The sequence below is a fragment of the Panicum virgatum genome, chromosome 8N, assembly GCF_016808335.1.
Source record: "Panicum virgatum strain AP13 chromosome 8N, P.virgatum_v5, whole genome shotgun sequence".
Classification (NCBI taxonomy): Eukaryota; Viridiplantae; Streptophyta; class Magnoliopsida; order Poales; family Poaceae; genus Panicum; species Panicum virgatum.
In genome coordinates this window covers 39289276-39429815 of record NC_053152.1, presented here as the reverse complement: position 1 = coordinate 39429815, position 140540 = coordinate 39289276, and the positions used below count along the sequence as shown (strand labels likewise).

General features: G+C 47.8%; 8 protein-coding genes, 3 long non-coding RNA genes and 1 other non-coding gene across 27 annotated transcripts; 4 read left to right on the top strand and 8 right to left on the bottom strand.

Moving 5' to 3' along the window:
• Positions 1-26096: 26096 nt before the first annotated feature.
• On the bottom strand, positions 26097-27550 carry LOC120685033 (myristoylated alanine-rich C-kinase substrate-like). The gene is made up of 2 exons (XM_039966879.1): positions 27016-27550; positions 26097-26944 (listed from the first exon to the last, which is right to left on the bottom strand). Exons 1-2 carry the CDS (start codon positions 27548-27550, stop codon positions 26097-26099), a joined length of 1383 nt encoding a protein of 460 aa, XP_039822813.1.
• A 15220-nt stretch (positions 27551-42770) lies between these two features.
• Positions 42771-45610, bottom strand: LOC120684554. The gene is made up of 5 exons (XR_005679349.1): positions 44475-45610; positions 44266-44393; positions 43779-44193; positions 43440-43704; positions 42771-43371 (listed from the first exon to the last, which is right to left on the bottom strand). It is a non-coding gene; the product is annotated as an uncharacterized LOC120684554 (long non-coding RNA).
• A 3901-nt stretch (positions 45611-49511) lies between these two features.
• On the bottom strand, positions 49512-54236 carry LOC120685775 (long chain acyl-CoA synthetase 2-like). 2 transcript variants are annotated; one of them, XM_039967863.1, is made up of 19 exons: positions 53990-54235; positions 53773-53836; positions 53603-53692; positions 53448-53504; positions 53333-53381; positions 52991-53067; positions 52702-52741; positions 52520-52614; positions 52123-52287; positions 51801-51911; positions 51606-51693; positions 51450-51516; positions 51282-51357; positions 51085-51202; positions 50634-50879; positions 50400-50539; positions 50119-50301; positions 49889-50008; positions 49512-49775 (listed from the first exon to the last, which is right to left on the bottom strand). In XM_039967863.1, the coding sequence occupies exons 1-19, from the start codon at positions 54136-54138 to the stop codon at positions 49722-49724; spliced, it is 1989 nt and encodes a 662-aa protein (XP_039823797.1). In that variant the 5' UTR covers positions 54139-54235; the 3' UTR covers positions 49512-49721. The 2 variants fall into 2 exon arrangements, with proteins under 2 accessions (XP_039823797.1, XP_039823798.1); XM_039967864.1 differs by lacking the exon at positions 52123-52287 and having other exon boundaries at positions 53990-54236.
• A 3393-nt stretch (positions 54237-57629) lies between these two features.
• On the top strand, positions 57630-58920 carry LOC120685032 (protein GOS9-like). The gene is made up of 4 exons (XM_039966878.1): positions 57630-57700; positions 57808-57875; positions 58316-58500; positions 58687-58920. The coding sequence occupies exons 1-4, from the start codon at positions 57630-57632 to the stop codon at positions 58918-58920; spliced, it is 558 nt and encodes a 185-aa protein (XP_039822812.1).
• An 8037-nt stretch (positions 58921-66957) lies between these two features.
• Positions 66958-68963, top strand: LOC120686398 (transcription factor MYB60-like). Its single transcript, XM_039968596.1, has 3 exons — positions 66958-67395; positions 67613-67742; positions 68059-68963. Exons 1-3 carry the CDS (start codon positions 67260-67262, stop codon positions 68645-68647), a joined length of 855 nt encoding a protein of 284 aa, XP_039824530.1. The 5' UTR covers positions 66958-67259; the 3' UTR covers positions 68648-68963.
• A 746-nt stretch (positions 68964-69709) lies between these two features.
• Positions 69710-71970, bottom strand: LOC120684518 (actin-related protein 2/3 complex subunit 5A-like). Its single transcript, XM_039966364.1, has 4 exons — positions 71683-71970; positions 71524-71596; positions 71338-71438; positions 69710-70046 (listed from the first exon to the last, which is right to left on the bottom strand). The coding sequence occupies exons 1-4, from the start codon at positions 71940-71942 to the stop codon at positions 69911-69913; spliced, it is 570 nt and encodes a 189-aa protein (XP_039822298.1). The 5' UTR covers positions 71943-71970; the 3' UTR covers positions 69710-69910.
• LOC120684517 (EEF1A lysine methyltransferase 4-like) lies at positions 71883-81022 on the bottom strand. 5 transcript variants are annotated; one of them, XM_039966360.1, is made up of 11 exons: positions 80862-81022; positions 80647-80743; positions 80418-80559; positions 80208-80290; positions 77742-77876; positions 77277-77381; positions 76951-77124; positions 76613-76654; positions 76404-76520; positions 75980-76056; positions 71883-75880 (listed from the first exon to the last, which is right to left on the bottom strand). In XM_039966360.1, exons 1-7 carry the CDS (start codon positions 80927-80929, stop codon positions 76999-77001), a joined length of 756 nt encoding a protein of 251 aa, XP_039822294.1. In that variant the 5' UTR covers positions 80930-81022; the 3' UTR covers positions 71883-75880; positions 75980-76056; positions 76404-76520; positions 76613-76654; positions 76951-76998. The 5 variants fall into 5 exon arrangements, with proteins under 5 accessions (XP_039822294.1, XP_039822293.1, XP_039822295.1 ...); XM_039966359.1 differs by having other exon boundaries at positions 76613-77124; XM_039966361.1 differs by lacking the exon at positions 76613-76654.
• Positions 81023-81121: 99 nt separating this feature from the next.
• On the bottom strand, positions 81122-81196 carry TRNAE-UUC. The gene has a single exon. It is a non-coding gene; the product is annotated as a tRNA-Glu (tRNA).
• A 926-nt stretch (positions 81197-82122) lies between these two features.
• Positions 82123-84820, bottom strand: LOC120686844 (lysM domain receptor-like kinase 4). The gene has a single exon (XM_039969042.1). It carries the CDS (start codon positions 84351-84353, stop codon positions 82263-82265), a length of 2091 nt encoding a protein of 696 aa, XP_039824976.1. The 5' UTR covers positions 84354-84820; the 3' UTR covers positions 82123-82262.
• A 2246-nt stretch (positions 84821-87066) lies between these two features.
• LOC120686651 (putative F-box/FBD/LRR-repeat protein At5g44950) lies at positions 87067-90546 on the bottom strand. Of its 7 annotated transcripts, none has more exons than XM_039968861.1 (6): positions 90204-90505; positions 90038-90098; positions 88347-89263; positions 88099-88263; positions 87552-87707; positions 87067-87424 (listed from the first exon to the last, which is right to left on the bottom strand). In XM_039968861.1, the coding sequence occupies exons 3-6, from the start codon at positions 89229-89231 to the stop codon at positions 87395-87397; spliced, it is 1236 nt and encodes a 411-aa protein (XP_039824795.1). In that variant the 5' UTR covers positions 89232-89263; positions 90038-90098; positions 90204-90505; the 3' UTR covers positions 87067-87394. The 7 variants fall into 7 exon arrangements, with proteins under 7 accessions (XP_039824795.1, XP_039824796.1, XP_039824793.1 ...); XM_039968862.1 differs by having other exon boundaries at positions 90038-90110; positions 90208-90505; XM_039968859.1 differs by having other exon boundaries at positions 90208-90505.
• A 1076-nt stretch (positions 90547-91622) lies between these two features.
• LOC120686765 lies at positions 91623-93297 on the top strand. Of its 4 annotated transcripts, none has more exons than XR_005680367.1 (2): positions 91623-92158; positions 92686-93297. It is a non-coding gene; the product is annotated as an uncharacterized LOC120686765 (long non-coding RNA). The 4 variants fall into 4 exon arrangements; XR_005680365.1 differs by having other exon boundaries at positions 92683-93297; XR_005680368.1 differs by having other exon boundaries at positions 91623-92167.
• Positions 93298-118643: 25346 nt separating this feature from the next.
• On the top strand, positions 118644-120512 carry LOC120686893. Of its 2 annotated transcripts, XR_005680435.1 has the most exons (3): positions 118644-118880; positions 119916-120041; positions 120160-120512. It is a non-coding gene; the product is annotated as an uncharacterized LOC120686893 (long non-coding RNA). The 2 variants fall into 2 exon arrangements; XR_005680434.1 differs by lacking the exon at positions 118644-118880 and having other exon boundaries at positions 119286-120041.
• The last annotated feature ends 20028 nt before the right edge of the window (positions 120513-140540 follow it).

Genomic DNA, 140540 nt, shown 5'->3' with positions numbered 1-140540 from the left:
TTCTCACCAAGAGGGGTCTCCTTCCCGGCACAAAGTGTCATTGCCTCTCCACACCAAGTCGGAGGGTCACACGACGAGTACACGATTGCTTGCCGCAACAAGACTTTGCTCAAGGGAGCTCTCGCAAGAACTTATCCCTATACAAGTGCACAAAGCACTCTCTCAAAGCTTCTCACAAGCTAGATATGACACTAAGCTTTGCTAGGATGGTTGGAGATGTTAGTTTGCTTGCGCAACACTTCCTTCAACTTTTCTGGCATCCAACTATTATGCAGCAACCGGCCTTGGGGGTATATATAGCCCACACACCCCAAAAGAGCCGTTGGAAAAGTGGCTGACAAAAAGCGCTATCACCAATTAAACCGATGATCCACTTTGTGTCATCACCGGTTTAACCGGTGAGCACCTTTTTCCAACTAGCTGTTATACTTCAATGGCTACCTTAATCAACCGACGTAATCAACCGGTGAATGCAACTTCATCGCCGGTTTAACCGGTGCATGTAACTGTCCCAGAGTTCCCGAAAACCAACTCTCTAGACAACTACACCGATGATTCTGTCATGAATAAGTTAGTTTGGTATGTGCTACATAATGCTGATGAATCAGAGGAATATTTGGAGTAAGTATTGTTTACATACATGTTTTATTTGTGAATTTTGAATTTATTGTTATGATAAAGTTTGCCCTGCAGCCTGTACAGGGACGAACTACTGCAGCAAGGTGCACGTCCAAATGATGTTGATCGAATGGTTGAACAAGGATTTGCAAAGTGGTTTAGGTCCCATGTAAGTCAATTATATGCTAATTTTTTATATGTTTTGTAAATGAATTGGTGACCTGAGTAATTTTGTTGCAACAGATTGAGAACAAGCGCAATGACAATCCAGGATCGGTTAGTGAAGGACTGTGGGCACTAGCGTGTGGCCCAGTGAAGAGATTTAAGATTAGTGCGGGTTGCAAGATTAATGGAGTGCGGTATAGCACTATGGATCGTGAGAAGTTCCTGCAGACACAAAATAGTGGTGTAATGACTTTTATGGTGTGCTTAAAGAGGTTATTGAGTTGCAATATCCCTCGAATTATCAAGTTCGTCGGACGGTGGTTCTATTTCGATGTGATTGGTACAACCAAGTAGGCAAGACTGTGGGCCTTCGAGATGACAAACATTTCAAATCCATCAATGTGCAGTCATTTTGGTACAAGACTGATCATTTCATCTTGGCAGACCAAGCCAAAAAGATATTTTACCTACAAGACACAACACCACAATGCAAAGATTGGCGAGTTGTGCAGAAATTTGAACATAGGAATATTTATGATGTGGCCAAAACAGAAGAGGGCAGTCATGATGTGCATCAGGATGATTATTGTTCTAATACTGAGCATGTAGTGCAAGAAGGTGATGATAATGAGGTTTTGCACAATGTTGAAGGAGGGGAAGCCACTATAATTGAAGGCAATTTAAAGGAACTTATAAGAAACAAGAAGGAAGCTGATATTAATGTTGAAGATAGTGACGATGAGGAGGAAGATACTACAGTGCTGCAATACTGTAGTGATGGTGGCGATGAGAACAATGATGACATGTACACAGACGATGAAGATGATGATTTTTAGTATGCATAGTTGAGTTTAGTTTTGTTACATAGTTGAGTGGAGTTTATTTTCACAGATTTTTAGTTCAGTTCAGATGATATTATATGCCATCACAGAATTACAGTTGCTTTGATATCATTAGCCATCACAGAATTATAGTTGTTTTGCTATTATTAGGCATCACAGAATTATAGTTGATTTGCTAAGCATATTTGCCATCACTCCATATATAAGATCAGTGGCAACAAACGAGAACACCAGGCTGCTATGACACAATGCATACCAGATATATAAGCATTACTGCATTTAGGTTCTTACATCCATCAGCAAGTAGTACTTGCAGTCATACATGCATCTCAGATTCTAAAAAACTAAAAAACAGCACCCGTTTGTCAGCTACTAGTACGAGGTCCATCCAAAACACTTCCAGGTTCCATCCAAAAGACTGTCAGCTCCATCCAAAATGCATCTAGGTGATTCGACTACATATATATCTTTTTACATATATCTATAAGTAGGCCTGGACGTGCTTCTTGAACAGACTTGATCATCTTCTTCAACAGACTTCGAGCAGCCTACTTCTTTGTCAGTTGGTTCACCTGCAGCTGCAGCTTCTTGATCATCTTGTCTTTCTTTTTTAGCTCCGCATTAAGATAGACAATGCAAGTCTGCAAACCAAAGGCAGCAAGTGTGTCAGTTAGAGACACTTCGCAACTAACAGAGCATTCAAACTTTATTCAGCACACGAACAGAGCCACAATTACATGGACAGCTGGGAACTCTCACCTCCGCGTCGTGCTGTTCCTCCCCCATGGTCGATCCGGAGACGTCGGAGGAAGATGAGGATCCGGAGTCGTCGGAGGAGTCGATGATGACTACTGGCAGTCCACGCCATTCGGAGGGTCCTGAGACGACCATCCCCCCGCCTTGACGCCCATTCGACGAGGACAGGTTCCCCACCTGGACGGCACCCCGGGGAGTACGCTGCACAGCCGAGGGAGGAACATAACATAACATATATATTCATCTAATATACTAGCTCATCCTATTTTTACTTGTTCATTTCATCCTTTGCTGCCTTCTTCTTGACCTCTTGTTGCAGGTTGAAGAGTAGAATTCCATTATGTTCAACAAGGTGTTGCAAATCTGCGAGGGTCTTCTGCATCTTCTCTTTGTCTTGGACTTTCTCCTGCAGCTTGTTCTCCTGCATTTTCTTCATCTTGGATTTTGTCCAGCATTTTCTCTTCATCTTGGACTTTCTCCTGCAGCTTGTTCTCCAAAGCAATGACTGGCTGCTGCATTTTCTTCTCATCTTGCTCTTTCTTCTGCACCTTGCTCTCCAAAGCTTCAAATTTGGCCTGCATTTCCTTCTGTTGTGCTTGAAGCTAATTGTTGAATACAATCAGTTGAAGCATGAACTGATAATGAAAAGCACGAACTACTACTGAGGAAGATGCATTGGTGATGAAGTGACCAAGATTGGGTAGCTACTGATGAACATGCTAGTAATTATCCTAACAGAGAATTTGATTTTCCTGGGGTACAAGAGAGAAACCCCCCCCCCACCAAATTGTGGGCCAAACCATAATCTCGCACCCAGCACAATAGGATACAAACCTAAATCAAATCAGCAGTTCACAAATTGCACGAAAGAAACCCCTAATTTGTCTGAAACTAAACCCTACTCTCACCTCGAGGACGATACGGGGTGTGGCGGGGAAGATGGCCCTCGACCTCGAGGACGACGGCGGCTGTGCCGAGCCTGAAGTCCTGGTACGACGGCCGCTGGGGGCGGAGGCGGTGGGGAAGGCGGAGGCGGCGGCGGCGGAAGCAGGAGACTGGAATGGAACCGAATCGATGGGAAGGGTGGATTCTGGCGGAGTGACCGGAGGTTCGTCTGAGGGTATTCTTATAAGCATACGCAGGCATTAAGATTAAATAAAACAGCACTCGGTTCTTGTCGAAAACACCTCAATAGCGCAATGGTAACCATGCTAATTCTTAACCTCAGCCTCCCGGGTTCGAACCACATGGAGGCATAATTTTTAGTATTTCATGATTTTTTTAATAATTTTTTTTGCTATTTGTTTTATTCATTTGGATTGTAATAATGGTTCTTTTTACAAATTGTTATGTCTTCTTGCTTTACCCCACTTTTGTTAAACTTAGTAAAGCATTTGTTGTAATTATGCATCTAGCTATTATAATTTTACCTTGTCACTAAGTTAGAGATGCTCACCCGTTTGGTTGATGTGTACTACAACTTTCTCAAAATCATCTCAAACTTTTTTGGGATGATCCTGGAGGTGTCCCATGATGTTGTGTGCATCTGTATAATTTTTAGGACAAGTGTACCTATTAATATAATTATTTGTTCATCTACTAAAGAATAAATGGTAAAAAACCCTAATGTAACTAGAAAAATCTAAAAACTTGCAAGGACACTTCATGTTGGTGTATAATCATGTAAAAAAATTTGAAATGATTCTGACAAAGTGGTGATGCACATCCTCACAGAGTCATCCATCGCTCACACTAATCCTTGTCACTAAGTTAGAGATGCTCACCGGTTTGGTTGATGTGTACTACAACTTTCACAAAATCATCTCAAACTTTTTTGGGATGCTCCTGGAGGTGTCCCATGATGTTGTGTGCATCTATATAATTTTTAGGACAAGTGTACCTATTAATATAATTATTTGTTCATTTACTAAAGAATAAATGGTAAAAAACCCTAATGTAACTAGAAAAATCTAAAAACTTGCAAGGACACTTCATGTTGGTGTATAATCATATAAAAAAATTGAAATAATACTGACAAAGTGGTGATGCACATCCTCACAGAGTCATCCATCGCTCACACTAATCCTTGTCACTAAGTTAGAGTTGCTCACCCGTTTGGTTCATGTGTACTACAACTTTCACAAAATCATCTCAAACTTTTTTGGGATGCTCCTGGAGGTGTCCCATGATGTTGTGTGCATCTGTATAATTTTTAGGACAAGTGTACCTATTAATATAATTATTTGTTCATTTACTAAAGAATAAATGGTAAAAAACCCTAATGTAACTAGAAAAATCTAAAAACTTGCAAGGACACTTCATGTTTGTGTATAATCATGTAAAAAAATTGAAATGATTCTGACAAAGTAGTGATGCACATCCTCACAGAGTCATCCATCGCTCACACTAATCCTTGTCACTAAGTTAGAGATGCTCACCCGTTTGGTTGATGTGTACTACAACTTTCACAAAATCATCTCAAACTTTTTTGGGATGCTCCTGGAGGTGTCCCATGATGTTGTGTGCATCTGTATAATTTTTAGGACAAGTGTACCTACTAATATAATTATTTGTTCATTTACTAAATAATAAATGGTAAAAAACCCTAATATAACTAGAAAAATCTAAAAACTTGCAAGGACACTTCATGTTGGTGTATAATCATATAAAAAAATTGAAATAATACTGGCAAAGTGGTGATGCACATCCTCACAGAGTCATCCATCGCTCACACTAATCCTTGTCACTAAGTTAGAGTTGCTCACCTGTTTGGTTCATGTGTACTACAACTTTCACAAAATCATCTCAAACTTTTTTGGGATGCTCCTGGAGGTGTCCCATGATGTTGTGTGCATCTGTATAATTTTTAGGACAAGTGTACCTATTAATATAATTATTTGTTCATTTACTAAAGAATAAATGGTAAAAAACCCTAATGTAACTAGAAAAGTCTAGAAACTTGCAAGGACACTTCATGTTTGTGTATAATCATGTAAAACAATTGAAATAATACTGACAAAGTGGTGATGCACATCTTCACAGAGTCATCCATCGCTCACATTAATCCTTGTCACTAAGTTAGAGTTGCTCACCCGTTTGGTTCATGTGTACTACCACTTTCTCAAAATCAATTCCAAACTTAGTTCGGATGATCAGACACCATGACAAGGTGTCCAAGCAAAAAAAACAAAAAAATTACAAAAAAAGGAAAACAAAAAATAGTAAATATCACAAATTTTATGAAAACAAAAATTGCCTTCGGTAGGGTTCGAACCCGGGAGCAATGCACCAAAATCAACATGCCTCACCACTGCGCTATGCAAGTGAATTCAATAGTCCTCGGATGCGATTTATTTTAAAGTATATCTCCCTAGTTGTGGCAAAAAAAAGAGCGCCAAAACATGGGTCGTGGGTTGTCCCGAAAAAAAAATCCTGCCACCATAAACCATTTGCCTCTTTTTATTTAGCTATTCCCTCGTCACACACCTCCTCCACTCCTCCCATTCCCCCCATTTCTCCAAACCTAGCCGCCGCCGCCGCCTGGACAGAACCGCCGTCGACGAGCTGCTTCCTTGACCACGACGACCAGGTACCTCATCGCCCAGCCGGAACTCAACCATCGTTGACGAGCTGTTCCCTCCCACTTTCCACCTATATTTGACCCCACCAAACCGCCACCGCCGGGGGGACTACGGCCGGCGACGAGCTGCGTCGTCGCCGCCTACTTCCCTCGCCGCATCCCCTGTCTATCTCATCACCATCCATATTTCTCTCGCCCCAAGCACATATCTAGCCCCATCCACATTTCAATCGCCACTATCTAACCCTAACCATCGCAGGATTTCGGCCATCGCCGAGTACTTACCACTGGATCTGCAACGTCGACGACAAGGGTTCACAGCACTAGGTCTGCTTCCCGTTTGATGACCTCGATGGTGGCAACGAGGGGGCAACGCACTAAGAAATCTGCACAGGAAGAAGAAGGTAATGCACCTGCGGTGTTCACAATTTCAGTTTTCACTCGTGTTCAATATTACTATGAACAACAACTTGTCTATAAATGTCAGTAGTTCGATTTTCGGTTTCCAACTCTTATTCTGTTCACAACTAAGAAGTTAACATGAGAATCTGAGATCTTGATATTAGAGCTCAATTGGCTCTAACCTAGTGTAGAAATCTGAATTATTTCAGACTTGAACTGAACTTTAGTTCATTTATATGCTAATCACATATGCATGGGTGATAACATATATGTACATGACTGACCTGTGTCCATGGGTTTTTTAAAAGTTGCTAGTGCCCCCAATCTCACTTGAATGTAGTAATTCATTTGCATACAATTTAATAATTTTTATACAGATGTGGAATATCTATGCCCCCAATCTCCCTTGAATGTAGTAATTCATGAACTAGTGTTACAGAACTTATCACCTCTTGTCTATCTTTGCTCCAATCTGTTACCTATCACCTCTTTTCTATTTACTCTACAGCAAGTAGTAGTTGCTCTTACCTCTTATCTCTCTTTCATCAAGTATTACCACTTAGTTGTTACTTAACTTGTTTTGATTAACTAATAGACACATTGTGCTTGTTCGTATCTATCTTGCAAGTAATCCAACCTCCAATAACCGATTATGAGAGAAGCCGAGATAGATATGTTGCGGAGAATAATAAGAGTATGCAAGAAATGGGACTGCATACTCTAGCTGCTGATATTAATAATTCTTTACCACAACCTGCTTCAACAAAGGGGAAAAAATCAGCAAACAAGCAAACCAATAGTTCAGATTCGGATTCATCAGAGTATCTCCTTGACGACGATGATCAAGGAGATGATGATGATGATGACACTGAAACTGATGAGCAGCCACTACCCCTGGTAGTTAAGGTGCTTCTTGAACCTTACATGTAGTGCATGGGGAATAATTGCATTGCATTTGAATATTTTGAATCTGATCTTTAATATATGATCCTGTATTCACATTCCTCTTTTTATTATGTACCTCTTTTTAATATATGGTATAGCTTATTATTGCACATGGCTTACTTAATGTATTTTTGCATAGTATTGTACAAGTGCTAGAGGGAAATCCCTTGCTTCAAAGAGGAAGAGAAATCCCAACATGGCTCCAGGAAGTAGGAGCAAGAGAGTGAGGGCATCTGACGAATCATAGGTGCCACCTTCTGGAGCTGAAACAAGATCAACAAAAAGGGCTCAAACTGCAGAGAGAAATGGGGACCCTGTACAGGATCCTATAGATGCTTGTGATGACATTCCAGACAGCTCTACTACACCTGGACTTGCTGATCAGGACAGGACACCGAGACTTGCTGATCATGACAGGGAACCTGCAGATGAAGACAGTGGAGCTAATGGTCTTGACACTGAAGGCAAGTAATAGTTTTGAGTCATACAAATATGGTCCTTACCTTATTTGCATGAATGTAGACCATTTCATTAAATGTGAATTCTTTTTTGTAGGTCCTGCACAGCAAGCCCCAAGGAGACCCAGGGAACCAACTAAGGGAAAACAGCTGGACAAGATGACTAAAGCTATGGGAAGGAGATTGCCCATAACTGTTGAGAAAGGAAAAAAGGCCACATGAACCAGTTCAAGCAGCCAAGTTTACATCAGAGGCTGGCCTCGTCATTCGGGAAAGCATGCCTATCCTAACTCATTGGAATGATTACAAGAAAGACAAGAAATACTACGAGAAGTTTGTGGCAGACCTTTCTGTAAGTGCATTACTGTATCAGTCCAGTAAACTTGTATACTGCTTAACCTGAATTGTCTAACTAACTATGGAATTGTCATATGCATAGGGGCGCTTGGCCATTAACACTAAAGACAAGGCAACAGAGGAGGCTTGCACCGATATGATGCGCGGTGCGATCAAAAACCAGCGTTATCATCTGAAGAAGAAATACTTCAATGGTGTACCTGCAAATGAGATTAGGACAACTTCTCCAGTTGATTACATGAGTAATGCATAGTGGAGGGACCTAATTGCAAAGTGGTCAGATCCAAAGAACATGGTACGTGGATCTTTGCATATATTATTCTTTGCCAATCAGTTTTGAAAGGATCTTCTCATTTTGACCATATGATCTCATCTGACATGTTCATTATCTTGTTGCAAACATGTGCAACGAACAAGCGGAACCGCAGTGAAGTGAAGTATCATCAGACTACAGGTTCTCGCTGCTATGTGGCACACTTACATGCATATGTAAGTCAAAAATACCTTGTACTAAGACATCCACATTTGCACTGAACAACTTCTCTTGCATTTGATCTGACCACTATGCTCTGATTGTTTATCCATGACACAGAAACAGAAGAGAAATAGAGAAGAACCCAGCTTAGATCTCACTGAAGAATTAGATGTCATGGAGGCCTTCGAGACCTGCCATACCAGCTCCAAAAAAGGCCTGAGTGAACCGGCAAGAGAAGCACTTGTAAGTTTAGTTGTTTCCTATCTTCAATATATTTGCATCAGGTCATATGAGGCAACATGGTTCATTCATTTAATATGATGTGATTGCTACCCTTGCTAATCCGAACATGCTATCAGAGATTCATTTGTTGCTATATCCCTCCATTGTTACCTTTGAAAATCTAGTGGCAACTGCAATCAGTTTATGTCAATGCAGCATTGGTTATTTTTTCATTATAAACAGCTTCTGTCACATGTTTTCCTCAAATTATTGCAATAAGTAACAACTCTTATATTGCTGTTGGCCATTACCATTAACATGTACCCTTTTTCTGTCCATGATATTTCAGCTAAATATGCAAGCTTTGAGGGCTGAACCTGTTGCTGAAGGTGAGACGCCACCATCCAGTGTGCAGGTCGTGTCCAAGGTGCTCTCCCAGAACAGCTCACACCATTTCCTGAAGAGTGTTGGCATCAAAACACCGACATCCTCCAAGTCATCTTCATCAAAGGAAAGCGAGCTTCGCGAAGAATAAGCAGCTGAAGTGGTGGCTGCTGTTCAAGTTGAACTCGATGAGCTCAAGAAGAAAAATGAAGAAGCTTAGGAAAAGCAGGTGAGGACACAAATGGAGCTGGAGGAGTACAAGAAGCAAACAGAGAAGAACACCAAGGAGTTGGAGGAGAACAATGCTCTCCTGAAGAAGCTCTTAACCTTCCATGCTAACGTTGCTTCTTCGACATGAGGGCTACTGGTCAGTGCTGCTGTGATTGGCCTGCTCATTTTGGGTACTCAATAACTAAAGTTGCTCCTGGCTAGCAACTTTAGTTTATATGCTGTTATGTTTCTGCAAACCAAACTGTAGTGTGATGTGATGCTGTGAACTCAGTTTTGTGTTGTCCACTTAGTGGCGAATTCTGCTTTTATTAATCTATGGAATTGTGTGGTCATTCTAGTATCTTTTGCAAATTCGAATTCAAATATTATCTGCACTTCTGTGACCAAAGTGATGGTAAATCTGTGACAATTGAAAGCGCGTTTTGTGTCGAATTCAAAGCCTGATCTGTGTCGATTTCTAAATGTAATTTGTGACGATTTGAAAGAATGGCGTCATCCGCCACGTCAGCTTCGCGTCACCCGCTGCATCAATTGCCACATCATCGATGACGTCAGATGCCACACATTCAAAAATGTTAGCAGCCACGTCAGCATCCACGTCTGCTGATGTCATCTGCCAGCGTGGCACACACCGTCAGGACGCTGGCAAACGGCCGGTTATGACGAGAAAATGGGTATATCTGTGACGAAATCGATTCATCACCAAGCACAGACGCCGTTAACGACACCGTCAGAGGCGACCGACAGACGGCGGATTATGACGAAAACGGTGGTTCATCAATGACCAAAACCAACCGTCATAGATTGAATTAGCTTCTGTGACCACAGACATTTCGTCACAGAATGGAGACACATCTGTGACGAATATGTCGTTATCGTCACAATAAATCAAATGTGACGCATCTTCTGTGACGAAGTGATTTTCGTCACAAAATCGTCACAAATGGAACTCTGTGACGATCTAGGCGTCTTCAGTGACGAAAAGTGAACGTCACTGATATGTGGGAAAAGTGTACAACCTCTGCAGAGTGTAGAACTGATATATCAGCTGTGCTCATGGTTTAGAGTGACGTTGACCCTCATATGATAATTGAACTTGAAGAATAATTAATTAACTTGTGGTTCTTTGGTTTATAATGTTGGTTCTTTTATGCTTATGCTTAAGTGGGTTGGTACAAACTTATACCTAGTAAATAGATGCTTGCTAATAAAATTTGACCTACTAAATTGCTAACTGCTAATGGCCTTGCATCTTCCCCCTCTTTCTGAGTACGAACCATAAACGTACTCACCCTTGCCTAATTGTTGTTCAAAAGAGAACAATGAAGTGTAGTACATCAGTGACTTTGAGGAGTTCTAGTCACGTTCACCAGTCAATCGCCTATGGAACTTGATGATGATTTGTTGAAGATCTCGTATAGGTTATTCGGTGGAATGTTTAAAACCTTCGTGTCTATCTATCAGAGTATATAATAAAGTATTTTTTTCTCTTTTGTTTATGTTGTTGAACATTGTTTTTTTGTTTGTGTACTAGGCAAGAACGATCGTGGGGCACTAGAGTTTCATTAGCAGCAGTCTGGGTTGTGCTATTCTAGATCAAAAACGGCCTCGACGTGGGATCCCAGAGCGTCATCGTGCTGACCAAGACCCACTACCGGAAAACGGTATTTTGCCATGTGCCCACATATTTGTCATGTGCATTATATCAGGCACACGACACAGAGGCTCTTTGTCATGCACTGCAAAGAAAGCACTCGGCAAATAATAAACACGTGGCAAAAGCGCCACTTTGCCATGTGCCCTAGAGCGGCACACGGCAAATCGACCTATTCTCCGTATGCCATGTATAAGTTACATGGCAAATCAGCTGCACGTGCCCATCGCGTGCGTCGGCCTAATGGCCGAGCCATGGCCATCGACGGCCGTTAAGATTTGTCGTGTGCACCATGGCAAAGCAGTATAGGATAGCACAAGCACTGGCAGCCAGCCACCATGACTACTCGGGGACGTGTGAGCAGGCAGAGGCCACATAACTTGAGCAAACCGGATGGAGCGCTGAGCCAGTGGAGGGTCCCAATCGGAGGGGCGATGATGACCGGCGTTGGAAGACGTTCGTGCAGGTGAGGTATACCCTCACGGCCTCGCCATACCACACGATCGAGAATGATGATGAGGACCAATAGTGGTCATCTTTGGATGATGAGTGATTGACAACATTGTATGTATTTACTGTATCTCTTGGCTCGTGATATGCAGGTGTAGGATGCGGCATGGCAATCAACGGTGCGAAGTGAATGTCAGGCGAAAGATTCATGCAGAAGGACCATGGTGAAGGATAAACACGAGTAGGCTTGATGAAGCGAAAGGTTCATGCCGAGGGACTAAGACAGTGAAGGATGAATGCGAGTAGGCTTGAACCGAGGGACCCGAGATGGTCGAGCGGAGTCATGAGCGGTCCACAAGGTGCACAGAAGAGCAAGATTATATGGTGATGAAGACGGCATCGACCAAGTCATGGAGGAAGGCGATGGCAAAATTCGAGTAGGCTGCCCGTGCGACGGTGTCAGGTACCATAATTAGGGGCACCCTAATTAAGGGACTAAATCGCCCTCAAAAATGCAAAACACGAATTGGACAATCGGGCCCACAACGCCTACCACCTTGTTAGACCTTACAATCGCGTCAAACCAAGGCCTACAGTCTTCCTCCGATCCGAAGGGAAAGAAGGATTACTCGATGGCTCCAACTCACTTAACAACACCCAAAGCCCTCTCCAGGACCAAAAGAGGCCCAATTCGCACTCAGCCCACAGCCCAGCTCTGTGGTACGGCCCAACCGGGGCCCCCTCGAACCCGTGGAGCGATCTCCGCCTTGCTCGAGGGCCCCCTGCCAAACCCTCGATAGCGCATCACCTCTCCGCCTCGCTCGAGGGTAGCGGACCTACCCTCGGGGGAGCGGACCAACTCCGCCTCGCTCGCGGCCACCCCTCGGCAGACGGAACTAGTAATCCATCTGCTCACCCACCTGATGGATGAAGGCATTTAATGCCAACCACTCCACCGCAGGGCCCGGGTCAGACAACGTCAGGCCGCCATGCCGCACAGCGGCTGTGACCGAAGTCCCGTCCACCAACTCCAGCCACTGCTCCACCATCCCCTGCACTGCTGCCGCCACTGTGCTGCCTACTCCATGTACTTTCTCCACTGCAGGACCCTTAATTGGCATGGGCGCGACCCTCGAATGCGGCCCGGGCCTTGACCGGAGCAAGACCCTCGCCTGACGGACCCTCGACGCTCTGCCACGCCACGCCTAGAGGACGATACTCTCCACAGCAACCGCCATGACGCACACAGGAGCTATCAGGACGCCGGCACGATCTCCACAAAGCCAGGACGTCGCCCAGGACAACTGCACGCCCGGTGCCATGATCTCCAGTGCCACACAGTCTACTTCCTACAGTAGACATCCGCTGTGCACCCTCGATTCAAGGAGAAGACGATGACTTTCTGACCTCCCCGTGCATGTACTCCGCCCCTCCTTGTGTCTATAAAAGGGGGAGGCAGGCTCCATCTTCTCCATGAACACACATCCACTTAGTCGCTCACACAACCAACTCCTTAACTTCACTCGCTCTTTCCCCCGATATTGGCACTTGCCTCAATCATCTAGCAGAGACTTGGGAGCTTCCCTCCCTCCCTCGCCTCGCTTGTACCCCCTACTACATGCACTCCGGTGCAAGATAGTACAGTGCACTCGCACACCCCTTTGCTGGACGTACGGCCCCGCGGCCGAAAATAGGATAAAACCGTGTGTTACTGTGTTGCCTCTTGCATCAACCATCTAGGGCGGAAAACCACGCAGCATCTTCACTAGTTGGTGCCGGACTGCCAGGTCTGGACACCGACAGTTGGCGCGCTAGGTAGGGGCAGCGCTGCGTGACTCTTGTCTTCGTTTCCTCTTGTTCCTAGATGGCAGACGGCCCACGCCTGCTCCCAGCAAGCACGGTGCTCCGATTCGGGAGCCTCGACTTCGTCGTGACCGGCAACGGTTACGACATGGAGCTTCTCACGGCTGGGGCCAACCCTGACACGCCGACTCCACCGCCCCAATGCAGGAGGCGCTCAGGCTAGCGCACGCGACAAGCGCTCATGGAGCGGCGCAGAGCGGCTCGCCTTGCCACCCCCACGTGGGTCGAGGATGGCGCGTCGCAACCTGCAGCCGCGGCGGAGGACGTCGCCGCTTCACCACCACCGAGTGCGGCCTCGGTGCTTCCCACTGAGGGCGCGACTGCGCCATCACCCTTTCCCTTCGGGATGCGCAACGCCGCTACAACCTTCGCCTCTTCGGTCAGCACCGACATGAGCACGTACGAGGATCTGCCGGGTCATCACCTCATCTAAATCCGCAACCTCATCGCCTGAACCCCCGACGATTCCTACCCCGACACTGCGGACGACGTGAACTTCTTCATGGAGAACTTCACGGCCTCGGAGTGGGACTACTTCGGGGTCCACGACCTCGATGCCTTCCTGTCATTTCAGACAGCTGTGGACTACTGCCTCACCTGCTCAGAAGACTCCAGCGAGGGGGATTACGATCCCACTCGGGAGTGCTTCATGGCTGAGCTGGCGGATGGGGAGGTCGATGAAGCGCCAAGCGACGATGGAAACAACGAGGAACCCCCACCAGCAAACCAAGTGGTGGTACCCGCCGCGAACCAAGCTGCTTCATCAAGCTCGGCGGCGCGACGGGCGCAGCTGGCGCAACTCACATAACTCGAGAACAGGCTCGAGGAGGAGCGTTGGCAGACACGCATGCTATGCACCACGCTCGAGCAGGAGCACACCACTCGCGGTGTGCGTGCTCAGGCGGCGGGGCGTGTCGCCCGGGAGTGGATCCTGACCGACAACGACGTCGACAACCCGCTGGACCTGAAAAGGGCCAGCCGGAAACTCATCACTACGGCTTACCTACTTCAAGCCATGCCCGAGCCCTCTACGCCTGCGGATCGTAACCTGCGCAATGAGGCACGGGCGCTCATCGAGCAGGCTGCAGTGCAGCAGGCTGAGAGCTCCGCGTCTCGCATGCGTTCGGCAGCATCGGCAAATGCTGGTGGGACTGCACGGCAGGACCACAAGGCCTCGGTGTAAACTCCGCCTGGAGGAAAGGGCAAGGCAGCCGTGGCGGAAGTTGCAAAAGCACCCTTGGTGTTCGACCGCACCAAGAGGCCTCCTGTGAAGGAGCGCCTCTACGACATGTGCAGGCACGTTCGCGGCGACGCCCGCAACATCATCAACGGAAAGAAGTACAACCCTCGACGTGGTGGACGGATCGACCCCGAGCACGATAGAGGCTTGTCACCGGAGCCTCCGGCCACCCGTGTGTTCAGCAAGAAGATTCGCACCGCTCCCTTTCCCCCACGCTTCCGACAGCCCACCACCCTCATCAAGTACTCGAAGAGACCGATCTCGCTCTCTGGCACAACGACTACCGCCTGGCATGTCAGCTAGGCGGTGCGACGGATGACGCCATGATCATCCGCAACCTTCCTCTTCACTTCGCCGACTCCACGCAGACGTGGCTCGAACATCTGCCCCGCGAATTAGATCCACAACTGGGCCAACCTGGTCAAGATCTTCGTGGGCAACTTCCAGGGCACTTACGTGTGCCCTGGGAACTCCTGGGATCTCTGATGGTGTCGACAGAAGCCCAATGAATCCCTGCGCGACTACGTTCGATGCTTCTCCAAGCAGTGCACTGAGCTCCCCAGCGTCACCAACGTCGAGGTCATCAATGTCTTCCTCGAAGGCACGACGTGCAGGAACCGGGTGCACGAGCTCGCGTGAAGCCGTCCCACCAGCACCAATGAGCTATTCGATGCTGCCACCAACTTCACTTTCGGCAAGGAGGCAGTTGGTGCCATCTTCGTCGGCAAGACGAGCAAGCGCAAGGAAGACGCGCCCGTGGAGGGCAACGGTAGCAAGAACAAGGCCCCCGCCAAGAAGCAAATGCGGGAGAAGAAAGGAAAGAAGCCAGCACCACCGAACCAGTGCGGTCAGGGGCAAGCGGAGGACTCTGACGAGGCCTTCGTCACTTCCCCAGACCGCAAGGGCCCCCGAGGCCCCCCTCGGGGTGGTGGTAGCCTGTTAGACGACATGCTCAAGAAGCCATGCCCTTATCACAAGGGCTCGGTCAACCACACCCTCGAGCAGTGCAAGATGCTCCGCAAGTACTACAACCGCGTCGCACACTGCGACGAGGGCAAAAAGAAGGATGTGGATGACAAGGGTGGCGACGGCGAGTTCCCCTCATTGGAGAACGTCTTCTTCACCTTTGGAGGGCCCACGGCGAACATGACCTCTTGGCAGCGCAAGCGCGAGCGCCGAGAAGTCTTCTCCATCACCAAGGCCACGCCATCCTACCTCAACTGGTCGGAGGACACCATCTCCTTTGGCCGCGAGGACCACCCCGACTACATCCCGAACCCAGGGCAGTATCCACTCGTGGTGGATCCCATCATCGGCAACACTCGCTTCTCCAAGGTGCTCATGGACGGGGGCAGAAGCCTCAACATCATGTACGCTCACACCTTGGAGCTCATGGGGACTGGCTTGGACAAGCTCCGCCCCAGCAAGTCGCCATTCCACGGCGTTGTGCCGGGGAAGCGAGTCCAACCCCTCGGCCAGATCAACCTGCCCATCTGCTTCGGCACGGCAGCCAACTTCCGCAAGGAGGTGCTCACCTTTGAGGTGGTGGGGTTTCGGGGAGCATACCATGCCATCCTTGGGCGTCCGTGCTATGCCAAGGTCATGGCGATCCCCATCTACACCTACCTCAAGATGAAGATGCCGGGCCCGAAGGGGGGTCATCACCGTCGGCTCCTCGTTTGAGCACACCTATGAGTGCGACGTCGAGTGCGTCGAACATGCCGAGGCCCTTGCGGTGGACGAGGCCTTCGCCGCACAGCCAAAGGACATGGCGGACGAGGCCATGGACTCCAAGCAGCGGCACGCGGGCAGCTTCGAGTCTGCCGAGGGTACCAAGGACATCCCCCTCAACCCGAATAACCCCGACATATTGGAAGTGGTGCTCATCGACATCCTCCGTGCCAATGCCGACATCTTTGAATGGAGCCCCCCGGACATGTCTGGCATCGCGAGGGAGGTTGCCGAGCACTCCCTTGATATCCTGCCGAACTCCAAGCCGGTCAAGCAATGCCTGCGGCACTTCGACGAGCTTAAGCGACGGGTGATCGGCGAGGAGTGTAACGAACATGGCATCATTTATGCCATTTTGAGTGATTTTGGTGATCAAATGACAACACAACACTTGGACTAATATGATTATTAAGATGACCATTCTCAGGCTTTTAGGTTCAAGTGATAACAAAGAGAAAGAGAAGATAGGCGTAGCAAGGCCCGAAGGGCTGCCCCTACGGGGGTTCCCTGCCAAACCCTCGACAGCGCATCGGTGCATCCGATGGTAGTTGGAAGAACCGACGCCATGATGTTTGGTGCAGAAGGGAATCGAAGCCAAGTCAGCCTATAGGCACCGGTTGAACCGACGGTCCAAGAAAGGGCATCGGTGCATTGGGCGTCCTATGTTCCAGAGACGATGTCAAGAGCCCAGGAGAAGTTTCTTCAGCACCGGTTCAACCGACGGTGCATCGAAGTATTGCGTCGGTGCAATGACGTCAGCGTCCAGAAGAAGATTCTTAAGCACCGGATGAACCGGTGATGCATCGATACAAAGCATCAGTTCAATCGGTGATCACCGCATCAGCTGTCAGAAGTTCAATGGCTACTTCGGGTTATGAGTGACCGGAAGAACCGACGCTACCTCAGCCAGAGGCATCGGTTCTTCTGGTGATACGCAGATTTTCAGCTGACCGTTAGAGCAACGGCTACAAGACTTGGTGGCCTATATATACGCCTCACCCCGGCCATTTGAAGATTGCTGGAGTTGCTGGACATCCCACACACACCCAAGAACATCTCCAAGCCATACAAAAGCATCAAGATCATATCCTTAGCCCTTAGCACACTTTGAGAGTGTTGTGTAAAGGATTAGCTCTTAGTGAGTGAGATTGCAATGCTTCGAGCCTTTGTGCTGTGGTTCATTAGCGAACCAAAACAAGAGCTTGGTGCGCCGGCACCTTGGAGCGTGAAGCTCGCCGGCAACGTCATCGACCCTCTGACTTGGTGTGGAGCGGCGACAACATCTTTGTGCGGGGGACGTGGAGACCCCCATCCTTTGTGGAGAAGCTCCTTAGTGGAACCCGGGGCCACATACCAGCGATGTATGCACCACGTATTTGAGGATCATATCGGGCGAACCGTAGAAGCATATGTCGACGACATTGTCATAAAATCCAGGAAGGCGGACGACCTGGTGACCGATCTCAGGATCGCATTCGATTGCCTTAGGGCCAAGGGGGTGAAGGTCAACCCCGAGAAGTGCGTGTTCGGAATCCCTCGAGGCATGCTTTTGGGTTTCATTGTCTCCCAGCGGGGCATCGAACCCAACCCTGAGAAAGTCTCGGCCATCACTCGGATGGGACCGATCCGAGACCTAAAGGGGGTGCAGAAGGACATGGGTTGCCTAGCAGTTCTCAGCCGATTCATCTCACGCCTCGGTGAGAAAGGCTTACCTTTGTATCGGCTCTTGAGGAAATCCGATCGTTTCTTGTGGACATCCGAGGCCCAAGAGGCCCTCGACAAACTCAAGGCGTCGCTAACGAGCGCTCTGATTCTAACACCACCGATGGACAGTGAGCCCCTCTACCTATACGTGGCAGCCACGACTCAGGTCATCAGCGCAGCCATCATTGTGGAATGATAAGAGGAGGGACACGCTTTGCCCATCCAGAGGCTGGTGTACTTCATCAATGAAGTGTTGTCTGAAACCAAGACACAGTACCCACAGATCCAGAAGCTGCTCTACGCAGTGATCTTGGCTCGGCACAAGCTGCGCCAGTACTTTGAGGTTCACCCCGTCACCATGGTCTCGTCTTTCCCCCTCGGAGAGATAGTCCACAACCGGGAGGTCACGGGTAGGATAGCCAAGTGGTCAGTGGAGATGATGGGAGAGACCCTCACCTACGCACCATGCAAGGCGGTCAAATCCCAGATCTTGGCAGACTTCATCGCCGAGTGGACCGACACACAGCTTCTCCCACCCCAGATTCAAGCAGAATGCTGGCTCATGTACTTCGACGGGTCGGTGATGAAGACCGGTGCAGGCGCGGGCCTGCTCTTCGTCTCACCCCTCAGAGAGCACATGCGCTATGTGGTGCGCTTGAACTTCCTGGCGTCGAACAACATGGCGGAATACGAAGCCCTCCTCAGCGGCCTCCGTATCGCCATCAAGCTCGGCATTAAGCACCTCGATGTCCGGGGAGACTCCCAACTCATCATCGATCAGGTGATGAAGGAGGCCAGCTGCCACAATGAGAAGATAGAGGCATACTGCAATGCGGTACATCGCCTCGAAGACAAGTTCGATGGGCTCGAGCTCAACCACATCGCGCACAAGTACAACGAGGAAGCGGATGAATTGGCTAAGATCGTGTCTGGGCAGACCACCGTTTCCCCGAACATCTTCGCCCACGACCTCACCAAGCCATCCGTCGACTTCAAGAACCCTGCGGAGGCCATCGGAGCGGCACCCGAACCCTCGGGGGCTACAACCGCCGAGCCATCGGCCGAAGACCCCTCAGCAGAGGTGTTCGAAGCCATGGACGCTAAGGCCGAGACCTCCTCGGCAGACGAGGCGGAAGCAATGGAGATCGATGAGGCCCCACCTCCGTGAGACTGGTGCACCCAGTACCTCGACTGGATGATCCGAGGGGTCCTACCCTCAGACCATGCTCAGGCGCGGCGCATCGCCAGGCCGGTAGGGTCCTTCGTCTTGATCGATGATGAGCTGTACAAGCACAGTCCCTCGGGCATTTTGCAACGCTGCATCCCCATCCCCAAGGGCAAGGAACTGATCCGAGACATTCACGCCGGCATCTGCGGCCATCACGCTGCCCCACGGACCCTCTTGGGCAATGCATTTTGGCATGGCTTTTACTGGCCCACCGTAGTCGCCGACGCCACCGACGTCGTACGTACCTACGAGGGCTGCCAGTTCTACGCCTGGAAGACACACCTCCCGGCTCACGCTCTGCAGACAATCCCCATCACATGGTTGTTTGCCATGTGGGGATTGGACCTCATCGGGCCTTTGCAGAAAGCGCCCGGGGGCTTCACCCACTTGCTGGTAGAATCGACAAGTTCTCGAAATGGATCAAGGCTAGACCCATAGGCAAAATCAAGTCTGAGCAAGCCGTTCTGTTCTTCACCAACATAGTCTTTAGGTTTGGGGTTCCAAACTCGATCATCACCGACAACGGCACCCAGTTCACACGCAAGAAGTTCTTGGCGTTCTACGACAGCTACCACATACGCATGGACTGGTCAGCAGTGGCCCATCCACAAACGAATGCCCAAGTAGAGCGTGCCAATGGCATGATCCTATAGGGCCTCAAGCCAAGGATCTTCAATAAGCTGAACAAGTTTGGCCGAAGGTGGCTCGCAGAGCTACCCTCGGTTACCTGGAGCCTGCGAACAACCCCGAGCAGAGCCACGGGCTTCACCCCGTTCTTCCTCATCTATGGCGCCGAGGCTATCCTCCCCATGGACTTGGAGTACGGATCGCCAAAGCTCAAGACTTACCAAGAGCAGTAGAGCCAGCAAGCCCGCGAGGACTCGCTAGACCAAGTAAATGAGGCTCGAGACTTGGCGCTGTGGCAGAACCGCCAGAATTAATCCGAATTAAATGCGTAAACCATCACTAAAGCCACTAAAATGGTTAATACGTACGCACTTAAGACAAAATAATTTGACAGTCTGTCGGATAAAATCCCGATAAAACCATTGAATTTTGGATCGAAACAACATACCTCATGCGAAGGTGAGTCCAGAGATTACAATGATCATAAATTTTACTATACCACTTTAATAGAAACAGTATTATAAACTAAGTTTGAGAATTTAAACAAGGTACCTCAGAAATTTGAAGTAGATAAGTTTTGCAGAGTTTTTAAACAGCGGAAAAGAAAATGACAACTAGCGACGATATATGACATCATGATGAAGCCCGTACATGATATCAATCTCACCAAGTTACTTGAAAACAAAGTCACAAGCAAGATTGAGTATACTAATACTCAGCAAGGCTGACCCGAAGAAGGGTATAGAATATCCCTTTAGCTAGACATGCAAAGGCTAGTAAAAGCTCTGGGGTTTACTTTTGTTGAAAAGCCACTAAGAGTAGGTCCTTAATTTCAAGTTTTAGCTTTCAGATTCTAGTTGGATTAACCATTCTAGGTTTGCACCTATCTATACAAACATGGTAAAGAATTATTTCCATCCAACCATATTGAGATCATCATTGTTCCACTTCTTACTCTATGCAACAAAGGGATTAAGCAGTCTCAATCTTCGTGAGAGGCGGATGATTCTGAATTGAATTCCAAACCTTGCAAGGATAAACTTAACACACACACTTGGAGTTCCGTCGAGTCACTCCCAAGCAAGCTTTGGCTTCTCATTCCGGTTCATGGATCAGGGCCACTCTCCCCGACTATAGGGCACTCTACCTCGTCCCTCATAGTCATAGTGTAGCGCTACCAATTCCATTTTATCCATTTTATTCATCCTATCCCTAAGAGAGAGTGGGAGGTATGTCCACTTGCCGGGCCGAGAAGTTACTAGGATTTCCGCGTACCATATTTACGACATGTGGCTAGTACTTTCAAACGCTTAACCACCGCTACCACACACTGCGGCCTTATCAAGTTTTATCAACACAGACAGATTACCACCATGAAACTTGTATCCCATTCCGTCCATGGTCCTTATAGTGATTGCATAAAGTAAACATTCAACTCCTATAAGCTCGCGAGTGACAGGAAATCACTCGACTTTTACCGGTCCTATTAGCAAAGCATCTAGGCGAACTCTATTTCTAATGTTCAAATAATAGGTTCCTAAGATTATGTATCTAGGTTTTCATTCAACTCCAATAACTTAAATGCACAAGAAAACAATAATAAGTTGCATAAAATAATAGGATTATGCACCGGGGCTTGCCTTTAGTGACGTCTATAAAGTCAGTAAGCTTTAGCTCTTCCGAGTCGAAGTTCAAGACTTCAGTTAATTCCACAATGTTGCCTGGGCTTTAGAAATATCCCGTCTGGTTCCTGGATGAATTCGTACATTCCGTCGACTAGCGATATTATTTCTATATGCAATGCAATAGTTCAAATTAGTGAAGTGCTTAAGTATAGCTTTCCTTCACTAAAAGTTGGTTTTCAAAAAGAACTCAAATCAAGAAAACAATCATTTCATTTTCTACTTCCTGGGCAGTCATTTATGGAGTAAAAGCAGACATAACAATTTCCATAAAACAACATGGCTAGCAACATAGAGTGGTTTCAATCAAATCCAAGGTTTGAATTCAAAACAAAACAAATAACTTAAATCTTAGAACAAGCATGACATGACCTTGCATTCAATCATATTAACCTAAACTTTGACAAACATGGGTGGAGTAGCATTTTATCAAAAAATAACCAACTAGAGCAACATGATTACATTCACATGGCTAGAAGAGGCTAGCAAAAAGATTTCAGCTGCACAAACTAACAGGAACAAACCTTACAAAAAGAAACATGGATTAAGCAGCATATGTCAAGATATTAAAGAACTCAGGCTAGAGGTTAAAATTGGTCCTACAAAGTTTATACAGTGCTTCTCATAGCATGAACAACACATGGTCCAAAAATGACAAACAATACATTATTGGAGCATGGGATATAAATAAAACATGAATTTCTTAGCAATTTTAATAAAACACATCAAATAACAAGCAAAAGACAAGTATTAAGACCAAACTTTTTAAATTTGTATTACCATCATATATACTTGTTACCATAAAAATTTCATAGCATGACATGGCTCCAAACATTAGTTATTAAAAAGGTAAGATCAACTAGTCTTAATATACTATTAAACATAAATCTATTTTTGCAGCAAAAATGTTTAACTAAAATATGTCATATTATGGTTCCAAAAAGTAGAAATTTTAATAAGGATTCAAAAAAGTATTTATTTGCTAATTTATGATTTTTCTACAAATTACTGTGAATTTTCAAAATTTACTGAAAAGAGGGTAAAAGCAAAACTAGAAATTGAGTTTAGGTCCCTAAGTTTTGCAGAAAGCCCCTTAAACAAAACTGTGGCCTTGCAAATCGGCCCTTGGCCGGATCAGAACAAGGGAGGGACAGAGAGGGCATCGCCGGCGAGTTTTCTGGTGGCTCCTGTCGCCGGCGGTGGGGGACCAGTTGGGGAAAAGGGAGAGGGAGCTAAGCCGCACATGTGAAGGGTCTAGGGAGGAGCGGAGGTGGTCGGAGGAGGCTTGTCCGCGGTAAAGGGCGGCCAGCGGCGGACTAAGATGGCGGAGGCGGTGCTCCGGCGATTGTGGCCGGCGGGGAAAAGGTCGAAGAGCTTCACGGCTCTATGGAGAAGACCACTGCAGGGTCAATTGGGACTAGGGATGGGTGGAGAGGATGGTTCCACGGCGAGCAGTAGATGGAGGCGGCCATGGTGGGGCGGCGGCGCTCCTGGAGCTTGTCGGCGGTGATGGCTCAGGGCAATGGTGTTCGGAAGCCTTACTAGGGCAAGGTGGAACTGGTAGGGTGCTCAATTTGGGCCGAGATGGGGTGGAGAGGCGAGTTCGGCTATGAGCTCGAGCTCGGGGTATAAATGGCGGGTGGCAATGGGGTTCTGGGCGGGTTGGGTGAGCGTGAGGGTGGTCTACCCCTTTTATAGGCAAGAAATGAAGGGGATAAGGGAGGTATAAACTCGTCGGGGCTGTCGGCGTGTTTCAGCAGTGGCGTTGGCTCTCCAGGGGGCGGCCGGCGAGGTGGCACTGCGCGGCGGCGTGGCGTGCGCGAACGAAGCCAGCGGAGGTGGTTTGAGTGGCGGCGGGGAGGGGAGCTTGACGCGTGGAGGCGGCCAAGGCGGCGCTCCGAGGCGGTGCGGTGTTCCTGGGGGCAGGAGCGGCGGCGGCGGCCCAAAACGGGGGCAAGGGGGGTGGCACCCCTGTTTCTGGGCAGAGGAGGAAGAAGATAGAGGCAGGGGTGTTTTTGCAATTTCCAAAATTTCAGGGGTCTGACTGTAAACATAAAATTTCTCAGTGTTTTAGGGCTCAAATGAAAAAGTGTTCAACATGAAAGGTGTGTAGTTTCTCAACATCTACATCTTTTATATTGGGCAAAAATTCATTAGGTCAAAGGATTTTGAAATATTTTAAAATCATTCAAAACTTTTATTTGCAAAAGAACACAATTTAAGTTTTGAAATTGCAAGGGCAGCCCTAAGCATAAATATTTCTTTTTATGAGGGTAGAAAGTGAAAAACAAAATATACATTTTAACCCCACATAAATTTTGAAATTTAGCATTTTGCAAAACTATTTTATAAAAAGGACTTTGCACCTTTCCAAAATTTACAAAAATACCCTTACTTGGATAAACATGATTTAAATTTTTTATATAAACACAAAAATTTTATTTTTAACTGGATAGTTTTAGCCCATAAAACCTGGGTTGTCACAGGCGCTCCTACACTCAGCACGCTATCAGCAATCCCTGCAAAGATATCAAGCACAGAGAGTTCGACGCCGAGACCTCAACAAGGGGGATCTGGTGCTGAGGCTTCGACAGGACAACAGGGGGCGCCACAAGCTCTCACCGCCATGTGAAGGCCCATATATCGTCGCCGAAGTGCTTAAGCCTGGCACATACAAGCTGGCTAATGAAAATAGCGAGATCTTCACAAACGCTTGGAACATTCGGCAGCTACGTCGCTTCTATCCTTGAAATTCCAAGCTATTTGTACATAGTTTGCACTTGTTTTTCAAGTTTCCTGAAATAATAAGGAGTATAGTTTGCTTATTTATTTTTTGTGAACCTTCCGAACCCTCGGGGGCTCGGACGTGCACGAACACTGAGGTAGGCTCGGCTTTACCCTCGGCAAAGCCAAACCTCCCTCGGGGGCTACTACGGGGGGAACCCCCGAACGTCGCCAAAACTGCCAACATTTTTTCGAAAAATTTCATATCTAAGTTTCTCGTATACATAGAAAGGTGGACGCAAGGCATAAACGACTAAGGAACGAGATCGGCCAAGCTGCGGCACCGCCTACGCCTCTGGGATACGGCATCCCCACTCACCTCCCTACGCCTAAGTTGCTTATGAACGCAAACTTCCTCATTGAGACCTATCTAAGATGCATATGAGAACATGAAAATAAAGTAAAGAAAATGAGGGCTCGAACCAACAAGGCCTCAAGCGGCCACACTGTCAATACACATCAACTAGTTTTCTCGTACAGAAGCATAGTTAAGACAAAGTACTGACTTATTTACACGGGCTCCATGGCCCAAGACTTTTACAGGTTGCCTTCTCCCCCCTGCGGATCCTCAGCAGCATTCTTCAACTTCGGGGAGGAGGTCGTCCTCAAGCTTCTTGGACATGGCGGCGGCGAAGCCCTCGACGGCGGCGTCGGCCTCTTCCATAGCAGCCATCACAGCATCCCCCTCGACGCCAGGCGCGACAACGTATCCCGACGACACCCGCTCAAGGTTCATGTCGTAGTGCATCGAGGCCACGGCGAGGGTCCTCTGAACGCCGACGCGGAAGGCGCTTCTGATACGCTCGGCCACCCGACCACCCAGCGATCACAGGCGACTGGCCACCGAGCTACCGGATGAGGCTCCCTCCCCCTCGAGTTCCTGGCACACAGCCACGACGGTCTTCTCCAGGTCTGCATGTTCAAGTTGCGGTGCTGTGAACGCGACCTGGATGGCTTCCTTCCCCGCGGTCTCATCCGCCACCGTCTTCCTCAACTCTGAACGAGAAAACAAAGATAAGTTTCAGCAAGCTAAGAAACAATTCTAGCAAAAATCTCGGATACTTACCCTTGATGCATTCTTGCGCCTCCTCCAACTGAGCCCTCGTGGCATCTGTCTGCTCCCAGGATGCAGACAAGGAGGCCTCCCACTCCTTGAGGGCGGCCTCTGCTCCCCGAATGACCACCTCCTATGCAGCAAGGGCGACGTCCTTCTGCACGAGGGTCTCAGTGAGTGCCGCAACGGTCGCCTCCTTGCCCTGGAGCTCGTTCTCCTTCGCCTCGAGCACCCGGTCCATCTGACGCAGCTCGGCCACATGCTCCCCGACCACCTGGGCCTTGTGCTCGGCTATGGCTCTCAGCCTGTCGCGCTCACGGCGGGCCTGGGCCAGCTCCTCCTCCCGCACATGGTCCTGCTACTCCAGCTCGTATACCCGGGCGTTGACTTCGCCTATCTGCGTGAGCAGATGGGCGTTGTCCTCCGCGAGCAAGTATGCCCTGGTGTACTGGCAGGCAAGCTCTTCTCTTGTCGAGCGACATTTGTTTCAGCCGCTGCAAAAAGAAGGATGTGAGCAAGAAATCATGGAGTGCAAAGTGATAAAAATCGCAGGACAGCTACTTACATTCTCGGTCTAGAGGTGCTGCCCCTGGAGGACGTCCAGGGCAAACCAGAGCGCGCTCTCGATGTCGCCGCTAGCCTAATCAAATCCCTCCCAGGCCTCGATCTCTGTCCGCTCGTTGCGGTCGAAGGGGGATCCCAGGCTTGACCACCGCCAAAGTCCCCTCGCGCACGGACCTCCTGGGCACCCAGATGTCGGCGCCACCCTCGGACGCGGACGCAACGGCAGCGGCGGCGATGATGGCTCCTCGGGGGCCCTCCGCTGGCGTCCCCACCGCCGTTGGTGCCTCCGCTGCTGACGACGCTTCCGCCGATAACGCCGCCGCCGGCGTTTCCTCCACCGGCACCTGCACCACGGGCGCCGTCTGCGCCATGGCCGCCGCTGTGGTACCCTCGACCCCAGCCCTCGTGGGCTCAGGGGCGAGGGTCTCTCCCTTCTCCTGGCTAGTGGGGTGCTCCAAAGCATTCCTGCCAGTCTCTCCTCCTCCTCTTGCTGCTCCCGGCTGGGCGGCATCACCGGGACCGCCTCGGCCGGCGTTGTCCCCGGCTTCTGGCCGGGCGGCATCCTCTGCGTCGCCTTGGCCGGGCTCGACTTCGGCATCCGGCCTGGCGGTGTCCTCCATGCCACCCTGGCTGGCCTCCTCTTCGGCGTCTGCCCGAGCGGCCGCTGCTGCACCACTCTGGTCGGCGTCGTTCTCTCCCTCTTGCGCTCGGGCCTTCTGGGCCAATTGGGCCCCCCGGGCCACCGCCTCCCGGAACGTCGCGGCAGCCGCCTCTAGAGTCTGGGACCCTCCGGACGGAGGCTGCGGCGCCGAATGCGGCATCGCTCTCGCCCTATTCTTGAGGGCCTTGGTCAGCGCAAGGTGGACTGAATCCTTGGTAGCGGCCCTGTGGCTGGACCAAGCAGGGGAGAGCAACGAATCAACAGGGGCTGGGGAGTCAAACAGACAAGTACGAAAAATAGAATCAAGATCACTTACTCCAACAAGGAGCTCAACCTACACTTGCCGCTCCTTTGGCCTCGCGGCACGCTGCCGCTTCCCAGCAACAGGCCCAGGGGCGTCGCCCCTCGGTCGCCTTGTACCCTCGGGGCTGTCAACCCGAGGGTCTCCGCTCTCGCTGCGAACATCCTGCCTGCCACCGGCGCGGGCAACCCCTGTCCCGCCGCTGGCGTGGCTGAATCCCTGCGCACAGCCAGCGTGGGTGACCTCTGTCCTGCAGCTAGCGCGGGTGATCCCCTACCCGCCGCAGGCTCGGGAGACTTCTGATCCATCGCCGTCACGGGCGACCCTCGTCCCGTCGCCGGCGTGGGCGGATCGGCAGCGGGAGCCTTCTCCAGCGTCGCCGGCGCAAGCCTCCCCTCGCCCAGCATCGCTGGCGCGAGCCTTCTCTTGCCCAACATTGACGCCGAGGCCTCGACGCTGGCCCGTTGCGGGGCCGGCGGAGGGCTCACAGCCGTCACCACCTCGAAGTCGTCAGACTCCGAGAAATCCACCCCGCCGGTCGAGTTATCTTCCTCCTCGGTGGACTCGGGCATGGTCCGCGGGGAGAGTCCCTCCTTCTTCGCTCTGGCACACGCCTTCTTGTGCTTCTCCTTCCTCTCTCTCTCTTCCTGGTGGCCTTCGCCTTCGCTTCATCTTTCTTCTTCTTTTCTGCCTCTGAGCGCAGGCGGTTCGCTTCGCGGACTTCGGGGAGCGGGGGCTTTGAGACATGGCCTTTACGGCTCAGTCCCTGTGAGCATGACCCAGATCAAAAACAAGAATAAGGAGAAGAAACGGCGTGAGATCAACAATAATCGAAAGCTAGACTCACCAGACTGATGTACCCTTTCTCGAGGCGCATCTTGATCCTCCAGAGGTCCTCGGGGTCGGAGGGAAAGTGCGCCACCGCACTCCTCGCCCTCTGGGCAGCGGCGTCGAGGGAGAGTAGCATGCTCGACATCCTCGAGCCCTCGGCCGCGGCCTCTGGAGTCAGCTCGAAGATCGCCCACCTCCTCTCCATGAGGGGAATCAACCTCTGCCGGTGAAAATTCGTGATGACGGCGGGCGCCGTCAGCCCCTTCTTCGCCAGACGCTGCAGCACATCGGTGAACACCTTGAGCCTGTCCTGGCACTCGCGGGGCGACACCCCCCACTTCCACATGTTCGGCTTCTCCCGGAGCACCTTGTCGGTGAACGCCGGGAGCAACTCGTTGTTGTTGCGCAGGTAGAACCACACTCGGCTCCACCCAGCGTTGTTTGTGGTCATCTTGCAGGGGATGTACAGGTTCACCCTATTTTCATGCACCTGGAGCGTGAGGCCACCCGCGCGCGTATCACCTCGGCTGGCCCTAGACATACTCGGTGTAGAGCTCGCCGCGGAACAGATACACCCACAAATCCGAGTGTGCCTCCACCCCCAAATATCCCTCGCATACGACGACGAAGACCGCCACCTGCGAGATGGAATTGGGGCCGAAGTTGTGCAGCTCCACCCCGTAGTGGTGGCAGAGCGCGCGGATGAACTTGCCGGTGGGGACGCCGAATCCTCGCTCGTAAAGCCGCACAAGGCTCACGATGTAGCCACTTGGGAGCTTCGGCACCCTCTCCTCCGGCCTCGGGGCGATCCACACCGGCCGCAATGGCTCGGTGTTCGGCGCCAAGAGCCCTTCGTCGATCAGCGCCTCCAGGACCGCCTCGGTGGCAGTGGACTTACCCCATGGTGCCGGCTCCGCGAACTGCGCCATCGCTTCGACCAAGGAGGAACAAGGGGAGTTGGCTCGAACGAAAGCAAAGGTGCGCTCACTCCTCCTCTTCTTCTTCCTCTCGCTTCTTGGCTCTGGGCTCCGGATGCAGGGGAGGCGGAGGAAGCAGAGGAGGCAAGAGCAAATGGCAAAGGTGAGTCGAATCGATCCCCCCTCTCTCTCTCTCTCTCTTTTATTATTGCACCGGGAGGATTCACCACAGTGACCCCGGATTCACCGCATTAAATGCGGTAGATTTTGCGGTCGCTGACAGCTGGGCCCCACACCCGCGGAGACCCCCATGCGCACGCGTAGCAATAATCGTGGTTCGGTAACCGACGCGGGCGACGGCACTATGGTGCTGTCCCGTCAGCCAGTCGCCGCCCACGCCTCTCCATGTACCCGAGACAGCCGGCTGAAAAGGCGCAGCCGCACCGCACGCCCCGAGCCACATCGCCCACGATCGGCAGGAGACCCACGCACGACTCGTGGCTCCACGCCGTTTACCAACCGTGACGGAATATTCCCTCTGGGGGTTCCTTATCATCGAAGGAACTTTGTTCCGAGGCCTACTGATCAGGGGTTCGAAGCTTGGCCTGCCGAGGGTTCGACAGGCGCCCCAGATCGCCGGAGTCAGGGACAGCATGGACGTGCCATACAAGCTACCCTCAAACATGAAGTTCGAGACATCCTGCGCAGTGTTCAAGGCCAGCCAAGGGTGCCTAGCAGGGGGATCCCGTCAAGGGAGAGCATCGAGCACTCGGACTCTATTGAATGGGTCCGAGCCCCGCCTAGCGAACCTTTGCGAGCGCTTTATGTGGCGTGTCCATGGACCACGAGCCGACCCTTATCGAACGGGGCACGGACGTCCACTTGAACCACCCGCTATCAGCTCACCGAAGCAGCCATAGCTCGCGGCTCGGGCATGGGTAGCATGGCGCGCTTCACCCCTCCTCCCTGTGGAAGGGCGACGAGGGCCGTAACGAAAGCTCGAGGGTTCCCTGAACACCTTCAAACAGGCCAGGGCTCGGGGGCTCCTCGCACACTGCCGCTCAGGCCGCACCGTCGGGTAGATCGGTCGCCGCCGTTTGTGAAGTTCCACGTGTCGAACAAATCCCCCTCACATGATCATCTAAAGGGACGACGGGCTGCCGTATCAGCATTGAAAAACGCCGAGGCCGGCTGAAAGGAAGCTGAGCGGTTACCCCACCCGATCAACTTGTTGACGGTCACTAACGACCCATTTTGACCGTCAATTATCATGCAGAATTCGATCATTTGAAGGAATAAATGTTAGCATAGGATGATTATTTGACGAATTCCACAGATACTGGTCTGAGAATGTGTGCAGGTGAATTTGGGCCAAAACTGCAGGTAACGAGCATATTATCCAAGGCATAAATTCCTGAACCAAGCACAAGCAAGACCAAAGGCCAAAAGGGCCCACTTGGCAGCTGCACATGAGAGGGAGACTCAGCCCACATGCGTGACACATCATCGATCCGAAGCAATTGCACCTCGACCAATCAGATGCGAGCAAGAAGATCCATGGACCCACCAGGGCATGCAACCGACATAGTTTCACGCCAAGTCACCAAGAACCGACCTAAGGGCCCACTCATCAATCACATATCCAAATTTGGGGGCGAAAGACGGTGGCCAGAGGTCGGCTGACCAAGAGGTCGACCGACCTGGCACTGGGCTCTCTCGCCTCCAGCTTCCACGTGTCACTTCCCTATTGGCTCTAGAAGGCGTTTTGAGGAGGATTGGCTGCATTCCCGGGGTGGCTCCCACCTATAAATACAAGGGGAGGGGGTGAGAATGAGAAACACACACCACACACCACATCATCTCTTCTCTTTAGTCCTCACTTGAGGTGAGGAGTTGTCTTAGGGAGTTTAGGAGTAGAGGTACTCAGGAGGGGCACCGGCAACGGCACTCTTCTCCAAATTGTACCTCTACGAGAGTGAGGGAGATAGTCGGGGGATGTGCCAGGCTTGTCGGCGCTCTTCTCATCTTGTACCTCGACAGATGCTTATTCGGTTGTAAGTGTTCGAGACTTTCTTTGCTTATTTAGAATTAGAGTTTAGATCGCAAATCATCATCTCTGCCTTATATTAGTTGATGTGTATGCTAGCGAGTAGCATTTGACTCTAGAGTGGGCTCCGGATAGAAAAGGATAACCTTGTACGCCTCTAGGAGTTAGTAGGGAAAGGCGTAGACGTGGTGTCTAGACTGGACTATACCACTCAGTTGTCTGATAGTCCCACGGTTTATAGAGGTAGCCGGCAGGTGGTGAGAGCCCTGTTCGAGCCTTTTACACGTTCGGATATTAGATAGAGCACATATTGGAACTATCGGCTTGTATAAGCCGGTCGATACCTTTAGCTCGAAGTATAACGGCGATGTCATTTCTTCTTCTAAACATATATTCTAGATCTTAGAAAGTCCTCTCTTTTCTATCCTCCTACACCAGCGTGTGTGTCCTTGGACAGCCTGAACCCGTAGGTAGTGTACTCATGTTCCCTAGTGGATACGATACCCTGGAATACTCTTGGATGAAAGCTACAGCGGTATCCGTGAGCTTGCGGATTTTATTCGTCACGTTACAAAATACCAACAATCAACCATGCAACACGACGTCTTTAGCCCTTGGATGAGTGCTAGCACTCCTCCAAGGCCTCGGGGGCTACACCCGTGGGTGCGCTGACGCGCCCCCACGGAGGAAACTTCACACGTTCGAGGATCAAAATCCCTAGTCTAGCACCCGAGCGTTCTCCTCGTTCCAGCTAGAGTTGGATTTGGAGTCGGACCCGTCTCCACCCACAGCCTCCAGCTCCAAATAAGGCCGCAAGCCTCCGACCCTTCTCCTCGTTTCAGCCTTGCTCCGCAAACCAGCTCAAACCCTCCCATCAGTACAGCAGCGACACCCCCAGCGGTGACGCCATGGTGATCGAGGCATGCCGTGTGCCCTGCCACTGCTTCTCTATCGGCGAACTCCGATCTTGAACTAATCTCCTCCAGCAACACCCGCAGGGGGAACCGAACCCCCACAGTCAGCATCCGAGTCACGGCTTCAGGGAATCAAGCCTCTACAGAGCTGATGCTCATCCCTACAAAGGCTCGGGGGCTGGTGTCGGGTACCATAATTAGGGTCACCCTAATTAAGGGACTAAATCGCCCTCAAAATACAAAACACGAATTGGGAACTAGTAACCCATCTGCTCACCCACCCAACGGACGAAGGCATTAAATGTCAACCACTCCACCACAGGGCCCGGGTCAGACGGCGTCAGGCCGCCATGCCGCATAACGGCTGTAACCGAAGTCCCGTCCACCAACTCCGGCCACTGCTCCTCCATCCCCTGCACTGCTCCCGCCACTATGCTGCCTACTCCGTGTACTTTCTCCACTGTAGGACCCTCGATTGGCATGGGCACGACCCTCGAACGTGGCCCGGCCCTTGACCGGAGCAAGACCCCCGCCTGATAGACCCTCGACGCTCTACCACGCCACGCCTAGAGGACAGTACCCTCCACTGCAACCGCCACGACACCCACAGGAGCTATCAGGATGCCGGCGCGATCTCCGCAAAGCCAGGACGTCTCCCAGGACAATTGCACGCCCGGCGCCGCGATCTCCAGTGCCACATAGTGTACTTCCTACAGTAGACATCCGCTGTGCACCCCCGATTCGGGGAGAAGACGACGACTTTCTGACCACCCCGTGCATGTACTCCGCCCCTCCTTGTGTCTATAAAAGGGGGAGGCAGCCTCCATCTTCTCCACGAACACACATCCGCTCAGTCGCTCACACGACCAACTCCTTAGCTTCACTCGCTCTTTCCCCCGATATTGGCACTTGCCTCAATCATCTAGCAGAGACTTGGGAGCTTCCCTTCCTCTCTCGTCTCACTTGTGCCCCCTACTACAGGCACTCCAGTGCAAGATAGTACAGTGCACTCGAACACCCCTTTGCTGGACGTACGGCACCGCGGCCGGAACCAGGATAAACCCATGTGTTACTGTGTTACCTCTTGCATCAACCATCTAGGGCGGAAAACCACGCAGCATCTTCACTAGTTGGTGTCGGACCACCAAGTCTGGACACCGACAGACGGGAGCATGAAAGATCTTGAAGGCGTCGTGGCTCTTGGCGGGAGGTCAAACACGTGTCGAAATCGGAGGTGGCAGGTTTACCTGTTTGGGCCTCAAAATCGGGGGCGCATCTAGTGCTATCGAATGGCGATGGTGGAGGATACATGGTGTCATCACGAAGCTTGCGTCGAGGCGAAGTGAAGTCGTGAAGGCGGTGTGTATGTCCGGTGCTCCAGCAAAAAGTTGGACAGTTTTACCCCTAGGGGTATTTGGGTTGTGTGCTTCATGTAATGGCATTTTGGTCATTTGCCAAATGCCTATATATATGTGGAGGGTTGTGTGGGAAACCCACCTCTTGGGCATCTCTCATTTGGAGGTCCTCTCACTTGATTGTGAGAGTTAGGCTAGGGTTTGGGAGAGTGAGAGAGATTTGGCTCTTTTATTTGAGTTTTTTGTCATTCTAGCCTTGATTGTCGCTAGTAGTGGCTGGTAACCCGACTTTGTGGAGTAATCGAAACATCAATTTCGTGTTGAATTCGTGCTCCCCGAGCCTTTTTCTTTTTGAGCCAATTTTGGATGAATTTTGGTACGATTTTTGATTCGTGAGTTTTACTTCTTTTCGCAAACTCTTTTTTTGAATTTGTTAATCCTTGGAGTAGCGAACCTAGAGCCCGAGTTTCATCTCGATTCTTTAAGATTTGAGGAGATATTTTGAATTGAAGTTTCGGATCGTTGGTGTTCTTCCTCTCTTTCACTATGTTTCATTTGCTTGCAGGGAGACTCAGGCTTCCGCGCATGCCAGGTGCAGGGGCCTCATTGCCGTGAGCAGGTGGCTCATGTGCGGCGCGGCGGCAGCTAGGTCCGCGGCATGCGCGGGCAGCAATTGTCTCGGCGGTGGAGCAAGCCGGAATAGATATATATCGCGCGCGCGATATAGAGGGAAGCCACCGCATGAAGGCCTCCCTTCTTCTTCCTCATCTCCGGTGGGAGGCGGCGGTGAGCTAGGGGAGGGGGAGCGGCGGCCGCAAGTTAGAGGGGAGGGGTGGCCGGTGAGGGGTGGTTGGTGGGGGGACGGCCGTCGGCGAGGTCGCCGGCGGTCGGGGTGGTGGAAGGCGGCGACGTAATTTAATTTTTCGGGTTGCTGGGTCTTCCATGGCCGTCAACCTTAGAGAAAGGAATTGGCGGCGGCGGCGGTCCGGCGGGGGTTAGCGGCGCGGTGGCGAGAAAGGTTAGGAACGGCGGCGGCGGAGGGTGACTTCGGAGGCGTCAGTGATGGCACCAGAAATAGGAGGTGGGGGAGGGCTTCGTAGGCCATGTGGGCCTTCAGGCTATGGATGGAATTTCATCACTTTTGGCGATGCCCAGGAGCTGCGCTTCACAACAAGCAATCAGCGCTCGGCAGGTGTGTGTGGACGTGCCAGAGCAGTGTGCGGCCCAGGTGGCCGGCCCAAGAGGGGCAGCAGCCCACCAGCGCCAGGCGAGCTCCCCGTGCAGGGCACCCACAGCCCAACAGCCACTCTTAGTCTGCCAAGTGGCCCAAGCAGCAGGTCGTGGCCAGCACCCCCAAGCAGCACAACGAGGAGATTTCAGGGCTCAGTTTGCACTCTTCCTTACACTTGTTATTTAACTAGTAATATGCACATGCAACACGCACTTGTTTCAAAAAAATCATATAAAAAATTTATATTACAAAATGTGTATTTATAGCCACATCTGTCATTAGCTTTTGTGGATATAATATTCAATACATTTCAATTTGAGAATTTTTACAATGATTGAAAAGAATAAGAGTCGTCCAGTTGACAGAATCGTACGGTGGTCAAAGATAGAAAGTGCCTAGAAGTACCGACACTAAAGTACCTGGTGGTACAAAATGTGGGACCAAGTACCAAAAAGTGAAATCAAATACTCATTTAATTTAATTTTTGTAAATACCTTTCATTGATCACGGCTAGAAAAAATTTCAAAACAAAAAGTACTTGAAAGTACCCATTGGTACTTTGCAATCATTATAACAAAGCTCTTCAAATTTACCATAGAATGAAAATTTTGAGATATATAGATCATATGTACATGATCATACATCTCGTGCAACCTATTAACGACACCACATGACCATACATCTCGTGCAAAATTGAGAAGAAAAAAACCAGAGAAATCTGAGCAAAGCATCTGCTGCTTCGTCCTAGAAGCACAGAGCAAATATCTCACCACTCTCCGCAACGTTAGAAGTGAGCAAGGTGTGTGTATCTTAAAGGAAGCAAAGCCATATTAGTAGTAGAAGAGATCCTTTGTAGTAGGCTACAAATAAAGAATGAATTAGTTGTATACTGAATTCGGAGTTCTAATTAAATTGAATAATACATGTCAACTTGGCATAAAATTCTAGATTACAGAGCTGCTCCCAGCATCACGGACCTAATTCTTGATGGTACAAACTGTTTGGATCCAACTATATCAGTAGCATAAAGCGTATATACAAGAGAAACAATGAAATTACGAGAATCTAACACATCAAGAAGTAGCAAAGGAGGCAGTCAGGATTTGTTTGTGATTAAAATACCTTGACATATAGTAGAACTTGGCAAAGGCAATGGCCGGCCGGCCGACGTCGCCGCAGTCGCCTTCAACCGAGCCCTGGGGTTCGAAGGACTTGATCTCGGAGAGCGGCTGAAGTGGCCTCAGGGCCTCAAGCACCTATGAGCTAGCTCTAGTCTGAATGACTTGTCAGACCCGGGGCTGCGGGACTGCTTATAGGCATAGAATATTCTAGAGTACGGGATAGCTCATGGATGTACCTTACCTCTTTTGTAACTACCCGAATAGGCATAGAACTAGTTGCAGTACAAGGAAACTATCCGATCGTGTTGTAGTAGGACTCCAACTATACTCAGCTAAGACTTTCCATGTAACCCTGTCCCCCCGGATATATAAGGGCGGGCAGGGACCCCCCTCAAAAGACATCAACACCTAAGGCAATACAAACCACCACACAGGACGTAGGGTATTACGCAACTCGCGGCCCGAACCTGTCTAAATCTTTGTGTTCCTTGCACCATCGAGTTTCAGAGCCGTCGATCCCTACCTACAAACCTTACTGCTAAGGGTATCCCTAAGCAGGCTTGGCGGTAAACACCGACAACTGGCGCGCCAGGTAGGGGACTCAGTGAGTTCATCGGCGAGTTCGATGGCCACCTTCGCTTTCGGCACAATGACGCCTCCCCGAGGCACCACCTTCATATTTGGCTCGTGGGCCTGCGTCGCCAATGGATCAGGCGGCTTCGATAGCTACCTAACCAACTCTCCCACACCGAAGATATCTACGTTGGAAGATTCCAACAAGCTCTCCAGATCTCTCGATCGCAGCGTTACTCTTCTCCCCGACTTCGCCAAGGAGATCGAGGCAAAACTCGAAGACAACTCGAGTTTTACTCGGACTCAGTTTGATCTCAAACCAAAACCTACTCGGATTGGGACTCCTTTTGCTTGACCCGTTTTCGGATTGTGCAATTCATCATCTGCTTACAAACAGATGATTAAAACCATCTATGAAAATAGCTTGGATCATCCACTCCGCATCGGAAACTTCTCAGTCACTGCTAGTCGGGAGGCACCCATTTTCGACGTATACCCAGATCCAATCGAGTCACCTCAAGATAGCCTGGACTTCATCACCAATGCGCTAGCTAAGATGCAACTCAAACCTTGCCGAAGCCGCACCCTCGTAGAACTACTCGACAACCTGCGAGAAGTCGCTAGCATTGATGATCTTCCGTATCAGCGCGGTATTCTCCTCCCGACCGAGAGGGAAACTGGTTCTGGAGGAACTGTCCTAGCTGATTACGAATCAGACCTGGAAAGCTTCTCTCCCGAACGATTGGTTCCGGTGATCATCCAACAACCCGGAGGTGCTCCTAGCCAGCACGATCCAAACGAAGCCTTGGATCAGATTTCAGCCGACAACCTTACCCAAGATGCTCTAGCAGACGAAGATGAAGCCACTCGTACAGCCCGCAGGGCAAGGTATCAACGTAAAGAAGAGCGCAGGACTCGTGCAGCCGAACGTGCTCATATTCTGCCACGCAACCTCAATAACAAATTCAACAATGTTGTGGATCCTATCTTCAGAACACCAATCGCTGCAATGACAGAAGCAACCCCGTGACTTATGACGATGCCCCAGATTCCAGAGATAGACGAGTCATAAATCTCGCCAAAAATGCAGTTGAAGAACTCGAGAGACAACCCGCTGTCCTCTCTCCACGGTACGCGATCAAGGGCTACTGCAACAGTCATACCTCAGGCAATCCGTACCCCCGGAGGCCACCAGCGCCAACAGCAGCAGGAGCAAAAAAATCAAAGAAATCAAGAGGATCAAGAAGTCGCGAGTAACCATCGCCCCAGGGGTGGCCAACCACCAATAAACCAAGCCCCTGGGCTTCAGCCAAACCGCAACAACAACCGTGGACACAACAGGGAAGAGGTAGCCAATTCCATCGTAGACGCACGGGACATCATCAACGCAAGACGCAGAGCAAAACTTGCAGACAACTCCGACCAATTCCAAGCCCTAAGCAGGGCTTTCGACAACATCGAGTACCCGAAAGATTTCAAGCCTACGAACATCCAAAAGTACGACGGTAAGCAAGATCCTGCTCAATGGTTACGATTATACTCGACCGCTATTAGTGTTGCAAGGGGAGATACCAACACCAAGGTCCTCTACCTCCCGATGGCCATGGAGCTGGCACCCCTCACGTGGCTCGAAAGCTTGGCGCACGAGTCAATCCACTCGTGGGAGGACCTCAAGAAGACGTTCGTCGACAACTTCCAAGGGTCGCTACAACGAGTAGCTACTCGCCACGCCCTGTCCATGATCAAGCAGGAGCAAGGTGAGTCGATCAGATCCTACATCAAGCGCTTCTTCGACACAAGAGCTACCATCCCCAATGTCGCCGACGACGTCGTCATTGACTACTTCCAGAGCGGCATCACCATCCAATCCCTGTACCGCGACTTCGGGCGTAATCGCCCCAAAACAGTAGTAGATCTACGAGATATGATGCAGCACTGGGCAGATGAAGAGGAGCAAGAACGCAGTCACTTTCCCCGCCGCAACAATGACAACAACGGCAAGCGCCACAACGATCGTGGAGGGCCCAGCAACCAACGGGATCCTACGCGCAAGCGTAAGCCTGACGATACAATCGGCACTATGGATCGCACACCGCGTGGTAAGAAGGGCGACAAGCCGCAGGATCAGTTCGACAAGATCCTCCACAACAAGAGATGTCCAATCCATCCCAAGAGCAACCACTCGATGTGGGAATGCATGATCCTGCGCAAATCCTTCCAGTCGGCACCTGCAGTCGCTCCTAAGAAAGAACAAGACAAGGATGATGAAGACGACAAGAAAGACCATGATGGTTTCCAACAGCAACAAAACATCGTCAACGTCATATTTGGAGGAGATCCTAGCTTCTCCAAAAGAGCTCAGAAGCTCCTACTTAGAGAGATCCTCTCAGTCGAGCCAGCAATTCAGAAGCCACTCAAATACAGTGAGGTCCCCATTACCTTCTCCAAAGAAGATCAATGGACCAACTTCTCTGAACCTAGAAAGTTCCCGCTAGTACTCGACCCAGTCGTCCAGGGCTCCAAGCTTACTCGAGTACTCATCGACGGTGGAAGTGGGCTCAACCTGATCTTTGTAAGCACAATGGTAAAGATGGGCCTCAACTACATGAGTCTGCTTACTCCAAGCAAGGCTCCGTTTTACGGCAGCGTCCCCGAAAACTCCTCTACTCCAATTGGCTCGGTTACTCTCCCAGTCACATTTGGTACAGAACAAAACTTCCGGACAGAATACATCAAATTCAAAGTAGCCGACTTCGAATCTTCCTACCATGCTATCCTGTGAAGACCTGCACTAGCCAAATTCATGGCAGTACCGCACTATGTCTACCTGCTCCTCAAGATGCCAGGCAACGCAGGAGTCCTTTCACTACGTGGAGACCTCCTTAAGTCTTTCGAGTGCGACAAGGAAGCAATTGATTATGCTGCCACAATCCGGGTCCCTAGCTCTGTCAGCAAAATACTTGCTGCTGCTAAGGAACTCTCACTCAAGGAGTCGATGCCTTCCAAGAAGCCAAGCCAATCATCAGTTAAACCAACCGGTGATGTGAGCACCAAGACTATCCAGCTACAAGAGGGAGACGACTCCAAAACAGCCATCATCGGAGCAGGACTCGGCAACAAATAGGAACTCGAGCTCGTCAACTTCCTTAGGGCCAATCGAGACGTATTCGCATGAAAACCAGTGGATATGCTAAGGGTGCCCAAGGAATTGATCGAGCATGCCTTGAAGGTCGACCCTAAAGCCACACCAAAAAAGCAACAGTTACAGCATTTTTCACCGGACAAGAGAGAAGCCATCAAGAAAGAGCTGGCAAAAGTACTCGCAGCAGGGTCCGTCAAGGAAGTCTACCATCCTGATTGGTTGGCCAACCATGTGCTCGTCTAGAAGAAGAACAACAACAAGTGGAGGATGTGTGTCGACTACACTGATCTAAACAAGCACTGCCCAAAGGATCCTTTCGGGCTACCACGTATTGATCAAGTAATCGACTTGACAGCAGGATGTGTCATGTTATCCTTCCTCGATTACTACTCAGGGTATCATCAGATTGCCCTGAAAGAGGAAGACCAAATCAAGATGGCCTTCATCACCCCTTACGGGGCATACGCCTAAAATACCATGTCCTTCGGGTTGAAGAACGCTGGCGCTACGTACCAGCGTGTGATACAGCTGTGCTTCGCCGACCAGCTACATCGCAATGTTGAAGCCTATGTTGATGATGTCGTTGTCAAAACCATGTCCCAGGATCAATTTATTACTGATTTGGAAGAGACCTTCAACAGCCTCAGGAAATTCCGTTGGAAGCTCAACCCAACCAAGTGCGTCTTTGGCATACCCTCTGGAAAACTACTCGGATTCATCGTCTGCAACCGAGGAATTGAAGCCAATCCAGAGAAGATCAATGCCATTATGGCCATGGACGCTCCAGCCACCATCAAGGACGTCCAGAAGCTTACAGGCTGCATGGCAGCTTTGAATCGATTCTTGTCCAGGCTTGGCGAGCGGGGCTTACCCTTCTTCAAACTCCTAAAGCGACAAGATAAATTCGAGTGGACTACAGAAGCCGCGGAAGCACTCGAGAACCTCAAACATCATCTCCAGTCACCGCCGACTCTGACAGCTCCACTACCCGGCGAGGAACTACTCCTCTACATCGCTGCGACTACTCATGTAGTCAGTACGGCGATAGTAGTCGAACGCCCGGAGGAAGGCCATGCCTATGGCGTTCAGAGACCAGTTTACTTCATCAGCGAAGTACTCTCTGAATCAAAGGTTAGATATCCATCAATTCAGAAACTTTTGTATGGAATTCTAATCACCTCCAGGAAGCTCCGGCATTACTTCGACAAGTATAAGATCTCAGTCATAACTGACTTCCCATTGGGGGATATACTCCACAATCGGGATGCCACTGGACAAATTTCAAAGTAGGCAGTTGAATTGGGAGCCTTGGAAATCAACTTCAAGCCAAGAACAACAATCAAGTCACAAGCACTAGTCGACTTCTTAGCTGAATGGCGGGAAAATCAGATTCCAGCACCTCATAACATTCCAAAGCATTGGGTAATGTACTTTGATGGCTCACTCAAGCTCGATGGAGGCGGCGCGGGAGTTTTATTCATCTCCCCCAAGGGAGAGCAATTGAAGTATGTGTTCCAAATCCTGTTCAAGGTTTCCAACAATGAAGCTGAATACGAGGCACTGCTACATGGTCTTCGACTAGCAGTTTCTCTTGGCATCAAGCGACTACTCGTGTACAGCGATTCGTTACTCGTCGTCCAACAAGTCAATAAGGAGTGGGACATCAACAAGGATACCATGGACGCATACGTTGAAGAAATCAGAAAGCTCAAAATCAAGTTCTCAGGATTGGAAATCCACCACGTCGATCGCGACAATAATGTGGGAGCTGATGTCCTTTCCAAACTTGGCTCTACTCGAGCAGCGGTCCCATCAGGAGTTTTTGTCCATAAACTTCATCACCCATCAGTCAAGGTACAAAGCCAACAAGCAACTGACACAGAGGCCCCAGCCACAGTTAGAGAAGTGCTGATGATCGAAGAAGATTGGCGGACTCAATTTATTGACTTCATCAAGGAGTTCAAGCTTCCACCACATGTCGATCCTAAAAGCGCTGAAGCTGCCCGCATCATCAGGCGTAGCAAGGGTTTCGTCCTGGTTGGCGACAACCTATATAAGCGCTCTATTTCAGGCATCCTCATGAAGTTTGTTACCCTTGAAGAAGGCAAAGACATTCTCAGAGAAATACATGAAGGAGTTTGTGGCAACCACGCCGCATCAAGGACACTAGTCGGCAAGGCATATAGGTCAGGATTCTTCTGGCCAATAGCTGTTTCAGATGCAGAAGACCTTGTCAGACGGTGCCCTGGCTGCCAATTTTTCAGCAAAAAGACCCACATCCCAGCACACAATCTGATAACAATCCCTCCATCATGGCCGTTCGCCTGTTGGAGTTTGGACATGATCGGACCATAAACCGTCGTTTCAGGAGGATTCAATCATGTGCTGGTAGCAGTCGACAAGTTCACCAAGTGGATCGAGTACAAACCCATTGTCCAGATCTCAACAGACAGAGCCGTGGATTTCATCTTTGACATTATCCACCGATTCGGCTTTCCTCACACCATCATTACAGATCTTGGCTCCAACTTCACGTCACAATCTTTTTGGGATTTCTTTGACAACTCCTGTATTGAGATCAAATATGCTTCCATAGCTCATCAGTGGGAAAACGGTCAAGTTGAGTGCATCAATGGTTTAGTACTCGATGGCTTGAAGAAAAGACTCTACGACGCCAATACCAAGAAAGGTGGCAACTAGATCCAGGAGCTCCCTCATGTAGTCTGGGGGCTGCAAACCTAGCCGAGTAAAGCAATTGGACAACCTCCTTTCTTTCTTACCTACGGGTCAGAGGCTATACTACCCGCTGATATCATGTGGAAATCTCCAAGAGTAGAAGCCTATCAAGAAGGAGAAGCAGATGAAGCTTGACAACTTGAGTTAGATTCAGTCGAAGAGGCCAGAGTCAACTCTTTAACTCAATCAGCTAGATATCTTCAAGGAGTCTGACGCTATCATGATCGCAACATACAGCAAAGATCCTTCAGCATTGGAGATCTAGTTCTACTAAGGATCCAGTATGAGACGGGACTGCACAAGCTAAATTCCAGATTGGAAGGTCCATTCATCGTAACCAAGGTTACAAGACAAGGATCATACAGAATCACTGATGCAGAAGGCAATGAGGTACCGAATTCCTGGAATATTGAGCACTTGTGCAAGTTCTATCCTTGATCCAAGCAATATCGTGATGTCACTTGATTTCTTTAATAAAGTGAGGGTCCTTACCGGCATATCGACTAGATTAAAGGTAATTTCTCTATTTGACAGCATCACCAGTTTAGGATAACTACACAAGCAGCATCCTTGCTCTTAATATATGGGCGCAACCTACTCGCCTAGCTCGAGAAGGTGTTTGGATACCTTTACTAGCTGTCCATCTTGGGTGACTCGACGGAGTTCATCCTAACAGGTCGACTATAAGAAACTCCAGCCTTGTTGTAAAAGCAAAACTACTCGCTTGCTCGAGTATGTTATGGATACTACTACATTTTGTCCATCTTGGGCAACCCGACGGGGTTCGCCCTAACAGGTCAATATTAGTAGTTACTCCAGTCTACAAGTTAGACACCTTACTCACCTCGTTCGAGTAATTTTTTGGATATCCCTTTGACATTTACGTCTTGGGCAACCCGACGGGGTTCGTACCAAACAATTTTGTCTTACGGATTACTCCAGTCCTTGGTTGGGACACACTACTTGCTTGCTCGAGTAGCTTATGGATACCTTTACAAGTTTCTCTACTTGGGTAGTCCGACGGGACTCACCCTAAATGATTAACTTTAAGGATTACTCCATTCGAGTATTCTACTTGCTTGATCAATTAGTTCATACTTATCCTACGGTACCAGATCATGCTTCCGAAGACACACCAACAGGATACAAATTATGAACAATGACAAGAACCCAATGAAGATTACAAGAGTTGTTACAAGCAGTCTACTCTGCCATGTTCTTCAGAATTTCCTCAGCAATCACTTCTGATTCCTTACAATAGTCCCGGAATTTTTCATCGGAACAAGTGGGAGATATTCCCTTAGCTATGGGAGCTAAGTTGAAGTGAGAAAAGTAAGATTTGGCAACTCCTATCATATGGGTCAGGTAATTCTTGTAGGTAGCTGTCATGACATCAAAAATCTTTTGGGGAGCTTCCTATAAATGCTCCACCAAGGACTTGATATTCGATGACTCCTCTTCAGAATCAACCACATCCACAAGAGCTTGAGCTGCCGCTACTAGTCGAGTATGGTCTTCTGGAGAACCTGATGAAAGGATATTTCAGTAATTATTATTGACAAAGCAAAATCGAAGTAAAAGATTGGATACTTACAGGCTTGGGCAGTATGCAATTGCTTTTGAAGCCTGGAATTTTCTTCCTGAAGCATTGATCTTTCTTCTTCAAGATTCTTGATTTAGCACCTCATATCACAAATCTCCAGATGATGCTGACGATTTGGTTTATAAAGCTTATTCCGAGCAGCAAGGGATTCATCCAGTCGTTTGGCAATCATGGCTTTTTGCTCCTCCAAGGTTTTTCGATTGTCTACAGTCTTATACAGAGCATGAGACTTTAGGAAAGAGTGATTGGCTACATCCTGTGACATACAAAGCAAGTCTGGTTAGACCTTAATAACTACTCGACGAAGACAAGTAGTGGTAGAAGATTCACCTTGGTAAATTTAAAGCTCCACTGCATACAGTCTACTAGTTTCTTCATGTTGTCTAGAGACAACAGTGGATCATCAAACAATTCTTTCCCCAACACCTCTTGGGTTGACTGAGGCATAGCCTGGAAAGGCATTAGTCGAACGGCAGGACCTTTCGACCCCTCAGCCCCACTACTTCCAGACCCACCAGCATTCGAGGTTCCTTCAGCAGCCGCAGGAGTATGTTCAGGTGCTGGCGCGCTTGGTTTGCTTGATTTTTCAGCTGTGTCTATATTTGGCAAACTGACAGCTGGGGTCTCGATCAACCCGATTACAGGTGACTCGGGGCCTGACCGACTAGTTTCTTCAGAACCACTCGACATCCAGTTGAGGAAGTCTTGAAATTGATCTTTCTCATGCGCCGGAAGATATTGGATCCTAGCCAAGCAAGATTCTGAATAAGAAAGCTGAGGCAAACATGATAAAATCAATAGAATATTATACACTTACTGGCCGGCATCAAGACAAGGAACTTTTCTCTGCAACAAATATCCGGGAGTCACCTTCTGTTTCTTGTTGTCACCAGAGTCAGCATCTACAGAAGTCGGAGGCATACAATACCAAGACTTATAATTTTTCTGCAGAAAGAAGACAAGAGTTCGTCAGAAGATCAAAGATGGTTACCTACAAGTACTCGACATGATTTTCAAAACACATACCCATGTATTCTCGGGAGGATTTTATGCCCAGAAGAGCGTTGGAAGCATCAAGGACTTGTCAAAGTTGTCGAGTACTTTGCAGCACCTCTTGACTACTTCAGATTCCGCCATTGGTTCTGGAGGCATCCTGGTGGGATCCTGTCTGCCTTCATATCTAAAGGGAGGATGCTTTCGGAGCTAGAGAGGTTGCAACCGGCGACTGACAAATGAGAAGACCACATGATTCCCAGTGATTCCTTTATTTTTGATAATGGCAATCACACGAAGAATGATTTCAACTTGCTTGCCACCAGGACCTTTACTCGATCAGTTTTCTTGGACTTGGGGGCGCCAGCAATCCTTTCTGGAAGTGGAGATTCAAAGTTCCCAACATGGAACCAGAACTTCTTCCATTCGGCTCCTTTACCCGCTGGATCATAAGCTAGGTACTCGCCTCGGGTCTCAGGATGGAGTACCAATTCACATCCCCCAATGACGGCAGGATTGGTGGCATTAGGGACTGGAACAAGGAATAAGAAATATTGAAAAAGGTGGAAATGGGGAAGAATCCCAAGGAATGCTTCACAGAAATGAGTAAACATGGGAAGATGCAAGATGCATTGGGGAGTGAGATTATGTAATTAGATTCCCCAAAACTGAAGCAGTCTATAGAAAAACTCTGAGACGGGAAGAGTGAGACCACGTTCCACAAAATCACGGAACATAATGGTTTCAAGGATATCTTCCATAGGGTAATCTTCTCCTTCACCAGCGCGCCATTGGCTCATGCCCTGCTCTTGGAGGAGACCCATATTTTCCAATTCCTGGACCAATGATTCAGACATTTTGCTTTTACGCCAGCCCATAGACATATTGGTGACAGTTTCTTCTTCAACCTTGGATTTGTTTTTTTTGGGAGTCATCTCAAAGTCACGAGTTTTGGCTTGGGGGCTACGAGAGGGGCTTTTGGAATCTGATTGAAAAGAGAAAAAATGCCTGAATCTGAGTCTGACGGCGGCCAGGAGTTCAAGGAGTAAAACCCTCGGAAGTTTTCAACAGGCTTTATATGGTCTTTGGTGGCAATTTCGTAGATATTTGGAATGCCAACGGATTTTTTCCTTTTCAGGAAAGTTTTCATTTTTGCCACGAGTATACATTGATTCTTAAATCTAAATGCAGAGATTTAAATTCAAGACTCGGGGGCTGCAGGATATATATATATCAGAGATTTATTTTTTAATTTTTTTGGAAAATAAAGAAGTAAAAAGACTGAAGTGACCATCAGCCTGATTCTGCGATTTAACCTAAGGCTCGGGGGCTACTCCATATGGAGCGCGAGTACTTCGCGCATCATATATGATCGAGATCTTCGAGCTTGAGCACCTCACAGCCTCGAAGCAAACAGAAGTACTTGGAGGACTACTCGACGTATCTGAAGGAAGGATCATAAGCAACCAGATGGATGTTCTGATTACTTAAAGTACTCGAAGACACCTAGCCAAGTACTCGACGCCTGCAGGACTCGGCTACGAAGAGCTCGGGGGCTTGTCAGACCCGGGGCAGCGGGACTGCTTATAGGCATAAAATATTCTAGAGTAAGGGATAGCTCATGGATGTACCTTACCTCTTTTGTAACTACCCGAATAGGCGTAGAACTAGTTGCAGTACAAGGAAACTACCCGATCATGTTGTAGTAGGACTCAAAATGTACTCAGCTAGGACTTTCCATGTAATCCTGTCCCCCCGGATATATAAGGGCGGGCAGGGACCCCCTCAAAAGACATCAACACCTAAGACAATATAAACCATCACACAGGACGTAGGGTATTACGCAACTCGCGGCCCGAACCTATCTAAATTTTTGTGTTCCTTGCACCATCGAGTTCCAGAGCCGTCAATCCCTACCTACAAATCTTACTGCTAAGGGTATCCCTGAGCAGGCTTGGCGGTAAACACCGACATGACCCTGATGTCAAGCTCGCCTCAATGGCCTAGACTGATGTCAACGCTATGCGCAGCTTGGAGAGAAACAATGAAAAAAGAAAAGTTTTCTGGGCGCTGGAGAGAAAGCAGTGGACGATGCAAAGAAAGAGAAACGCAAGGAAGGAAAGGAGAAAAAAGGAATGTGTGATTTGGGGCATGATTGATAGCGTGGGAAAAGGAAAGACTTTTGGGCGCCGGAAAGAAAGCAGTGCACGAGGCAAGGAAAGAGAAAAGCATGGAAGGAAACAAGAAAAATGGAACACGTGATTTGGGGGTGGGACTGATGGCGTGGGAAAAAGGAAAGTCTTCTGGGCTCCGGAGAGCAAGTAGTGGACGATGCAAGGAAAGAGAAACACAAGGAAGGAAAGGAGAAAATAGAAACGCGTGATTTGGGGCCGGGATTGATAGCGTGGGAAAAAGGGAAGTCTTCTAGGCGCAGGAGAGAAAGTGTTTTCAATTCTTTTGATTCTTTATAGTGTAGGTTCCTTGCTTTCATGATTAGACTAGTTAATTAGCTTATATTAATTAGTTTTTATTCTTGCTAATTTCATGATATCATTGTTAGCTTTTGTATGCTAATTTGACAGGTGTTAACTAGCATCATTTGTTAGTTTTTGCTTGCTTAGGTTAGAGGTCTCTTTTATTGTGTTTAGTTCTAATCTTTTTAGTGAGACTCTTAATCGGCTTTTTGTTAAGCTTTGCTTCTGCTTAATTTGAGCTGTGCTAATCATTGTTAAAATCATCGGTTGCTTGGTCAAGAGAAATTTTGTTGGTAGCTTTGCGCGAATAGATTGTTGTACTTTGGATTTCGCTTTGTGTTGTGGCTTGCTCGAGTGAATTGTCTTTCATTTGCTTCCGCTTTGCGTCAAAATTTGCCTAATCATTCCTAGTATGAGCATGTCACTAGTTGACTCGTGTCATCTTGGCGATTAGAAGAGAGGTGTTTTCGGCAGTGAACTGGAGTCAGCTTTTTGGTAAGAATTTTTATTGGCTCCCATTCACCCTCCCCCCATCTGGTCGCCCGTTCCGATCCCATAGATGAAGATGAAGATGCCGATGCAGTCTATGCCGGCGTCGGAGTAGACACACGCAAAGACGATGGCGATGGGCGATCCGACCCAATCTTAGATCAGAAAACCAAAAAAAAGAAGCCGGTCAATTGACCGGCGAGAGAGAAAAAAACCGATCAATTGACCGGCGAGAGAGAAAAAAACCGATCAACTCAATCGGCAGTGCGAACCCTAGTTACGGGCAGCGCAGCCCCCGGCGGAGATCATAGAGATAGATCTCCCCGGGAGCGTGCGGAGCGGAAGCTGATGGCGGCTAGGGTTTGTGGCCTTGGATCAAAACCTAAACTCGTGATACCATGTATCGGAAAATAAAATTTGTATAATTAGATGGATTGTATTGCATTGAGGCCTCGGCTGGTATATACGAGCACAGGAGACTTGGAGAGCAAGGCACCTCCCGAGACATAAGGTAGTCTATTATACCTCTAAACTACCAAATATACTATAACAATTAGAGTTGCTTCTGAATGGCTCCATCCATTCAGTTTAGAAGAGGCAAGTCTAGCACATTAACAAATGGATCCACTATTCCCTGCTTGGCTTCAATTTGAGGTGAATATTAGTGGGGTTGATATCTCAAGCACAGTACGACATTCTCAAAGGCCACCTATTTTAACATCTCGTACAATCAAATCAGTGGCGCATTGCCCAAGAAAACATGAAAAATTATGTCAATGGAATATTTCTATCTCAATTCAAATCAATTAACTGGTCAAATACAGTCTTTACCAAGAAATTCATCATGTTGGACCTCTCTCTAAACTCTTTATATGGAAATCTGCCATCAAAATTTGGGACTACAACTAATATATCTAAATTTGTTCTCAAATCACATCACTGGTGGTCTTTCTGGATCTATTTGTGAACTACAAAGGATACTTGTGTTGGCCCATAGGCCCCTCGCGCCGGGGATCAGGCGGCGCATGTTCATGCCTCTGCTCCAAACGCTAGAGGGACGCGCTGTGGAGACGTTGCTGGCGATCGAGCTCGGTCAGGCGGGCGCCCAAGATGTCGAGGCAATCAAGCTTCTTGAGGATCGCCTCCATCAACTGGACGGAGCCGTCCGGTTGCTTCTCGTCGTCGGACATGGCGGCTAGGGTTTAAGGGTTTTGCGGCGGCTGGTGGATTAGGGTTCTGGTGAGAGGAGATTGGAAGGATCTGGCAGCAGCATGTGGATATATGATGAAGAAGCGCAGTTCGGATCCAACTCAGAACACAATGTGTGATTGAATTGGACCTAGCCAACTGATACCAGATGTGATGGTAGATAGGACACGTAGGAGGGTAGGGTCGAACCCTACTGCTCGCACAGCTTAGTTGAGATAGGAGAGGAACGATAATTCATTGATTGCCTCAAAGAGTCTCTTAAGTACATATATATAGGCCTAGCGCCCCAACTAACAAATCCCTAATATCTAGGAGATAAACTACCAAATAACAACCTTAGCCGATGACACAATTACTAACCGGCCACTTGAGACTTCTTGCGCCGGCGTTCATAGACGCGGCCCCACATGACATACTTGCATTGGATTTAGGTAACAATGTTTTTGAGGGCGAGTTTCCTCAATGTTTTGCACCTAGAACCCTCAAGTTTCTTCAGTTAAGTAATAATAGTTCTGAAATCTGGACGCCTAACATATATTGGAGCGAGCACAGAGAATTGGTATTGTTAGAGATAAAGATGTCGCATGTACCCATGAGGAGTTTTGTTGTAGATAGATTCTAGAGATAAAAGTTCAAGTAGTTTACATCTTGTAACTCAAGCTTTATTTGTAACAAACTCTATCTTGTACAATGCCACGCTAGGGGCTTTTCCTAGCAATATATAAACATGCAACCGTGGATGCCTGGAGGCTAACCACTTTCCTGACAAATCTTACAGGTATTTCTCATTCTATATATGTTAACTGAATTTGCATGCAATGCACCTTTGTTGTAATAAGATTCGTGTTATTTATTATTTCAAATTCCATACAACGCCAAACTGGTTCGTTGCTATTGATAGAGGCCGGAGACTTGTCCTTTTTTTCTTTTAAAAAAGGTCTCTAGGGAATTATGTAAATTTATTCATGACCAACTCAGTTCTTACGTCTTGGCATAAGACCGAGCGCAGATGGCTTCAACTCAAAAATCCTGATTAGTAATATGTACACACTTCTGAAGGATCAAAATGTACCACTAGGGTCATAGCCACTGTTGGTAGTATATATTGTCACAGTGCAGTTCTCCCGTCCTTGGCATCGTTGTACATCTGATCAACGCGGTCCTGCAATAATTTTGTTCCTTGCATGAATAAAACTATGAAAATTTACGCATTATTTAAAAAGATCACAAAAACAATGTATAATTTTTGTGCAAATTTAGATAATTTCCTCAAACCTTGTAATATTTGAGCAGCTGGGGTCTCTTGAGCTTAAAAGTTGGAGTGATCAGATCCTTCTCTATGCTGAACGGTACCGGCTCCAAATGAACTGCCTTCAGCATCTCAAAGCCTCTCAACTGGATGCATGAAATGATTGTAGTTTTTTCTTATTGTTTTTCTGAATAATTATACATGAACCGTGAAAATAAAAATGATCACTCGCTATATCGAGTAGTATTGTCTTTACCCCGAGTTTCTTGCCAGTTTTGTTCAGCTCATCCTGAATGTAACCCCTTGCTTTCGGATCATTACACAGCTCTGCAAAGTCACCAGCCTTGTTGTTGGTTGCTGCCCATTCTTCAAGAGCTTGCCTCTCAGGGACAACCACCGCAACAAGGAATGACTCAAAGCTATTCCCATATACCCAAACCTGGTTCAGAGAGGAGCCAGCCTCTAGTTCAGTTAAATAAACATAATTAGGTGTTCAAGTACTTTGATTTAGGTTTATGTTAGTATCAATCAACATACCGAGGCCACAAGAGGGGACTGCATGTACGCACTTTCCACGACCTCAACGGCTACATACTCTCCCTGGGATAACTTGAAGATGTTCTTCTTCCTGTCAATGATCTTCATCGCGCCATTGGGTTGCCACTCTCCGATATCACCTTCACACACAAGATGATGGCAAGTTTCGAACAAATTAATCGTCACTAATCGATGATATAGTTAGCTAGAAAGAAGTGGGAAAGAAATTTTCACCAGTATGGAACCAGCCATCTGAGAACACTTCTTCAGTGAGGCTAGGGCGCTTGTAGTACCCGGAGAACAAGGTATGACCCCTCAAGCAGATCTCACCCCGGGGCGTTTCTGACAGAGCATCATAGCCCATTTCAGGGACAGACTCCAGTCGTGCTTCGATCGTCGTTACAGGAGGGCCAACTGTTCCAATCATTGAGACAACATTGGCGATTGATGTGAAGCATCCCGCACAACTCTCAGTGAGCCCTGCATATCAATATGACAGGTGTGAGACTGCATGTTTCTCAGGATCAGACTTGAAAGTATACTGGAGTTATGTTTAAAAGGTTTTAAAACCCCAATACTAATTTCAACAGATGAAGAAAGATTGGTAACGTATTTTCATCCAGAAAAAACTAAACTGAGTCATGTTAAAATGCTAAAACTATTGCCTGAAGACTGAAGCTCTCACCATATCCTTGTACAAAGACGCTGCAGCTGGTTACCCGCAAGAACTCTTCGATTTGCCCTGCCAAAGGTGCTGCCCCTGCTATCATGAGACGGATACGTCCTCCAAGGCCCTCCTTTATCTGCATGACAAACAACATAAATGTTCAGAGCTTTTCAAACAAAAAGAAACAAAATAAAGAAGTTCAAGACTGTACGCACTTTGCTGAAAACTATCTTGTCAAAAAATGGTGATGCTTCATGCTGCTTCAGCCCTTTCCTCATATTGGCAAGTTTGCTGATGGCAAATAGATATTTATTTATTTATTTCAAAGGTAAGCATGCATGGAATTAAGCTTCTTTGCATATTCATCTTGTGGTACTACTCACTAGTTGTAGGCATACTGAAAAAGGTGTTTGGCTAACATCCCTCCAGACTCAATTTTCAGGTTTATACCTTCAATTAATGAGATCCACAGATTATGATTATGCACAAAATCAAGTTGGAATTGAGAACGATAAAATTATTATGGGTTTGTCTTAAACCTGTGTATATACGATCATAAACACGAGGAACACCACAAAATATTGTTGGTTTCATCACTTGCACATCCTCCATCAGATACCTAATGTCCTGTTAAAAACAATTACACCTCAGTAGGTATATGAGAACAGCCACTGCAAAATTATTTATTTAGAAGAAAACAGCAGAATTATTTCACTGCAAAATTTAGTTTGTACCCCTTGCCAGAATCCGATGGAGGCTCCTTTAGAGATACAGTAGTTCTCAATTACTTGATCAAATATGTGTGCTAATGGAAGGTAGGAGAAATATGAATCCTCTTCAGTGATCTGCATATATTATCAGGTCAATATTACTTTCAATTTGGCAAATTCCTTGCAAATCTGTTTTTGAAGAAATCACTGATAAACCACGACAAATTTTACACTAGATGTTGATCACATTACACCTTTGACTAGATGTTGATGCAATTATGCCTTTGATGCGAAAACAACAGTTGAATAATTGTATTTACGCAGTTAAAGGACAGTTAGAGCTTACCACTTTATCTGTCTCTTTGAGTAGGTGTTCCGTGGTCATGACACTAGCAATGATAGCCCTGTTTGTGATTATCACACCTTTGGGATCTCCAGTTGTTCCACTGGTATACATGATTGTACAAATATCATCCTTTTGTTTCTTGGGATGTTCGTAGTTTTGTTTTCCCTATTCAAACAAAGCACTCTGACACGTCATGACATTCATAATGAATTAATAGTCCTTAGGTTTTTTGGATAAAGGATAAAAATCTGGCTTCATCTACCGAAGTAGAATCGGACCAATTATTACATCGTTCAACTCAAACCACCACGAACAAGTTGTAAAGCTCTACGGCTTACAAGCAGATTGACAAGTCCTTAGGTATCAGTTAAGAGTTGTAATAAGAAATCAGACTAACCATTGAAGAAAAATCTTCCCAAGAAAAGCAAGATACACCAAATTTCTCAGCTTCCTTTTTCATCTCACTTGTAAAATCTCCGAAGCTAACAATCGCTGAAGATGTACTGAGTCAATGAGTCATTAATGATCATATAATAGTGCACATAATCATAATAAAGTGTTGATGTTCAGCAAGCTAACCTCTAAGGTGGGCTGTGCACTTAGGGACTACGGCTAGTATCTGAAAATGCAATTCAATGACTTGTCAGTTGTAAACAGATAATGATGTGTAGCATTGATCTCCAAAACTAATTTCAAATCAGTAACATTAATTTTAGCAGGTTCAGGCCAGGTTCTGTTGTAACTTGGTATGCGTTAGCTAATCATGTAAATGAATGAATTTAGATTCAAGCATATATCGCAAACATGTTAATGAGTACGGTGCAGAAGGTAATAATATTTTTTGAAAGGAGCAAATGTTTTGGCTTACTGATTTGATCTTGCTCTCCTGGACAAAAGCAATGGATATCTCAGCATGGTCCATGATGAATTCAACAGCATTTGCTCCTGCATTATGTTACACCTTAGACGTCAGAATCACAACGGGATTGATAAGTAGAAAACAAAGGACAAAAGAATCAAGCTGTTCTGAGTTATTGCTTATTTACTTTATTCCCAGACATTTTTGTCCACTCTAAGCTTCTTCGCAAACACATTTAACCATGTGCATAAATCTGAATATTTGTGCATTTTCATATACATTCAGGTGTTTATGTCATAAACTCATATCCATTTGTGTCTTATTGAGTGCTATGAACTATGGAGAACATACCGAGGGTGTCATACAGTGGGACATAACATATTCCTTGACTGTTGCATGCCTGGCAAAAAAAAAAGATCAGAACTCCAAAGAAGAATTCTGGGAGAAATCAACAAAATGAGGTCACCTGCATGGCCATAACCCATTCTGGACAGTTGGATCCATATATCCCACAGTGAGCCCCCTGCCAACATGTACATAGTTTTCATGCTGGGCATGCATTTTCAGAATCAAGATAAAAATCTCAACATAGACACAGGCAGGTCAGCATTTGTCTCTCACCGGGTTAACACTGAAGCTTCTGATGGCTGATCCAATCCTCATGACCTTCTGGTAAACTTCTTCATACGTTTGCCACACATATTCACCGGCCTAATAAAAATGGAGCTTAATCTCTGATAAAAAAACAGAAGATTCCAGTCAAAATAAAACAAGCAGAAGCTAGATTTTACCTTGCCATCTGTGACTTGACGCTGGCCGAGCATCATGTTCTTGGGGTACTTCTTGACTGCTCCACTACAAGAACAAAAAAAAAGAAATTTTGAACAACATTATCTGAAAAGACTTTACCAATGGAAGATGAGTTTCAAGCCAGAATTCCAGTAGAATCTGGTGAAAACGCTGGGGAACTCATGGTGAACACAGATGACGCAGTGCCAGGAACCAAACCTGAAGAAGTCCCAAGGGGACTGGATGTCCTGCGGCAGCTCCATGAGGCCGTCCTTGGCGTAGACGCTCCGGTAGACGGGCCCGGCCGCCAGCCTGCCGCCGCCGGCCGGCGTCGCCTCCTCCACCTTCACGGTGAACATCTCCGCCATCCTCCTCTGCTCCGGTGGGATCTGGGCACAATGCAATGTGGATCTCCAGCTCCCTCTCCACTGGATTTTTAGCTTTGCAGGTGGTGAGATGGAAGGCAGTTATGGCGGTGCGAAAGTTGGTGGGCAATTTAAAGCTCGTGTTACTACTATGCCGGTGCAGGGAGCTGCTGAATGCTGACTTCATGGCGCGCTGTAGCAGTCTTGTACATGTAGGTGGCATGACAGTGTCCTAACCTAATTGCAGCTGGTTAAAATCTGATGATGCATCGGGTCAGTTTCAATGGAAGTGTTAAGTCAGTCTCAACGGGGATTTTGTGGAGAATTTCATAGTATTAGATTCTGAGTCACATCATCATTTTTACTGACATGGCAATAAGAGAGAAGGAGAGAGTTTTATGTAATGAGAGAGGAGTTTTATGTTCATGAAACTCACCTGGTACAGTTATCTAGTTTCTAGTTTTGGTAACTGTGCGATCAGTGGTGGAGGTAACATTAAACAGGGGGCAGTGCTATAGTGATCGCAGTAACGCTAGCAACAACCTCGTCTCAACACCTGCTCACACGTAACTTTGATTAATCTAATGCTAGACTAAAGGCCTATTTGGGAGTACTCCGCTCCCAAAACAGCAACTACAGTCCACTAACTCCACTTCACTCCACCACTTGTACTCCATTTTGTTTGGGTATCATGTGTCTCCACTTCACAACTCTAAAAGGCCAGCCCAGTGCTTTTCACCCCACCAGCCCAACCACAAACTAGTGGCCCAACTAGGGTCAACATTTCACACCCCACTTCCATGCGGGTCCCACTTATCTTCTTCCACCTCCACTCTTTCCCCTCCTTCAGACCCGACCACCACACCACCACGCCCGATGCGATCGCCACGCCCGCCACGACTGCCCCGCTCGCCGTGGTGCAGGTCGCTGGCGCATCCACCGGTCCAGCCCCTCGAGGTGGAGTACCGGGTGGTTGGCGACGAGCTCTGTCTTGATCGCCTCGGTCTTGGTGCTGGTCCCGGTGTTGGCGTCCATGGTGGCCTCCAAGAACTCGGCCTTGGCCTTCCTCGCCTCCTCAGAGCCTGCGAAGGCGTCGAGAACCTCCGCGTCCGCCCCGTCGACACCTGGCGGCGTCTCGAGCTCCTGGAACGAGAAGCCGATGAAGCCCCCCACCCCATCCTCATCCTCGTCCGCCTCGCCTCCTGGACCTCCTTCGGAACCAAAGGAACCGGTGGCGCTCGTCTCCGTGTCATCCTGCGCCGCGGAGAGCGCGGGGAGCCCCTCCCTCATCTTAGCAATGATCTCCTTGACGCCGGTGTCGTCCCCGCCATTGGCGCCTGCAGGGGCCGTTCTTGGCCGGTGGCGGAGTGAGCCAGGGCCGGCGGTGCAAGGTGCCTGGCTGGATGTTGGTTGGGCGACGACGTAGGAGATGGAGGGGAAAAAGAAGTCGATGTCGAACCGTTATTTTCCACTAACCAGTGGTATGATGGGTAATTTTATCCAATTCCACCAGCTCCAAGAATTGATGGAGCACCTCTTGGAGGTCCAAAAAAAAGGTGGAGTGGAGCTAGTTTTTTGGTGGAGTGGAGTGAAGTGGAGCAGGTGAGGTGTTTGGGTATTTTTTTCATGGAGTGGAGCCAAATTTCATGGAGCAGAATGATCCCAAACACCCCATAAAGGATTCGGAATTATAGGTTATGGCTTATTAGATGGGACTTGAGTACATGTTGGGGGGGGGGGGGGAAATTTCAATGGCTCAGGTACTCTTTCACTCTTTAGAGCCCATAACATGTTTGAGTACATGTTGGGAAAATTTTCTTACAGTACGCATCACATCGAATCTTCGGACACATGCATGGAGCATTAAATGCAGTTGAAAAAATAACTAATTACATAGTTGAACTGTAAATGACGAGATAAATCTTTTAAGCCTAATTAGTCCATAATTAGACATTAATTACCAAATAACAATGAAAATGCTACAGTTCCAGAACCCAAAAAATTTCGCGAACTAAATAGGATCGCAGTTTAGTCCAAACGAGCATAGAGGCTCTTCTTCTATCTTTGGAACTCCCATCCATGCATAGAAATGAGAGAGGGCGAGGTGCTCCCTTATTTGGTAACAAGTATGGAGTACTTGAGCTCACTCTCCCTTCCATGGATCCTCCACTTTCCATGCTGTTCTTCTATATATATTAGTTGCAGCAGTTTAGGCAAATAGATATTGCAATAGGGTAGCGTGGAGGAAGGGGGGCCATGGCCCACTTTGGCCTACACATAGCTCCATTAGTGCATGCGATGAAACTATGCACTGAGATTGGTCTTATATGAGTGTCATGAGCATTAAATTTACTAATATGACATAGTTATTACGAAAAGAGAGGATAAGAAGTATCAAGAAATGTGAGAGGAGTGTCATCACAATGATACTCCTCCAGCTCAATTACCTAATTCATGGTCTTGGTAATTGTGCAGATGACACACTCCCAGTCTCACCGGCCAGTGAAACTAAGGCCGGTCTTAATGGGAGTGTCATCGATATAGTTACCAAGACTATAAACTAAGTAAACGAGCCAGATGTGTGTCATGGTAATGACACTCCTCTCACGTTCCGTGACACTCTTCATCCTCTCTCTTCGTAAAAACTTTACCATGTTAGCAAAATTAATGCTCATGACACTACTATGACACTTCTACTGAGACTGGCCTAAACTTGCAGCTCTTTTTACATGTAAACAAAATTGCAAATCACAATGATTAGGTTAGATACATTTTCCAAGAACCATGTAGTTTGGACATCAGAAGCAAGCTCTGATGTTCTATTGAAAGTAAACAGCTGATTATAATCCGTGCTGATGGAGTGTTTTCTAGCAACGATAGCTTGCTTCATGTCGATTATAATCCGTGCATTTTGTTCATAGTTAGTTAAGAAACATCAACAGAGCGCATTTGTCGAGATTAACGATGTCAATGGTAGAAATGCAAGCACTTTGTTCGGCATTAATTAAGGAATTAACATCAGAATATCCTCCTTGTGGAGATCAACAATGTCGATGAGGACAATGCATGCATTTTTTTAATCGTTAATTAAGGAACATCAGCATATCCTCGTGTTGTCCAGATTTGCTATGTCGATGATAGCAATGCATACATGTGGTAACCTAAAAGGGCCACCCTCCTCTGCAATCATTTCCAAACCCAAAAGACACCACAACCCAAGCTTGCTCAGTTTATCCTCTCTGTGTACGCATCCAGTTGCTATGGCGGCTAAAAATCCTTCCTACTACCGAAGTGGTGGTTGCCAAGACATCAGTCAGAAAGAGCATCTCTTCCACTTATACATGAACCAGCGCCTGGAAGGATCACGAGACGGTAACCAAAAAGTTGTTGTGAATCCAGGTCTTCCTATGTTGTTTGGTGTGGTCGTTGCTAATGACTGGACCATACGTGACGGTCCTGCCACCAATGCAAACATTGTTGCACGTGCCCGAGGCATGCACATCGGTGCTGGTAAAGCCGATGAGAGCTGGTTACTCTGTCACAGCATTGTGTTCACTGACACCAGGTTTAACACCTGTCAGAGTTGTTAGCATTTCAACTATAGACTGCTAGCTCTTTACATTTACTTTTGTGTGCTAAGATAGATTCTGTGGTTTTGGCTACGCAAATCAGGTTTAAGGGGTCCAGCCTTAAGGTGCTTGGAGATTTTGCAATGGACAAAGATGGTGATGCTGCAGATGGTGAATGATCCATCGTAGGTGGGACCGGAGAGTTTGCCTATGCAAATGGTGTTGTCACTGGCAAAATAGTCGAAAATGTGCATCCTACTGATGGGCGTATCTGGGAGCTTCGTATCCGTGTTTTCTGTCTGTGCATCCCTGAAGTGGTGAGAAATATTGTCATTCTATTATTGTAGTTTACTTATATGCGCCTCACCCACTGTTTTCCTACACGGCTGTTTACATCATTTACACGGTGTGTAAACGCTACTCGATAGATAGTCGTGTAGGCTGATTAGCTGTGTAAAGCTATGAAAACCGTTTCGACCGTTTAAACGGCCATGTATTCCGACTATTTACGACGGTAGGTGACTAACCGTTCGCAGTTTAACGTTTAGGCTAACATTGGTCTCACCTATAATGACTTGGATTTTCTCCTACTCGTATATATGTTCAGACAGAGATCGGACCTTGGGGTGGGGATGGAGGAACATCTTTCGACATCCCAAAGCCACCTCGCTCTCTTCAAACTGTGACAATTCGATGTGGTGATGCAATCAACTCGATTGCGTTTACCTACACTAACCGTGCCGGTCAGAAGAGAACTGCTGGACCATGGGGTGGTGATGGTCCACTTACTGCGACGGTGAGTGATTTTTCTTATACTTTTATACTTTTTCATTTTATCTTATACTACTACACTATTTTTGCCTGCTGTCCAAATAGATACTTATGTGCTATACCCGATATCCAAGACAAAATAAGATATTTCCCGCAACTAAAAGAACAATATAATTGACTCTCTGCTGATGTTTTCTGGCCTCCCTTCCAGATCACGCTTGCTCCATTCGAGTCTATAAAGCAAGTTCTTGGAACAACTGATATAGTTGGAGGAGAGACCGTTGTTACCTCACTTACTTTTATCAGCAACGCTAGGACTTACGGGCCTTTTGGAGAAACGAAAGGTTCTGCGTTCAGCAGCCAGATTCCAGGGAATAAACCCGTGGCAGGATTCCATGCACGTGCTGGGGCATCAGTTAATGCACTTGGAGTTTACATCGCCTGAAAAATATTTGCACCACATATGTGTGTTGTTCTTTTTAGACAATGGATGGTACATTTCCATCTTTAGGCCTGTGGAGGTTCAGTTGCAAGTGTTCCCATGCATGATGCATGATCAATACGCTTAAACCTATACTACACATGTTCGGGAACATATCAAGTACAAACCAATTTGTTTGTGCAAACCGTGCAAACTCCCATGTGGACCACCGAATCAACATCCAAATGGGGGCGCAGGCGAAGTGGGAGGGGGATTTGCAAAAGTTTGATTACCCAATCCAAAAGCGGGCGGTTAATTGTAAAATTACCCAATCCCCATGCTCTTTGGATGTTGATCCGGTGGCACAGATTGGAGTTTGCACGAAAAAATTGGTTTGCACCTGATATGTTCGTCACATGTTCTGCTCGAATCTCTGTAACCTAAAATGCATATGAATCTGCATCTACTTGGGGTGCAGACAGACAGACAGAGAGCTGGAAAAGAAAACTTGCCAGATCAACATTAGGATATATAGGACCATCTGGCATGCAGCTGGGAGGGACAGACAGCGACATTGAACGGAGCAGGGGGAAGAGAGTGAGCGTTGGTGGTTAGAGTAGACCGACGAGAAATGGCGGCAATTGAAGTCGGGAAACGCAGGCCCCCAAATCAGGATGCATCTCACCAACAGCTTTGGGCGGCATTCATGCTGGCGATTGAAAACCCATTATTGGAGGAAACATGAGCGTGCCACGAGACTATGCAAAATTGTTATTTGGGCGTAGTGAACAGGAAGAAAGGGTGGCGGCAGAAAGCAGAACTGAAGTGAAAATCACACGGCCGCAGCTGGCCCGCCTTCTAATAGCAAAAAAACACTGGGCTTGGCCCTCAGGCCTTCTTCTAGTGGTGGTGTGGTGTGGCCCGCGGGCCTTCTGCATTGGGCCCACGTGTTGCCAAGGCAGAGGCCCATTGTTCACCTTGCTCCAATACATCTCTCGCTTTTTTCCTCCTCTCTTGCATCTCGTGTAGTCCTTTATCTTTTTGGAAAAAAAATACTATTTACCCCCTTGACCCTGGACTCAAAAACCAGATAATTTAGATTAGAGATGAAAATGGTCGGAACGGGAAAGTCGGCCGGAAATACGAAACCGATATTACGAGATATCGGGAACGCAATAGTTCGATCGGAAACAACCTGATTACGATGGAGAATCGGATACTCAAAACGGGAACACCGCCACGTGTTACTACTTCAAACATTTATCTCAACGAAATAGTTACAGCTATGCATAACTTATACATGAAAAATGAAAGGAATGAATTGTAAAAAGATAATAATAAAAGGAAAACAAAGAGAAGAATAATGATCAAACCTGCTGCTCTGTGCTCCTTTTGTGAATGCTTGGGCCATTTTGGGCCGCGTCCCTACCCTTGCGTGGCGGGCGGCAACAAGCCAGGCAGCTAGCAACGCTGCCACGCAGCAGTTGAGCAGCATCAGTGCACTTTAGTACCACGTCGCCAAACTGCAGGAGAAGGGTAACCGCTGGTGCACAATAAAATGGGACCGAGGGGCGTACCAGCAATTATGTGTACCAGACACCTCAGTTGGGCCGGACCAAATTAACATTTTGGTGCTTGTGTGTTACGCATGAGACAAAACAAAACGGGATTCTTGACAGGAACTTCTCGTATTAATACAGATCCATCAAATCGGTCAGGAGACTGCCAACTGATTTCATTCCCGCTCCCAACTGTTTTTCCTAAGTTTTTTCTTGTTTCTGTTTTTTCTTGAAAATATGGTATATGACCGGTATGTACGGGATACGGTGTCGGTCGGTTATAGATCTTCTTGTTCCTGCTTTCTTTTCATCCCGACTTTAGATGCTCGGTACGGGATACGAATTTTGTATTTTATAATTTCTTTTTTGATTTATTATGATTTTTCAAAGATTCAACCAAAATAAACATAAACGAAAAAAGAGGAAAACCACTAAGAGGAAAACTATCATAGTAAATTGAAAAGGAAATTATAAAATACAAAATTCAATTTTTTTTAGACTCCACATGAGTAGGGATGTCCGAACGTCTTGAAAGACGGCCGCTGATATGCAGCGGACAGTCCGCCGACCAATGTTTTGAAGCCTTGAAAGAAATTTTGAAGTCAAACAAAAAATAAGCCCACGCGCCGGCTCTGCTGACGCCGCCGTCGTGCTCGCCTCGCCATGTTGGCTGCCGCCACCGTGCTCACCACCGCCGCTCGCCTCCGGCTCAACGGCCGCCATGGCCGCGCCACCGGGGAAGGAAGAGAAGGCGAGAGGCTCGGCAGGGGAGAGATATGAGGAAGAGAAAGGGAAGGGCGGCGGGGAGGGAAACGAGGAAGAGAAGGGAGGGTGGTGGGGGAGAAAAGGGATCCGCTGCGGCACGCGATTGGCGTAGGGGAGCACGGATCAATGATGTGGACCCTGTGACGGATTCGCGTCTGGTTTCGCCGGCGGACCGTCCATTTCCCAAAAGCGGACCGTCCGCCGTGCAAGAAGTTCGGATGTCCGAAAACATAATGTAGAGAGTTTGGATGCCCAAACATCTTGACAGGCGGACGGTCCGCCGATGCATAGCGGACGATCCGCCGGCTAGTGTTTAATTGCAAAAAAAAAATCAAAACTACCAAAAAGATTCCAAAATTAACCAAAATTTGACATGGAACAATATATGATGTATATTGTCTATACAAAAATTTTTGAAGTCAAATCTCAATTTGATCATCACTTTGACTTCAAATCCTAATGAAACCTTCACAACTCTCTGGAACTTCTTCGGAGATTCATCGATTTGTAAGCAACGTACGTGTCAACTTTAGAGGAACCTTCCCAATTTTTACCACAGTCTCCAGATCATAGATATCATGATAAATCTCATGATTTGCAGACTTCATTTGCTTTTTTAGAATTTAAAAACAATCCAGCCATACATTCATGGTCATGTTTCGTGAACAAGACGTTTGAATTTTCCTTTGAATTCTTCGACAATGCCTCAAATTGGAATCAAAACATGAATATCATTTTTTCCATTCATTATACTACATAATTCGAAGCACTTGTCATTCAAATTTAAATTATCCTCAAAATATCCTTTTAACGAAATAAATTAATTATATATAGCAAACTTAACGAGAAATATACCAAATTTTAATATGTAGCACTTAGTATAGTATAAGAACAGAACAAAAGAGTTTAAGGAGGAAGTTTTTCTTAATTTGTCGAGTGCCTCCGGGCTGACGACACTCGGCAAACATTTACAGCTGTGCGCCTACCGTGGCGCGTGCCGTGGGCTATGCTTTGCTGAGTGCTTGGCTTGTGACACTCAGCAAAGGGTGTCTTTGCCGAGTGTCTAGGCGCCGGCACTTAGCAAAGTGAGTCTTTGCTGAGCGTCATGTGTTTGCCAAGTGTTTTATTTGCTACACTCGGTGTCTATTTGCCGAGTGCCCGATATAATACATTCAGCAAAGCAGAGGGCACTTGGCAAACAGACGGTTTCCGTATGTGGGGGTGTCCGGGGATATAGTAATTTGATACACAAGTGACGTATTTGATAAACAAGTGTGGTGGCCATTTTTTAATTTGTCCACACAACAATTTGTACATGTGTGGTGGTCATAGAGAATGAGTAAACAATTTATGTGATAACCATATGCAATTATTCTAGCAAGGTTAGTCAACAATGAAACAAGTCCTCTGGATATTACACTAACGTAACATATGCAACCATATGCATTATTCTAACAAGGTTAGTCAACAATGAAACAAGTACTATGGATATTACAGTAACATATGTGATTGATAGCCATATATTTAGTCAACAAATTCGTTCTGGAGTTGCCTTTCAATAATACAATGCATCAATTTCATTCTGAAGTTGCCTTTCATACAAATTCATTACGTGAAGGGTCTACCTCCCCTCCCCTCTTTATTTCAACAAATAATGGAAGAGTAGAGAAGGGTGGTGGAGACCTTAGTGGTAGTAAAAGGTTACTTCTCTAGGATAGTGTCATTTGCATACTAAGTGGCAGAGTTGAGTTTTCACCTTTACACAATTGCATGTATTGCTGTAGTACGCGTGCACTTTTGACTATTGCTCTTCTTTTTTTTTTTACTTTTTGGCCTTGGTGCTCGTGTGCAAGCTCCTGCCCTCGTTCGTACGCGCGTGTGTACGTACGGGATAATCATTGACTTGCAGTCGATTTTTTTTTACACACATATGTGAACACTGGACAGAGGTCAACCACGCCGTTAGTTTATTCGCCCATGACTCGATCGCTTGCTTTTTCGTTGTCACAACTCACAAGCGGCTGATTCGTGACATGGCTGATGGTGTGGTTGGACCAGCAGCAGCCAGATGCGTCCATGTCCGTCGTCCATGCATCCGTGCACACATGCTGCATCGATGCAGTCCCAGTATGTAGCCACTACCGGAAACGGCATAGTTGCCGTGTGCTCAAAATCGGGCACACAGCAAATGCCGCAAAGTTGCTATACACGGCAAACAGTTACTTTGCCGTGTGCTAGCTAAGGCACTCGGCAAAGTAGAACATTTGCCGTGTGTTTTTTGTGTTTGCCGTGTGCATAGTGTTTAGCACACGGCAAAGTATTTCAAAAAAATTGATTTCACACTCACAACTTTTTTTTGGTATACACGTATTGTATATGGTACTTTATGCTAACATCTGGTATTTTTTTAGTCTATTTTCTACATTTAGTCATTTAATTTCATTAAACACATTTGTTGGAATTAAGTCCAATTTGAACTGCAAACAATTTGAATAAAGGAGTAAAATCCATCAAAAAATCATATTCATATTATTGAGTCCAATCTGAGACCGTATTTATGAAATGGGAGGCAAAAATCTAACATCTTTTTCTCGAACCATGACCGAGAATATGAGGCCGAATTATTTTAAAATTCTATAAATAACATACGAAGTCTAAAAATCATAAAATTTGTCATGATATCATAATTTCATGTGCTGAGTCTATGGTAAAAAATTGAGAAGGTTTCGCACAAGTTTGACGTATGCTCCTTACAGATCGAAACATATCCTCAGAAAGATCCATAGAGTAGAGAATAAATTGTTCAGATTTCAAGTCAAAGTGATGGTCAAATTGTGATTTGACTATAAAACATTTTGTGTATGCAATAGAGAGCATAGACTTATCAATGTAAAATTTTGGTAATTTTTTGAAATTGTTTGATAATTTTAATGTATTAAGTGCTATTATAGAACTTTAATTGATATAAATTAAATTTGAGGTATATCTACATAAAATAAAAGAATTATATGAGCAAAAATATCAAATATATATTGTTAAAAAAATTTGACAAGATATTGTTGAGGTAAGTGATATGAATTTACAAGAATACATGTTGAAAAGAAGGAGAAGAAGGGAAAAAATGAAAAAAAAAGTTTGCCGAGTGTTTTATACAGCACTCGGCAAAAAAATTATTTGCCGAGTGTTTTTTGTAGACACTCGGCAAACCCTGCCATGTCATCGATTCAAGCCCATGCCGAGATGCTCTCCTATTGGTTCTCTCCTCACCCATCGGATAAGACTCACCCTTCCCGTCCTCTCTCTCCCTCCATCCTCCTAAAAAACACATCGCGGCCTCCTTCTCCAGTCGCGCCGCCAGTCCCGGCTCTTCTCCAGCCGCGCCCTCCCCTCCTTCTCCCGCCGCCGATGCCCGCCCTCCTCCTTCTCCAATCGCGCCGCCAGTCCCTGCCCTCCCCTCCTTCTCCATACCGCGGGCGCGGCCGCCGGTCCCGGCCCCCTCCCCTCCTTTTCCAGCCGCCGGTGCCCGCCCCATCCCCTCCACCTAACGCGGCCGCGGTGCCCATCCCCGGCCCCCTCCCCGCCGGATCGAGCTCCTCTCCCACCCCGCCGGATCGAGTGCTGCCGGATCGAGCTCCTCTCCCTCACGTCTCTCTTGACGGTGCTCGATCCGAGCGGCATGGCTGCACGGTGGCCACGGCCTGCACGACCTGCGCAGAGGTGCGGCAAGGCGCGTGGCGTTCCCGGCGAGGGGGCTCGTGGCCGGCCAGCACAGCTGCCCCGTGCGAGGGGGCGCAGCATTCTCGGCGAGGGGGCGCGCGGCCTGCCCGCAAAGCGGCCACGGCGTGTCCGCGCAGCGGCCACGGCGAGTGGCCCGCGCAGCGGCCATGGCGAGGGGGCGCGTGGCCGGCCCACCCAGCAGCCACGGCAAGGGGGCGCGCGGCCGGCCCGCACAGCGGCCACAGCGAGGGGGTGCGCGGCCGGCCCGCGCAGCAGCCGTGGCGACAAGCTTGGCGGCGGTGGCGCGGTGGTGGTGGCGGTCAAGGGGCGGCGGCGGCGGCGGCGGCAGCAGCAGCGGCGGTGAAGTGGGGTGCCGGCCGAGCGTCGTTGATTTTTTTATATTTTTTGGAAATCTTTGCCGAGTGTCAGTTTACAGCACACGGTAAATATGCCACATGGTATGGGATACTGAGATGGCTGCTTTTTTTTTGCCGTGAACTGGGAAAGACACACGGCAAAGAATTTGCCGAGTGCCCGATAAAGGACACACGGCAAAGGTCATATTTGCCGGCCGATCTATGTCGTGTGCTATTTGCCGTGTGTTACACACGGCAAATATTTTGCCGTGTGTATCTGGGCCTTTGCCGTGTGTCTTGGCACACCGCAAACAGCCTGTGGGGCTGTTCGGCTGATTTAAAAGCCGGCTGATTTAATAGTACCATGTGAGAAGAAATAAGTCAAAATAAGCCGAAATAAGCCGGGAAAAGAAAAGCGAACAGGGCCTGTGTCCGGTAGTGAGCATGCCACTTGAAAGTTGCGTCCGCACGGCGAGGGAGATTAGAGGCAATGAACAAACAAATCAGGGTCTCTAATAGTCATTACAGACACGTTTTGTTTAGACGAGTCTCTGATGTGGGTCGTCATCATAGATGCTTCTATTAAAGACACATCTCTAATAATAACTTCAACGCGTCTCTAATAACTTCCCTAGTTATTACCACCGTGAGGGACCAACACATCAGAGACACGTGTATTTGACCCGTGTCTCTAGTCATGAATCACAGACAGGTACTGATTCTGCGACTCTGACGAAGAACACCATCTAAAGTGCACTGCTTAGATCAATGAAGAACAATACTCCCTCCATTCACCTTTGATAGATATTTTTCAAAAACACAAATGTTCATAAATGATAGATATATTTGCTATTGGCACGAGGAGTTCTCAGGTAAAACATTGAAGGACCAACAAAAAAGTCTGTGTTGCATTTATTATATGATAAGTAAGGTTATTTCTCTTGATCATTGTGTCAAGGTGAAATATAGCTATCAAATAAAGTGAATGGAGAGAGTACATGACAAGTGTTCCATCTAAAGAGCAATATATATGTAGGGCGTGTAGACACGAACTTTAGGTTGCACACTGAATCAATCCACTCACGTGTGCATGCATCATGCTGTAGCGCTCGTGCCATGTCCAGCTGACTTCGTCTATCTCTTCGCAAAGCAAAAGTGAAGACATCGATATGGTAAGGATCAAAACTCGATTTCGGTAATGAGCACGAAGTGATCTGATTTTCCTGCAAATTCTTCAGAGCTCCTGCTGTGAATTGAAGTCTGAACTCTGAACCGCAAGAGATCGATCAGAGACCAGCCAGCCTGGGCCCTGCACACGCCAGGTGTGCACACCCACACACACACACGGTGCTCATCAATGCCCAAGAAATCTGGAGAGACGACGACGACGACGCAAGTGATCTGAACAAACGCCGCAGCGCAATTACTGCCCTCATGAGCGCCACTGCGAAAAAAAAGGAGGATCCTCGTCATCAACCGTTCCTGCACACGCTCAAAAGCAAAGCAAAGATCGCCAGGGCGCCCGGCCGTTCATGTGATCACCTGGCTGACTTTTGCATCGGAAAGCAACAGTGCGAGATCGAAAGCAGAAAACACGCAGCGCAGGGGGGGGGGCGCTTATGAGGTCATGCAGTATATAAGCACTCACATGCGGCGATCGAGCTAGGGCAGCACCTGTGCGGCAAGGGGACAGGTAGGGGATAAAGCAGCAAGCAGCGTGCAGGTGCTGGTGATGACTTGGCCTGCTGCTGGTGTGCCAGAATAAAAGGAGGACAAGGCCAGAAGGTTTCAGAGATTGGCCGTTGTGCAGCAGGGCCATGGCTGTGTAGGCAGCAGCCACAGCTTTCTTGCTGCTTCCACTAATTGCCGGCCGGTAGCTATCTATCTACTAGCTAGCTCTAGGTGTGTACTAGCTATAGCTATAGCTAGTGTATCCGAGGTAGGAGAGAGCGAGGCAGCAGCAGGTATGGGGAGGCCACCGTGCTGCGACAACGGCGTCGGCGTCAAGAAGGGGCCGTGGACGCCGGAGGAGGACATCGTCCTCGTCTCCTACATCCAGCAGCACGGCCCCGGGAACTGGCGCTCCGTGCCCGAGAACACAGGTTAGTTGATCCTTGACATTGATCTCAGGCAGCATGCAGCTCATCATCAGATGCAGTAGTCTTGGCATGGTCAATCGGTTCAGATTGTCGCTATATATAGATGTTTGGTTGTGCTTGGATTTGGTCTTCGTAGGTGTGGATTCTAGTTTGTGTTTAGGTTTTTGAGAGAAAGTATGCTTCATGGTGTTTGATGTTGCGTGTGTGTATGATTTATTAGGGTTGATGAGGTGCAGCAAGAGCTGCAGGCTGAGGTGGACGAACTACCTTAGGCCTGGGATCAAACGAGGGAACTTCACTCCTCATGAGGAAGGGATCATCATCCACCTTCAGGCGCTGCTTGGCAACAAGTAATAATCACCATTCCTGAAATTGCTTATTTTTTTAGAACCTCCTGCAATTGTTGATCTACAACTGCGTAAGCATGCACCAAATAGAAGTTGCATTTATAATCTAAACAGATTTATAACTTTCTTAAACTTATTGTCATCTTCATATCCATCATCAGCTTGAAAATTTGATCAAATTCCATTTTGCATTGGAGAGTCCAAGCTTGAAGTAGTTCTAAACAAAACCATGATTGACTAACTGTATGACAGCATAATCTGCCATAGACTTTATTATGTAATTTGGGGTCTAATTAACATATCTTGTGCACACATGCAGGTGGGCAGCCATAGCCTCCTACCTTCCTCAAAGAACCGACAACGACATCAAGAACTACTGGAACACACACCTCAAGAAGAAGGTGAAGAGGCTGCAGCAGCCAGCTGACACCTTCCAAACCACTCCCTCCAATGCAGTCACCAGCCCAAACTACTACAGCCCTACTAGCAGCAGCCACCACAGCCTTCAAGCAGGCGTGCAGCCCATGAACAGCTACCCCAACACCACCTGCACCAGTGCACCGAGCAACAATGCGACTGGTGGTGCCGTATCAAACCTCTTCCAGGCATGGACGAGGCCATCACCAGCAGCAGCAGCTAACTGCAAGATCAACATGATGCAAGAGTTCCAGGAAGAACAAGACGCTGCAACTTCCATCCTTTGCAAGGATCAGATTGTGACTGGCGATGCTAGCAAGTCGTCGGCATTGGAGATGGTGGTGGCGCCGGTGATGGGAGCGAGCACTGCTACCTTCTCGCTGCTTGAGGACTGGCTGCTCGATGACATGCCCGGGCAGGCCATGGATGGGCTCATGGGCATCTCTGCCGGCTGCTGTGCAGATCCCATCATGTTCAAGAGGCTATTATAATTAGTCATGCACTTGTAATGTTGGTTGATCGAATGATAAGATCGGATTATCCTATGTTTCCGGTAATAAGCCGTTTGTTTCCTCGAGGGAAAAATCCTGGAGATGATCCTGTTAATTTGGGGATATTATTACTACGAAGGATATAATAATAAAATGGTTTATTTAGACTTCAGTACCAAGTTTGGGTATTCATTGCTTCTATCATTTGCAGCTTTCGATCTACTTGTAAGGCTTTTCCTTTGTAATTTATGTATAGACTATAGTTCATGTGTTCTGATGGCCCATGATTTTTGGGAGATTATTGAAGTTCGTGTTCTATGCCCTCTGATGTAAACTTGCATTTTGTGGGGTGAACTTTACTGTTTTTAGATGAATCTGACTAGAACTTTGTTCGCACAATCAACCATTCCACCATTCCATGGTCACTGAATGCAGAATGTTGTTGCAATATTCCAGTGTTCACACATTTTGGCTGTTCATACAAGTCATTGAAATCATGGAGTATAATCTACATCTGTATGCGATTTTATTGTATTATTGTTACATATTTTAAGAAGAAATTTTTAAGGGTTTTTACTACCAGATACTTTAATGGATTCCGGGTTTCAGGTTCAACCAATGCTTTAGCTTAGTGTTATTTTACCAAAATGAGAATGTTAGTACAGGCACTGTTCAGAATATGATTGTTATATGTTATTCTATCACCATATATTAATTTCACTTTCATTCGCAAAAAAAAAATCACTTTCAGCATTTATCACATACCTTCTCCCTTTCTTTTTGTATGTATGGCCATACATTTGGGAAAGAAAGAAGAATAACCATTCTGATCACAAAATGTATTAAGAGGCTGCAAACTGAGGCAGCACATTTAGGCACAAAACAAAGGTTCAATAGTCAGATAATACACATTTACGTTAGTATCAAGAACAAAACCATAAGGTTGAAGCTTAACAATTCGGGCCAAAACGACATGTTTCTTGAATTTTTACTATAGTAAGAAAAAAACCCAACAGTCTAGTACAAGGCTTCTCAAAAAAAAAAACAGTCAAGTACAAGGAGTTCAAAACAACATAATACTACATAAATTCAGATCCAGCCATTCTAGTAAGGTACAACGATGCTCTAACTGAAACTGCCAGATGAGATCTAAATATCTAGCCAACAATTTTCATACAGCTAAGTTGTCTGCTGTGATTTATCGCAGCACAGAGCATGAAGGAAACTTTGTTCTGTCCAACCTCATAGATGAAGCTCACAAGCTCATACAGTGTTTACAGTATCGGCAAGCGACCGCAATATACATCCTAATCCTGTTTTCTCAGTCAGTTTTTCATGAATTTTGAGGCACTGGTCACATGTTGGCCTGTCCCCTGTCGATAATCCTCTATAAAGGTACCTGCAAGAAAATTCATCTTTACATCATCAGCTTTCATACACCGCTTTCTACAAAAATCATAGACAGAAGCGCATGCAAGGAAATATTGATGCCTCACTCCAAAATCTTTCACTGCTCATAGAGCAACTGCTATAGGCTCTGTTTGCCAAAGCTTATTTCTCAGCTTCTCTGCAGAAGAAAGCAGAGGTTGTACCAAACGCCAGGATTTTGCAGTAGCTTATTAGTATGCACTATGCAGATTATGAGATGAACTAGAAAGAAGCAATAAGCAGAAGCTGCTTTGCACCAGCTTTTTAAATAAGCAGTTTATGCAATAAGCACAAGCTGTGCTACCAAAGGAGCCAAGAAACATATGTTGGCAGATGTTTGGAGACACACAAATGAATAATGTGAAGAATTGCAGTGAAATGGTGTATATAAAACTCAATTGGCCATAATTTTTGTCAAAACAATTGTTGCAATTGCAACTTATCAAATGAATAATAGGAAATAGGAGCGGTAATGTGGATAAGCCTAGGTAAATCAGTCACCATATCTCATTACTCATTAGATCAAACATGAAGGTGCAGAAAGCACTATTACAACAGAAGTGATATATCCAAATTCAATGCTTCAGTAAGACTAAGTACACTTAGTACAGTGATTGTTTAACACTTGAAGACAAACTGCCACACTATAAAATTCTATGTCAACTGTAGCACAGATGTGTTAAAAATTGTACACATTCATACACATAAATGTCATTTGCACACTGACTTCAAAGTATAGCTTTGGTCACAAATTTCTACTGTAATATATCTGTAAAAATAAAATTATGGAGAATTTTTCAAGAGGAATCTACACCTAGTTTCATATGGCTGATCCAAAGATATCATTATCTAGAGAGAGCAACAGCCCCCCAAAAAAATTTATATGCTCCAATACAATCATTCTCATCCCCAAAAGGGAAAAGAGTTGAAAGTTAAGTCCCAACCAGGACACATTGACAGATCGAAACGAGCATGGCAGGATCACAATCACAAGCGAAATTCCACACTAGGAAGCTAGCTAAGCTAAGGCGTGGTGTTTTCAATTCAGCAATACTATGTATGACACATTCAGGGAGGAGCAACACAACTAAATGCTACAATGCAGTGATACACATCCTCAATCCAAACTAGGAACAGGCAATTTACACAGTCCAAAGTAAACAACAAAAACACTGCCCTGCTCTGACCAAGAAAGTTGAATCTTGGAAGCAAATTACGAAAGATGTAGGGGAGGAAAAGAGGAATGGAGATGTGTATCTCACTTCATCAGGATGTCGTAGTACTCGGGATCTAGGGAGTTGAACATGCCGTCGACGTCCCTGATCGCCATCATCGCCCGGTGCACCACGATCCAGTTCGCCGACTGCGCCCAACCAACACTGCCCGTCAAGAAACCCAGATCGCATCCACGGCAGAAGCAAGACCAAGCATTTAAATGAAATTCGGACCTTGCATCGCTCGTCGCGGGTCTTGAGGGGCGACCCCTCGAGCGCCGTCTTCAGGGCTTCCACGGGCTTCGACCTGCGCGCGCCGCCGCAGAAAGGATTGGGCCAATCAAGAAGCGGGGGAGGAGGTCGGGAGGAGAAGAGGGGGGAAGGGGGAGTTACTGCTTGAGGAGGGTCTCGATCTTGCGGGACTTCTGCTCGATGCGGGTGATGATGGCCTCAAGATTCTCGTCCGCGTCGGGGTACGCCGCCGAGGAAGCCATACCGCCGGCGACGGGGAGGACGCGCGGGTCGGGTCGGCTCCGTGTCTGTGCTGGGTGCTCTGTTCTTGGTGGTGGTGTGGGTTCGGCTGTGCTGCTTCGTTTTTTTTTTGTTATTGGTGGGTTTGCAAAACACAGTGTCTGAGATTTAATACACGCCATTTTAAATCATGCCACTTATTCAAACGACATGGAGTCAAATTTTGTCAAATTTTACATCTTGGCACTTAAACACTCAAACGAAAATGTGGTGCTATGTTATAGTCAGTAACTCCGAATTATCATCAATCAAGAGCACTATTTGGAAAAAAAAACAAATAAAGGAAAGGTGTATATCAAGCTAACTATCGGAAAGAAAGTTCTGCCATTAATTTGTACTGGGATTCTCATTTTGTGGGTTCCAATCCAATATTAGTCTAACGTCCAAGATAGTGCATAAGAATACCTTTTCCATGAGTAGGAAAAAATAGTAAATTCCCTCAATATGATTGAAATTTATATGAATTCTCTTAACCATTGAAATATTCTTCACTCCCCCTAACTGCCACTGTTTAAATTATTTGTGTTTGCTTCTGTGCCATTGCCGTCAGATTGGTTCCACTGAGTATTTGGCCTCGCGGAGCTCCTGGCGGGCTCACGCGGTTGCAGCGAGCACCAAGCACACGCTTTGCTTGCTTGAAGCACGACCTCTAGACAGTGACGGGAGCCCTTCGGACTTAGCCTCTGAACTATAGTTATAGTTAGAGCATTCAGAACTCCAACAGATGTCACTAACCCACACGAAGATACCAAGTTTTAGTCCGGATCATTCGATCTTAACCCTTGGTTAACCAAAATGCTCATAAGAGCAAACAACACTTTCAGCCTAGATCCAAATAACACCTAACCCACCTATGTAAACTAGCAAAACATCACCCGGCCACCTCACCTGGTGTCAGTGGCAGACCCAGGCTCCATGCTGCCTACTATGTTCTAGTCCGGGTTCTGCTAAACCTTTACACGGTGGTACATTAGACTAAAACTAGGTAAAATATTAAAACTAGCAAGAAGGTAGGTATAGATAAGTTTTCAGGAAAGCTTTTCAGCTTTTCAGCTTGGGGCTTGACTTCTTCTTGGCTCCGCCCCTGCTGTCGGTTTGCTCTGCCATGATCTCTCAAGTACGCAGAGTCATGAGCTGTTTTTCTAGGTTGGGTCATTTTTCCTTGTGATTTTCTATGGTTTCTCCCTCTCCTAAAATTGTTGGATCATTTTCAATCATGACTGAAAACCAAACCAAATGATCAAAGCTGAATAACTCGGTTTCTCTTGTTTTGCACTGCCACTAGTTTGACGGAATTTCAAAAAAAGACTAAGAACTGGTCGGTTCGGTTCAGTCTAACCGAATACCCACCCCTACGTGTAAACAACTAATGATGCATATACCTTTTGAAACAAAAACAAGAGAACTCATGATGCATATACAGTCACAGCAAATGAGATAGATATAAGCTCATCAGAATCCGTTCTGCTGAAAATGTGCCTGCTCTTGCCACACTTTGACGTCCTGCCACCAAGGTTATCCTAACTTCCACTTCCACTAGCCTCTGCATTCACCTGCAACTGAAGGGCGCACTCGAGGCCCGAGATCACATCCTCCATCGACGGACGGTCAATGCCCTGATCAGCAACACATCTCGTAGCTGTTTCAACAAACTTGTTGAGAGATTGTAGATTAATTTCTTCCTTAAGAGCAGGGTCAAAAAACTGATCAAGCTTGCCCTCCCGCTTGTAATGCAACGCCCACTTTAACATGTATTCCCTTGGAAGAACCCGACCTGGTTTTCCAGACAGGACTTCAAACAATAGAGCACCAAAAGCATGGACATCTGATTCCTCAGTTAGTTGACGAGTGGGTGCTAGTGCAAAGCTGAGACTTAACACCCAGTGGTCTGTAGCATTACCAGACAAACCTCGATCAATAATCTTGGCAACCAAATTCTCATCGAGGAGAATATTTGTCGAGTTCAGGCTCCCGAGGATGATGGCATGCTTTGTACCTCTGTGAAGGTAGTGTAGACCACGAGCTGCACCAATGCAAATCTCCAAACGCTGCTTCCAAGTAAGACGCGGCTCCTGTTGGTCCTCGTACAAGTGATGGTGCAGACTTCCACGAGCCATGAAATCGTACACCAGGATCATTTCGTTGTCCTCCTCGCAATAACCAATCAGCGGCGCAATATGACTGGTTGAGCTTTGACCTCATCTCTATCACCGAACGGAAATCATGGCCACCACTGTCATGCCCTTAGTAGCCATGTTCCCGGAACCGTCCCCGGAACCGGAACGTTCCCGGAACGAGGAACAGCGTTTATGAAGAATTTTTACACTAAATTGTTCCCGGAACGTTCCCGTTCCCGTTCCGGAACGAGGAACATGGAACGAGGAACGTGGCCACGTTCCACATTCCCGGCATCTATGGTCATGCCTGTAGCTAGGGCGCATGATAGCAACTCTAGTTGCTCGCCCATCAATCCCACCACAGTAAACTGGAAAAATAATGTCATCTGGATTAACAAGAAGCGACTCATCGAAGTTTCTTGTTGCAACCTTCATCTCTTCAAGTGAAAACCGATGGCAGAGGCCTGAGGGCGAGAACTCGTCACCAGAGCTGGAGGGGTAGGCTTGCTCTTCCTTGCCCAAGGGAACAAATCTACCCGTTGTTGTACTTGATGTGAAGCTTTACCAAGTGTCCGGAGTCGTTCTACCACATCAATCATATCAGGACGTCTGCCCTGTTCCATCATCAGGCATTCACCAGCTAGCTTTGCAACCCCTTCAAGAATCTTCATGTTGTTCTGCCTTGCAATTTCAGCATCAAAAATCTCTCTCACCCCTCTGACCCCATTTGCAAGAGCTTCAGTAAATACATCAACAATGTTGACTTCTCCACCTGATGTTGCTGCTCTTTTCCTAGTGATCAGTTCCACCAGGACAACTCCAAAACTGTAGACATCACTTTTTACGGTGAGACGTCCATCCCGAGCAAACATAGGATCCATGTAACCTATGCTACCGATAAAATGCTGAGTGAACAAGGTTTTATCTGGGTCGTTGACTAGTCTTGATATTCCAAAGTCTGATATTTTTGCTTTGAGCCTTCCATCTAGAAGTATATTAGCAGGCTTGATGTCCCCATGAATGACCTGAGTATACATGTAAGAATGCATGTATGCCAATGCCTCTGCACACTCTGTGGCAATTCTAAGGCGTGTTTCCAAAGAGATGGGAAAGCTGTTGTTGCTGTGAAGAATGCCATTCAGATTTCCATAAGGGATATACTCGGTGACCATCATTAGGGCATTTTCCTCTGCACAATAACCAATGAGCCTGACTACATTTTTGTGATTAACTTCACGATGGACATGAAATTCTTGATCAAAGTTTTCCCTACATTGCAGACTAACCTCTTCACTGCAACCACATTATTTTTGTCCAGGACACCTCTGTAAACTTCTCCAAAGGCGCCCCTCCCAAGAATAGTCCTATAGTTGTTGGTTATTCTTTCTATCTCAAGTTTTGTGAAGCATTTTATGTTATGATTGCTATGTGCTATCCACCTTGATCTGTCATCCCCTTGCATCGGTTCCATCACTTATTTAGTTTCTGGATGACTCCTGTGAAACTAATAAAGCAGTAAATATAACAGTTGCTTTGACTAAGAGGCTGGCTAAGTGTACAACGAGACAGAAAAAACGAGTACCTTGACCTCACTAATAATGCCTTTGTTTCTTTGCACATATTAGTACTTCTGGTAGTTACATGCATGTATACAGCAAGCCCAGACATGGGAAATCTGAACAAACAGTTTTCCCCTCCCTCTTAAATGAATGAATTGGAAATTAATTTTTTGTTATATTTAAGAACAAATGATTGGGTTTGATTGGGGCAAATTGCAAATTACTGTAATAAAACCCAAGCATAAAGGAAGGAACAATGGTTGGTCAACCTCCCTCTCCTCTATCTATTCATGCATGGTAAAGAATCTAAATATTTGACATATACCATGTGGATAAGGAAGCTCTTGTGGATTGGCTGCATCGCAGCACCAGCACCAAAAGAAACTGGAGAAACAAGGCGAGAAGTATTTTGGACCGACAGAACACAAAGCTTTAATCGCAAGCTAATAAACAAAATGAGGACATGTATGGACAAGCACGAACCTGTAGACTGATCATCTGTGGACGCCAAGCATGAATCATCAGCCCTCCTCTCTAGTAGTTGATGCTAGCAAGCCCACCTTGCCATTGATGGACAGACATAAGACGATATGAAGGAAACAGTCAAGGGGAAAACATAAGCATATATGCAATAATGCAAATGGTAGGTAGCTCTCAGGAATGTCAGCAAAGATGACTTCTTTGCTTCATATAGAGCGATGACCGTTTCAACTAACCCAGGAATAGAAGGAAAACACGCTTGCCAACCACTGCCAGCAAGTCAACCGTCCACCAGACACCGCCACTGTTCCCCACAACACCTCTCGACAGAATGGGAGTTTGTTTTGGCTCCACAGTACAAATAAATGGGCATATTCTCAAATCTAGTCTCAATATCTCAACTGACGGATACAGAAAAGAAATTTACCTCGCTCTCGAACTCTTCGTGGACCATATTTATTCTTGGAGCAGCAGGTAGTGAATTTCGATAAATGCTGGACTCCAGGGACTGTTTGCGCATATTTCTTTCAGCTTCTTCTGCATCCTGAAGTTTGATGAACCAAATATGCTGTCAAATTAACGTGCGCCCTTTTCCAAACAAACAAAACTGTATTGACTCAAGTGGTATTGACCCACCGACTGAAACCAAGCCATGCAATTTCCAAGATCCCACCTTAGCTAAAAACAAAAACAAAAACAAAATAGAGCAGGCTCACTCCCAGTAAATAGTACCACTAAATATATGATTTTGTACCTATGAAACTGCCATGGCATAATTGGATTAATGGGGAAAAAGGTCTCGCAGTATATCTTAACTAGTGTTGACACAAGCACGCAATGTACAATCATATTGTACATAGATCCCTAGCACGCCATTGCGCAATAAGGCTCCACTGCTCCAAAAGATTGTACAGACAACATTGTGGGATTACCAACGCGGTACTGGTCCCTCTTTTGATGTGTTAGCTTCATACCTTCATCAAACCTTCAAAGATCAAGGCAGCCGCTTTTTAACATGCCACTCACAACTCATCAACATTTGTGCGGAATATAAAATCTTCGCTCTCGAGCTCTTCACGGACCATATTTATTATTGGAGCAGCAGGTATTATATTTTGGTAATTATTGGACTCCAGTAACCTCTTGCCCTAGAGATCAAAAGGCAAATAGTTAAGAAGATGGCTTTTTGTTATGGGGTGAAGTGATTTCAGTATGATAAAACTTCTAGTATAATTGAACCATAATGTCTACAAGGTAACTGATGAGCTCCAGTGAAATCAAAGGAAAAGTCCAAATTAACCTTCTTAAGTGTGTAGAAGAAATAATGGAAGCCGTCACCAAAGGTACTGTACTCAACAGACCATGTAAACTCGGGAGCTTCAAAAAATCGACGTCGAAAGTGTGGCTGCCATATGAAAAATCTTCACTGAGAACAGAAAGATTACTAGATAAAAGAAAATAATAAGACACAGCTTCAGCCTTCAAGCATGTTCGTCTTTGCAAAATTACATACTCTGAGAGACAATCTTTAACTGTATGGTGTGATAGTTCATACTTTTATGAGAAAAGTAGTTCTTTTCAAAAGGAAATCATATGAAATGCACAGATTTTTATACTGTCAAACAAAGAAATGAAACACCCTCAGACGATATCAGAAATAAGACATGAATGATTGTTGTAAATGGAACTAAATAAATCCGACATGAATGATTGTTGTGAATGAAATTCATGGGAGGTGCATTTGGACAATGAGAATCTCCCTGACCTGTCCAAAGGTAATTGATACAAATATGCCTTCTGGCTTCAAAACCCTGTGCATACATTCAAGCATTTTCATCACATTATTTACTGTTGTAGGTTTGGGGTTCCATGGATCACCACTGTCCACAAACAATACGTCCTGCACAAAAGGATGTTCTTTTATGAGTTAAAGTCTATTTTTGGCCATCCAACTCTTGCCTCGGTTTAGTTTTAGCCATTGAACTCCAAAACCGGGTATCTTCGACCATCTAACTATCAAAACCGTTCACATTTGGCCATCCGACGGTTTTACAGGGCAGTTTCGCTGACGTGGACGCCACGTGGCAGCGGGGCCCACTTGTCAGCCTATTTTCTTCTCTTCTCTCTCATCTCTCTGTCTCTCTCTCTTCGAGCCCCCTGCTCGCGCGCGGCCCCCGCATCCTCAGTGGCGGGCGCCGCCCCGCGCTGGGCTACGCCGCGATGGGCGCGCGCCTGCTCAGCCTGCCGTCGATCATCGCCGGGCCACGCTGCTCTTGCTCGGGAACAGCGCGCCCGACGCGCTCTCCGCGCTCGCGTCCTTCGCTGCCGGGGGCGGCGGAGGGGCCGCCGCCGTCGGGCTCAACGGCGTGCTCGGCGAGGCGATGTTTGTGTCCGCCGCCGTGCTCGGCGTTGTCACCCTCCGCGTCGCCGGCCACGGAGTCGCCGTCGACCGCGCCAGCTTCTTCCATGACGCGGGCTTCCTCCTCCAGGCTCTCGCCGCCGTAGCCGTCGTCCTCGCCCCTTTTTCTCCCCCGGCGAGCAAGGAGCGGTGGAGCAAGCCGACCGCGGTGACCGCGGCCACGCTCGCCCCCAATCTTCCTGTCCATCCTCTGGAACCACCGCGCCACGGGGAACCCGTTCCCTGCCGTCCTCCTCGGCGACGTCGCCGGCATCGCGCTGGGCCTCCTCGCCTTCCTCACCACGGACGCAACAGGGAGACGCCGGTGACGCGGCGGCGCTCACGGGATCCACGCGGCATGGCACGGCACGGCACGGCACGCGGCGTGGGGAGCGAGCGGAGCGGCGGCGCCCGCGCCAGGCCCCGCCAACGTGGCATCCAAGGCGTTCACACTCGGCTCGCCAGCATGACGGCCTCAGACCGTCGCGGCCACCTCCTCCACGAGCTCCGCCGCGCGCACTGGCTAGGGAGAGGGGAGAGAGGAGAGCCGTGCCGGCCCGAGCCGGCCATGGCCGCCATCTCAACCGCGCTCGAGCTCCGCGGCATGGCCTCTGCTCCGCTGCGCCATGGCCTCTGCTCCGCGCGCGCCCCGCCGCCGTCGTCCCGCGCGCGCCGCCGCCCACACGTGCGGAGCTCCGCACCCGCCGCGCGCAGCGAGCAAGGAGGCGTGGCGAGGGATGGAGGGGCCGGAGAAGCCGGCGGAGGCGCGGAGAGGGAGGGAGCAGGGGCGCACCCGCGCCACCGTTGGGGCACCACGCTTGAGCCGCCTCCCCGAGCCGCAGCGCAAGCTCACCCTGCTCCTCCGCGCCGCCTCCGCGCTCCCACTCCGGCGGAGGCACTGAGCATCGGCGGCGGCCGCCGCGGCCGAACCAGGCCTCGCCTTCCCCTTTGCCGGTGACAGCCCGGGAGGAGGAAGACCGGTGCAGGAGGAGGAAAGCCGCCCAGGAGGAAGAAGTCCGGTGCGGGAAGGGCCGCCAGGGAGGGAGGCCAGAGGAAGCCCGCCGCCGGCTTGGGGAGAGAGAGGAGAAGGGAGGAGAGAGACAGAGGGGGGAGGGCGGCCGGCGCAGGGTGAGAGGAGAGGGAGAGGAGAGAAGAGAGAGAGGAGAGAAGAGAGATGAGAGGGGAGGGCTGACAGGTGGGCCCCACCGCCATGTGGCGTCCACGTCACCAAAACCACCATCAAAACCACCCCGATGGCCAAATATGACCGGTTTTGAGAGTTGAATGGCTGCGGATGTCTGATTTTGAAGTTGCATTGTCAAAACCGGACACAGTGGATTGTTGGATGGCCAAAAATGGACTTTACTCTTCTTTTATTAAGTCTAACAGATAACATCAGATAATTACTAGCAATCTAGCACTAGCCATGAGAATGAAAAATCAAGGTATCATGGTGTTAAAGCATGAACAGTCATCATAGCACCAGTATCATGGCGCTAAAAGTAGCTATCTGGTTGTCCTCGGAAATGCAGTACCACTGTACTAAAAGATATTTCCAAAATGCAGTGCTCTGGTTGGCACACTATAGCATAGGCTAAACAATCAAGGTATGCTTCAGATTGAGGTCATGAGATTGCCTTTTCGGCCGATCTATAAATTTTTCTAATTTCAAGCAAAGGTGCTTCTTGGTGAGACTAGGCCACACAGTAGATGCTTAACACGCTAAGACCCTTCAGGTCCTAAACTCAAGTTTATCCACTATAATCAGCCTCCGCGCACTTTTGCAGATTTTAATTCTACACAAGATGGAACGAGATCGTTAACATTGTGTACCATGGTGCCCTTCTCGATCACGAGGTCAAAGCTCTCTGGCTCGAACGGCAGGTCAAGCATGTCGGCCACCACAACATCCACGCCTGCAGGAAGCAAGGACCAAAATCTCAACCCTAATTGCGGCCATTGATAATGTGACCAGCCAGAAAGCGTCAAAGCATTTTTTTTATTTATCCACGAGGAATGGCAGGCTGATATCAGGAGATTCACCTTTGGTGCCCTGCGCCGCGAGGCGGTCGCGCATCCGCTGGACGGCGACGGGGGAGAGGTCGACACAGGTGATGCCGCCGGCGACGCCCTCCCGCAGGAGCTCCTCCCCGAGCCGCGAGCTGCCGCAGCCGACCTCGAGGACCTGCACATGCAGCGAAGGAGCGGAGCTCCTGGTGACTGACACCGCGCGACAGGATTGGGGGGTGATGAGGGGAGGGGGAGGGCGCACCGAGAGGGACGGGGAGAGGAGCGGCGCGAGGAGGTGGCGGAAGTGGGAGAAGTCCTTGAACCACTCGTAGTGCTCCTCCTTCCCGAACCGCTCGTCCCTGCGCGCGGCGGGCAGCCGCCGGGGTCAGATTTGTTGCTCTCTGCTCAGCCTGGCTGAAAAGCAGAGACGTGGGAGGAGGATGAGGAGGAGGGAGTTCCGGGAGGGAGGGAGCGAACCAGTAGGAGGGGTCGAGGTAGCCGGAGGCGGTGGGTGGAGCGACGTCGTCCTCGGCGGCGGCGGCCATCGCTGGCGGAGCACGGGTTCGTCGGCGGCGCCGGAACGGGGAATGCTAGCTGGGGTTTGGGGGAACGGGGGCGAAGCCGGCTGGGTCCGTTGAACCCTACTGTGGAGCGTGAAGGCCGTCCGATCGGAGATGGACGGTTGAGATTGATACATCAGGAACAAAAAGAAAAAGATGGGAATTTGAAAGAAAAATTTCCATTGCCGGGATTTGAACCCGGGTCCGCCTGGGTGAAAGCCAGGTATCCTAACCGGACTAGACGACAATGGATATGTGAGAAGGAGACTCTATAAATTTTAGTTGGTGTCAGTTTCTCTTCTGCCTCAGCTCAATCTTCTTGCAATCTCGTATAGCCAAGAGTGATATTTGTTTATTAATCACGAGTGATGGCATCAGATAAAAACGCTTCATGTTATAGGAATTTGTCCTACACAACTCTACAGTTGTTTTCTTCCACCATCATTTAAACTTTTGTCACATCATGGTATTTACAAATACAAGGTGGAGTTTGTCAACCTGTGCTTCCCATTTTAGATGGAAGTTGAAATAAGAACGGATTCGTGCATCCGTTGATGCAGCAACAAGGATGTTCTTATTCCGTTATGCAAAAATACATTTTGCACATTGATAAGAAAAAAAACTTCGTGGCACACAGGACCTTGCTAGTATTAGCTATTTCACGCTAAATTCTCAATGCAACCATTAAAATGAAGTCCTTAGGCTCCGTTTGGATATTGATATGGAGGTAGAGGAATCCATTGTTTGGATGTAGAGGAATCACACGTACCTAGAGAAGAGTTCTTTAACAGACTATTTTGCCCGTCGATTTGTGGTAGCATACTTTTTTTAGTTATTAGCTAGGCCATAGCTTTTAGTGAATTAAATCTGATGACATAATAACTTCAGAATGGACAAAGTTATTACGTATACAGAATATCATTGATGATCATGTATATATAAGGTCCCGTTTGTTATTTCTTTTAGTGAGATCACAGAAAAATTAATTTTTTTCGCAGCCGTGCGAAAAATATTGAAATAGTTACAGTTTTATGATAGAGAGCTGTATATTTGAAATGGTACCAGACGAATTATTGAAAGTTCGGTGTGAAATAGCAAATGACACTAAAACTTAGTGATGTGCCAGATAACTACAACTATAACCATCTTTTTTTTCCCTCTTCGAGAACAAAACTTACTTGCCAAAATGAAATTTTTTACAGGATTTCACTTTGATTAATTGGTAACTTCACAATTCGCACAATTCCTCTCTTTTTTTCAAGCAAAAGAAACAACAATTCGCCCTATGGTAGGCAGGTATGGCTAGGCTACTGCTGATCTAGTACATTAGGCCTTTCCCGCTCCCGGAGCTCCGGGGCGACTCCGGCGAGTTCCGCCAGCTGATCGCCGAGACCCCCGACAGCTTCAGGAGGCGCCGCGCCACCTCCCCGGAGCTCGGCCGGGCCGCCGCGTCGCGCCGGACGCACCTCTCGATCAGCTTGACCATCATGGCCACGGCGTCCTGCGGGCAACTCCCCGCCGGCAGCGCCGGGTCCACGAGCTCCTCCAGCCTCTGCAGCACGGCGCCGCCGCCGCCGCCGTCGAGCTCCTCGGCCAGCTCCCGCAGCGCGGCGAACGGGTCGCCCACGCCGTCCCCCACCAGCTCCTCGGCGTCCTTCCCCGTGACGAGCTCCAGGAGCACCACGCCGAGCGAGTACACGTCGGCCCTGGGAGACACCACGCCGTGCTCCAGGTACTCCGGCGCGATGTACCCGCACGTCCCCACGATGCGGCTCGTCATCGTGAACGGCGCCTCCTCGGCGCCGGCGCCGGCGCCGGCGGTGGCGCCCGTGATGACCCGCGCGGCGCCGAAGCTCCGGAGCTTGGCGCGCGGCCCGTCGGCGGCGAGCAGCACGCTGCCGCTGCTCACGTCCATGTGCACGCACGGCGGGCGCGCGTACTCGTGCAGGTACCGGAGCCCCTCGGCGACGTCGAGCGCGACCTTCACCCGCTGCGCCCAGGTCAGCGGCGCCGCGCCGACGGCGAGGAGGCGGTCCCGGAGCGCGCCGTGCTCGGCGTACTCGGTGACGAGGTACCACCGGCCGTGGTGGTGGCAGAGGCCGATGAGGCGGATTAGGTTGAGGTGGTTGATCTTGCGCATGATCTCCACCTCCGCCGACACGTTCCGGTCGACCACCTCGACGGCCGCGGCGTCGCCGTTGAACGCTGCGCGGTACACCGACCCGCCGACGCGGCGGTCCGGGCTGAAGTCGTCGGTCGCCGCCCTGAGCTCCGCGTAGGTGTACACCTTCAGCGAGGACTTGATGTCCGTCACGGAGAGGCTCGAGAACGCCTCGCTCGTGGAAAGGGAGAAGTCGCCGCCGCCGGTGAAGCCCGACGACGTCGTGTTCGTGTCGTTGCCTTTGCCTTTGCCTTTGCCGTCCTTCTTGGCCAGCTCGCCGGCGGCCAGAGCGGCGCCGGCTCGCCTCCTCCTCGCCTTCACGGCAAGCACAGCTCCGGCAGAGGCAATCGCAGCGACGGCAGCCACCGCCACAGCGACGCCGATGTAAACCCCGGCATGGCCGCCGCTCTTCTTGTCCGGAAGAGGCGCGAGCACCGGCGGCGGCGGCGGGGGCGTCGGCGGCGTCTGGATTCGCGACACGTTAGGCTGGGCGCTGACGGGGACGAGCAGGGTGGTGTACGGGAATATGGTGTACGGCGGCTGGAGCCGGTTGGCATCCTTGATGGTCTCGACATCGACGCCGAACCGCGCGGCCACGGCGCTGACGTCGTCGAGCTCGGCGACGAGGTAGCTGACCAGGAACCTCGCCCCGGTGGCGGCCTGCGCGGCGCTCGGGCACGCGCACCGGAGCGGCACGGGGAGCGTCTGGCTCGCGTTGAGCGTCTCCGGCGCGGCGCCGCGCAGGCCCTGCGCCTGGAGCGCCTGGCACGACGACAGGCCCTGGAAGGTGTTGTTGGCGATGATGAGCAGCGTGTCGCCGGGCCTGACGACGTAGGTGGCGTTCCGCTGGTAGAACCGGCCCTCCGGCGTGGCCGTGCACGCGCAGGTCGCCGGGACGAGCACCCGGGTGCCCTCCGCGAGCGGTGCCGCCGCCGCGGCCCCGTTGGCCGCGGCGAGGCCAGCGGCGTCGGCGCCGAGCAGCGCCGCGACGGAGGCGAGGGTGCTGTACGGGGGCCGGGCGTTGAAGGTGAGGAAGGCCGGGCAGGACGGCGCGCTGCCGGCGCCGCAGAAGTAGCCGAGCAGGCCGGAGGCGTTGTGCTGGTTGGGGCAGTCGGCGATCGCCGAGCCGTAGGGCTGCTGCGCCCGGACCCGTAGCCGCGGCGGCGCGAGCCCGCCGGAGGCGAGGAAGAGGAGCACGAGGAACAAGGAGGGGGAGGAGGAGGCTGTCAGAGCACGGGAGGTGGCCATTGCTAGCTGATGCAGCCTTGCCTTGCTTGGAGCTTGGCTTCTGACGAAGCTGCTATATCAGGGGCAGGTCACGGGGGTCAAAGTCAGAGTCAAACTCGGGCTTGGGTAGGGTGTTATACTTGGCTTCTGTTCTGACTGTGCAGATGGTGGCTACACTAGAATGAATCTGATGAAGTTTTCAAATTTCATCTTTGCAGCACAAAAATTTTCTGAAGATATGGTATGATATGACTCGGCAACCGGAGATGCGGAGAACAGAGAGGAAAAGGTCAACCTCTCGAAACAGGGAAGATTTTCTCCTTCTCGCCTAACTCGAAGAGATTGAATTGAAAAGCTTTGAGTTCAAAATTTCTCTGAATTCCATGGAAAACCAAGGGGCGCTGTATCACGTTTAGACAATGGCAGAGACGGAACAGAAGGATGGTCAACTGGAGCACTCACTGCGAGTTGTGAAAGGGGGAGGCAACAGGAGCTGCGTTGAAAAGTCAACGTGTTCAGTGCTGTGCTTGTCAAGGCCATCATCTGCTTTGGCTATTTTGTACAGGAGATCTTTTCCGAGCATTGTTTATTGGATATAGCACCTGAATCCGTCCAATGCATATAGACCATGCATGTCGATTGTTGACTTCGGCCGTGTTTACATAAATTTTAAAATAGAATCTTACTATTTTGGAATACTAAATAAAATCTATTTTCAAAACTTTTTGCACGTATGGATTATAAATCACGAGATGCATCTAATGAACCTAATTAATTCATAATTTGCGGATAATTACTGTAGCATCACTGTTGTAAATCATGAATTAAGTAGACTTATTAGATTCGTCTCACGATTTACAATCCATCCGTGCAAAAGGTTTTACAAATAAATTTTATTTAGTACTCCACACATGTGTCCAAACATTCGATGTGATATTTTTATGTGTAAATTTTATGAAATTAAACACAGCCTTCATGCCAATTGCTGCCAAGTTGGGATGTTGACTTCAAGCAGTGATGGATATTCGAGCGTGGTAACCATCTAAGATGGGAACAGGATGCTTCAGATGCAGTAAGGTCACTGATGTATGGCCCTGGCCCCATACGTCAGTGACCACGCACTACTGCAGAGGAGTCTTAGATGCCTCTACAAAAATCTGCAGGGTATGGATGACTAGCTCTAGTACACAGTACAAGTACAACCAAGCAAGTGGAGAGGAGGGCTCGCCGAGGAGAGGAAGAAGAAGGAATGGGCGAGGCCACTGGCATCAGGGAAGGGTAGGAGCAGGAGCAGCGGCAGCGCGTGGGAGCAGCGTGCATGGGTTTTGGTAGCCTGTGATTGATGGGGACTGGGCAGCAGCAAGATGGTGGTTAGCTGGAGTACTTTCTTACTGGTCAACACGGTATGTTGAAAAAGTCGTCGACTCAGTGCTGTACTTGTCAAGGCCATCATCCGCTTTGGGTTATCTTATTGAGGCAGCAGATCTCTACAGGATCATTATTGTAACATTGTTCATTGAACCTGTCCAACTTCCTTATTAAAAAAAACTATCCAGTCTACCATGCATGTCATGTATTATGGTTTACTATGCATATAGATATACAACGCTGAAGTCATCAAAATGCTTGCCTTCGATTGGTATTTACTTCATATATCTTTTATTTATGTGGTACAATTATAAAAAATGAATATAAATCAGTGTTGTTCTTGTCAAAGCAGACAAAGCTGATCTGTTTGCTCATTTTCTATTTACATGCGAGATGAATTTAACGAGACTAATTAATCCATAAGTAGTAGATGGTTACTGTAGCATCACTGTTACAAATCATAAATTAAATAGGCTTATTAGATTTGTCTCGTGATTTACAACCCAAAAAAATTTATAAGTAGATTTTATTTAATACTCTATGCATATGTCTAAACATTCGATGTAATATTTTTTTGGTGTAAATTTTATGAATCTAAACACGGTCCTAGCCCACAAACCAAATCACCCTCTACCCGTAAGAGCTAGGCTCGGTAAACAAGCCCGGGAGCTACAGCTACGTCGGCGTGCCTTGCACAGTTCACGGTCCTTTTTTTTGACACGCAGTTCTTTTTTTTTCTTGGTCTTGGACGAAGCTCTACATGACGCGTAGGTCAAACTGGGGCCTAGTTATCAAGGTGTTTCGACTACGTGGCAGCAGCTGGTGATGATTTGATTTGACAGTGGAACACTTTTGCGTGGAAAGATTCAGCGGCGAGCGCTGCACTGCAAGTATATGGCTTGGCACCCGGAGGAAAAGACAACGGCTCAGAGCTGCATGAAATGTAGGGGGTTGGCTGTGTGCGGTTCAAGAGTCAAGACCTTTTTTCAATACCAAAAAAAAGAAGACATTTTGGAACGTGCAGATGGAGATCGATATTGGCAGGTCAGGAATTCAGTGCTGTTCTTGTCAAAGCAGACAAAGCTGATCTTGCTTGCTCATTTTCTATTTATTAGTACCTGTAGTACCGCTGCTGAATCTGACCAATGAGGTGGATTTTTCGACCAAGGGGAAGTCGCCTGTGTTTCCTTTACTCAAAAAGTTTTGGCCAAAATTCACTCGAAAAGGAACTTGGCCAAAACTAGCCAAGCAGCAGCATATAGCGGAGATAATTCACAGCGACCCCAGTTGCCTGCAAGCGTGGCTACTATCCCTTCAGGCTTCCTCCGCTGATGGGATTAACCATTGCAGATAGGCAGGCAAAACGAGAGAACACGGACACCATGACTGAATGAACCACCAAAGCACCGGATACAAGCTCATGATTTTCACGGCCATCATAGCTCCAATGCGCCACTAAGTCATGGCGCCATGAATTGGCAGACAGACAACTACAAGACGATTCCCGAAATAACGGTGAAGTCCAGTTTTGGGCCAAAAAAGGTCATCAGAAAGATAAAAGCAGCAAACAAATACGCTAAGTCGCTAAAGGAGACATTAGTTGCGCACAGGCAGTCGCACTAGCTAAGTCATAGGAACTGTCATCAGGAGGAGAAATAACAAGTCTTCCAGGTGTCAGAAGCTCTAATCCATGGTCACACGACCCAGTCACCAAATCCAGATCCCTGCAACAACATAGCGATGTTTGTCAATCACCTGCAGCAACAAACATAATACCTGGTTCGATCTTAAGAGCCCAAGGTATAATTTCAAGATTCTGTATGCCTGCATGGTGAGTTTTAAGAGACATACCATCCTAAACTGGAAGGGGTTTGACTTTAATGCTAGGGAGAGAGCTAATATGGGTTGACAAGGCGAGTATGATGATCGCGGCTCTTTTTTTATCCCTCTGCAGGTGGCAGTAGATCCTGATTTTTCTAAGCTTTCAACAGCCAAACGTTGCTGCTGCTTCCTTGCACATAGGATATATTTCAGCATAAGCATTTGCAAGCCTCGCACAGTCATCAGCTCCACTCTGATAGGTTACAGAAATATTATGGGTAAAGTCCATTTTTAGCCATCTAACTCTTGCCTCGGTTTGGTTTTGGTCATCGAACTCCAAAACCGGGTATCTTCGACCACTCAACTATCAAAACCATTCACATTTGAACAGCCGGATGACCAACTGTGAACGGTTTTGATAGTTGAGTGGTCGAAGATAGCCAGTTTCAGAGTTCGATGGCCAAAACCAAACCGAGGCAAGAGTTGGATGGTCAAAAATGGACTTTATCCAAATATTATTGAACTCAAATTCATAAGCAAAACCATCATGGTGGAGGGAGGGGGTGGTATATCTTACTGTGTCAAGTTGCAGGATAAGTTTTTCTATGTTTGGAGAGCGCCGAAGTAAGTATATTAGTGGATAGCACCCACCACTTAGAAACCACTCGCCAAGATGCTGTCGTTTCAGTTTACTGAATGTTGCACACCTTGGAAGATCACGCCCCAATACCTTTGGCACCACCTAGAAACAAGTCATGAAAAGTTTCAGAGGATACACAAAGACAATAAATTGGAGCAATCATAAATTTAAAGTAGGTGGCATACATCTTCATAGACAGATGGAGATACCAACGTCAAGCTGGTGGCATTTGAAAGAGCACTGAGAATACTGCACTGAACCTGAGAGTGTCCAAAAGAGAGTGAGAAAAGGAAAATTGAGGCTGTTTTCACAGATGACACATCCATGAGGTGAATAATTCTTCTCGGAATCTCCTCTAGGCTCAGGGAGACTAGGTTTGGCATATCTATCACAAGATACTGAAACTCTATAGGGAAATCTTTATCAGTTTGTGTGATGGTAATGGCCAAACTCTTCAATGTGGTTGACGAAAACATGGTGACATGGATGGCACAACTCATCAAGTCTAGGTCGTCTAACACCGGGCAACAGGAAGAGAGATTCTGGACAAACCAGTCATCTATAAAACAATGGGAAAGGCCTAAAATTTTCAAGTACACCGAGGTGAAAGGAAAGGGATAACTCTCCATAGAAAGGGGCTTGGGGCCGGAATGCTTCAGTATGCCTAGAGCCCAGGCCTTGCTATTAAGGGCATGGTGAATCCATGGCTGGATGTCAGAATAGTCAAGGGAATCATCAGAATTGTCGCAGACAGTAGAAATCCAAAATGCATCCAGTGGCACCAGCATCGGCAACGAGCTTCGGTACTGGAGCGCATTGTTGACAAACTTTCTGTAAGTTCTGATGCTGCTGAACTTGGCCGCGTCGAAATTGAGCCACATCAAAGATGCCCAGAGATTCTTCCACCTCCGTGAAAGCAGGCTTGTCTGCACTGCCTCCTGCAGGGTTAGGAAGTACATGACATGAAGCAGAAGTTCATCTGGTAGGGCGCTGATTCTGTCAGGGCCACTCTTCTGGCAGTTAGAGCTACGCATCCTTATTCCTGGAAGAGCTTGCTTCATCAGGGGCATTCAATCAAGCAGCTGCTGCACACGGATATTGTCTGCAGAATAAAGGAACCAACAAAAGAGAAGCAATGTAAGCAAAAGTACTACTTACATGAGCAATATCCAGTCATGAATGCATTATTTGCAAGCAAAAAACAAACGAGTTTGAAACATAAAGAAAATATACAATCTAGGGTACAATGTTTTGAGGGGAACAGAAAATACTGGTTACTTTACATCCACCAGCATATACTGGGCAATAAACATGCTGTTACACCCTTTACATCATTCCACTAGGGTTTTAATCCAGGGTGGCACTAACATGGGCCGGTTTTAGAATGAGATGGCAACCCAACCAGCATAATATTCAAATAATTATTTTTTGTGGTACCAAATGTTAACATCTAAGTCCAATCTTCTTTCTCTCTTCTTAAGTCCTCTTTAATTTCTTCTCAGCTGGTAGTGTAGCACAGTAGTACCAGCACCAATGGCTGCTAACCCGCTCCTCCCAACTCCAAATGTGATTGGTTTGTTAAACAACTTTATTTTAGACCTTACAGTTTTTTTATACAACATTGCTTCATGTGATGGCAGTGCACTTGGGAGGTCATATCCTCTATGCATCCCACGTGCATCGTTTTAAACCGTCAATGCCGCCGAATTAAGAAACTCAGCTAATAGTAATTAATAAACAACGCAACCACAGAGATCCCTAGTCATATAAACTAATGCACAGAGCAGTACACAATGGACAGTCCAGTATAAATGTATAATGTGCCGTAGCATGCCAGCAATCAACACTAAGAAATGGGAATGGCAGACCGGATTACCAGGCACGCTTTCTAGTCCAACGATGTGCCCCCTCGGAATCTTCTCAGTTGCTCCTCTAACCTGCAGGCGACACTACACCCATCAGAATGTAGCCCAACGGGCCAACAAAACAGATCCTAATCTATTCGAGGAAGCAGCAAAGAGAACAAGTGGGGAGGAGCATACCGACCTAGGCGGGCTAGGGTTTGGAAATGCCGGAGAAATAGGGGTATTTGAGCTGGGATTCGGCCATTCTGCGCGGCCCGATTGAAGATCCAGCAATGGGGGCCGTGGGAGCAGGCAGGAGTAGGCTACGCTCGCTCTGGCTGCTGGCGGCTAGATCTGTTGGGGAGGAGGCGTCTCCACGCGCGGTCCTGGCCGGTGGCGGCGCGTAGAGCAGGGTCGCGCGATCCCTGGCTGCGGGGCCGCGGGCGGGGTCCGGCGCCGGCGCCGGCGGGGAGGCGCTTGGGGAGTGGTGCGGGCGAGGAGGCGGCGGCGGTTCAGCGTCTGCAGTGGATGTGCTGCTGCTGTGCTGGGAACGTTGAGATGGTCTGAAAGCGTAGAAGTCAGCATGACTCAGCAAGCGCGCCTAACGGTAAAACCAAAGACGTGCGAATTAGCGAGTTGATCTCATAGAGTGGTAGTTGAACGCTATTTGGGCTTGTTCCCTAAACATAGGAGTATACGTGTGTTCATATCCTTTTAGATTTATTTAAGAAATAAATGATGCTATTTTACAGTGACGGACGACAGAAATTTCATCATCTCAAGTTCTATCAGCCCCTAGAAAAAAAAAACACTAGCTACCAAGTCATCAAATTTAGATCCCAACAACCTGTAATGATGTTTGTTAAATTCCTTGATACAAAGCATAGCTAATCCAATCGTAATAAACACCAAAGTGTCGTGTAAAATTTCTAAGAACCACTGTCATGGCGACAATGTAGCAGTCCCCCGCTGCAACCTAGATCAACAAAGATTTCCATATTTTGTAGTTAAAATGTGATGTGTGGTAAAAAAAAATGCATAGATTTTGCCTGCTTCGAACCTAGGCTAGAGGTTGGTACAAATTGAGGCTGCCGGTCGATCATCCACGCGTTCCTGCGCTCACGTGTGACGATGCACAACAGGAAAGCAGCTGAGAATGCTGCAGACACCGTACGCCGGCGCCGCCAGGGTCTTGGCCATTCGGTCATTCTAGGTTCATGTGCTCTATCCGATCTTGATGATCATGAGGAAAGAACATTGTATGTGTTCAACCGCAGAGGCAAATAGAGAGAACAAGGAAACCATAATCCAATAGTCGAAAACTGGTCAAAACGCAGAATTTTTCCCAACCATCGATCATAAGCTCAAACATCATCAATCAGACTGACAGCCAACAAGATCATTTTCAGCCTCACAAGCACCAGCCTGGTAATTAATTAAAACTAGTCACAGCTGGACAAGAATCAAGCTGCAAGACAGATACGAACCATTTTACCACACGCTGAATTACTAGTTTCCTTCGAAAAACAGAATTACAAACATAGTTTCCCTTGGAACACAGCATTACAGCTTCAGGCAAGTGGTGCTAGTTCTGCCATGCTAGATGAGGGAAGAAAATGGGGTGCGCCCAGGGCGCACGCCAGCTCGCGTGCGCCCCCTCCCGTGATGCCGTTCCGCTAGGATCCGACGGATGGCGCGCGGGGCTCGGCTCGTTTCCTCACGCAGCGTGGCTCGGCTCAGCGGCAGCGCCCGGCTCTGTTTTCTTCGCTCTCTTTTTTTTTCGGAGCTCTGGAGAATGGAGATGCGCCGCAGATCCATCGCCGGAGCCGCCGCAGATCCATCGCCGGAGCCGCCGCAGTTCCCATCACCAGAGCCGCCGCGTCCCCTGCTCCCGGCGGTGCCACCGCTCCCGCGCGCCCGAGCCGGCTCCTCCCCGTCGCCCGTCACATCGGCCTCCCCGTCGACCACGCTGACTCCGCCCGGCGGCCCAGCGCCGCGTCGGCCGCGGCTGCTTCCCTCCGCCACTGCTGCCCCGCCCGCAGCCGGGCGTGGCCGCTGCTGCCTCCCCGTCCAGCTGCCATCCCTATCCGCCATCTGTTTGCTGCCTTTGTTTGCCGAATTGGCGCCTTCCATTGATGTGGTTCCAAGTTCAGGTAATCAAGGTACAATTTTCGATTAAGGATTTACAGACAACTAGGTGTTAGGATTTCCACTATTTGAACTTAGTATTCGACAACAGCTATGAACTCTTGCTTATGTCTCATGTCATGGTTTTTACTAGATAACATAATATATGAGTAGTCTTTACTTTTGCAGCTAGATAGAGAATGTCAATGCTGGAATGTCCCATCTTATTGTGTATGCAGTAGTGGTTGTGTCTAAATTTTGTCAGAGCTAAGAAAGGTCCACATAGTTTAACTTTTTGGTGATGCACTAATGCAGTAATGTTCCAAGGAATAAATATCAGCTATAATTAGTACTGTATATAAAGAGTACCCGAAGTCCCAAACAAGATAATATTTGCAACATAAAGATTTATAATTGCAGGTTATAAATCCACAAGTTCAGTTATCAACTGAGTATAAAAGAACTCAGTTGATAAGCTGAGGCATGTAGTTTGTGACTGAATGCTAAAATCGACAATAAAGATCTGACGTCTCTTGTGTCTATTTGGCAGCAGTTACCTCCAGCTGGGAAGCGGGAGGCATGAGGCACCCAACGCATTGGCCAAGATGGTGGTGACACCATGAAGTCCGTCCGTCGGCAAGGAAGAGAGAAGAATGTAACTGGCCGACATGACATGAACTAGGGACGCGGCAGCGATGAAGCCTCTTGTGCCAGTCTATATGATATTGGTGAAGATTTATTTTTCTTGTGCCTCTGTTTGCTACCTCTATTTGCTGAATTGGCCAGGTCCATTGATGTGGTTCCAAGTTTAGGTAACAATGGTACAAATTCCGATTAACAACTCAGTAGCCAGTAAATTCCGAAGTGGTTTCATACATACTGATACTCTTCTTTATGCAATTATGCAGGATCACAGATTTTTGGCATAGGCAGCATGTCCTTGTCGCCTGTGTCTTGGTTGCTGGTCACAATCTGATGTTCAATTGTTCAACTTATGACTGCAAATTGTGTCTTAGTTGTTAGTTAAATTTTACATGATTGATCACTTCAGACATGATGAGGCAGGCTAACAGTCTGATGTATATAGTGTAGGTCTCAAATTGTACAATGTATGGATGTACTACAAAAGAGATTATTCTGAAATAAATATGGTTGTTCTTGAACATGTGATTTTCTCTCATTTGCTGAAAAATAAATAACTATTGACTGGGATCCTTGTTTGCCCATATAATCGAGAACAAAAAAGAAATGTGAAGGAGCTTACACTGGCTGCTGAACTTGTGAGCAAGCTATGGAATGCTGAGATAAAGGCAAAGTTCACACAACATGGCTGTCGTTCAGTTTATATACAGTGACAGGTTTATGTTTTGGCTGATTCATTTTATGATAAAAGAACAGTGCGAGGGATATGAATAATATGGTTCACTCAAATGACAGGTTCCTTAACATAAGAAGAGAACAGTTATACTTTCAACAGATTCAAACTTTTTGAAACTGATACAATTCTATAATACCATTCATGGGGACAAAAGAACATGCTTATTTCCTAAGGTCCCTTAATAGCAAAAGAGCACAGTTACATAGATTCATCGCTTATCTGGACTAGCAAGATAATGGTTGTGCTCTAGTTCGACCTTTTGCACTGTCCAAATCCCTTCTCTGCTGATACTAAACTGAACATGAGCATCACAACCCCTCCTTGTAATATCCTTTTGTGATGACTCATTTTCTCGATGTCCTTCGCTACTGCATACTAGATGTTTCTGATATAAACTACCATCTTGGCGGCGCTTTGTCTTGCTCTTTCTAATACTGAACCCAACCTGTCTGGCATAAGTATTGTACATCTCATAAGCCTTTTCCTCGGATTCAAAAGTCATTCCAACTATAGGTGTCATCAAATTTTATCCAGATTTATCAACCATCTCCTGTACATATCAATCGTAAATTAATGGTGTACTATATCAAAAACATTATATATATTTTGTCTAGTTTTTTTACCTCAATAGGACCTTCATTCTCCACTGATCTAGGAACCAACATGGTGTTCTGTGAATATCGAAACTATATGTTAGAAACCAAACTAGAAAGAGGAAAAATCTTCATCACCGCACCTTCATCGTGGTAGAAGACGACAAGGTACCAGGGGACGACGATGCGACGCCCGCGACGAGGAGGCCCAGCTCCGGGATGGTGGCGGAGATGGTGACGCTGTCGGGGTCGCGCCGGGAGGCCTTGCGGCGGGAGCCCTCGTGCTTGACCGGCGATGGTGACGGCACCCAACGCGTTCGCTCGTTATCAGCGCGCTAGGGTTTCCTCCTTGCGATTGGAGACTTTTATCGAAGGAGACGATCGAGCGAGCGAGCGAGCGGGGGCCTCCTGGCGGGATAGACTGGAGCGGAGCGGAGCCGAGCGTGATTGGAGCTGGCGCTTGAGCAGCAAAGGAGCCGAGCGGGCGTCCTGCACGGGTGGCGAGCTGGAGCGGGCGCTGGAGCGGGCGCAGGTGCTGGCCTTCCGATACTGAGCGGGGACAGGTGGCGACGATCTGGCGTAGGGGCGCAGGAGCGCCTCCGTGCGCCCGGGGCGCACCCCAGTTTTTTCCCTAGATGAGATGCAACACAACGCGGCGACGAAAAGTACTAAACCGCACAAGGTCAGGGAAAGCATAAATGTACCAAATGAAACAGTAATGGAAGACATTACCCAGGTCCAGGCAGTAACGAAGGGTACAAATAACACAAGTCTTACAAGTGTCATAAGCTCTAATCCATGGTCAGACAGCTACCAGGTCACCAAATTCTGATCACCTACAACAGCATATTACCTCAATACAGAAATAGCTAACTCAGCCTTAAGCATCCAAGGTGTAATTTCACGATTTCTTAAGCGTGCATGGTGGGATTCAAGAAACTTACCATCCTAAGCCTGAATGGTAAGGGGCTTGATTTTGATTTCAGGGAGAGGACAAAGATTGGCTGATAAGATGCGCATGATGATCTGGGCTCTTTTTTCGCTCCGTGGGTGGCAGTGGATACTGATCTTTCTAAGTTTTTCACAGCTAGATGTAGTCACTACTTCATTGCAAGGAGGATCTATTTCAGCATCAGCATTTGGAAGACTCTCATAATCATCATCTCCGCTCTGGTAGATAAAAAAAAAACATTGTTAAACTCCCTTCATATAAGCAGAAACATCATCACAGAGGGAGGGGTGCAATATCTTGCCTCATCAAGTTGCAGGGTAAGTTTTTCTATGCCAGGTGAGCCGAAGCAAGCATATTAGTGGATAGCACCCACGACTCAAAAACCATTCGCCAAGGTGCAATCCTTTCAGTTTGCTGAATGTCTCACACCTTAGAATATCATGCTGCAATACCTTTGGCACCACCTGAAAACAAGTCATGAAACATTTCAAAGGATATGCAAAGATAACAAATTGGAGCAATTATAAATTTAAAGTAGGAAGCATACCTCTTCATAGACAGATGCAGATACCAATGTCAAGCTGGTGGCATTTGAAAGAGCACCGAGAATACTGCACTGAACCTGAGAATTTCCAAAAGAGAGTGAGAAAAGGTAGATTGAGGCCATTTTAACTGATGACACATCCACAAGGTGAATATTTCTTCTCGGAATCTCCTCTAGGCGCAGGGAGACTAGGTTTGGCATATCTATCACAAAATACTGAAATTCTATTGGGAAATCTTTCTCAGTTTGTGTACTGGTAATGGTCAAACTCTTCAATTTGGTTGACGAAAACATGGTGATATGGATGGCACAACTCATCAAGTCTAGGTCGTCTAACGTGGGGCAACAAGAAGAGAGTTTCTGGGCAAACCAGTCATCTATAGAACAATGGCAAAGGCTTAACATTCTCAAGTACACCGAGGTGAAAGGAAAGGGATAACCCTCTATAGAAAGAGCCTAGAGCCCATGTGAAAGTGATTGGATGCTCGTAGCCTAAGAGAGGGAGGGGGTGAACTAGGCAATCTAAAGTCTATAGCTCCAACTAGTTTACACATAAACTTAAACTAAAATATGCTATTTAGATGTGCAACTATGGTTCAACTAGTGTGAAACCCCCATCCTAAAAGAGTTTTGCAACCTATAGTCAATCCTAGCAACATACTACTCTAAGAAAGTAAGGCACAAGAGTTGCAATATGAAATGCGGAAGCTTAAATAGGGATGAGAGGAAGCAAACTCTTGACGCGAGATTTATCCCGTGGTTCGGTTAGGCACAAAGCCACTCCTACTCTACGTTGTTGAAGCACTCACTAAGAGTATCGCTTTCCGGTAATCAAGTCTCTTCCGGGGACACTTAGACTCGCCACAAAGGCTTGTCACCAAGTCACCACGGTCGTCTTGATCCCGCTTTCCACTAAAGAGCTTCTCCATGAAGGATGGGGGTCTTCACGTCCCCCGCACAAAGATGTCGACACCTGTAAGCATCTAGGACCTCAAGGTATGTTTCGGTGATTAATGACAACCATTATTGTGACTAATGAGTTTGTGCAGCTTAATAGATCATTATCGCTCATTTGGTCATATGTCAAAAGAGGCCCCTCAATTTCATTATTAAAAAAGGCGATCTCGGTATTCAACTCAATTATATGGCAAGACTAAGGATCTTTCTAGTCCTAAGTGTCATAAGGTTGAGAAGGACACTTAGGTTAGTATATGTTTTATAGTTTTGTAGTGATCGCACTATTAAGAGGGGTTAAGGCTAAGTAACTTGAGCATGGACATGGTCATTTGAAAATGGATGCACACTATGGTCACTCAGGTTTCTAGAAGTTCAAATAAGTGGTTCTCAACTTATATCTCAAGAATATTTGGATTTCATTCAAGACTCAAATCAGAAAAGGCAAAATCAAAAAAAGTCTTTAACACCGGTTTAACCGACGACCTCTATTTTCTATACGTCGGTTAAACGAAGTCAGCAGAGTCTGGACAAGTCAATACACCGGTTAAACCGACGTGTTTGAATTTAACGTCGGTGCATTAGTCCAGAGTTGGTTTTTCCAGGGTATTTCAAGTTCTATACACCGGTTAAACCGACGATGTTTGAAATGGGACGTCGGTGCAATTGACCAGTGAGATGGTTTTTCCAAGGACTTCAGAAGTTGTACTCACCGGTTAAACCGATGATAGGTTTGAGTTAACGTCGGTGCAGTTGTCCAGAGACTTGATTTTTCAGTTGATCAGTGGACAACTACACTCACCGGTTAAACCGATGATACGTCGGTTAATCTGCCCAAGTTGTAACGGCTAGTTTTCAGAAGGGGCAGTTTACATTCATCGGTTAAACCGACGATGACTATTGGAGGTACGTCGGATTAACCGGCGCTACGCAGTTTTCTGGCAGCTTTTCTCCAACGGCTCTATTCGTGTGAGCTGCCTATATATACCCCTCCAATGGGTCATTTTGCTACTCTTGACACCAGGCAACATCCATACACTCAATACTATAGTCAAGAACCACCTTGAGCTTCATCTTTCACATATTTGTTCATTCAATCAATCAAGAAGCAAGATTAAGGACTTGAGTAGAGAGAAGCTTGTGTGCATCCGTTCTTGGTGATCGGTTCTTGCTCAAGTGAAGGCCTTAGCTTGTTACTCTTGGTGATTGGCATCACCTAGGCGATCTTGGTGATCGAGGTGTTTCTCGCGGAGCTTGCCAAGGATTGTGGGAGCCCGGAGAAGAAGATTGTACGTGGCTTGATCTCCACCACGCCGGGATGGTGAACGGAGACTCTTAGTGAGCGCCCTCGTCTCGGTGACTTGGGAGGTGACAAGACTCTTTGTGAGTGTCACAACGTGGATTAGGGGTGTGTGCCAACACATCGATACCACGTGAAAAAATTCGGTTGTCTCTTGTCCACTCTCTTTATTCAAGCATTTTCTTTCATACAATTTATTCATGAGCTTGACTTAGAGATCATAACTTAACTCTACCTTGCTAGGCTTTACTTCTCTTTTTATCTCTCTTAGCTTGTGTAAGTAGCTTAGTTATCCGGTTGGTGAATTGGTGCCTTACTAGCATTGTATAGGTTAAGGTTGCTTTACTTTGTTTTAGAAATTGAAAAAGGCCCAATTCACCCCCCCTCTTGGTCCATCGATCCTTACAATTGGTATCAGAGCCTCGTTGCTCATTTGGATCATTAGGCTTCACCGCCTAGAGCTATGGCCAAGATGGGTGGTTCGCCGCCTCACTTCGAGGGCAAGAACTTTGCCTATTGGAAAGTTCGCATGGCCGCATACCTTGATGCGATTGCCCCGAAGTGTGGTTGGCAACTAAGACCGGGTTCACCGAAACTCCCACCACCGAACAATTAAAATGGAATGCAAAGGCTAGAAATGCAATTTTCGAAGCCATTAGTGAGGAAGTCTTTGCTAGAGTAAATGACATGGACTTAGCAAGTGATATATGGAAAGAGCTAATTGAAATCCATGAAGGTTCCACAAAAGTCCGCGAACAAAAATATCACTTGTTTAGAGCTAAGTTTGATTCCTTTAAAATGTTAGCTCATAAAAATTGCAATGATATGTACTCTCGCTTGAATGTCATTGTCAAGGACATTAATGCACTTGAAATATCCAAAATTGATAGTGCCTCCATCAATCACAAGATTCTCATGCTCCTCCCGAAGCCCAAGTATAACATCATCAATGCTATGCTTCAAAAGGAGAATCTTGACACAGTGGAAGTGGGAGAACTTGTGGGCGAAATTCGCGCTCATGAAATGAGTATCCTTGGTATGTCCGAAGAGCCAACTTCAAGCAAATCAATTGCTCTAAAGACCAAGGCAAACAAATCCCGTAAGCTCAAGATGATCAAACAAGATTCAAGCTCAAGCAATGAAGAAGATGATCATCATGAAAGCTCATCCGATGTTGAAGATGATGGAGAACTTGCTCTCATGATGAGAAAGTTCACACGCTTGAATGACAAGATCAATAAGAAGGGTTTCAACTTTGACTCTAAAAAGGGAATGTTCCGGCCAATGGATGTCAAGAACAAAATTTGCTATAATTGTGGAGAAAAAGGCCACATCCGTCCAAATTGCCCCAAGCCGGACAAAAGAAATAAGGATAACAAGAGCAAGCATCGCCATGATTCAAGCGATGATGAAGAGGATGAGAAGAAAAACAAGAACAAGAAGCTTGGGAAGAAGAAGAGCCATGACAAGAAGACAAAGCTCTTCCCAAAGAAAAAAGGCAACACCAAGAGAAGCTTCTTGGTGGAAAAACAAGAGTGGGTGACCGATGTCTCATCAAGCGAAGATTCAAGTGATGAAGAAGACATCGTCACCATCGCCCTCACCAATGAAGAACCATCACTACCTCCACCTCCAATGTGCCTCATGGCCAAAAGTAACTCTAAGGTATGTGAGAGTGAAGATGATAGTGATGATGAGCTTGACCCTAATGAGTTTGCTAACCTCATTAATGAGTATACATCCGTCATCAAGAGGGAAAAGGGCAAAGTCAAAGTTCTTGAGAGCACTCGTGCCAAGTTAGAGCTTGCCCACTCCGATTTGCTTGGCAAGTACAATGGTTTGCTCAAAAAGCACAATGAGTCACTTGTACTTGCTAAGAAAGTTGAAGAGAGCCACAAAAAGCTTAAACAAGAGCATAGAGAGTTGGCTCACAAGTACCAAGAACTTGAATTTGCCTATGAAGCAATTGACCCAAGTTTTGAGAACTTTGCTCATGAAACTATTGAGAAGGTCAATGCTTCTACTTCATGTGATGACCTACTCGTTAATGCAAATGCTACTAATGCTTTGCCCGAGCTTGCACCTTCTAGGGAAAAGGAATTGATGGATCAAGTGGCAAGTCTCAAGAGTAGTGTGGAGAAGCTCTCAAGAGGAGAATACATCCACAAGGAGATTCTCTTCAACAATGCCCGTGACTATGGCAAGAGAGGTCTTGCTTCATTTCCGGAGACAAATATAGCTACTACTCCTTCTCCGGAGATCAAGATTAGCTTCATCAAGGAAGTTGGTTCATATTGCCAACATTGCCAAGTCACCGGGCACCACACTAGGGAGTGCACTTTACCATCACGTCCTCTTCCTAATTTACCCAAGAATTACTCATCAATGTTTCAAAATAACCATTTTCTCTTGAGTAAAGTGAAGGGCAAGGTGAAGGCCAAATTCATTGGCAAACTCACTAAGGAGTCAAAGAAGAAGCTCCCCAAGCAACTTTGGGTCCCAAAAGCTCTTGTCACACATGTGCAAGGCCCAAAGCTTGTTTGGGTTCCTAAAACTCAAAAGTGAATTCTTATGTGTGTAGGTGAACTACAAAGCCGGTGGAAAACATTGGGTACTTGATAGCGGTTGCTCTCAACACATGACCGGCAATGATAGCATGTTCACCTCTCTTGAAGACCCCAGCGATCATGAACATGTCACCTATGGTGATAACAAGAACAAGAAGCTTGGGAAGAAGAAGAGCCATGACAAGAAGACAAAGCTCTTCCCAAAGAAAAAGGGCAACACCAAGAGAAGCTTCTTGGTGGAAAAACAAGAGTGGGTGACCGATGTCTCATCAAGCGAAGATTCAAGTGATGAAGAAGACATCGTCACCATCGCCCTCACCAATGAAGAACCATCACTACCTCCACCTCCAATGTGCCTCATGGCCAAAAGTAACTCTAAGGTATGTGAGAGTGAAGATGATAGTGATGATGAGCTTGACCCTAATGAGTTTGCTAACCTCATTAATGAGTATACATCCGTCATCAAGAGGGAAAAGGGCAAAGTCAAAGTTCTTGAGAGCACTCGTGCCAAGTTAGAGCTTGCCCACTCCGATTTGCTTGGCAAGTACAATGGTTTGCTCAAAAAGCACAATGAGTCACTTGTACTTGCTAAGAAAGTTGAAGAGAGCCACAAAAAGCTTAAACAAGAGCATAGAGAGTTGGCTCACAAGTACCAAGAACTTGAATTTGCCTATGAAGCAATTGACCCAAGTTTTGAGAACTTTGCTCATGAAACTATTGAGAAGGTCAATGCTTCTACTTCATGTGATGACCTACTCGTTAATGCAAATGCTACTAATGCTTTGCCCGAGCTTGCACCTTCTAGGGAAAAGGAATTGATGGATCAAGTGGCAAGTCTCAAGAGTAGTGTGGAGAAGCTCTCAAGAGGAGAATACATCCACAAGGAGATTCTCTTCAACAATGCCCGTGACTATGGCAAGAGAGGTCTTGCTTCATTTCCGGAGACAAATATAGCTACTACTCCTTCTCCGGAGATCAAGATTAGCTTCATCAAGGAAGTTGGTTCATATTGCCAACATTGCCAAGTCACCGGGCACCACACTAGGGAGTGCACTTTACCATCACGTCCTCTTCCTAATTTACCCAAGAATTACTCATCAATGTTTCAAAATAACCATTTTCTCTTGAGTAAAGTGAAGGGCAAGGTGAAGGCCAAATTCATTGGCAAACTCACTAAGGAGTCAAAGAAGAAGCTCCCCAAGCAACTTTGGGTCCCAAAAGCTCTTGTCACACATGTGCAAGGCCCAAAGCTTGTTTGGGTTCCTAAAACTCAAAAGTGAATTCTTATGTGTGTAGGTGAACTACAAAGCCGGTGGAAAACATTGGGTACTTGATAGCGGTTGCTCTCAACACATGACCGGCAATGATAGCATGTTCACCTCTCTTGAAGACCCCAGCGATCATGAACATGTCACCTATGGTGATAACTCAAGGGGAAAAGTTTTAGGTTTGGGTAGAATAGCAATTTCTAAAAATTTATCTATTTCTAATGTTTTGTTTGTAGAAGCACTTAGTTTTAATCTTATTTCAATTGCTCAATTGTGTGATCTTGGACTAACGTGTGCCTTTGACAAGAATGGTGTTGTAGTAACTCATGAAAAAGACAAGTCATTGGTATTCACGGGGTTTAGGCATGGCAACATTTACTTGGTGGATTTCTCTTCAAAGCAAACAAGCACCATGACATGCCTCTTCACCAAGTCTTTTCTTGGATGGCTTTGGCATAGAAGAATTGCTCATATTGGCATGAGCAACCTCAAGAAAGCTCACAAGAGAGGGATGATCACCGGTTTGAAGGATGTCACATTTGACAAGAACAAATTATGCAAAGCATGTCAAGCCGGGAAGCAAGTAGCAACACATCATCCCATCAAGACGATGTTGTCTACCTCCAAGCCGCTCGAGCTTCTACACATGGATCTCTTTGGTCCAACTACATACAAGAGCCTTGGTGGTAACCTCTATTGCCTAGTAATTGTTGATGATTTTTCACGTTACACTTGGGTTATGTTTCTAGGCGATAAGGGTGAAACTCCGGAAATCTTCAAGACATTTGCAAGAAGAGCTCAAAGGGAGTACAACTCCCCAATTGTGAAGATCCGGAGTGACAACGGCACCGAGTTCAAAAATATGAAGATTGAAGAATGGTGCGATGAAGAGGGCATTAAGCATGAGTTCTCCGCTACCTACACGCCTCAACAAAATGGAGTGGTGGAAAGAAAGAACAAGACACTCATCACCCTAGCAAGAGCGATGTTGGATGATTATGGCACGTCCGAGAAGTTTTGGGCGGAAGCAATCAACACGGCGTGTCATGCATCCAACCGAGTGTATCCTCACCGACTCCTCAAGAAAACTCCATATGAGCTCATCACCGGGAGGAAACCAAATATATCATACTTTTGAGTCTTTGGTTGCAAATGCTTCATCTATAAGAAGAAAAGGCTCGGTAAGTTTGAGAGTAGATGTGATGAAGGTTTCTTTCTTGGTTATGCATCAAACTCCAAAGCATATAGAGTATTCAATCAAACCTCCGGGTTAGTTGAAGAAACATGTGATGTGGAGTTTGATGAATCTAATGGCTCCCAAGAGGAGGTTGTTGGCTATGAAAATGTAGGTGATGAAGAGATTGATGAAGCTTTGAAAAATATGTCCATTGGGGATATCAAGCCGGAAGAGGAGCATGAAGGCAATGATCAAGGGGGAGAACCTTCCTCATCTACACCAAGCACCTCCACGGCACCCCAAGTGGATAAAGATCAAGAAAAAGATGATCCACTACCTCAAGAATATGTGCCAACGCCAACACCCCAAGTCCAAGAACAAGAAGAGCAAAGTGTTCCACCACAAGCACAAGTCACCCATGATCCACCCCAACAAGCATCCATGCAAATACCGCTAGTGAAGTATGGTCGCATCTCCAAGGATCATCCAATTGGTCAAATCATTGGTAGTCCTTCAAAGGGAGTAAGAACTCGCTCTAAGCATGCTTCATTTTGCGAATATCACTCGTTTGTTTCTTGTATTGAACCCACTAGCATAGAGGAAGCACTTGAGGACTCGGATTGGGTGATGGCCATGCAAGAAGAATTGAACAACTTCACCCGCAATGAAGTTTGGGTCCTCGAAGCTCCTCCGAAAGACAAGAATATCATTGGCACTAAGTGGGTCTTTCGAAACAAGCAAGATGAACATGGGGTGGTGATACGCAACAAAGCAAGACTTGTGGCAAAAGGGTTTTCTCAAGTCGAAGGTTTGGATTTTGGTGAAACTTTTGCTCCGGTCGCAAGACTTGAAGCTATCCGTATCCTTCTTGCTTACTCTTCACATCATAACATTAAGTTATATCAAATGGATGCGAAAAGTGCATTCTTAAATGGCGTTATTAACGAACTTGTTTATGTTGAGCAACCTCCCGGGTTTGAAGATCCGAGGAATCCTAATCATGTTTATAGGTTGCACAAGGCACTCTATGGGCTCAAACAAGCTCCAAGGGCTTGGTATGAGAGGCTTCGTGACTTCCTAATCATGCAAGGCTTCAAGATCGGGAGGGTGGACACCACGTTGTTCACAAAAGACGTCAACGGGGATCTTTTCATTTGTCAAATTTATGTTGACGATATTATCTTTGGCTCAACTAATGATTTACTAAGCCATGAGTTTGCTACCATGATGTCTAGGGAATTCGAGATGTCCATGATTGGCGAATTGACCTTCTTCCTTGGTTTTCAAGTCAAACAAATGAAGGAAGAGACATTCATCCATCAAGAAAAGTATACTAAAGATATCTTGAAGAAGTTCAAGATGGATGAGTGCAAGCCAATCAAGACACCCATGGCAACTAATGGGCATCTCGACTTGGATGTGGACGGTAAACCAATTGATCAATCCCTCTATCGTTCTATGATAGGGTCTTTGCTTTACCTTACCGCATCTAGGTCCGATATAATATTTAGTGTGTGCTTGTGTGCCCGCTTTCAAGCTAACCCAAAGGAATCACACCTTTCGGCTGTGAATAGGATCCTTCGGTATCTCAAGCACACCCCTAGCATAGGCTTGTGGTACCCCAAAGGTGCTAGCTTAGATCTCTTGGGATACTCGGATTCGGATTTTGCCGGAAGCCGTGTGGATCGCAAGAGTACCTCCGGGGGTTGCCACTTGCTTGGGCGTTCTCTAGTTTCTTGGTCAAGTAAGAAGCCAAATTCCGTGGCCTTGTCCACCGCAGAAGCAGAATATATAGCGGCCGGTGCATGTTGTGCCCAAATCCTATATATGAAGCAAACCCTTTTGGACTTTGGTGTGAAACTAGATAGGATCCCACTCCTTTGTGACAATGAAAGTGCCGTAAAAATTGCCAAGAATCCGGTTCAACACTCTCGCACAAAGCACATTGATATTCGCCATCACTTCTTGCGTGATCACGAAGCCAAGGGGGACATTTCCCTTCAAGGTGTGAGATCCGAGGAGCAATTGGCGGATATTTTCACAAAACCTTTAGACAAGAGTACCTTTGTTAGGCTAAGGAATGAGCTTAATGTGTTAGATGCGGCAAACGTCATGTAAGTTGCCATGACATATAGAAAAATGCATACATATAGGACACTTGTCTAACCATGGTAAGATAGTGATGAGCAAGGGTTTAGCTAGAGGTGGTGGTCCACTTGTTTTCCTCTAGGCTTGTAGAAAGGCTCATCATGAAGAAGCTTCCCGTGGGTTCAAACTTGACAAGTAGATCTTAATTTCTTGTTATGCATTTCTTGTCATATAGATGTGCACTTCATGTTTATTTTACTTTCGCATGTGGTTGTAGTTTGCATTATCATTGCATGCGTAAGGGTCACAAAGGAGATCACTTGATGAAAATGAGACTTGTTTCATATACAAGATCTTAATTCATGAAAAGTGAAAAGAGCAAAGTGTTAGGTGCGTTATTGCCTAGTGAGCAATGTCATGATGAGTTTGAAGCTTTCTATCTTCAATATTCCTATGACATGGCTCATACATTTTATTTGGCGCTTTGTCTCTCTTGCGGCTTTTCCTTGTGTTTGAAAAGAAAATTATTTAAGCTAGTGTGCTATCCTATTTATTTTGAGGGGTAAAGTCGCCTATGCAAGTCCATTAACTTGAGTTTATTTGAATCTTATAAGTTTATTGGACTAAGCATAGAAGAGTGAGCTGAGTGAGGGGTTTTCGGCTTCACCGGTTAAACCGATGCTCAATGGATTAATACTCATCGGTTTAACCGGCGTTACTAAAGTTGGGTCTCAGCTCAGGCAGTTTCAGGCGTTTAACCGACGTATACAAAAGTCAGAGCATCGGATCAACCGGTGATCATAAACACATATCAAACCTGTCAATCAACCGGTGTTAGCAGCGTTCAACCGATGAGTACAAATTGCATATCATCGGTTCAACCGGCGTTCAGTTTCAGATCTGCAGGAGTCTCGGGTGAACTGCACCGATGCAATCAACCGGCGCTCAAACCCTAGGCGTCGGATCGACCGGCGTTAAGGAAATCCGCGGGGTCCACCTGTCATATATCTCTCTTGCCCCCGCGCCGCCGGCTTCGCCTTCTCTATTTCGCCCGCTTCTCTCCCGTCTCGAGCCGCAGCCGCCTTCGCCGATCTCCCGCCGCCGCTCGTCCACCCTGCAGCCGCCGTTCCACACCACTGCTGCCACGCGCCGCCGTTCCAAGCCGCCGCCGTGCGCCCTCGCGCTCGCCCAGCGCCGCCCGTGCGCACCTACACCGCCCGCGCCACTGCTCGCCGCCACGGTCGCCAACCGCCGTGAAAACACGCCGCCACCGCAGATCCTCACCACCACAGCTCCACGCCAGGCAAAGCTCTAGCGCCATCCACGCAGCCGCAGCCCCACGCCGCAGCCGCACCCGCAGCATCTTCTCGCCAAGCGCTCGCTAAGTGCTCGACAAATTGCCTGATTGAGATGGGTCACGAGAAGAGGAAGGGAAAGGAAGTTGTGGTCGAGAAGCCCGCTCGCAAGCGGACTCGTGCAGAGAAGGAGGCCGAGAGGGCCGAGATGGTGGCCAAGGCCGCCGAGGAGCAGGCATCAGGCCATGCTCGTCCGTTTCAGATCAGGGAGGACCCCAGAGGCAGAGGCAGAGGCAGAGGCAGGGGGATGGGCAGAGTCAGAGGTGCCAGGGCCACCAGAGCCGCGACAGCAGCAGCAGCAGCGACAGATTCAGATGGTTCTGACTCAGAGGCAGCACAGTCAGAGGGGCAGAGTTCTCCACAGCAGTCGTCTGAGGGAGGTTCCCCGCCAGCGACAGAGCGTCGCACTGGATCGAGGACTCGGGGAGGACACCAGCCACAGGAGCCCCGCAGGTCCGCAGCAGCAGCAGCAGCAGCAGCTCGCAGAGCCGAGGCCCTAGAGGCCGAGCGCGCAGTGTTCCATATGGACACTGTTGTGCGTCTGGAGCCAGGTGTGATGCTCCAGAACTTGACCCGAGCCAATGCGGCCAAGGTCAAGAGGCTCAGGTGGAGTGTTGAGGAGGAGGTTTGGTTCCCAGTGACCCGAGACAGCAGAGTCGACAGGAGGTTCTGGACTCTGCTACAGGCCAGCTTCTACGAGACTTACCAGCGGAGGGGCCACCGGATCTTCCCGCACAGGGTACTTGATTGGGTCTCACTGAGGACAGCCGCAGGGGGAGCAGACGTGAGAGCACACTTCGCTCACTTCAGAGGACTGCCCAAGCTGCTAGAGATGGAGCAGAACCGTTATATCGAGGACTGGGTCAGAGTGTTCTATGCCACAGCTTGGATAGCACCCGAGCGCAGAGCCGTGTACTTCATGTTTGGAGGGCAGGACTTTGGATTGTCGAGGGCGACCATTGCTGGTATACTTGGAGTTGACCTGGTCGATGTCTCGCTACACGAGAGGGTTTACGGGGACTCAGATCCACCCCGCAGGGTGATGGTTGGCGGGATTGCTCCTTCTCACGAGGCGATCTCTCAGTGCTTCCGCCAGCCGTTCCCAGCCTCTTACGCCAGAGTGCCGAGCTTGCTGACTCCAGAGGCATACGCTGTTCACATGGCACTCCGGAGGACTCTGTTACCGAGGAGTGGGTACCCAGAGGGGTTCACAGGTTTGCAGTAGCTCTTGCTCCTACACATCCTCACTCACGAGCCATTTGATATAGTTGATTTTATTCTGGCTGAGATCGAGGATGTGATCACTGATGGGATGGGTGTGGTGCGACAGTTTCCTTATGCGCACTGGATCAGTTACATATGCTCTATGATAGTGCCAGCAGAGTCACCCATCAGCGCCCCCTACTGTCACGACGAGGCTCCTAGGTTCCCTGTCTACCGACCCACAGCTCCATAGGACAGGAGGAGGGGCAGACACGCAGATAGAGCTGCGATGGCACGACTGTCACCGGAGGTTCAGGCACGAGTGGCAGAGGAGGATGAGGCACTCCTGGCAGCCGAGGCACAGCTTCTCGGGGGAGATGATGAGATTCACTGGTCTGAGCTTGAGTCAGACTCCTCCGAGGACGTAGAGTACTTTCCTCCAGCTGCCCCAGCCAGTCACGACCACGAGGCAGGAGGGTCCGGAGAGCCAGCTCCTCCGACTTCAGCAGCTGCTACAGTCTCTGAGTCCCAGGTGACTCAGCCGTCCGAGCTCACTGCACTACTACAGCAGCTCGTGACTCAGCAGAGGGAGGACCGACTTGCTCAGGAGGAGGCCAGGAGAGCCCATGAGGCTCAGATTGTAGCTATTCAGAGAGAGGCAGCCCGAGAGCGTGCAGCGACAGAGGAGCGTTTTGTCGGCCTCATTGACAGAGTTTCACAGAGGACAGACGCTCAGTTCCAGCAGATGCAGCAGGGCATGATGGCAATGTTCGGGATGATCTCCCAGCTTTACTCTCACACCGGACTCGCCCCACAGCAGCAGCAGCCTGGACTTCAGGGTGTTGGAGCACCTCAGCTTGCAGTCACACCAGCTCCTCCTCCTCCAGTCCCTACTGCAGCTCCAGCCACTACAGCGACACCGGAGACCACATTCTCAATGTCCGCACTCTTTGGATCTGCCGGTCGTCCGCTCTTTTCACCACTGCCAGCGACCACACTCTTTCAGGACTCACCGTCAGCAGTTCAGTCGGTCGCCCTCCCTACCTCACTTCAGGCAGCACCTTCAGGGGGAGGAGTAGTAGAGGAGTCCCTGCTTCCACAGTCGACGCAGCCGGCAGCCTCAGCGGTCACTTCTTCAGATGTTGATACTTCTTCTGCTGGCCCGGTTACGACTTCTACGGATCCTCTACCAGGCAGTGCCAGCACGAGAGCCTCCACGATAGTCACTCCCCCAGTGAGCTCAGACCCAGACCAGCAGCTTCCGTCTGTCACCGAGGGTGAGGGTTCTCCGTCCGACGACGACGACGACGACGACCCGGACCGCTTCCTCGCCGTACCTCGACAGCACGACCCGTAGCTCGCCTTTTTGGTGCTTTGATGCCAAAGGGGGAGAGGTGTTAGGGGGAGCCACAGAGTTAGGGGGAGGGTAGAGCTAGAGAGAGCTCGTAGTTATCAGGACTTTGATTCTTTGTATCACATTTGGTGTTAGTTCATGGATATGTACATTTGTCGCTTGAGTATGCCGTGCTTTGAGACATATCTATGGATTTCGTTTGAGCCGTTGAGCTCTTTGGTCCTTCTTTTCGAGTTTGCTTGTGTTTATCTTGCTTTATCTTTCTCGCTCTCTCGTTATTTATGGTTGTGTTGTCATCAATCACCAAAAATGGGGAGATAGTAAGCATCTAGGCCCTCAAGGTATGTTTCGGTGATTAATGACAACCATTATTGTGACTAATGAGTTTGTGCAGCTTAATAGATCATTATCGCTCATTTGGTCATATGTCAAAAGAGGCCCCTCAATTTCATTATTCAAAAAGGCGATCTCGGTATTCAACTCAATTATATGGCAAGACTAAGGATCTTTCTAGTCCTAAATGTCATAAGGTTGAGAAGGACACTTAGGTTAGTATATGTTTTATAGTTTTGTAGTGATCGCACTATTAAGAGGGGTTAAGGCTAAGTAACTTGAGCATGGACATGGTCATTTGAAAATGGATGCACACTATGGTCACTCAGGTTTCTAGAAGTTCAAATAAGTGGTTCTCAACTTATATCTCAAGAATATTTGGATTTCATTCAAGACTCAAATCAGAAAAGGCAAAATCAGAAAAAGTCTTTAACACCGGTTTAACCGACGACCTCTATTTTCTATACGTCGGTTAAACGAAGTCAGCAGAGTCTGGACAAGTCAATACACCGGTTAAACCGACGTGTTTGAATTTAACGTCGGTGCATTAGTCCAGAGTTGGTTTTTCTAGGGTATTTCAAGTTCTATACACCGGTTAAACCGACGATGTTTGAAATGGGACGTCGGTGCAATTGACCAGTGAGATGGTTTTTTCAAGGACTTCAGAAGTTGTACTCACCGGTTAAACCGACGATAGGTTTGAGTTAACGTCGGTGCAGTTGTCCAGAGACTTGATTTTTCAGTTGATCAGTGGACAACTACACTCACCGGTTAAACCGATGATACGTCGGTTAATCTGCCCAAGTTGTAATGGCTAGTTTTCAGAAGGGGCAGTTTACATTCATCGGTTAAACCGACGATGACTATTGGAGGTACGTCGGATTAACCGGCGCTACGCAGTTTTCTGGCAGCTTTTCTCCAACGGCTCTATTCGTGTGAGCTGCCTATATATACCCCTCCAATGGGTCATTTTGCTACTCTTGACACCAGGCAACATCCATACACTCAATACTATAGTCAAGAGCCACCTTGAGCTTCATCTTTCACATATTTGTTCATTCAATCAGTCAAGAAGCAAGATTAAGGACTTGAGTAGAGAGAAGCTTGTGTGCATCCGTTCTTGGTGATCGGTTCTTGCTCAAGTGAAGGCCTTAGCTTGTTACTCTTGGTGATTGGCATCACCTAGGCAATCTTGGTGATCGAGGTGTTTCTCGCGGAGCTTGCCAAGGATTGTGGGAGCCCGGAGAAGAAGATTGTACGTGGCTTGATCTCCACCACGCCGGGATGGTGAACGGAGACTCTTAGTGAGCGCCCTCGTCTCGGTGACTTGGGAGGTGACAAGACTCTTTGTGAGTGTCACAATGTGGATTAGGGGTATGTGCCAACACATCGATACCACGGGAAAAAATCCGGTTGTCTCTTGTCCACTCTCTTTATTCAAGCATTTTCTTTCATGCAATTTATTCATGAGCTTGACTTAAAGATCATAACTTAGCTCTACCTTGCTAGGCTTTACTTCTCTTTTTATCTCTCTTAGCTTGTGTAAGTAGCTTAGTTATCCGGTTGGTGAATTGGTGACTTACTAGCATTGTATAGGTTAAGGTTGCTTTACTTTGTTTTAGAAATTGAAAAAGGCCCAATTCACCCCCCCTCTTGGTCCATCGATCCTTACAACACCGCTCCACACTAAGCCGGAGGGTCGTAGACATGCCGGCGAGCCATCAAGACTCCAAAGATGGCCGGCACACCGAGATACAAGCTTGAGCAGCTCTCAAGCACAGCACACAAGGCATACAACCTTGCTCTCACACTCAAACTTGAGCAAGCCTAGCACTCACTCACAAGCTTGTGATAAACCTAAGGATTTGATCAACTTGCTTTTTGGTTAGCTTGGAGGTGTTCTTCAATGTGTATGGGGTCTCCCTGAACTCCAACAAACTTCAAATGGCCGGGGGAAAGCATATATATATAGGCCTTGGTCCATAGAGCCGTTACTAGCCATTATCCACTTTTCTGCGCGATAACCACCATCGGTTTAACCGGTCACTCATAGCTCTGAGCTAGCCGTTGGACCTCTGACAGTTGACTTCAGCAGCCATCGGTTAAACTGATGCATTGCACCGATGCCCATCGGTTCATCCGGAGCTGAAGATCTTTCTTCTCGGCTCCCTGCAGTGCTGATGTCATTGCCCTGATACTTCACCGGTACAACCGGTGCTGAAGACTTGGCTTCTTGCAGCATGACATGCTCTCTGATCAATAGTACGGTGAATGCATCGACGTTTGTTTTGGCACCATCGGTTTAACCGGTGCAGTTGAATCTTCTGGCTTGAACTTGATTTCTGCTGCACTGCAAATTGCTCCGAGGACTGTGTATCGGTTTATCCAATGACGGCCGGTTTAACCGGTGACCAGGCGTGGTTTAACCGGTGCAGCAAAATCTGCTGACACTTATCCAAATCGTCGCAGTGGTTATTTGGACACATCTCTATGGTGAATTGGACATATTGGATTACATCCATGAGATCTAGAAATCCTACAAATATGATCTCACAAACTGTTAGTCCCATTGATTATGTTATCACACAATCACCAAAATCACAAACAATGGCTTAATGGGACCATATTCCTTACACCATGCCTTACTATTGATGGTATAGTTGTCCAACGGGCCGAGCCCAGCCCGACCTGGCACGGGCCCGATCCGGCCCGGCACGATTAGCCCGGATAACTAATCATGCCGGGCTGGGCCGGCCCACGTGCCGAGCTACTGTGCACGAGCACGGCACAGGGGCCTGTTTGGCGTGCCGGGCCGGCCCGATATGCCAGGCGGGCATCGTGGGCCGTGCCAGCCCGAGCCCGGCTAGGCATCTACACCAGCCCGCCACTCCCTCAACTCAGAATGATTTCAAGATTTCAAATCTAAGATTCAAATTCACAAATACATTGAAGATTTCACAGAATCACATATACACAGTTCAAGCTTAATCAATGATACATCATACACACAGATCACAGAACAGAAGCACATTTCATGATAACAAATTCATTAAATTGAGCTGTTTTGGGTGCTGCCTCGTTAAAAACCTTTGTAGGTAAAACCCCACACCTCGTGAGGACAAAACCCTACAAAGGAAAAGAGTACAGGCAGCTCTAAATGTTCAAATGTTCATCACAAGTTCAAGTCTTGGACTCCACACTCCACAGTCCATAGTTATACAGATTCAACATCTAGATATAAGTTTTCAAATGATTCTTCAAGTTCTTCATCCTCTATGAGATGCTGAAGTCTTGCATCGGCTTGCTCCCAGTCCTTGATCAGAGCCAACATCTCCACGACCTTAGGGCCTAGATGCCGTCGTCGCTCCTTGATAATCCTGCCAGTCATACTAAATGCAGATTCTGATGATATTATTGAAACAGGAACAATCATTACATCTCTAGCTAGAATTGAAAGAACATGATATGATAGCTTATGCTCATGCCACCAGTGCAAGATATTGAAATCATCATCATACTAGTTAACAATATCACTGTCCAGATAGGCAGACAATTCAGAACCAGATGCTAGAGAAGCACCAGAAGTAGCAGCTTGCAACAGAGCACTAGCAGAGGTTCTTCTATGCAAGGAGGAAGTAGAACCAGAACCAAGACTAGTAACAGAACCAAGAGTAGTACCAGACAAACTAGAACCAGAACAAAAAGACTCACCACCAAAGATTCTTCCCCAAGCAGTTTTTCTCTTACCTGTAGGGCCTGGTTGGGCAGCCCTTTGCAACCTTACACCACCAAACTTCTCATCATACTTAGCAAAAATAACAGACAACTAAGCCCTTACCTCAGTCAAGTAGCATGAATAATCATTACCATTAAGCTGAGATAGAAGTCTAAGAACATTGGTGAAACCTTTCAGCTTAGCCCTAGGGTCTAATATAAATACAAAGGAGTAGAGCATGTGTATGTCACACCAGTATTGCAAGAGGCCCGTGGGCCGACCCGAAGCACGAGAATTGGTCCCGGTACACGGCCCGGCCCGGCACGAAGGTAAATAGGCCCGGGGCGGCCCGGCACGGGCGTCGTGCCGTGCCTGGGCCGCACCTCAGGCACATGGGCCGGCCCGGCATGGCACTGTTAGCGGCCGGCCCGACTCGGCACGTGGGCCGGCCCGTGAGCAAGAAGGCCCACTAGCCCGCCAGCCCGAGCCGGCCGGCCATATATAAGGGGGAGGGGGCGGGCCCTCCATTCCCCGCCCGCCTGCGGCCTGGCCGCTGCCTCGTCTCCTCCGCCTCTCCGCCGCCTCCCCCGCTCCTCGCCAGATCCGCTCCACCCCGACCTCCACCCCACCTCTCCGGCGTAGATCCGCCGCTCTCCGACCTCCACCGCCTCTCCTCAGCCAGATCCGCCGCTCCAGTGGACCTCCTCCGCCTCTCCTCGGCCAGATCCGCCGCTCCAGTGGACCTTCTCCACCTCTCCTCGGCCAGATCCACCGCTCCAGTGGACCTCCTCCGACTCTGCTCGGCCAGATCCACCGCTCCCATCAGGCCCTCACCTCCTCCCCTCTCCTCGGCCAGATCTGGCGACCTGTCATGACCGGCGATGAGGAAGGAGGGTAAAGGTGAGGGGCGACGACGTGAGACAGTGGTGCTGGACTGCTGCTGCTAGGTTTGGTTGTCTCCCGCGCCCTCCCTGTCCCTGGATCCCTCTGTAATCCATTCTTTTGCTTGTTTTGTTCCTCTTTTGGTTGTTGCATTCTCTCCTTTCTTCTCCTTCTTCCTCACGAATCCTCCTCTCCCCTCTTTGCGAGTCTGTGTGGCCTGCAACTCCGGTGAGGGCGTCGACGGCAACTTCGGTCTTCAGTGCTCTGGCCAAAGGTAAGTCAGAACTCGCCTTTGTTCTCCTTCTTCCTCACGAATCCCCCTCACAGATGTTCCTCCTTGTGCAGGCCGTGAGGGACCGAAGACTGGCGATGGCCGCCGCCGACTCCTACAACAGTGAGTTGCGGTCGATGGGCTTTCGCGGAGATGATGAGGATGACCTGTCTGCAGATGCCGCTGAGCTATTTGGTAGCAATGCTGCCATCGACCTGGATCCAGAAGGCCTTCCTCAGGGGACTTCTGGATCTGGCACTGGCAGCGCGAGCACAGCCGCTGCCACTGAGTCTGGCGCGACCAGGAAGAGGAGGGCGTGCACCTCCAAGGTCTGGAAAGACTTTGATGAGATCTATGAGTTAATTGCTGGTAAGGAGCGTCGAACTGGTGTTAGATGCAAGCATTGCAAGAAAAACCTCAATGGTAAATCAACCCATGGTACTGGTCACTTGAAGCGGCACATTCCTATATGCCCTGTTTTGAAAGCTCGTAATGGCATGGCTCAATCTCAACTTAAGTTTAATCCTGATGGCTCTGTGCACCTTTGGGAGTACAAACCCGAAGTAGCTCGCACTCAGTTGTGTTGGTTAATTGCTCGTCTTGACCTACCTATTTGCATTGGTGAGTCTGATGCTTTTGAAGAGTACATTACTACTGCTCATAATCCTAAATTTGCTAAGGTGTCTAGGCAAACAACCACTAGAGATTTTGCCAATTACTTCTCTGAATGTCGTGCTCAGCTTGTTGAGTGCTTGAAGTCTGTATCCTCTGTTGCTCTTACTTCTGATATCTGGTCTGGCAATGCTAAGGAGGATTACCTTAGTGTGGTTGCTCATTTTGTGAATGCTGATTGGCAACTAGAGAAAAGGATCTTAGGTCTGAGGTTGATTGATGTGTCTCACAATGCTGAGAATATTGCTGAGCGTATTACTTCTGTTATTGCTGATTATGGGTTAACTGATAAAATCTTTGCTGTTACACTGGACAATGCTGCTGCTAACACTAGGGCTATTAATCAACTTAATCCTGTTTTGTCTGGTTATGTTGGTAGCTTGTTCCTGCATCAAAGATGTGCTTGTCATATCATAAATCTCATTGTTAAGGCTGGTCTTGAAGTGTTTAAGCCAATGCTTGGTGCATTTAGATCTGCTATATCATTTCTAAACTCATCTAACCAGCGCATTGCTGCATACAAGTCATATTGCATTGCTGTTGGTGAAAGACCTCGCAAGTTAGACTTGGATATGGATGTGAGATGGAATTCTACTTATCTTATGTTAAAACATCTCCTGCCCCATAAGGCCACATTCTCTGTTTTCATCACTACTCAACATCCTTTAGTTGATGGTCAGCCATTCCTGACAGACCAGCACTGGTATGTTGCTGAATTTTTTTTTGAATTCCTTGAACAGTTCTATGATTCCACTGTTGTTATGTCTGGTGTTTATTACCCCATATCTCCATCAATATTGCATCATGTTCTTGAGATAGCTAGCCATCTAAATAATTATGAAAATGATAGAGACTTAAGATCAGTTGTGGTTCCTATAAAAGATAAGTTCTTGCAATACTGGTGTGACATACCCATGCTCTACTCCTTTGCATTTATACTAGACCCTAGGGCTAAGCTGAAAGGTTTCACCAATGTTCTTAGACTTTTATCTCAGCCTAATGGTAATGATTACTCATGCTACTTGACTGAGGTAAGGGCTGAGTTGTCTGTTATTTTTGCAAAGTATGATGAGAAGTTTGGTGGTGTAAGGTTGCAAAGGGCTGCCCAATCAGGCCCTACAGGTAAGAGAAAAACTGCTTGGGGAAGAATCTTTGGTGGTGAGTCTTCTTCTTCTGGTTCTAGTTTGTCTGGTACTACTCTGGGTTCTGTTACTAGTCTTGGTTCTGGTTCTACTTCCTCCTTGCATAGAAAAACCTCTGCTTGTGCTCAGTTGCAAGCTGCTACTTCTGGTGCTTCTCTAGCATCTGGTTCTGAATTGTCTGCCTACCTGGATAGTGATACTGTTAACCAGTATGATGATGATTTCAATATCTTGCACTGGTGGCATGAACATAAGCTATCATATCATGTTCTTTCAATTCTAGCTAGAGATGTAATGACTGTTCCTATTTCAACAATATCATTAGAATCTGCATTTAGTATGACTGGCAGGATTATCGAGGAGCGACGACGGCGTCTGGGCTCTGAGGTCGTGGAGATGTTGGCTCTGATCAAGGACTGGGAGCAAGCCGATGCAAGACTTCAGCATCTCATAGAGGATGAAGAATTTGAAGAATCATTTGAAAACTTATATCTAGATATTGAATCTGTATAACTATGGACTGTGGACTGTGAAGTCCAAGACTTGAACTTGTGATGAACATTTGAACATTTAGAGCTGGCTGTACTCTTTTTCTTTGTAGGGTTTTGTCCTCACGAGGTGTGGGGTTTTACCTACAAAGGTTTTTAACGAGGCAGCACTCAAAACAGCTCAATTTAATAAATTTGTTATCATGAAATGTGCTTCTGTTATGTGATCTGTGTGTATGATGTATCATTGATTAAGTTTGAACTGTGTATATGTGATTCTGTGAAATCTTCAATGTATTTGTGAATTTGAATCTTAGATTTGAAATCTTGAAATCATTCTGAGTTGAGGGAGTGGCGGGCTGGTGCAGATGCCTAGCCGGGCTCGGGCTGGCACGGCCCACGAAGCCCGCCTGGCATATCGGGCCGACCCGGCACGCCCAACAGGCCCCGTGCCGTGCTCATGCACAATAGCTCGGCACGTGGGCCGGCCCGGCCTGGCATGATTAGTTATCCAGGCTAATCGTGCCGGGCCTAATCATGCCCGTGCCGGGTCTGGCCGGGCTCGGCCCGTTGCACTACTATACCCAATCCAACCGGTGGAGGCGACGACTGGCGGAGGGAGGCGGCATTCGAGCACCAAGACACCTGCGCGCGCCTCCTGCGGGTGCTTGCTGCTGTGGCTAGCTGACAACGTGTGCGGCGGCTGGAGTGGGCCGGCGGCATGCAGGCGACGGCCATGGAGCTTGGGCTCACCGGTGACAGTGAAGGCGGCGGCTGGGTGGCTAAGGGTCGGCTAGGGAGCTTCGCCGAGGCCGGGCGCATCATGTGCGCCTATCGGCGTCCAGACACAGGGGTTGCAAGTGGCCGGCAATGAGCTCGGCGGCTCAGCCATGGCGGCCGCAGTGGCGCAGGCCGCGTTCCAATCACAGCGGTGACCAATGCGCAGGGACATCGCGCGCACAAGTGCCGCGCCATTGAGGTGAGGGAAACTCGACTCTGGGGCAAAACGAGGAAGAGGAAGGCCGGGAGGGGTTCTCAGCATGAAGGTGACCGCGGCCTAGGCGGCGCTGAGTGGCTGGTGGCGGCGGGTTTAGCACATGGCCGGCTGAGATGAGTCAGGGAGGAGGTCGGGGAGGCCGTGAGGAAGCTCCACGCGTGAGTATTTGGAAGAGGGCGAGGTGGTTCGGGCGGCAGGGTGCGACTGTGGCGGCGGCGGTGCTTGCATGCATGTGCTGGACGGGGTGAGGCGATGAGGTTTCCTCCCCCACCTCCGAGTGCGGGCCGGAGCACAGCGCAACCGCGGGCAGCAGGCGGCAGCCGACAGCAGGCGCCTCCACGTCGCGCCCGCGTAGCGCGGCGCAGCCGCGGGCAGCAGTGTAGTGGCAGCCCAGCCTCCACCTCTGCCGCCACGGTCTCCCACCGAAGGGAACACTCCTCTTCCGCCGCGTCCGCGCCGCCGGCAAGCGGGATCGGGCACGACGGCGGCCAAGTGTGGCCAGTGCGGCTAGGCTGTGCTGGCGGGGCGCTGCCGACGGGCGCGAGGGCAGGGTGCGGGCCGGTAGCGTGCGGGCCCATGCCACGTCGCCGGTAGCGGCCTCCCCTACCTCCGCTTGCACTAGCGGACAGGCTCGCGTCTGCTTCTTTAGCGTGAGCAATACCGGACCCGGTGCAGCCCATTTCACGCTATACATCTACTGCAGGAGCGGATAGCAGCCCTGGTGCGGGCAGCCTCATCAGGGGCACTCAACCGAGCAGGTGTTGCACACAGATACTCTCTGCAGAACAAAGGGACCGTACAACGGGAGCAACGTAAGTAAAAGGACTACATTACATACACGAGCAATATGTACTATGTAATCATGAATGCGTTTTGCAAGAAAAAACAAATGAGTTTAAAACATAAAGTAAAAAAGGCAATCTATGTGACACTTTTTTTGAGAGGAAATTTACATCCCTACCAGTCAAATACTGGGCAAATGGACATGTTACCCCTGTCATTCCACTTGGGTTTTAATCCAGGGTGGCACTAACATGGGCTGGTTTTAGAATCAAATGGTAACTCAACCGGCATAACCTTCAAATAAACCTTTTTAAAAATGGTGGGACCAAATGTGAACATCTCAGTCCATTGTACATTTCTTCTCAGCTGGTACCATAGAACTGTACTGTCAGCTAATGCGCTCCTCCCAACTCCCATGTGCCATTGGTTTGTTAATCTACGTTATAAAGAACCAAAACTTTCAAAATAGCAGTTTACCTGAAACAATCCCACCCACTTCTCTTTTTTTAAAGGAAAGCTATATCTCACTCGTGTGATCTAGAGCTCTCTTTCACTCAAATTTGTGGCGTCACATGCTTCTGGGCTCATTTTAATCTATCCTATCACTCTATTTTTTCTCCATCTTTGACATGTGGGGCTGGCTGTACTGTTTGTATTTTGAGCTCCGCATCTATATTTTATCTCCATCCTCGTAGCTCCACTTTCCCCATTTCTCCATTTCTCCTCATCCAGGTATGGCGATTTTAGAGTTCCATCCTGATCTTTCTCCCCATTTCTATTTGATCTATTCTGCGTCTCTATTTGCTTGTTTTTGAGATACAATTAGGTCATTTCCAATCTGTTGTTTGCAATTTCTCGATGATTTTGACCGTGATCCCGTTGTGGCCGCGGCTGTGCCTCCGTCTGCATTTGCACCTGTGCTGCCGCCGCTGTCTCCTTCTCGGCAGCCTCCGCATGATGCCCCGCATCCTCTGCTGTGGCGGGGCGGCCGCTGCCATCTCTCTCTCTCTCTCTCTTTTTTTGCGAGACGCTGCCATCTCTCTCTCTCACAGTGTGTGTAGCGTGCTTGATTGCCTTGTTGCGTGCCTCTCTGGGCACTCGAATCCTCCCCCCCCCCCCTCCCCCCCCTCTCTCTTTCTCTCTCGTCGCTCCAGCCGCTCGTCATCCGCGTGCTAGTGGGCGCGCAGGATCCTCTCCGCCGCGAGCATCTGGGCCCGCACGTCCTACTGGACCAGCTCCTTCTCGGCACCGGTGGCGGCGGCCTTGCTCTGTTGAGAGGCTGCAGGGAAGTAGATTAATCAGGCTGCAGGGGAGTAGATTAATCGGCAGTAGAATTGTTTACCGGTGTAGGCTTCATTCCCAGATGGTTTTACGGACTTACGGTGTAGATTGTTTTTTATTTTCATCATTTGTTTGGTGAGAAATTTTTCCTTGATGTTCGTTTAGAACATGAATTTTTTACTCTTACTATCAAGTCTCTGTTTTCAGATTGTTTTGCTTCATACTTTTTTCTTCATTTTCATAGGACAGATTTAGGATATTTCTTGCTTTGAATCACTTGGACCCTTTTTGTTTTGTTTTGTGTTGATAGGTTACAAAAATATCTAGTTACAAAAATATGTTGTTTGAATATTGTGATAAGCTTGCTTCTAGCTTATAGTTTAAATTAATCTAGCTTATTGTTTTTTTTACATTGCATTTTAGGTTCTATTTTGCTTACTGTTTTTGTAAGCCTACTGTTTTATTCTTCTTTTTAAATTTTTGTAGATGGCAAGGAAGAGATCCAGGGATTTCGTTGACATTGTTAGCACGCAGGAATCTGATGGTGTAGACATTGGAGATAAGTCTGATTCTCTGTCTAACACTGAGAGCGATGGTTGTGAAGAATCTGAAGTATGGAGTTGTCTTTTCTTTAAGTTCGTTTGTATGACCTTTTACTTTTACAATTCATTCCATTGGTCTAGCTGATATTCCAATTGTTTTTGATATTTTTCTTTCATTTTTCTGACAGTATCAATGTTCATTTGGTTCTTGGCTTTTCAATTGGTCCCAAAGCTTTCCCTTCTGATTCTTCTGGTGGTAAAGCTGTTGTCTTGTCCCTGTTTGAGAAGAACTCCATTCCTTCAGCGGCATTATTTGCCAACAAAATCATCGAGCATGAAACCAAGACTGATGAGGAGTTGATTATCTGTTTTGTGCTTGTTGCTATGACCAGTTTCTCTTATTTTACTATCAGTCTCATTATTGTTCACCAGCTTTGTAATATTTAATTGTAATATTATAAAGTAATTGTAATATTTGTTTTCCAGTGTTACAGTTTAACAAAGTTAAATTCCCAGTGCAAATTTCACTATCATTTATATAGGTTGTGGTTGTAATTTTATAATTTATTTGATTTCACTATTTTTTATTTCTTCTTCCATAGTAGTTTTGTGATTTTTTCAATCACCTTAATTAAGAACAAATATTCTCAGTCACAGTTCAAACATCTTAAATTCCTAGTGTACCTTGCACTGTCATTTATTTGAGTTCTTGCTTTAATTTCTTTTTTGGATTTTTTTGGTATTTTCAATTTGGCATTTGTGGGGTTTTAAAGGCACCCTCAAACTTCTGTTGTTCGTAATCCATATAAATTTTTTTGAGAGGATTTGTTTATGTTAAAATTTATGTTTCCCTTTGTTTCCAAAGTTGTTTTTTCTATAGTTTTATATCTCTAATTCATACCTTAATTGTGAACAAATATTTCAAGTTACAGTTCAAACATGTTAAACTTCCACTGTATTTTGGACTGTCATTTATTTAAGGTCTTGCTGTAATGTTTTTTTTTGCCATTTGTATTTGGCATTTGTGGGGTTTTACGGCATCCTCAAACTTTTGTTTTTTGTATTCCATAGATAAATTCTGGGTAACTTTGTTTTTTTGTTCATTTGCATATTGTTTGTATGCATATATTGTCAGCCCGTTGGATTCTGATATGATGGTAATAAAATTTGAGTTGTGTGATTTCACTGCTGAAATCACCTGAGTGATTGTAAACTCTGAATCACCCAAGTTTTCACCGGAACAAAAGCTTACCCGCCCACGCGTACACGCGCTCGGTTTTGGCAAGTTTTGCACGGCTCCATCAATTACGCGTATTGCCAGATTACTTGCGTCTCATCTCCAATCTCCAAACTCGAAATAGACATGACGGGACTCTGGGGGAAGCAGCAGTAGTGCGGCAGGGAGGAGGTTGCGCGCTCTGCTCCGCCTCCGTGCGTTCGTTTCACGCCCCGCCAGACGTCGCGCATGGTCGCCTATGCTTGGATGATGCTGGCGTGCTGCTCGCTGCCGCTCCCGGCCTGACCCGCGTGCCGTCCGCCGCACTCGCTACCCGCCCTAGCCCACCTGAGGACGGCCGGCGGCTGGACGCCCGCTGCCGTCTGCCGAGCTCGCCCGTCTAGCCCGCGCGGTCGGCCAACAGCTGGACGCCCGCACGCTGCTTGCCGGCGCCCCGGCTTCGCCCCCCATGCCGTACGCAGAGCTCACGGCGCCAACGCCAGAGGTGATCCGTCGCCGTCGCCCTCGACGGCGAGGGTATCGCCCGTGCTCACTCCGTGCTTGCCGCCTGTCTACCCGACCACGCTCACCACACGACTACGCCAGAGGCGATTTGCATTGCTAGTTGCCCGCGGATCCAGACTACGCTGCCCACGCCAAGGTGATTTTGCTGTGCTTATTGTTCTTTTAGACCTTCTACATCTACAATCTCAAAAGTCGTCCCGTTCAATTGTGCATGTTCATCTGTTCCGTTCATGCATGGTCGTTTTGATTCGGTTATTTATGATAAGGAAAAGTCTAATTTTCACACTCGAACTATCGCAAAAGTCTGATTTTCAACATTCAACTACGAAACCGGACAACATAGGACATCTAACTATCAAAACCGGGCAAATTTGGCCCTTGAGGTGGTTTTGAAGGTGGTTTTGCATTTAAAAAAAAATTAAATAAATCTAATTAGATTTAAAAAATCAAAACTAATTCACTTTAAATCAGAAAAATATGAAACTAGTACCAAATTTTTTCTAAAAATATAACCTATCTATTATTGCTCCATTTGAATCTTAGTTATTAAAAATAATAGGCATAACTGCAAGTAGCCAAATATTATGAACATAAAAAAATTAAATCTGAATAGCTCACAAGTCATGTGACAATAGATAGGTTACATTTTTAGAAAACTTTTGATACCCATTTTATAATTTTTTTAACTTAAAATGAATTACTTATAAATTTTTTATTGTAAAATTAAATATTTTAATTCTCACAAAATGGAAAACCACCTTCAAAACCACCCCAGGGGCTAAATTTGCCCGGTTTTAACAGTAGGATGGCCTATGTTGTCCGGTTTCGTAGTTGAAGATTGAAAATCAGATTTTTGCGATAGTTGGAGAGTGTAAACCAGACTTTTCCCTTTATGATATCCATACAGGTGTGTTGTTTGGCGATGAAAACACTCCATGCCCAAATGATCTTAAGAGGTTAAAGTCTATACAAAAGTATGCTTCCATATCCGATGACAAAAAGGCCGAGCTTAATGCCAAACGTAGGGAGAACTACCATCATAAGAAGGCCGAACGTCTTGCAGCATCAGGTATCAATGTTATCAATTTTTTCTATGGCAATGTGCAGAAAATGATATAGATATTGCAGTTTTGCTACTGAACAAATGTTTCACCCATGGGTGTCGCGTCGTTATCTACTCAGCTGTTCAATTCAACTGGACAGACGACAGTATATTTGCCCAAGGGTGAACTACCATCGTAGGCGGCAAAAGGCACGGGAAAGGTATTCGCGCATGGCCGAAGATCGTAAATCTGCTATCAACACCAGGAAGAGAGAAAACCACCATCGTCTGCAAGGCGAGAGATCATCAAAAAATAAAAAACGCAGTTGTTAAAACACCAGGTACAAAATTTTGATATATATCGATCTGAAGATGTTAGTTTTTTTTATTATGATGCAAGAGTGGGTACTTGGCGTAGAGTACCATCCGCATACAAATATTTGGGTTATTGTAGAACTTGAGATTTATACTGCTATAATACAATCTAATTACATATTACTGTTATTGTAGTATATTATGTTTTAAACTATAATCCACCTACCATTTTACCATTATGTTGGACTATCTTATTTTCTATTGCTGATCGAGTGAGTCACAGATAAATGTTATGTGTGTGTTATCACCAAAATTTGACCAAGATTGGTAGGCCGGAATGTCAGAAGAAGCCCACGGTGACGGAGTCCACTTAGCCAGGCTTATATTATAAGTTTGGCCAAATATGACGATAATTGGGCACTCAAGGCTCAAGCCGAGATGGAGTCACAGGCCTAATCCATGTTGAAGCCCAGTTTATTCGCGAGGCTGGTTCGGATTGCAGGAAGAGGCTGCACTCGCTGACACCTCCGACGCGCTATGTGCAGCCATCGGTCGGTCCCAGCCGACTTCTGCGTGGGAGGTCCGCCTCGCCCGACCCCCGCAGCGGGATTTCGTCTCGCCCAACCCCTGCAGACGGGGGTCCGCCTCGCCCGACCCCTGTGTGGGAGGTCTGCCTCGCCCGACCCCCGCAGCAAGATTCTGCCTCGCCCGACTCCTGCGGATGGGGTCCGCCTCGCCCGACCTCCGCATGGGGGTCTGCCTCGCCCGACCTCGCAACAGGGGTTTCCAATGCTACTGGAATCATGACAAGATACGTTCAGGGTCGACGGGGATTGCCGAAACAATAGGATAACCAAAATCTGCCACGATTGTTTCGGCTGATATTTGGAAGCTTCATGAAGATCTGGATTGATGGAAGGCGGGAGTCCAGATTTAGTTAGTTGTTTAGAGATTATATTGTAATTTGTTTCCTTTTGTTAGTTAGAGTTTGCCTTACAGGTCAAGTCATCTAGACTATAAATATGTACCTATACCCTATGAATAAAGGGAGGACGACTTACGTTTCTGCACGACGGCCGTCTCCAACACACCCGGTGCATCGCCAACCCTAATCCCATTAGGGCTTTCCTCAAGGTAAATGTCATGCTGCTCTAACGATTCTCTCGTTGGGGCATCATGGCTTTTTGCCTTTTATCTCGGTAGATCTTGTACTGAAGCATTTTTGATGACAAGATCTACTAGTTATCTTGCATGCTTGTCGATCTCATATGTCTTCATTCTTCATGAGGTAGATCGGTTTGCATGTAGCTCGTTCGTGTGTTTTAATGTCTTTATCTGATCGATAGCATGGTTTTGTCTTTGACGTGTAGCATGCTGGTAGATCGGCACGATGCGAGCACCTTATCTAGCATGTTGTAGATCAATCGGCTTTCACAAATAGTTCTTTCTATGCTTAGTGGATCGGTTTATTAGGTAGGATGTTCCTATGTTCGTGTGCATTGTATATTTGGCCCTGGTAAGTCAGGATGTTCCTATATTCATGCGTACTGTTCATTTGGCCCTATCTAGTGATTGATCTTCTATGCTTAGTAAGAGCCGATTTGGGTAAGCAATTTCATCTACTTCATGCTTCCGATAAGTTTTATCCTTAAGATCGCTTTGTTTATCTGTTGAATCATGATCGGAATCGGCTTCTTTGCCGATATCCCGGAGTGCCGATCTTTACGATCGGCACATCACACTATTTTTGTTCGGAACACTTTGCGTAGCCGTTTGTTACAATCCATGACGTGCGCTGCAACACGTGCATGCGACTTGCCGATAGGATAGCGTGTGCTGAACACCCTGCCCGATATGTCTTAGATTAGATCTGTTCGTGTGGATGGGTTTCCTTGGAGATCCTAGGTTATGTTCACGTTTGTGCGTAGCAAGAACCGATCTATATGGATAGATTTACCTTTATCATGTTCTGGAGCAGGTTTATATTCTTTTATAAGATGCATTTTATGTTTTATCGCCTTTATTTATCGAATGCATCTTCAATCGGCAGATGTGCCGATACGCCTGTTAATGTCCCCCAATCGGCTGATTTTGCCGATGCGAGTTGCTGGGGTTGAGGAAAGCCGATCCAAGGGATCCGGCAGGAATTTGACGTTTACTCTCGTGTGATACATGGAAAGCAGGAGACAAGAATCGCAGCACTCACCCCTTCCTGGCTGCAGGTCAAGCCAGGTGGCACGCCCCGAACCATCACCTGAGCCAGTTACAGGCCGCACGAGGAGAGACGAGGGTAGCAGTAGCGCGATCTCCCGGCCCATCGTGTGTTGCACGCCGGATCTGCATCCGTCAGTTTCCCGCGGCAACACATTTTGGCACGCCCGGTGGGACCAGCTTCTCAAGTGCCGTTGACACTGAGTTCCACTATAATTAGATCTATCGGCTGGTGAAGTTAAGATTAACCTCTTGCTGACAGTACTTCTAGATTGCAACTTCCGGGTGTATCGCTGTCGTTCCATCTAGAATAATACTGGCGGTAACATTAATTAAAACTTTGCTGGTTTATGGTTCTAGTCATAGTGAATCAGAATCTCAACGGCGCTCTGTTCACTATCGGCTTTCTAGCCTGTAGCTGTTGAGCCTCATCGTCATCAATCATATAGATCTGATAGCCAGACCTCGACGGCGGCACGAACGATCGACACCATGCCTCCGAAGCTGCCTGGTTCCAAGGCCGACAAGGAAGACAAGGAAGCCTTCGTCCCTAAGAGAAGATCGGGTCCGCCAATGTTGGAGGACCTCACAGGCGAGCACAGGCGGAGGTATGACCAGGTCATGGCTGTTATCGCCGTAAATTAATAGGGTTAATTTATGGGCCGAAAGCAAGATGGGCTTAAAACAGAAGATTGAAGAAGGCTTGTAAATTGGCTTCTGCGTGAGCATTTGGGCCACATAGGCCATGTATCTTAGATTTAGTTCAAGATTAGAGATAGAGTCCAATCGGGACAAGATTAGCTTAGATTGTTTCCCAAGTCTCCGGACTATAAATATGTACCCTATGTTATTCATGAAGAGAGAGCGTCATCACGTCTCGCAAACAACAACTCTCGGTGCATCGCCACCCCTAATCCTAGGGTTTCATCCAAGTAAGCGCCATGCTACCCTGATCGCTTCTCGCGATCAGGGCAGCGTTGTTCTTGCTTTTACCTTGGTATTACTCGTACTGAAGCGTTTTTGATGGCGAGTAATGCTAGTTATCCTGATGTTCGTAGCATGGCTTTTAGTATGTCTGTTGTGCTTCGTTGCCTATCATCTACGAATATCACGTTGTCTCTGTGCAGTCACGTTTCAATCTTATGCTAGTTCTTGTCGCATAGAATTAGTCGCACAGAGACAACACCCTGCTTCTTTTATGTCTAGTAGATCTAATCTGTTATGGTTTGCTCTTATCTCTAAGAGTTGGCGTAATATCTGTTAGATTAGGCCATGCAAACGGGTTGGATGATCCGGTGGCGTACTAGATGCTTTATCTTAGCCTTAATAGGGATTGTTCCGAGAATCGGCTCTTGCTAGTTCTTAGGCCTCTGTTTTGGGTTTTGGTTTAGTTATCTATTACGTTCATTAGGCCCAGTCACGTGTAGGATATTCCGATCTAGCAGTGAAGCTTTTACCATCGTGGATTGGATTGACTAGATTCAATTGAAGCAGCTTTACAGTTATTTGCTTATTTTATCATATCTGGATACAATCAGATCCAATCTGACACCGGGACTCGATCGGCTCTTTAAAGCCGATGCAAGAGTCGTCCCGGGGAGCCGCTCACGGCTCGGACTTATGTTTACACGTGTCTTTGTACGCAGGAAACTGTTTGGAGCACGTTCGCACCCTCCTGATCGGGTATAGGTCAGGTGGCACGCCCGGTTTTCCACGGAACCTCCGGGCGCGTGACGGAATTGCGGGCCGTCGACGAGGGAGCAGTGCCTGCCAGCGCCCCGGCGACCTCCCGGCTCTTCGTGTTGCCTGTCGCTGCTCGCTGGTGGGTTTCGACCGACAACACATTCTGGCACGCCCAGTGGGACACTTCTCGGCAACAATGTCTGGAGCTCAAGATCAAGAACCCGCTCCCAAGCCTGTCACGTACGAAGAGCTCCCTCCTGAATACAAGAAGAAGTATGATGAGGTTAAAGCTCTGTTGGAAGCCGATCTCATCGGCTCTTTTGAGAGGACCCGCAACCATGGCATTAAGTGGAAGGGGTTCTCGCCTGAAGGCGCTCTGGACAACGTGGATTTGTCTGTACCATCAGAGGAGCGCACCAGGGCCCTGCGTGAGGAGATGAACTACATGGTGGCCCATTCACTGCATCGGCACTCTCAGAGCCTGATGAACGAGCTCGAGCGCATGGCGCATCGCGTCATTTAGGAGATAATCAAGAACCAGTACTCTCCATCGGGACCAACCCTGGGGAGTCACACAGAGGAAGCCGCACTGCATTCTAGGCCGCAAGTGCTGTTCTCATTTGCGGCCCCAAGACCACAAAATTCGCCGATCTACGTCGTCCACAAGATCGGCGTCGATCCTGGAGAAGGCCAATTCCTCACTGAGCCACCCAAGGAGATCCCGCATGGCTACACGTGCGCATACATCCCTGACAGTGTCAATCCAACATGCTCGGTGCAGATGGTAAACCCTGGAGCTTCTGGAGCAGACGCGGAGAAACAAGCGTGGCTGGCAAAGTATGCTACTGGGCCGAGTGCTGAGCCATCGGCCCCAGGAGTTCTTAGTGTGGAGCAGGTCAGTGCAATACTGAGAGACCAGTTTGGCATCCTGCCCAAGAGGAAAGCGATCGGCTAATCCAAGCCGTATCCAAGTGATTACGACTTGATCCCATTGCCACCTAAGTATCGGCTCCCTGAGTTCACCAAGTTCAACGGGTCAGAAGGAGCCAGCTCCATAGAGCATGTGAGCCGATACTTAACGCAGCTTGGGATGATCTCAGTATCGGATCCTCTGAGGGTCCGGTTCTTCGGCCAGTCCCTTACAGGCCCAGCTTTTGGATGGTATGCGTCATTGGCTCCGGATTCGATTCGAACTTGGAGGCAGCTCGAAGATCAATTCCATACCCAGTACCACTCAGAGGCTGCTGAAGCTGGAATTGCCGACCTCGCCCAGGTCAGGCAAAAGCGAGGAGAGATTGTGTCGGAGTACATACAACGCTTCAGAGAAGTCAAAAACCGATGCTACTCATTGCGCATCACAGAGAAGGAGGCAGTCGATTTGGCTGTTCTGGGACTCGCTAAGCCGATCAAGGATCTGGCTTTTCAGTTGGAGTTCACGTCTCTGGCGCACCTGGTGCAGAAGCTTACGACATATGAGCATTACCATCCTGAGCTGTACCAAGATAAGTTTAAGCACCATGTAAACATGGCCCAGGCGGATGAATCTGACGACTCTGGCGAGGAGCAAGAAGTGGCCGTAGCAGAGTGGACTCGGGGGGCAAACCCTGTTCCGTGCAAGTGGATCAAACAGCAGGGGCTTGTGAAGGGCTTTGAATTCGACGTGACCAAAGCAGAGTAGATATTTGATCTGCTCCTCAAGGAAAAATAGTTGAAGCTCCCAGAGAATCACAAGCTACCAACGGCACAAGAGCTGCAGGGGAGGCTGTACTGCAAATGGCACCACTCGTTCACTCATGCCACGGGTGAATGCAAGGAGCTACGTCGTCAGATCCAATTAGCTATCGAGCAAGGCCGATTAATCCTGGCTCAACACACAATGAAGGTTGACACAAAGCCCTTCCCGCAAGCTAATGTTGTGGAGCTGTCAGACTTCGGATCCGAGGGCCAGGATCTGGCATTCCAGATCAACATGGTGGGACCCATGCACCGCCATGACAAGCAGAGGAGAGTGGCCGCTTCTGGCAAACGGCCACAGGATGAACACAAGCTGGAACAGCAACATGTGACTGAAGAGCAAGTGCATCACATCCGCAACCAGCTTCCAGCTTCTAATCGGCTTCTGGAAAAGTACCAGTACCAGTACAAGTTGCGCCGCCGATACGAATCGAAAGAGGATGAGTATGAGCACCGCATAGGAAGGACACTGGGGAGACACCAGGCTATACGTGACCACTGGCATTGCTATACGTGACTACTAGCATTGCCCGTTCTTCAGGTATTGCTGGAATTCTGGCATGGGCCGATTGCCTACTATAGATGATTGCTTGGAGTGCAGGCCTCGAGGACGCCAGCAGGACGAGACATCGGTGTTCCGGCGCTTAGGGCCCAGAACACGTCAAGATGACCATGTGAGGCGCCCATCCAGGGGTGATTCCGAGCCAGAAGAAGAAGACAGGTACCATTGCCCACGGTGGTGTCCTGACGGGCTTAATCGCTCGCAGAAGCACAGAGTGCAGCGCTTGCGCAATCTAGAAGAAGCGGAAGCAAAGTACCTCGACATGCTGAGGAAGGCGCGTCCGGATCTCGCGGAGCAAGTCAGGCGACCGCGAAGGGAGGAAAGGCGCCCTCCAAGAAAAGAGTGGCGCCCCAAGCAGACAAAAGCCGATGAGAAGCCATCAGCTGACGTGAACATGGTGTTCGTGCTCCCATCGGAGTTTCGGGCACCCCAACCGGAAGAATTGGCCATCGCACAGCTGGATCTCGGCCCACAGCCAATTATCTTCGAGAAGCCCAAGGAGAAAAGCTACAAGCACCTGAAGGGATTGTATCTCAAGGGCTTCATCAATGGCAAGCCTGTAAATAGGATGTTAGTCGACACTGGCGCCGCAGTCAACCTGATGCCATACTCTGTGCTGCGCCGATTGGGTCGTTCTTCTGCTGACCTGATCAAGACCAATGTAATGCTCAATGACTTCAACGGACAACCATCAGAGGCAATGGGGGTTCTTAATGTGGAGATGACAGTGGGCCGCAAGACAATCCCGACTTCGTTCTTCATTGTCAACAGCAAAAGTACATACACGGTATTGCTTGGGAGGGATTGGATTCACGCCAACTGTTGTATCCCTTCCACAATGCATCAGTATCTTGTCCAATGGGATGGTGATGAAGTGGAGGTGGTCCGTGCAGATGACTCAAGCGAGGTCTCGCTCGCAGATATGAACGCCTGGGATGCGGAAGGGCAAGAGCCGATCTTAGGGATCGCCCTGGAAGATTGTGATCGGATCGAAGCGACAAAAAATGGACTGAGGCTGGTCTTATCCACTGGCCTCATAGAGTAGACGCATCCTGGCATGCTGCGGGATGTAATAGAGATAGAGAGGCCGGTCCCAGCGACCGGCCCTAAAAAATAGAAAAATCCTGTTTGTGTTCGGAATTCTTACATCATGTACATACGATGGCCTGCTCTGGCAGTTGGCCACTCATCGACTATTTGGTTCCGAATGATAATGGAAGTATAGAAGCGGCCAACCCATGCGGTTGGCCAAATAATTTTTCTTGTCATCTCCCTGTGTTTGCAGCTGATCTTGTGGATAACGAAGACTCGCCTGCGTTTCGCAGCTGGTTTTTCAGACGACGGCAAGCTAGGATACGGGTTCACGTCAGCTGAGGATTTGGAAGAGGTTGACATCGGATAAGCCACGGCCGACATTTATCAGCAAAAAGTTGGATCCGGTCTTGCGAGAGGAGATGATTGCACTGCTGGAAGAGTACCGGGATTGTTTCGCATGGGACTACACTGAGATGCCTGGTCTAGATAGAAGCATCATCGAGCATCGGCTCCCGCTTAAGAAAGGGTTTCGGCCATTTCAGCAACGAGCACGTCAGATGAAAGCCGAAGTTCTAGAAGAAGTCAAGAAAGAGGTGGAGAAGATGTTGGATGCTGGATTCATCAGGCCGTGCCGGTATGCAGAATGGATCTCTAGTGTGGTACCGGTGCAAAAGAAGGATGGCCGATGGCGTGTCTGCGTCGATTTTAGAGATCTCAACAGAGCGATGCCGAAGGATGAATACCCGATGCCTGTTGCAGAGACATTGATCAACGCAGCCGCGAGCCACAAAATGATGAGTTTTATGGACGGCAATGCCGGCTACAACCAGATCTTCATGGCCCCGGAAGACATGAACAAGACCGCGTTCAGAGTACCAGGCGCGGTCGGCTTGTTCGAGTACTTGGTTATGACCTTTGGACTGAAAAATGCCGGTGCAATGTACCAACGTCCATGAATTACATTTTTCATGATCTCATCGGCAAACTAGTAGAAATTTATATTGATGATGTTGTGGTCAAGTCCAAATCAGCTGGGGGCACCTAGAAGATCCGCGTCAAGTTTTGGAGCGGACTCGAAGGTTTGGGCTCAAAATGAACCCAAAGAAGTGCGCTTTCGGTGTGTCGGCCGGTCAATTTCTGGGATTCCTGGTGCATGAACGGGGAATCGAGATTGGCCTAAAGAGTCAAGAAGCTGTGAAGACGATGAAGCCACCTACTACAAAGAAGGAGTTGCAGAAGCTCATCGGTAAAATTAACTTTGTCAGACGATTTATTTCTAATCTGTCTGGACGCATTGAGTCGTTCATGGGTTTAGTGAAGATAAAATCCGATGATGAGTTTCGCTGGGGGGCAGAACAACAGCAAGCTTTCGATGAAATCAAAGAATATTTGTCAAAGCCTCCAGTGTTGGTTCCTCCTCAGCATGATAGGCCGTTTTACGTGTACCTATCCGTGGGTGACACTTCCATTGCTTCAGTGTTGGTCCAGAAGCATGACGGCCAGGAGAGGGTGGTTTTCTACCTCAGCAGACGCATGTTAGACGCCGAGACCAGGTATCCTGAAATCGAGAAGCTTTGCCTTTGCTTATACTTTACATGTACGAAGCTTCGTCATATTTTGCTTTCGGCGGAAACAATTGTCATATGCAAATCGGATGTCATAAAGCACATGCTGTCGGCTCCTGTCCTGAAAGGCCGACTTGGAAAATGGATGTTTGCATTGTCAGAGTTCGATATCCGATACCAGCCTGCAAAAGCAGTCAAAGGACAAGCACTGGCGGATCTTGTTGCAGACAGGATCAATACTGATATTGCTGCATTATTTATTCGTGCTTGGGCTATGTTCTTTGACGGATTGGCTTGTGATGATGGGTGCAGTGTGGGAATTCTGTTGGTGTCGCCTCGTGGGGCGACTTACTCCTTTTCCATCAGAATGACTGCCCCATGCACCAATAATTTGGTGGAATATGAAGCCGTTCGCAAAGGGATGGAACTACTCCTCGAAGCTGGAGCAGAAGCGGTGGAAATTTTTGGAGATTCGAAGTTGGTGATTTCTCAGCTCACGGAGGAATATAGATGTGAGAGCGAGGCTCTTTTCCCAATTTGGGTGTAGTGCCGTGAGTTGATGTCACGATTCAGGTACATCAATTTCCACTGGATACGCAGGACTCTGAACAATGAAGCCAATGATTTGGCACAGATGGCTTCTGGCTACAAGGAGACAGCCGATGGAGTCGATGTGGAGGTTCACTTTCTAGAACCCGGAGACTGGAGAGCCGATATCTTCAATTACTTAAAGGATTCGGCTCGGGGGGCACCCAGAAGGATAAGACTCAAGGCCATGAAGTATAACTACTACTTAAATGTCTGGGACCTTCAGAGTCAAATCGGCTCTTGCATGAGGTTCATGAAGGAGCCTGCGGTACTCACCAATCGGCTCATAAGATGAAGTGGCTGATTAGGCGATCGGGTTAGTACTGGCCCACTGTGCTTGAAGATTGTTTCAAATATTACAAGGGATGTCAAGCATGTCAGAGATTCGGCAAGATTCAGATAGTACCAGCATCAGTAATGAATCCTATCATCAAACCGTGGCCATTCAGAGGTTGGGCCATGGACATGATTGGTCAGATCAACCCGTCATCTAGCAAAGGTCACCAATGGGTCTTAGCTGCTATGGATTATTTCACAAAATGGGTAGAGGCAGTACCCATGAGGTCAGTAGCGTCAAAAGATGTGATCAGCTTTGTCAAAGAGCACATCATTCACAGATTTGGGATCCCTCAGACCATTACGACCGATGGAGGATCGGTCTTTATATCGGCGGAGTTCAGAAAGTTTGCCGATGACATGGGGATTAAGCTGATCAGATCATCTCCATATTATGCCCAAGCTAATGGACAGGCTGAAGCATCCAACCAGAGCCTCATCAAGCTCATAAAGAGAAAGATCGATGAATATCCTAGGCGCTGGCATGAGGTGTTGTCAGAAGCTTTGTGGGCATATCGTATTTCATGTCACGGGTCCACCAAGACATCGCCGTACCATCTAGTCTACGGCCAGGATGCTGTGCTACCATGGGAGATCACGGCCGGATCAAGGCGTGTTGAGTTTCAGAATGATCTATCTGCTGAACAGTATGCAACCTTGATGAACGATAATGTGGAGGACCTGACAGAGCTAAGGCTTTGGTCGCTGGAGAAGATCAAAGAAAATAAGGCTAAAGTTGCTCGTGCGTACAACAAGAGGGTCAAGCCTAAGGATTTCCAGGTTGGAGACTTGGTTTGGGAGGCAGTATTGCCATTGGGAACTAAAGATAAAAGGTTTGGTAAATGGTCTCCAACTTGGCATGGGCCGTACAGGGTTGATCAGGTTTTGCCTGGGAATGCATACATGCTCGAGGAATTGGACGGTGTCAAGTTTCCTATCGCTGTCAATGGCCAACACCTCAAGAAGTACTTCCCGAGCATGTGGGAGAGTGAGTAACAAGAGCCGATGTAATCCATTTGGCTATACTGAGAAAGGCCAACACGTTGAGTTGGCCAGTAAAAAAAATCATGACAGGCCAACACGTTGAGTTGGCCAGAGAAAAAAAAATTATGACAGGCCAACACGTTGAGTTGGCCGGTAAAAAAAATGAATGAGAGGCCAACACGTTGAGTTGGCTAAAAAAAGAAAAAAAATGCATATGAGAAGTAAGATAGCCGATGTGTAACCATCGACTTAAGATGTTTTTAAATAAGTACAGTTTCAGGTTTTACAGGCAACGTCAAATGTTCTGAATAGTTCTACTAGTTTAGGAATTCTTCTATGACATGGATGGCTTCTGCACGTACGGCGTCAGCTCTTTCAATTATCGCTTCGTCATCCTTGTCATCGCTTGTAACTATTTGCCGACTCAAGGTGCTGATCTCTGCAAACTCTGCTTGTATCTGCTCGGTTATTTCCTGAGTTTCTTGTTCGGAGTTTGCGATGGAAGTTTCCTCGGCCTGGATGATTTTCTTGGTGGTACGAACATTTTCTTCGAGTTCTACCAGTTCTTTCTTCAGGAGGTCGAGTCGGTTCATGTTGGCAGACACGTCAGCTTTGATATCTAGAGTTGCCTTCTTCTGGTTGAGGGCCTTGCACTTTTGAGCAATGTCAGCTTTCAGAGAAGCTTGAGAACGACGTGCTTCTATTCTTTGTCGTGCTTTATTCACTTCTACCCGGAAGAATGGAAGATTGCTGGCTGGCCAAAGCTTGATTTGCAATGGCTCCGGGAGTTGGGATTCTATTTGCTCGAAGATGTCCTTTATATTGCTGGAATCATCAACCAGAGCAGTAATCAGAGCAGATAGAAGATCCTTGATGAGTTGAAGCTGATGTGCCAAATTAGCCGATTGCTGCGAAGATGGTGTTTCTGCTCCAGGGATAGTCAGACCCATTGATGCCGGGTCAAAGGAAAGTAAACCTAAAATGTCAAAGCCCTATGGACATATCTGGAGTTAGAGCAAGATGCATTTATGGAGCTATCGGCTGGTTCAGAATTGGTTTTGTAATGTTACCTGTTCTGAAGAAGAAGCGTTGGGCGGTTCAAGAGCAACTGTCCTGTTAGAGCTGGTGTTGACGTCAAGAACATCGACTGTATCGGCTTGTTCCTCGTTTGCCTCCATCAGTGCATTACGAGTTGCAGTCATCTTATGTTGTACTAGGCTTTCTGCATTGGAGATGTCTTCAGCTGCATCCTGAAAATAGAATTACAGTCAACCAGAGTACATGTGTATGCAATAAAGAAGAAGTTTTAGAATGATGAGTTACCTGGTTGGTGTTGGACTCTGATGGATTTGGGGAAGCTGGTGCTGGTTTCTTGATTACTCGCCTCGTGATCATCTTCCTTTTCTTGGTCAAGACTCGGGGGGCAACGCTTGCAGAAGTTTGTCTTCGCTTGGAAGCCGACTGAAGTAAGTCTGGCTGAACAGTTATTATCACTTTCTTCATTATTGGTGATCCCTTGCAGAAGAGTACATCCGGGGCAGCTGGAAGAAAGTGGAATGGTTCCCCGTTGCTGGTCATAGGTTCTTGACCATCCTGTTGCTGCTAACAGGATGGGCAGGATTAGTCATGTAAAGGATGTGAAGGACAGATCGGCTGGTATTGGAATGTGGAGGTTATCAAACATGTTGTAGCATCTTGAGCTGGTGAGACCATCAGGCAGATCGGCTCTGCTCTCCACCAAGTGGTGAATATGGAAGTGGGGAGGGACCTGTCCTAGGCCAAATTGCCGAGCTGCTATGACTGGTTGGTAAGATTCATAACCTGGCTTGATAATTCTATTAGAGGTACTAATGCCAACAGGGAGGAAGACAGGTCGAATCATCAAAGAATACAGATACCGAGTGCTGCTGTCATCGGCAAAGTTATCTAATCTGAAGGCAGTTGGGTTTTCAAAGGATTCAGATTCAGTAAATGGGAAATAGAGGGGATTATCTAGTCCTTTGTAGAAGACTCTGAACTAGTTTGCTGCATCTGCTGAATTCAGTTTACTGCCAGGGAGACTAAATAAAGCTTGGCCATAACTAGTACATCTAATTGGTTTGCCACTCTCATCAGGGAAGGAGTTCTTGGTTAGGCCTTGGAAGTTGGGAATATGGTGCTAGAAGTACAGTTGTGCCCACAACTGAATAAACCACCAAGGGCCTCAAGTTCTCAGTTTCTTGTGGTTAAGCAGGTTAGATGTCATCAAATGGAGATATCTGTAGGTTTCTCCAAGGAAGAGTTTGCCTAGGCCGGTGTGATTGCCATGGGCCAGGTGATAGGCCAAGGGGAGATAGTTCTTAGTTGGAGCTAAAGAAGGACCACAGAAGATGAAGTGTTCTAGCCAAAGATTTAAGAAGGCTGTGTGTTCCTTCTCAGTCACTGGACCTTTTGTTTTCATGTGCTGACTCATGTAAGTGCCCCAGTTTGTGCAGTTAACATTGGAAGAAAGTTTGAAGGGGACTTCTGCCATTTTGTGAGCAGCGGGATTAGGAGAGCTAATGTCTAGGCCAGTGATCATGGTGACATCCAGCAGAGTAGGGGTCATGGGTCCATGACCAATGAGGAAACAATTCAGAGTATCAGACCAGAAATAGCCGATGGTTTTCAGAAGATTTTCATCTTTGTCAAGTGGAGACAATGATAAACTAAGTGCATCGGCTATGTTCAAATCCTGCCATAAGGGCATGTGAGCTTTTGCTACTCTGATGTACCATGTAATCCAGCTCTCAGGGGGATTAGGCCAGGTCCTAAAGCAGTCGGCCCAGAGGTTCAGATCGATGTTTTGACTCACAAAAGGGATCCTATTTGCTTCACAAGAGATCAAATCTATGGGGTTTTCATGGGTTTGTGGGCCAAGACAAAAGGATTTTGGGTTGGAAGGATGCGGCAGAAGGATGTCTGACACCTGAAGTTCAAAAATTCAGAAGTATGTGTATGGTGTCATGTTTCAGAGTTTTAGTTTCAGAAGCTTAGTAAGCTGAAGAAAACTAAAGGATTAGGCCGAATATTACCTTCGGGCTGCAGATTGCCGCATCATCGATTGCAGAACTTGTCGTCTGAGCTGCAGAATCTACCATGGTTCAGATCCGTTGTCTTAGGGTTTGGTTGCTGTAGGTTCTGATTCAAATTCCGGTTGTTTGGAGAGTTCTTGCTCGGATTTGTAGAGCTTGGTTTTCGAATTATGCTCGAATTTGAGAGTTCGTCGAGTTCGGTTCAAGCTGGGAGTGATATTCTACTCTTGTGCGGATTGCTTCTAGTTTGAATTTCGTCGGCTCTTGGATATTTATAGAAGCCTGATGCATTGCCATCAGCTTTTTGGAAGTAAACAGATGTACACGGAATTGAAGGAAATTCGATTTCATTAAAGGAAAGGGCATTACAAGGAAAGCCGATTTTACAAAGGAATCAATCCTTCGGCTTTGTGATCCTACCCCTACGATGCTACCTACAACTACCAGTCGTAGGTATCTGAATGCCTACGACGCTTCGGGCTTCACGACGGTGCGTCTCCGCCGTCGTCATCATCGTCGTCGCTGCTGCCATTGCCGCTGTCATCGGCACTGCTGCTGCTTCGTCCGCCGCCGCTGCTGCTTCCTTCTTCGCTCCCCTCCATGGTGGCTTTGAGGAATTGGTGGGGGTTTCCTCCTGCCGCCATGTCGTTGCTGTAGGAAGAGTCGATCTCTTCGGAGGGGTCGGCCCCCTCCAGGAGAAGGCGTCGTCTTCGCTGCTCTCTATTTCCTCTTGGAACAGGAACTGGAGGTCTTCTTCTCCTTCAGTTTCGGGCTCGTCTTCCTCGGAGATGACCCCGAAATCGAACTCCTCTGCGTCCCAATGCAGAGGAGCTAGCGCTTCGTACGCTGCTATCGGGTCCCATTCGGGGGTCGGCTCTTGGCTCTCTGGGATAGAGTCGATGGAGGAGGCGGAGAGGGAAGAAGAAGAAGGAGATGACGAGGAGGAAGAAGAGGAATCTCCAAAAGAGTTGGAGCCAGAGGAAGAAGAGATGGCCATGGCTGGTGAAGGATTGGGGTTTCTGCGCTACTGGCTTTGGGAGGAAGAAGGAGTTCGCTGTGAAAAAGAGCCGATTCGGGGTGAGATTAAATAGCGAAAAGATAGAAGATGGATCGACAGTTTCACATTCTACGAGGAGCCAGTTGCAGAGACATTGCGTCTTCCTTGGTGGTTACAGTGTGTTTAATGAGCATTAACGGGAAGATGAAGCGACGGATTGGTTTTGGAACTATCATTGCCAAAACTAGGGGGCATGTGTTATCGCCGTAAATTAACAGGGTTAATTTATGGGCCGAAAGCAAGATGGGCTTAAAGCAGAAGATTGAAGAAGGCTTGTAAATCGGCTCCTGCGTGAGCATTTGGGCCACATAGGCCATGTATCTTAGATTTAGTTCAAGATTAGAGATAGAGTCCAATCGGGACAAGATTAGCTTAGATTGTTTCCCAAGTCTCCGGACTATAAATATGTCCCCTATGTTATTCATGAAGAGAGAGCGTCATCACGTCTCGCAAACAACAACTCTCGGCGCATCGCCACCCCTAATCCTAGGGTTTCATCCAAGTAAGCGCCATGCTGCCCTGATCGCTTCTCGCGATCAGGGCAGCGTTGTTCTTGCTTTTACCTTGGTATTACTCGAACTGAAGCATTTTTTATGGCGAGTAATGCTAGTTATCCTGATGTTCGTAGCATGGCTTTTAGTATGTCTGTTGTGCTTCGTTGCCTATCATCTACGAATATCACGTTGTCTCTGTGCAGTCATGTTTCAATCTTATGCTAGTTCTTGTCGCATAGAATTAGTCGCACAGAGACAACACCCTGCTTCTTTTATGTCTAGTAGATCTAATCTGTTATGGTTTGCTCTTATCTCTAAGAGTTGGCGTAATATCTGTTAGATTAGGCCTTGCAAACGGGTTGGATGATCCGGTGGTGTACTAGATGCTTTATCTTAGCCTTAATAGGGATTGTTCCGGGAATCGGCTCTTGCTAGTTCTTAGGCCTCTGTTTTGGGTTTTGGTTTAGTTATCTATTACGTTCATTAGGCCCAGTCACATGTAGGATATTCCGATCTAGTAGTGAAGCTTTTACCATCGTGGATTGGATTGACTATATTCAATTGAAGCAGCTTTACAGTTATTTGCTTATTTTATCATATCTGGATACAATCAGATCTAATCTGACACCGGGACTCGATCGGCTCTTTAAAGCCGATGCAAGAGTTGTCCCGGGGAGCCGATCACGGCTCGGACTTATGTTTACACGTGTCTTTGTACACAGGAAACTATTTGGAGCACGTTCGCACCCTCCTGATCGGGTATAGGTCAAGTGGCATGCCCGGTTTTCCACTGAACCTCCGGGCGCGTGACGGAATTACGGGCCGTCGACGAGGGAGCGGTGCCTGCCAGCGCCCCGACGACCTCCCGGCTCTTCGTGTTGCCTGTCGCTGCTCGCCGGTGGGTTTCGACCGACAACAATGGCGGACCTGGCAGAGCGAGTCCTCAAGAATTACGCATGGACCCGCACTGGGGGGGATCAAACTTGTCGGCGATCCTGAATCGGCTCTTCACGAAATGGATCTGCCCGTGCCTTCAGAAGAATGCCCCCGCCGCGAGCGGCACCACGATGAGGGGTGCACCCATCATGATGACAGAAGAACCAGGGTGCAATGTGGGTGGCCGTTCTCCCACTTCTGCTGGAACCAAGGTATGGACAGGCTCCCGACCCCCGACGATTGCCCACAGTGTTATGCTCCCAAGGGGTGGCCTGGCAAGTCATCGGTGTTCGAGCGCCTGCAACGCGCCTGTTCGCCACCTCACCAGCAAACACCTTCGCCACGACGTCGATGTGCTCCTTCCTCGCCACATCGACGCCCTCTGCTTCGCCAGGATCAGCGGCCGCTGTCGCCACCACCGAAGCTTCATCAGCAACAGGCGCATGATCAACATGCCGATGACAGCTAGCGCCGTGACGAATGCCACCTGCCAAGGTGGTGCCCAGGAGGACTGTCGAGGTCGTAGAAGTGTAGGGCCCAACACCTGCGTAGTCTCAAACAAGCCGAAGAGGACTACCTTCGGCTGCTGGAAAGGTTCAACAAGATCTCAGAAATACCAAGCCTACGGTTAAGGCGTAGTTTGGTCTGGAAGCGCAAGCCACAGATTGATCCAGCTGCAGGCGCTAAAGATGCGGCCCGACAAACACATTAGGCTTCATGAATTCTACGGGATCATGCCTTGTAGTGGCCGATCTAAGCGATCGGCCCCAGCCGATGCGATGCCATCGGAGCCCAGAAAAGCCGATGCACCAGCATTGCCTTTAGAAAAAGAAAGTCAAAAGAAATAGTAGCAGAACAAATCAGCTGCATGGCTAACATCCGAGTCTGGACCGATGGGCAGATCAGCCCCAAACACAGCCAATTCCAGCAATCGGCGGCAAAAAGTCTGAATTATCTGACTCATAGTGAAGTAATATCAACCGATGCAGGCCACCGGCCCCTTTTTATTATGTTATGTCTGATGTGATTTGCAGCGCTGAGTTGGACAGGATGAAGCAAATAGGATCGCGCAGGTCGTATCTGGATACGTTCCGTAAGTCGGCGATATCTCGGTCAAAAATATTGCAGTTGGGCACTATCGACTAGAGAGCCGATCTCCTCCAATACATGAAGGATCCGGCTCGGGGGGCATAAGCGGAGATTTGGTGATGAAATATGGAGACCCCTACACAA

Excerpts from the sequence above, each read along its gene's own strand:
- LOC120684518 (XM_039966364.1), bottom strand. The coding sequence starts at position 71,942 with ATGGCGTGTATTAAATCTCAGACACTGTGTTTTGCAAACCCACCAATA. Across the intron at positions 71,597-71,682 it reads ATCGAGACCCTCCTCAAGCA|GTCGAAGCCCGTGGAAGCCC; the intron begins GTAACTCCCCCT and ends CGGCGCGCGCAG. Across the intron at positions 71,439-71,523 it reads CCCGCGACGAGCGATGCAAG|TCGGCGAACTGGATCGTGGT; the intron begins GTCCGAATTTCA and ends GGTTGGGCGCAG.
- LOC120686844 (XM_039969042.1), bottom strand. The coding sequence starts at position 84,353 with ATGGCCACCTCCCGTGCTCTGACAGCCTCCTCCTCCCCCTCCTTGTTC.
- LOC120686651 (XM_039968861.1), bottom strand. The coding sequence starts at position 89,231 with ATGCCCCTGATGAAGCAAGCTCTTCCAGGAATAAGGATGCGTAGCTCT. Across the intron at positions 88,264-88,346 it reads CTCCATCTGTCTATGAAGAT|GTGGTGCCAAAGGTATTGGG; the intron begins GTATGCCACCTA and ends ACTTGTTTCTAG. Across the intron at positions 87,708-88,098 it reads TTATCCTGCAACTTGACACA|CAGCAGCAACGTTTGGCTGT; the intron begins GTAAGATATACC and ends TGTGCAAGGAAG.
- LOC120686398 (XM_039968596.1), top strand. The coding sequence starts at position 67,260 with ATGGGGAGGCCACCGTGCTGCGACAACGGCGTCGGCGTCAAGAAGGGG. Across the intron at positions 67,396-67,612 it reads CTCCGTGCCCGAGAACACAG|GGTTGATGAGGTGCAGCAAG; the intron begins GTTAGTTGATCC and ends ATGATTTATTAG. Across the intron at positions 67,743-68,058 it reads CAGGCGCTGCTTGGCAACAA|GTGGGCAGCCATAGCCTCCT; the intron begins GTAATAATCACC and ends GCACACATGCAG.
- LOC120684517 (XM_039966359.1), bottom strand. The coding sequence starts at position 80,929 with ATGGCCGCCGCCGCCGAGGACGACGTCGCTCCACCCACCGCCTCCGGC. Across the intron at positions 80,291-80,417 it reads CGCGGCGCAGGGCACCAAAG|GCGTGGATGTTGTGGTGGCC; the intron begins GTGAATCTCCTG and ends TGCTTCCTGCAG. Across the intron at positions 77,125-77,276 it reads TCTTCTACACACTTAAGAAG|GGCAAGAGGTTACTGGAGTC; the intron begins GTTAATTTGGAC and ends TTTGATCTCTAG.
- LOC120685033 (XM_039966879.1), bottom strand. The coding sequence starts at position 27,550 with ATGCCCGAGTCCACCGAGGAGGAAGATAACTCGACCGGCGGGGTGGAT. Across the intron at positions 26,945-27,015 it reads AGGCCAAAGGAGCGGCAAGT|CCCCTGTTGATTCGTTGCTC; the intron begins GTAGGTTGAGCT and ends TTGACTCCCCAG.
- LOC120685775 (XM_039967863.1), bottom strand. The coding sequence starts at position 54,138 with ATGGCGGAGATGTTCACCGTGAAGGTGGAGGAGGCGACGCCGGCCGGC. Across the intron at positions 53,693-53,772 it reads GTCAAGTCACAGATGGCAAG|GCCGGTGAATATGTGTGGCA; the intron begins GTAAAATCTAGC and ends CATTTTTATTAG. Across the intron at positions 53,068-53,332 it reads CCCACTGTATGACACCCTCG|GAGCAAATGCTGTTGAATTC; the intron begins GTATGTTCTCCA and ends AACATAATGCAG.
- LOC120685032 (XM_039966878.1), top strand. The coding sequence starts at position 57,630 with ATGCACATCGGTGCTGGTAAAGCCGATGAGAGCTGGTTACTCTGTCAC. Across the intron at positions 57,701-57,807 it reads ATTGTGTTCACTGACACCAG|GTTTAAGGGGTCCAGCCTTA; the intron begins GTTTAACACCTG and ends TACGCAAATCAG. Across the intron at positions 57,876-58,315 it reads AGATGGTGATGCTGCAGATG|AGATCGGACCTTGGGGTGGG; the intron begins GTGAATGATCCA and ends ATGTTCAGACAG.